Genomic DNA, 144179 nt, shown 5'->3' with positions numbered 1-144179 from the left:
AAAAGGCTGAGCAGCAAAGAATTGATGCTTTTGAACTGTGGTGTTGGAGAAGATTCTTGAGAGTCCCTTGGATGGCAAGGAGAGCCAACCAATCCATTCTGAAGATCAACCCTGGGATTTCTTTGGAAGGTATGATGCTAAAGCTGAAACTCCAGTACTTTGGCCACCTCATGTGAAGGGTTGACTCATTGGAAAAGACTCTGATGCTGGGAGGGATTGGGGGCAGGAGGAGAAGGGGACGACAGAGGATGAGATGGCTGGATGGCATCACTGCCTCGATGGACGTGAGTCTGAGTGAACTCTGGGAGTTGGTGATGGACAGGGAGGCCTGGCGTGCTGTGATTCATGGGGTTGCAAAGAGTCGGACACAACTGTGCAACTGAACTGACTCATTCATGGTGCAATGGTGATGGAAATTTTTTTAGGGAAGCTGACATCAGTAACAGTGATGTTTAGAGTGACAAAAATCAGGGAAAACAAAACACAAAAAATTCACACATGCACACCAAGAATCACGCTATTCCTTATACTCAGTTCCATGGACACAAATTTACCATAATAACCATAATACAGCTTCTTCCTGCAACTGCAATAATTGGCCACATTGCTCTACTTGTAGATTACTTTCTATCACCAGGGTCCCTATACTCATTCCCAGCAGGAATTTGGGATCACTTTGGCCTTACATTGATTAAACCCTGTAGCATAGACCTCAGAGTGGAACTTAATAAATAGCCTAGTGACCATGACTCCTGTAAATCTCCTGCACAGCTTTGTCAGAGACAGGCAACATTCACCCCATGGTTCCTCTCCATAATGAACTGTCCCACTTAATGTATGACTTCTGGGAGTGTGGGCAGCCACTAAAACTAGTGAGAAAGCCCCAACATTTTCATCTACATAGCATCCCCAAGTAAATGATTCTAGAATACATACCACTTTCACATGCTGAAAGGGCCACCTGCAAACAGGGAAGAGCAGACACTGAGGATAGATCATATTGATTCACAGTCTTTGGTTCTTTTGGTGACAGTGAAAAACCTGATGTGGAACAGTGGCAAAGTCCAGGGAACCCAGCAAGATCAGAGCACACACACTCAGGATGAGAGGCAAGACCTTTGCTGCAGGATGGAACTTCCAAGTCCATTTGGGTTGGAAATTGCAGAATTATTTTCCTTGAGGAAAAGTTCCCTCTCTCAGAACTCTGTACTCTATGGGGTATAAAGGATGCTAGCAATTATAATATCCTGTGGACTGAGGCATCATGACTTGGTAATAAGGCTCTCACTTCATATTCTCCCAGTCAAGGGAATTGCCTGTGTCTGGAAAGAACACCTTCAGCTACTCATAGCTTAATTCTACTGAAAGAGAAATGAACCAGTATTTCTATCTCAGACCAGAAAAAACAAGCTTGCCTTGGAGACACAAGAAGTCTCTTCTGTCCTATCACAAGGTGGGTTTACTGGTACATCCTCAGTGAAAGCTAATGGGAAACAGAGTAGCTGTCTGAACACTGGTGAGGCTGCTCAGGAATCACTTGGGGCTTTTTTCTTGATGGGGACACGGGGCAGAGTATATGCATGAGAGAAGTTAGTAGCTATGGACTGAGCTGCCACTGAAGCATCCTCTTTGCTGGATGAAGGAGAGAGAGCAAAGGAGAGGAACAGTAAAGAAATTAAAAACAGCTCAGCGTTTTAACTAATGGGAACATAACCAACGGGGAAAAAAAAGAAACACAAAATGTATGGTAGCTTTCCATAACAGAGACATATGACCCTCCTGCCTGTTTTGAGCTTCTGCTGAATCACCCCTGTCTTCTGGATTTCTCCCCATCATTGCCTCCCCAGGATCCACAGTTGCAGCTAAGTCTTTCTATGATACTCTGTTCTTGATTAAAAGCAAACTCTGTTAGAGGACTGAATTCAATACTACCTTTTCAAAATAGCTGTTATCAATCATGTAATATTTTTTCCCAGTCTTCATTTTCCAAAAGAAGTGTGCATGTCCACTGAGTCAGCGGCTGTCCACACTCACAGAAGTCATACATTTAGTGGGACAGTTCATTATGGAGAGGAACCATGCAGTGAATACACACTGTCTCTGACCCAGCTGTGCAGGAGATTTACAAGAGTCATGGTCACTAGGCTATTTATCAAGTTCCACTGTGAAATCTATTTGACACATTTCCTTGAGAGTGTGCTGCAGAGTTTAATCAATATAAGGCTTATGGTCATGTCACTCAATACAATGAAATATCTCCCTGATCCTTATCTGCTTTTGTCCTTGTTTAAGCAATGACACTATCACCAACAATGACCTACATTGTCTACACAAGGCCACATAACTCTCTCACGCATATATTCCACCCCGTGTCCCCATCAAGAAAAAACCCCAAGTGATTCCTGAGCAGCCTCACCAGTGTTCTGACAGCTACTCTCTGTCCCTCTAGCTTTCACTGAATATGTGCCAGTAAACCCACCTTGTGATAGGACAGAAGAGACTTTCTGTGTCTCCAAGGCAAGCTTGTTTTTTCTGGTCTGACATAGAAATATTGGTTCATTTCTTTTTCAGTAGAATTAAGCTATGAGTAATTGAGGGTATTCTTTCCAGATACAGACAATTCCCTTGACTGGGAGAATATGAAGTGAGAGAATGTAAGAGTTGGCTAGAAGGACGTGAGTCCTGAGGTGACTTTCACACTAATAACTGTGCCAAAGTTGACTGTTAATCCACCTAGAGTTGCCCTGGGTTCTGTGACCACTGAGGCTACCTTATGGTGATGGGCAGGACCTGGACTTCTGGAGCTGCTAGTACCCCCAGGCATAGACATAAATGCAGGGAACCCCTACCCTTGCTCCATGCCCAAGGTTCTCATGGCTGAGTGATCAGTGCAGGTCAGGGGTCCAGAGCAGCCACCCTGGGACCACCTTCAGGTTCCCAGTTTGGCTTTCCCACTTAGGAGGTCAGGAGCTTGGGCCATTTGTCTGTGCACCATCTCCATATGAGGAAAATGAATTTTAACCAAACCTGGGGAATGGCTGAGTTGAGGGAAGAATCAGGTAATGGATAGCCAGTGTCCAGTGGTGATAAGTGTTTAGAAAGTTTACAGTTGACTTGGGCTGTGTAAGAGGGAAATATCTCCTGAGCCACACATACACACAGAGCTTTAGAATCATATCACATGGGCTCACACATGTGCCCCAGCCTTGATTCAGACAAACCCACAGCATCAAAATGATGTAATTGTTTCCAGGGACCATAGCATCCAGACATTGCTTTTGCCCAGGAGGTCAGTCTCTTGCTCGGCACTCCCAGCCCTCACCCCTTGTAGGGACCCTAAGTCAGGGCACCTCTCCAACCAAAGCCAGACAGGGAGCACCACCTTCGTCAACTAGATTGCTCCTCAGCAGAGGGATGATTCCTGCAAGCGAGTAGTTTCCATTGGCTCTTCCATGCACCTGAGATTAGAGAAAAAAAAAAAAGTGAGGGTGTCCACATCTTGGGTACTGTGCATGCAGGTTTTTCATTCTCTTTTTCCTTCTCAGAGAACCAAACTGTTGTTGAGTCCATGGCCCCAGAAGAAAACAAAGAGGACACCTCTGGGAAAGGCTGGAGCTTTTCCTGGAAGATCTCTCAAGACCATTTTGACCAGCAATTACAAACTTTTATTTCAAGAAAGAAAATTTTCTGCTGAGGAATGTCCTCCCAACTCCAGTTTCTAATTGATGTTGTCATTTTTAAAATTTTTGAATAAGTTATCTGCTCAGAAAGATTCAACATTCACCCATCCAATTAAAAACTGTATATATCAGCTGTCCTGAATATTATGAACCTTTATCTGAATTCAACTGAAAAATAAAACATGAATGAACACTTCTGTCTCAGATAAATAAGGACGCTTATCATGAAGGTGGGCAGAATACGTTCCACTTTGAACTGGATAGCACCTCCAGCTGGTCCTCAGGGAGCTCTAGGAGGACATAGAGGGATTGTCAGGACATCTGTGATGCTGATCAGGAAGATCTTGTTAATGTGGACACATGGGTGGAGTGTATGGATGTGGGTGGTTAACAAGTGTGGGCTGAGATCTGTAGGACAACCTTCCTGGTGGCTGGAGGAAGGCAAAGGAGATCTAGGTTTCAGAAATGAGACATCTTTAGCTTTCTAGCTAAGGGGAACCTGAATAACTTTTAATTGTTAGTCTGACAAAGGGAAACACTAAAAATCACACTAAGTTTCAGTAGTAATGTATGGGTGTGAGACTTAGACCCTAAAGAAGGCTAAGTGCCAAAGAATTGATACTTCGAACTGTGGTGCTGAAGACTCTTGTGATCCCTTGGACAGCAAGGAGATCAAACCAGTTAATTCTAAAAGAAATCAACCCTGAATATTCATTGGAAGGACTGATGCTGAAGTTCTAATACTTTGGCCACCTGCTATGAAGAGCAGACTAATTGGAAAATACCTTGATTCTGGGAAAGATTGAGGGCAGGAGGAGAAACGGGGGGCTACAGAGGATGAGATGGTTGGATGACATCATTGACTCAGTTGGCATGAATTTGAGTAAATTCTGGGAGATAGTGAAGGACAGCGAAGCCTGGTATGCTGCAGTCCATGGGCTCACAAAGGGTCAGCCACAATTTAGCGACTGAGTGTTGTGATCAAATATACACTATATTTATTCTTTTCATAATTTTTAAGAATTAAAAACTTCTGTAGCATTAATTTTCACAATGGTGTGTACCTATCAACACCATCTACATCTAAATCTTTTTCATCAGATCCAATATAACCCCTGTATCCATTAAGTCATAATCCACCTTCCTTATTGCCTCCTGGCTTTGGTAATTTCTACTGCTACTTTGGTAATTTCTAATTTCTCCTTCTTTGGTAATTTCTACTTTCAGTTTCCATGAGTTTGCCTCAGACAGGTTTGCCTTTTATGTACCTTAAACCAGTGGAATCATACAATATTATCTTTCTGTGTCTGCCTTGTTTCACTAAACACAATGTATTTTTGTATTATTTGGTCCATCCGTTTTGTGCATATTTCAATCCTTAACTCATTTTTATGCCTGAATAGTATTCTATTCTGTGTATATATCATGTTTCATTTTCTTCACATGATGGTCTTTGGGTTGTTTCTCTCTTTTGACCTCTAAGAATACACTATGAACATTACTGTACAGATTTCTGTATGGTACCATAATGGTGATAAATAATACTGTGCATTTTTAAAATATCATTGAATGTAAGAACACAAAGTCTGAATCTCAGGTGAACTATGGACTTTTAATTACTAAAAATCTATTATCTCACTAATTGTAATAAACGTACCAAACATATGTTATATATTAGTAACATATGTTAGATAAAACTGGAGTGATAAAATATAAGAATTGTCTGTACACCTTTTATGTCAGTGTAATCTTGTTTTAAATAAAGTCTAATAATTGAAAAAAATCTTGAAACATGGTTTCAGAGAAGAACATATCACAGTTAATGTTAAAAAATTAGTTAATGCCTAAACCATAGCTAAAGGCCATCTTCACACTTAAACATGAATCAAATGTTGAACTTAAAATGCATCTTTCCTTCCATAGTTAAAACAGTACCAACTGATGTAGTAAGTTTCAATTTGAACACATGAAATAAAAGAAGAGCATTGCTTAATATTTTATAGTTTTTTCTTAAATATGAGGCAATGAACATACTACAATAATTATTTCTGAATGAACTTACTGAGAACGTTTCCACAGTACCTTCAACTGGGTCAATTATAGGGTGCACTCTATTGTGTGGCCTGCTACCAGCCCTCTTGACCCAGTTGGTGGTTGATGTTCTTAATGTTTCTTCTTTTTGTCTTTCCAGCACAGTATCCTGGGAAATGCATTACAATGGAGAGAGCTGTTGACATCTTGCTGGCAGAAGACCACAGGGAAACCAGTAATAATTGATCCATAATTCAATCCTCTGGTCCCCTTCCTCACCAGATGCCTATCAGGGCCTCCTGAATACAAGGTGAACTTAGGAAGACCTGCAGTTTGATATGCACTGAAAATACCAAAGAGACTGCTTGTGCAGGCAAATATCTCTATTTAATTGAGACCTAGAAGCTCAGCAGACATAGTGACCATGTCTGATGGACTGGATTCAAATCCCATTTAGGAGAAGCACGTACTTAGGAAAGACATATGGATCCCCCTTTGCCTCAGTTCCCTGTCATAAGTTGGAGAAATATTAATATGGCCTATTTTTAGTATTATGAGGCCAAGAATGATTAAATACAGGTAAAGTATTAGAAAAATAAAGGAGGAACTTCCCTGGTAGTCCAGAGGTTAAGAATTGGCTTGCAATGCAGGGGATGGGGGTTTGATTTCTGGTCAGGGAACTAAGATCCCACATGCCGTCGAGCAACTAAGCCCACATGCTGCAACTACTGAGCCCAAGCACCGCAACTAGAGAGTCAGAGCGCTGCAGCGAAAGAGCTGCATGAGGCAAGGAAGATCCCACACAGCTACGACCCAGTGCAGCCAAATAAATAGATAGATCAGTAAATGGAAAAGTAAAGCACTGGGGCTTCAGAAATGTTCCGTAAGTGATCAGTTTTGAATGATGGAATAAAGAATAAAGTGGGACTTTAGTAGTGATTGAAAGCAGAGAGGGCATTTGGGCAGCTCCAATAAGTGGGAAGGGAAGCTTACTCTTCAGCTTTTTCACAGAAACAAGGTTTAACAGCTCGTGGAGAGTATCTATTATCACCTCCTCTGACACCCAACCCTATTGAGGAGGAAGGGGAGAAAAAGTGGGGACTGTAACCCATTTGTTACGGTGGAGGGTGTTGAAAGTTAGAGAGATCAAGTGACTTTCCAAGGGTCACACAATGATGAATGATCAATCTGGGACAGGATTGTAGTTTGCTCCCTGAGGACAGAGACGCTTGCACCTCTGAGACCTGTGCTGAAGCCCTGAACCAGGAGCTTCCCCCCATCACTCAAATTTTCCTTCTTTCTGGTTTTCTGGATGGGAGCTGATGCTATGGAGAAGATGCCTAAGCCTAAAAAAGAACTGAAATTCTCCTACCATTTGTCTCTTCAATTCCTGATCCAAAATACAGTTTCTTTCTGAGCAAAGCCCCTCAGAAAGATCATAGAATTCTAATTCTGTCCATCCTTTCCAGCCTCTTCGCATGCTCAACCATCTCACAAGCAGCCTTCCCAGTGCCCAGGTCACCTTGCTGAGTGACCAGTGGTCTGTTTGGCTGCTAAGTTGGCTCAGAGCTCAGAACCAAAGGCCACATTATGACTCTACCAAGAATTAGCTTCCCTTCAACTGACCAAATCTGGCTGAGCAGTTAATGTGAATTAACTGAGAAGGTGGCCATCTGTGCTGGGCTTTGGTGGCTTAATTAAATCTCTGATGCTCAAAGTCTCACAGCTGATCTGAGCACTGATTTGAACAGCCTGGACCAAGCATTAGCTAAGAATGGGCAGGAATTCACGTTTTCTCACTAAACTTCTGACTCTATCAACTCCTCATCATACTCTAGCCTCTGTAGAAGAAGATGACAGAGCCCCGTATTCTTTTGGAAAATCATTTCCAGACTCACAGCTAGGAGATCGCAGCCCAAGATTCTCCTTAAGGGTTAACAGGCAGACCCTCCTTCCCTCAGTGACCAAACGTTCATCCTAACCCAATAGCACTGCCCCGTCTCACCAAACTCCCCAGCAACAACCAGCCAGTGACCCTGTCCACATCAACCCAGGGAAATCCCACCAGTAAATCCCAGTTTCTTTACTTTTTAAATGTCTCTGGATTTACACTGCTAGTACTTGTAGATTTGGGCAGCTACATTTAGAAGAGTTGAGCTGTAATTCCCTTTTCCTATAATGTCCATATTTTGGGACACATCACGGTTCTCCTGCTTCAGTTCTTTCCATCTGTTCTCTGGTAGACTCTGTACAAAACTGGCACTGGGAAATTGTACATTTTTCTAAATTTAGGAAGATATTTATGGCAACCAGCTGACAGAAGAATCAAAAATATAATTTAAGGAATAAAACAAAGCTATAAAATACATTTATAACCCTGTAGATAAATTAGAGTGATGGAAAAGAAAAAAAAAAAGATGAGGAAAGTACATCAATAAATGTCAACCAGCCCATTTGAAGGAACACCCTTCAGAGGATCAGTAGGAACCTACTTTCAGAACAACAGTTCAGGTTGCCCATTTTCAAGTTCTCAAGGGTGAAGATGAGCCCTTCTCACTTGACACCATATGTGAACCTCTCAACTCACAAAGTGGCAGTTGGTATAAAATGCAGAATGTGTGTTATCACATTACCCTGGTGAAGATACATCACAGAACTTTCAGAGTGAACTGGACTCTGCACAGGATGAGTCCAACTGCTACCATCCAGAAACTATGCTTCTGTGGACAAGTTTGGTTTTTCAGGAAAAGCATTTTATTTCCAAAGTTGAATCTCAGTCTCACACATTCTCTCTGATTAAGGAAATAATTTAGATGAGAGAAAATGACCTTCCCCCCCAAACATAGATCATAGTGAACATTTCAGGGTGAGGAGGGACAGTGCTAACCCACTGAGGATAAACAGAGATTCTGTTCTTGATAAGAATATCATTTTGGTACTGATCACAAGTTTGTGTTCCTAACACACAGTAAGGCCAAACAATATCAAAACATCAGGAGTCTAGAGCAGAGAAAGCCTTATTTCAGGGCCACACAAGGAGAAAAGACAAACAAACCTGAGTTCCCTGAAAGCTTTCAGAGAAGCCCTTTTCTAGGAAAGCTGAGAGAGTGGCCTGGTTACTTCTGGTGTCAGAGCCTTTGTTCTTGAGATCAGGTCATGATGTTCCTGTAAACCTCCACCAAAACAAATGCTACTCTCAGTTCTGACAAAGGGTCAAGTCTCAAGGCACCACCCTCTACCTTTGAGGTCCAGGCCCAGGCCAAGAGGAGGGGTCCTGGGCTGGCTGGTTTTCCTGCCCAGAGGGCATCCCTCTAGCATCCAGTCTGGGTCCTCTGCCAGTGCCCAGCCCTGGCTGAGGGGGCAGGTCTCAGTGGGCAGCAGCCTCAGAGTCAGGTCCCCAGACCCCACCCAACCTTTATCACCGAGGGAGCCTGGTGCCCAGGACCCAGCCTGGCACCTCAGGCTTTTCATTTAAACTGGAGAGAATCTCTTATAGCAAATATCAATTGGGTTAATCCCCAGTTCACAACAATTACCCTCTTTGAGAGAGGTCCCAACCACAGAGGCGAGCCGGAAGTAATGATGTGTAAGATCCTTTCACTTCAACCCTAACCTCCCGCCATCTCCTGGGGTGGACAACTGATCAGTGCTGTATCAAGTGTGGAAACGTGGATGGAGAAACAGAAGCTGATGAAGCTCTTAACTTAATAGCCAGTGTCATATCTTCCAGCTGCCAAGGGCTCTGGGGACCACTGCCCAAGCAGACTGTTACTGCCTACAGGCCAAGGAGGTAGGGGTGGGGGAGAGGTCAAGGCTACTTTGAGGCCTGGACCTGGCCAATGGGAACCCATGGTGAGGGCTCTGCAGCTCTGTGGGACACAGTCCTCAGACTCTCCTGGGCCCCCGTCTCACCCACCTGCCCTGAGGCCTGAGGGCCTGGATAGCACGTGGAGAAGGCCTCTGTCCAATTCTCACCACACTCTCTTGAGAGGATTGCTGATAGATTGCCCCATGGCAGAGCATAACCTTTAACCCCTGGGCTAAGGGTCTTGTAATTTTGACTGTGTGTCCGCCCCACCCCTATTACAATCTCCACACATTTCTACTATTCCAGAATCACCAAATTTTCCTAGATAAAACCAAGTGTAAGATTTAATCTTATAAATAAAGCTAAGTTTTTCATGTCTAATGTTCACTTGTATTCTTTATTTAGAGCCCTATAAATTCTTCTTCTCACAAAATTAATGTTTTTGTCATGTGTTGCAAGTATATTTTCAATTTATCAGTCTTTAAAAATTTTTTAAATTTTTTAAAATGTATTTTTGTCTGCACTGGCTCTTCATTGCTGTGCTTGACTTCTCTCTAGCTGTGTGCGGGGGCTCCTCTCTTGCTGCCGAGCACAGGCTCTAGGTACACAGGCTTCAGCAGGTGCAACTTGCAGCCTCCAGAGCCCTGGGTCAGTAGCTGTGGTACACAGGCTTAGTCGCTGAGTGGCATGTTGGATCTTCCTGGACCAGAGATCAAATCTGTGTCCCCTGCCTTGGCAGACAGATTCTTAACCACTGGACCACAAGGAAAGTCCCCATCACTGTCTTTTCATTACAGTTACTCTTACTTATATCATGAAGACATTTATTTTATTTTCAAAAATGTCAGTAATTTAAATATACTTGGTCATTTTGGCTGTGAGAAGGAAAAGGGAGAAGGATATTATGACTAATATTCTTGCTAAGTGCTAAATATTCCTTTAAGATTTTTACTAATTAGGAAAATAACTACAGGTGTTTCAAGACAAACGTCTCTATTAAACAATTTTTAGTATTTCTAAAGATATATGTCAAAATGGATTAATTAATTTTTAGGATAATTAATACAAATTTTCCCCCAGAAATAATATACAGTCAAAATGTCCTGATACAGTCATAAGGTGACCTGGAGTATTTTGTAAAGCATGTATGGTAATTTATATTCCAAAAAGCTCAAAACATTTTGGAAATGATAATAATGGTACATCAATGATTCAGTCATTTGAATAGATTTATGATATGTCTATTTATCAGATAATGAACTTAGAGATGTCTGCTGAGAAAAGAGAGGCACATTCAATAAATATTAGTCAAAGAACATTAAATGAACTTGTGATTAATATTATAATGTCCTATTAATGATTTCAATGGTGGAGAATTAACTGAGTTTTAACATAGCTCCAATTTGCCAAGTAGATTGTCTTTGACTAAGCAACATATTGGATTTTTTGAAAATTTTCCTATAGTTGATTCAACAACTGTTTATAAAGCTGGTGGATATTTGTAATAATTAAACAGTATAAATTATATGAAAACAATGAAAATGCATAGTACCTTGCATATTCTAACTAATTCAGCTGATGATAAATATCAAGAGCAATTGTTGTTATGGAATGCATCTTTGTGATGGTCTCAGGAGACAGGGACTTTGGGAGGCAATTAGGTCATATCCCCATGATATTATCATCTTTATAAAAAGAGGAATAGAGCTATTTCACTCTTTCTGCCAAGTAAAGATAAATGAGAAGGTAGCAAAAGGTAAAACAATAAGAAGGCATTCAATGAAACTAAGCCATGCCGTGTGGAGTCACCCAAGACGGGCGGGTCATGGTGGAGAGGTCTGATAGAATGTGATCCACTGGAGAAGGGAATGGCCAACCATTTAAGTATTCTTGCCTTGAGAACCCCATGAACAGTATGAAAAGGAACAAAGATAGGACACTGAAAGATGAACTCCCCAGATTGGTACGTGCCCAATATGCTACTGGATCAGTGGAGAAATAACTCCAGAAAGAATGAAGGGACGGAGCCAAAGCAAAAACACTACCCAGCTGTGGATGTGACTGGTGATAGAAGCAAGGTCCAATACTGTAAAGAGCAATATTGCACAGGAACCTGGAATGTTAGGTCCATGAATCAAGACAAATTGGAAGTAGTCAAACAGGAGATAGAAAGAGTGAACATCAACATTCTAGGATTCAGTGAACTAAGATGGACTGGAATGGGTGAATTTAACTCAGATGACCACTACATCTACTACTGTGGCAGGAATCCCTTAGAAGATATGAAGTAGACATCATGCTCAACAAAAAAGTCCAAAATGCAATACTTGGATGCAATCTCAAAAACAACAAAATGATCTCTGTTTGTTTCCAAGGAAAACCATTTAATATCATGGTAATCCAAGTCTATGCCCTGACCAGTAACACAGAAGAAGCTGAAGTTGAATGGTTCTATGAAGACCTACAAGACCTTCTAGAACTAACACTCCAAAAAGATGTCCTTTTCATTATAGGGGACTGGAATGCAAAATTAGGAAGTCAAGAAACACCTGGAGTAACAGGCAAATTTGGCCTGTGAGTACAGAATGAAGCAGGGCAAAGGCTAATAGAGTTCTGCCAAGAGAACACACTGGTCTTAGCAAACATCCTCCTCCAACACAAGAGAAGACTCTCCACATGGACATCACCAGATGGTCAACACCGAAATCACATTGATTATATTCTTTGCAGCCAAAGATGGAGAAGCTCTATACAGTCAGCAAAAACAAGACTGGGAGCTGACTGTGGTTCAGATCATGACTCCTTATTGCCAAATTCAGGATTAAATTGAAGAAAGTGGGGAAAACCACTAGATCATTCAGGTATGACCTAACTCAAATCCCTTTTCATTATACAGTTTAAGTGAGAAATAGATTTAAGGGCCTAGATCTGATGGACAGACTGCCTAATGAACTATGGACAGAGGTTTGTGATATTGTACAGGAGTCAGGGATCAAGACCATCCCCAAGAAAAAGAAGTGAAAAAAAGCAAAATGCCTGTCTGAGGAGGCCTTAGAAATAGCTGGGAAAAGAAAAGAGGCAAAAGGCAAAGGAGAAAAGGAAAGATATACCCATTTGAATGCAGAGTTCCAAAGAATAGGAAGGAGAGATAAGAAAGCTTTCCTCAGTGATCAATGCAAAGAAATAGAGGAATACAACAGAATGGGAAAGACTAGAGATCTCTTCAGGAAAATTAGAGATACCAAGGGAACATTTCATGCAAAGATGGGTTCAATTAAGGACAGAAATGATATGGACCTAACAGAAGCAGAAGATATTAAGAAGAGGTGGCAAGAATATACAGAAGAACTATACAAAAAAGATCTTCAGGACCCAGATAACCATGAAGGTGAGCCAGACATCCTGGAATATGAAGTCAAGTGGGCCTTAGGAAGCATTGCTACAAACAAAGCTAGTGGAGGTGATGGAATTCCAGTTGAGCTGTTTCAATCCTGAAAGATGATGCTGTGAAAGTGCTGCACTCAATGTGTCAGCAAATTTGGAAAACTCGGCAGTGACCACAGGATTGGAAAAGGTCAGTTTTCATTCCAATCCCAAAGAAAGGCAATGCAAAAGAATGCTCAGACTACCACATAATTGCATTCATCTCACATGCTAGTAAAGTAATGCTCAAAATTCTCCAAGCCAGTCTTCAGCAGTATGTGAACCGTGAAGTTCCAGATGTTCAAGGTGGTTTTAGAAAAGGCAGAGCAACCAGAGATCAAATTGCCAACATCCACTGAATCATCCAAAAAGCAAGAGAGTTCCTGAAAAACATCTATTTCTGCTTTATTGACTATGCCAAAGCCTTTGACTGTGTGGATAACAATAAACTGTGGAAAATTCTGAAAGAGATGGGAATACCAGGCCACCTGACCTGCCTCTTGAGAAACCTGTATGCAGGTCAGGAAGCAACAGTTAGAAAGGGACATGGAACAACAGACTGGTTCCAAAAAGCAAAAAGAGTACGTCAAGGCTGTGTATTGTCACCCTGCTTATTTAACTTATATGCAGAGTACATCATGAGAAATGCTGGGCTGGAGGACACACAAGCTGGAATCAAGATTGCTGGGAGAAATATCAATAACCTCAGATATGCAGATGACAACACCCTTATGGCAGAAAATGAAGAAGAACTAAAAGCCTCTTGATGAAAGTGAAAGAGGAGAGTGAAAGAGTTGGCTTAAAGCTCAACATTCAGAAAACGAAGATCATGGCATCTGGTCCCATCACTTCATGGCAAATAGATGGGGAAACAGTAGAAATAGTGCCGGACTTTATTTTTCTGGGCTCCAAAATCACTGCAGATGGTGACTGCAGCCATGAAATTAAAAGACGCTTACTCCTTGGAAGGAAAGTTATGACCAACCAAGACAGCCTAACAACCTAAACAATCTAATAAGAGCTGAAAGATTGAGGGCAGGAGGAGAAGGGGACGACAGAGGATGAGATGGCTGGATGGCATCACTGACTCGATGCACATGAGTTTGGGTGGACTCTGGGAGTTGGTGATGGACAGGGAAGCCTGGCTTGCTGTGATTCATGGGGTCACAGAGAGTTGGACACGACTGAGTGATGAAACTGAACTGAACTGAAGAAGGCATTCACTCAAACCTGACCTTGCTGCATATTGATCTTGAATTCTCAACCTTTAGAACTATGAGAAACAATAATTGTTTAAGCCACCTCATCCATGGTATTATGTTACTGCACAACGAACTGACTGAAGCAACTACCACTATGGATTTGAGAGTGAGATTTTTCTTTAGTTATGCTCCAAAATCACTGCAGATCGTGACTGAAGACATGAAATTAAAAGATGCTTACTCCTTGGAAGGAAAGTTATGACCAACCTAGACAGCATAATAAAAAGCAGAGACATTACTTTGCCAACAAAGGTCTGTCTAGTCAAAGCTATGGTTTTTCCAGTAGTCATGTATGGATGTGAGAGTTGGACTATAAAGAAAGCTGAGTGTCTAAGAATTGATGCTTTTGAACTGTGGTGTTGGAGAAGGCTCTTGAGAATTGCTTGGACTGCAAGGAGATCCAATCAGTTACCCTAAAGGAGATTAGTCCCAGGGGTTCATTGGAAGGACTGATATTGAAGCTGAAACTCCAATACTTTGACCACCTGATGCAAAAAACTGACTCATTGGAAAAGATCCTGATGCTGGGAAAGATTGAAGGTGGCAGGAGAAGGGGATGGCAGAGGATGAGATGGTTGGATAGCATCACCTACTCAGTGGGTAAACTCCGGGAGTTGGTGATGGACAGGGAGGCCTGGAGTGCTGCAGTACATGGGGTTGCAAAGAGTTGGGCATGACTGAGAGACTGAACTGAACTAATTGAAAAGAGCCACAGATCATCCAAAATACATTGTTCTGGACAGAATTTAGAGAAAGAAAACTGTATTCAAGATATTGTGATAAAGGTCAAGACTATTGAAAGGAGAAAAATTGAACTCAACACTACTGAGACAAGTAATTGGTCCAACTCTCACATCTGTACACGATTGCTGGAAAAACCTTGGTTTTGACTATATGGACTTTTGCTGGCAAGGTGATATCTCTGCTTTTTAATATGCTGTCTAGGTTTGTCATAGCTTTTATTCCAAGGAGCAAGCATCCTTTAATTTCATGGCTGCAGTCACCATCCACAGTGGTTTTGAAGCTCAAGAAAATAAAACTTACCACTGCTTCCATTTTTACCCCATCTATTTGCCATGAAGTGATGGGACCAGATGCCATGTTCTTAGTTTTTTGAATGTTAAGTTTTAAACCAGCTTTTTCACTCTCCTCTTTCACCTTCATCAAGAGGCTCTTTGGTTCTTTGCTTTCTGCCTTTAGGATAGTATGATGTGCATATCTGAGGTTGCTGATATTTCTCCTGGCAATCCTGATTCCGGATTGTGATTCATACAGCCCAGCATTTCACACGATGCACTTTGCAGGAAGTTCTCAGTTCCTGTACTGTTGAAGCCTAGCTTGATGGATTTTGAGCATTAATTTGCTAGCATGTGAAATAAATATAATTTTATGGCAGTTTGAACAGTCCTTGGCATTGTCCTTCTTTGGGATTGGAATGAAAACTGACCTTTTCAGTGCTATGGCCATTGTAGAGTTGTCCAAATTTGCTGGCATATTGAGTGTGGCACTTTGACAGCATCATCTTTTGGGATTTTTCAAAGTAGTTAGCTAAATAATATTTTGAGACATCTGTAATAATTATAATATGATATGAAAGCATCTGTGAATTCTATGGATGACAAATGGAATCACACAGATCTACCTGTGAGTTGGTTTGCTTGGTCTATGTTTATAATTAAAGGAGGTGCTAAATTTCAGTTACAGGTTACTGGAAATAAAGATGTAACTTTTTCTCCATTCATATGTATAAGATACTCTATCTGAATTTTATTAACAGAACCTCAAATCACCTGAGCTATATGGAGACCAGATTAAGAGCTCATGGGTCAGGTTCAGCTTTTCAAACAAGTTTTGCATAGTTCCAAATTACCAGATGTTCATTGGAAGGACTGATGTTGAAGCTGAAACTCCAATACTCTGGCCACCTGGTGCGAAGAGCTGACTCATTGGAAAAGACTCTGATGCTGGGAAAGATTGAAGATGAGAGGAGAAGGGGACAACAGACTATGAGATGCTTGGATGTCATCACCGACTCAGTGGACATGTTTGAGTAAACTCTGGGAGTTGGTAATGGACAGGGAGGCCTGGGGTGCTGCAGTCCATGGGGTCACAAAGAGTTGGACATGACTGAGCGACTGAAATGAAATGAACTGAACAGAACTGAAATTACAGACTCTCTGTCCATCTGTTCTATAGACTGTACTTAAGTCACATTTCCCCCTTCTCTTTTTAGGCTGGCCCCTTTTAGAGTCAGCTTTTCTTTATCTTGTACAAATCTACAACAAACGGTCAACACAAACCAACTTTATAAGTAGTCGGTTCCTTATTGCTCCATGTCCAATTTCTTATACTTGATTCTGCATTTTGGGTTTTGTTATTCACAGCAGCATACTCTGAGTACCAACTTTTTTACGTGCTGGTTTGCATTGTAAATAATATAAGCTCTGATTCAAGCAGTTTTAAGCAATAAGAATTAATTAATCGCACATAAGAAGTCTCAAATAATAGTAGAATTATTTTCATCAGTAGCTCAACAATGTCATTAAGGTTCCAGGTTCCCTGTACCTCTTCCAGTATTATTTTCTAAAATGATTCTACGGGATTATATTAATTCCAGGCAAGGGATGTCCGGTAAAACAAAGGAAGAAACAAAAGTCCAGTGAACATATATGCTTAGGAAATATTTCATAGAGTAGTCTCATTTTATAGATTCACAATGCTAATGAATATATATATATATGTACAAATATTAGTCTTAAATGATTTAATTTAATATTATATTTATAGGAAAGAACTTGTGGAAATATATTTATTGTATTCTGGTGTAGGCCCCAAATTTCTTCTCTCTGCAGTGAAATTAATGCCAAATGATGATGTCTTCCTGGGAGCATTCTGCAGCAACCAGTGCTTCTTCATTTAAAAAGATGTAAATGTAAAGGTATGCGTGGGTTTGTTCTGTTCCACAGGGAAGGTGGATTGAACAGTTGAATCTTTTCATCTGAAAGAGGCAGCGACTTGTCAATGTTACAGAAAAAAATGGTGCATGTATATTTTTTAAAAAAAAATAAAAGCTCTGTAGTAGAGATAGTGAACAAAACATTTAAAAATATCATCCAAAAAATTAATTCCAGATGAAGCAAAGTTACGAAAAGGAAGCTATATAAGGAAAAAATAGAACACAACATTGCATCAAGATAGAAACTTTAATCGGAAGACTAAAAATTGTTACTCATATAATTATATTTGGAAAAAGATGCCATAAACAAGTTGAAAATCAAGTGGAAACATAGAAATATAGCTGAAATCCATGTCAAAGTGTTCATATTAAAGAATATCTAAAGATCAGTATAAATATGAATAACCAGACATTGTTTAAGTTAAAAAAATGACAAACATAAGCTTGGTTTAATCAATGATTTTCAGGATTCACCTTATACCCTTGATAATTTATGACAGTAAGTGGAGATGTCAGTAGAATAAGCTATGGCTATACATTTTATTCCTTTAATATAAAGTACCAGTGAATTTTCTTTTTAAAATAAGGTTCTTTAACTTGATTCTCAGGTGTAGGGATTGTATTTAATTAAAGCCTTTTGCATGCTACCTAGCAGGGTGCTTTACACAGATGAGTATCTTTTGTGTTTTTATCAATCAACGTATTTTTATTCTAATAATCTTATCAGTTACATCTATTCCAGATGAGTGCTTACCTATGAAGTGGTCTATAATAAAATTTACACAATATGTGAAATATTCTGTAGTCACGTAAACTTCATTATGATAGAACACATGACTGATAAATACAATTTTTCAAATGCTGTACATATTTTCTTTAATTAATATAGATTTTATTAAGAAGTTTTAGGTTTGGAGCAAAATTGAGACAAAAGCAGAGTTCCTCCATCTCTCCGTGTCTTGATACGTGTATCCTGCTCATGCTCAGTTGCTAAGTAATGAACAACTCTTTGTATGGGTTACAGCCCACAAGGCTCCTCTGTCCTTGGGATTTTCCAGACAAGAATACTGGAGTGGATTGCCATTTCCTTCTTCAAGGGATCTTCCCAAACCAGAAACTGAACCCACATCTCCTGCATTGGCAGATGAATTCTTTACCACTGAGCCACTAGGGAAGCACCTTGACAAATGTATATTTGCAGATATATCTATATATATATAAAATCTCAAGTAGTTTCACTGCCCTAAAACTCCTGTGTGCTCTGTCTATACATCCCTCTCTCCCAACCCTCTGGCAACCACTAATCCTTTCCCTGTCTCTGTAGTTCTGCCTTTTCCCATATGTCCTATAGTTGGAATCGTACAGTATGTCATCTTTTCAGATTGGCTTCTTTTATTTAGTATTATGCATTTAAGATTTCCTCATGACATTTTGTGATTTTCAGATTGGCTTCTTTTATTTAGTATTGTGCATTTAAGATTTCTTCATGCCATTTTGTGATTTCTGTTTAGGACTGAATAATAAATCACTGCCTGGATGTGTACCCACAGTTTATGTGTTTATCCATTCACCCACTAAAGGACATCCTGGTTTCTCTAAGTTTAGGTAGTTATGAATAAACTTGTATAAATATAAATATTCATGTTTTTATGTGGAGAGAAGTTTTCAGCTTAACTGGGTAGATATGTAACAGCATGATTGCTGTATCATGTGGTAAGAGTAGGTCAAGTTTTATAAGAAACTGTCAAACTGTCTCCCGAAATGGTTTTATCATTTTGCGTCTCCACCAGCAATGAAACAGAATCCTTGTTGCTTTGCAGCGTCACCAGTATTGATATTGGCACTGGTTTGGATTTTTCCATTCTAATCAATGTGCAGTGATGCCTCACTGCTTTGTATGATGTGGATGATCTTTACCTACATTTATCTCTCATCTACATCCTCTTTGGTGAGGAGCCCATTCAGATCTTTAGCCCATTTTTAAATTGGATTGTTTGTTGTCTTATTGTTAAGTTTTAAGAGTTTTTATTTTTGTTTGTTTGTTTGCATAGATTTTTGAGATTAAAAAAATAATAATAGAGCAGATGTAATGAGCTTCATTTTCTGTCTGTTCTGTTTTTACTCTTCAGGGAGTTGGTCTTTGATGTGGAACTCAGATACCTCTAGGTCAAGCAAACAATGTCCGTGTAGTGGATAATGGGTAGAGTGGTCAGTTTCAAGAACTGGTATGCAATTCTGGGCCATGTTCCATCTGAAAACACTGTCTCTAATTCTAGTACTTCATCTAACCAGTCCATCTATCCCCGTGTGAATTTTTGGACTTGTCCTTGACTCCCACTCTAATACAACTAATACTCTAAGACATCTCTGTGTAAAGAATTGTGTAACTGCTTTTAAAATTATTTGAGAAGAAGCCCACTGACATGCTAGGGCTCCACTGAACAAACTCTGGGAAATACTGGTGGAAAGCAGACTTTAAACTCTGCCTTCTGTTTGCTTTACAAGCATTTTCTACCTTATGTTGAAATCTTTAATCAGCCTAACAGTGAGTGGCCTTTCCTCAGTAAACTGTGAGATTACATTAGCAAACCAAAACCTGACATTTAATGTTCCATATTTTTGTAAAGATTCCATGTTCCTGGAAGTCATGCCATTCAGGTAACCAATCCCTAATCACCTACTACTTCAAATGTTTTCCTTGTTTCCAGTTCATTTTTCATCCTTCTCTTTTTCATTTGCTCAGAAAATGTGCTGCTTTTCCCTGCCTCAGAGTTCTCTGGACTTTTGAGAACACAGACTGTCTGCTTCATGAAGTGTTAAGTAAAGTTTGTTTTGTCACCTAAATCTTTTTTCAAATTTTTTTAACACATAAAATTTTAGGCAACTAAGAGAATCGGTAGGCATGAAATAAAGACTCATTAAATCTTTATAGAATCAAAGAAAGAGAAAAGATCACCTGACCACTGTATTCTTGGTCTTTTTAGGAGAAAAAGAGGAGATATCTTCTTTTTTGTTAGTTGCCTCTGTCATAAATGCTGTTTTTCTGTTGTTCCCGTAACAGTCTTGGCATTTATTGGATCATAAATTGTAACTAAAAGCTATGACCAACCTAGACAGCATAATAAAAAGCAGAGACATTATTTTGCCAACAAAGGTCTGTCTAGTCAAAGCTATGGTTTTTCCAGTGGTCATGTATGAATGTGAGAGTTGGACTATAAAGACAGCTGAGTGACAAAGAATTGATGCTTTTGAACTGTGGAGAAGACTCTTGAGAGTCCCTTGGACCGCAAGAAGAGCCAACCAGTCAATCCTAAAGGAAATCAGTCCTGAATATTCATTGAAAGGACTGATGCTGAAGCTGATGCTTCAATATTTTGGCCACCTGATGCAAAGAATTGACTCATCGGAAAAGACCCTGATGCTGGGAAAGATTGAAGGCAGGAGGAGAAGGGGACGACAGAGGTTGAGATGGTTGGATGGCATCACCAACTCAATGGACATGAGTTTAAGCAAGCTCCAGGAGTTGGTGATGGACAGAGAGGCCTGGTATACTGTAGTCCATGGGGTTTCGAAGAGTTGGACATGACTGAGCGACTGAACTGAACTGAAATTGTGACTGCTTTTACCCACCAAAGAATGTAAGACATATAAATAAATATTCCTTGAAATTTTCCTTAAAAATCTAGAGAATCAAAATATATTAGTATAATCTGGAGTAAGAGATTGGGAGTGGAAAAAGTAAGTGGGGAAAAAAAAAAAAAAAAACACAGGATGAACTGCCAAAGCGTAAAAAAGTAAACAGCATGGCATTTCTGTCTTAATAATTCTCTCATTTTATTAAATTGCTTGCTAAATGAAACAGAGGAAAATATAGAGCGAAATGCTTGTTAGGGTTCAATACTTTGTATATTTCCAAAAATTTTTAGTGTATGTATAAGTGTGTACAGTTGCCTATAAGATATTGAAACAAGGTGTTTCTATAATATTTTGGTTTTATTGGTGACTAATGCGCTTACTTCTGTTTTTGTACAAAGTTGTGAATAACAATCACTAACATTTAATAAGCCATTATTTTGTGCCAGGCATGATGTTATATTTAACTTGTATTACTGTAATTGATTCTACAAAGAAGAACTATACACAAAAGGACTTAATGACCCTGATCACCATGACGGTGTGATCACTCACCTAAAGCCAGACCTCCTAGGGTGTGAAGTTAAGTGGGCCTTGGGGAACATTACTACGAACATGGCTAATGGAGACTATGGAATTTCAGTTGAACTATTACAAATCTTAAAAGATGATGCTGTGAAAGTGCTTCATTCACTATGCCAGCAAATTTGGAAAACTTAACAGTGGCCGCAGGACTGGAAAAGATGTTTTCATTCCAGTCCCAAAGAAGGGAAATGCCAATGTTCAAACTACTGCACAACTGCCCTCATTTCATATACTAGCAAAGTAATGCTCAAAATCCTTCAAGCTAGGCTTCAATAGAGTGTAAGCTGAGAAATTCCAGATGTACAAGCTGGATTTAGAAAAGGCAGAGGAACCCGAGATCAAATTGCCAACATCCATTGGATCATAGAAAAAAGAAGCACTTTCAGAAAAACATCTAATTCTGCTTCACTGACTACCCCAAAGACTTTGACCGTGTGGATCACAACAAGCTGTGGAAAATTCCTCAAGAAATGGGAATACCAGATCACCTTTCCTGCCTCCTAAGAAATCTGTATGCAGGTTAAGAAGCAAAAGTTAGAACTGGACATGGAACAATGAACTGTTTCAAAATTGGTAAAGGAGTAGATCAAGGCTGTGTACTTTCACCTTGTTTGTTTAACTTTTATACAGAGAACATCATGAGAAATGCCAGGCTGGATGAAGCACAAGCTGGAATTATTCTCTATTGCTGGGAGAAATATCAATAACCTCAGACAGGCAGATGTCACCCCGGCCCCCCTTATGGCAGAAAGTGAAGAGGAATTAAAGAGCCACTTAATGAAAGTGAAAGAGGAGAGTGAAAAAGCTGGCTTGAAACAACATTCAAAAACTAAGATCATGGAATCTGGTCCCATCACTTCATGGCAAATAGATGGGAGAAACATTTGAAACAGTGACAGACTTTATTTTCTTAGACTCCAAAATCACTGTGGATGGTGACTGCAGCCATGAAATTAAAAGATGCTTGCTCCTTGGAGGAAAAGTAATGACAAACCTAGAAGAAACGTCCTTTAAACAAATAGCAAAATATTGAAGATGTGTAAAATCCTGTATTATTTATGAAATATGTATAAAAAACAATGTACCTTCTGGAACAATAACTACTTAATTTTTTGAAAAAAAAAAAAAAAACACCTAAAATCAGAGACATTACTTTGCCAACAAAGATCCCTATAGTCAAAGCTATGGTTTTTCCAGTCATGTATAGATGTGAGAGCTGGACAATAAAAAAAGGCTGTGTGCTGAAGAACTGATTCCTTTGAACTGTGGTGCTTGAGAAGACTCTTGAGAGTCCCTTGGACAGCAAGGAGGTCAAATCAGTCATTCCTAAAGGAAATCAATCCTAAATATTCATTGAAAGGACTGATGCTACAGCTAAAGCTTCAATACTTTGGCCACCTGATGCAAAGAGCCAGCTTATTGGAAAAGACCCTGATTCTGGGAAAGATTGAAGGCAGGAGGAGAAGGGGATGTCAGAGGATGAGATGGTTGGATGGCATCACTGACTCAATGGACATTACTTTGAGCAAGCTCTGGATGAAGGGCAGGGAGGCCTGGTGTGCTGTAGTCCATGGGGTCACAAAGAGTTAGACATTATAGAGAGACTGAACAACAACAACGAGGTAAAGTATATCATGCAAAATGCTGGGCTGGATGAAGCACAAACTGGCATCAAGATTGCTGGGAGAAATATCAATCACCTCAGATATGCAGATGACACCACCCTTATGGCAGAAAATGAAGAGAAATTAAAGAGCCGTTTGATGAAAGTGAAAGAGGAGAGTAAAAGTTTTGGTTTAAAACTCCACATTCCAAAAACCAAGATCATGACATCTGGTCCCATCACTTCACAGCAATAGATAGGGAAAAAATGGAAACAGTGACATACTTTATTTTCTTGGGTTCCAAAATCACTGCAGATAGTGACTGCAGCCATGAAATTAAAAGATGCTTGATCCTTGGAAGAAAAGCTGTGATGAACCTAGAGAGCATATTAAGAAGCAGAGACATCAATGGCACCCCACTCCAGTACTCTTGACTGAAAAATCCCATGGACAGAGGAGCCTGGTGGGCTGCAGTCCATGGGGTTGCTAAGAGTCGGACATGACTGAGCGATTTCACTTTCACTTTTCACTTTCATGCATTGGAGAAGGATATGGCAACCCACTCCAGTGTTCTTGCCTGGAGAATCCCAGAGACTGATGGGCTGCCGTCTATGGGGTCGCACAAAGTCGGACACGACTGAAGCGAGTTAGCAGCTGCAGCAGCATGTGTGGATGTGAGTGTTGGTTCATAAAGAAGCTGAGCACCAAAGAATTGATGCTTTTGAACCATGGTGCTGGAGAAGTCTTTTAGTCTCATGGACTGCAAGGAAATCAAATCAATCAATCCTAAAGGAAATCAGCCCTGAATATTCATTAGAAGGACTGATGCTGAAGCTGAAGCTTCAACACTTTGGCCACCTGGTGGGAAAAACAGAATCATTGGAAAAGATCATGATGCTGCAAAGAACGAGGGCAGGAGGACAAGAGAGCAATGAAAAGGTTGAATGGCATCATCAACTCAGTGGACATGAGTCTGAGCAAGCTTTAGGAGATAGTGTTGGACAGGGAAGCCTGGAGTGCGGCAGTTCATGGGGTCACAAAGTGTCAGACACGACTGAGTGACTGAAAAACAACGAAGCCTCAGAATAACTTTGTGAAATGGGAACTGTAAATATCCTAAACTTTTCATTCGGGAACCAGCAGTAGAGCCTACACTCCTTAACCAACTGTGATGTCCAGCTTTTTGTGAAGAACACAGTTATTTCAGGAACAGCCTCGAATTGGATGTAAACTTCCTGCCTTTCTGAGAGTGAATCTTCCTTATGGCTTGAATTATCTTTTCGCTCTTACCTGAATTGCGTCTGGCCCTTTGAAGAACTGATTAGCTTCACAGAGACCTCTGGACAGTGATTCACCTGGCATGATTTCAGGGTCATCTGATGAGAGTACAGTGTTCCCAACTGACCTAATAGAACCAAACCAAGTAAATCCACATGTATGATTTACCTCACTCATATTCAGTTTGGATTTTGAAATGCTCTTACATTATAGTAAAAGCAAATTTGTTTCCTCAAAACTGCAGTATATTCTGAGTGCAGTGGATTGTATATGAGGTGGTAGTATTGCTGAAGAAGAACTGCAGGGGGAGGTGCTGTTAGAGAGAGATTTTCCCTTCTGTTTTACTACAGGTAATGACAGTGAAGAATTTTCCTGACATCCATCAATGATGAAACGGGTGACTCTACTTAATTTTCTTATAATATCATCACCAGAAATTTTCCTGATTGTTCACTAATGCATGAACTATTAGCAACAACAACAACAAAAATATTTGAGAAAGCAATTAGAGAATGGGTTCAAAATATACACACTATGAAACAGGAAACCTGTACTTATACCATTATTAATGTATAAATTCAGAGAAGGCAATGGCACCCCACTCCAGTACTCTTGCCTGGGAAATCCCATGGACTGGGGAACCTGGTAGGCTGCAGTCCATGGGGTCATGAACATTTGGACACGACTGAGCGACTTCACTTTCACTTTTCACTTTCATGCATTGGAGAAGGAAATGGCAACCCACTCCAGTGTTCTTGCCTGGAGAATCCCAGGGACGGGGGAGCCTGTGGGCTGCCGCCACTGGGGTCGCACAGAGTCGGACACGACTGAAGTGACTTAGCAGCAGCAGCAGCAACAAGGTATAAATTATTGGTATTTATTCATGTCGAAATTGTGTGGGATTAGAATGGAGACTTAGGACTATTATGAGCAAAAGACTGGGGGCTGTCAAAAAAATACTCTGGCAAATACTACTACCTGTGCCAGCCTTTTCAAAATCATTAGCAGAAAGGACACCAGGAGTACTAGTCTGTTAATAACTTTACAAGCTCTTGATTCATCAATAAAAACTTTGGTAAAGACCTGGTTAAGAACATTTTAAATATTGGATTTTTACCATTCTTTGGCTGGCCATATAGGGAAAGTAATTTAAGAAGAAAGAGTTGGATTTTTAAAACTCCTATCCATACAGATTACACTAGAGAGGAAAGAACAGGAAGAGAAGAAGCAAGAAAGGTATCCTGTGGACTTGATTTATGAGGGTAACACCATCTTATCATGAGGTCAAATGGAGCTAGAAAGAGGAAAGGCAGAGGCAAGAGTGACTAGTGTAGAAGAAGAAGTTTTCCTTGACTCTCTTAGAGTCTCTGACTAGGTCTGAAAATTGAACTGATTTTAAACAAAAACAGATTAATGGGGAAAACCTAAAAATTTATTTAAAACATGTTTTATGTGACAAGGGATCCTTCCTAAGGAAATGAAGATCTGAAGAATTGGCTAAACTTGAGTATTTTTATGTTAGATTTGATGAAGAGTGGAAAGGCATGGAGAAATATGATAGGTCAAATAGCATGAGCCAAGTGTTGTAAATTGGGAGAAATCTGCAAGGCCCATTCCTTTGGGTTCTGATTGGTGTCCCTCCATCTTAGAAATAGGAGACTCCTTTCCTCATGAACAGGCAGGGCACCTTTCATGTGAAGGTCCTATGACCTACTTCAGGGGAGAAAGGGAGGAGAGTCAAAGAGACAGTCTTCCTTCTACCAGTTTCTCAAACACCTTCAGCTTATTTGGTATGCCAAGGAGCCATATTTTGGGCTATCATGTCCTGAATCCCATCAAGAGAAGGATATATGAGATAACAGGAGGAAAAAAGGAGAGAGGAGATGGGGTAGTAGAAAGAAGAGATGAGAAGAAAGGAGAAAAGAACAAAATGTAGAATAAGGACGTGAAGAAACCTCAGCCCCAAGAGACGTCCTAACTCAATAGACCCTGCAAACAAGCCTGGGATCAAAAAGAGAGATGAAAGATGAAGGCTGGCATACACTAAAAGATCATGTCTTGCTTATCACGTGGAGGCGGGGACCACATATGAGATCTGTTGCCCTTATGTACCCATACTGATCCGTGCCTAGGAATCTAGCCAATCAGAGTTGTATCCACTGCTCCACTGATGAATAAGCTAATGGAAAAAAAAAAAAAAAAGGAAAAAGATGAACCTCCAGGTAGAAAGCAGGGAACCTAAGACCTTTGCAAAGATTATTTATGCTTTCTTCAGTCAGATAAAGCAAATGGCATAATCCCTCAGGTTTATTTTTTAAAATGTGTCTACAATAGGTTTACAGTTCAAATGAATATAGATGGTAAAGATGGCATTTTTGAATATGCACATTGAAGCATGCTGTCTTCTCCAAACCCAGAGAGAAAATATTCAAATTGTCAAAGTTAGAGGCCAACACTGATCCTCTGAAATGGTCATTTACTGTAACTGGTAGAAGGGAGAGAGAGCAGCATTTTGATTCACAGAGACAGACCAATATTCCGGTATGGGTTTACCTTTATTGCCGCAGCATTTCTGCCGGCACTGTCACTGAAAGTCTTACAAAATGCCCTATTTATCACTGTAACATGCCATACAGCGTTGCCTGTTCATCCAAGATTACCTTGTATACAAAGGTGGTGTGTGATAATGGCGCATACTCATGCAATACACTGGTTTCTAATGTAAAAACACGTAAATGCCAAATAACATTTTATGTTATATGTCCGAGTATAATGAACTGACCTTTTCCCATGATAATATGGCAGCTGATAGGACTTTGTACCCTGTGTTCAGCTCACAAGCTTTTCTCCTAGATTAAGGACAAGAGTGAATGTACAAGGGTGGACAGTGCTTGATATCTTAGATCCTTCCCTCCAGAACCTCTTCCCACCCTTCTCAAAAAATACTGAATGTTGTCTGGAAATGTCACATGAATATTGAGGTCATAATGAATGATAACAAGAACCAATTACAGTGTTGTTAAGGAAATTGTGAGCCAAGAGTTAAAAGGCATTGAGATTAAGAAGGAGATATCAGGAGGGTGGGGCTTCCATGGTAGCTCAGCTGGTAAAGAATCTGCCTGCAACGCAGGAGACCTGGGCTTGATTCCTGGGCTGAGAAGATCCCCTAGAGAAGGGATAGGCTACCCACTCCAGTATTCTTGGGCTTCCTGGGTGGCTCAGATAGTAAAGAATCCACCTGCAATGCAGGAGACCTGAGTTCTATCCCTGGGTTGGGAAAATTCCCTGGAGGAGGTCATGGCAACCCACTCCAATATTCTTGCCTGGAGAATCCCATGGATAGAGGAGCCTGGTGGGCTACTGTCCATGAGGTTGCAAAGAGTCGGACATGCCTGAGCAGCTAAGCACAGCACAGCACCAGGATGGTGAGGGTAAGTGTTATTTTGTAATCGCTAAATTGTGTCTGACTCTTTGTGACCCCATGGGCTATAGTCAGACAATCTCCTCTGTCAGTGGGATTTTCCAGGCAAGAATACTGGAGTGGGTTGCTATGCTCTCCTCCAAGGGATTTTGCTGACCCAGAGATGGAATTGGTGTCTCCTGTGTCTCTTGCACTGCAAGAGACCACTGATTCGCCAAGAAAGCAGGGTTAAGGGTAGTTGTTCCATTTAATCTCAAACAGTAACTTAGATAAATTAAAGATTTTAAAAGAATGTGTATATAGTTATCACTGAATCACTCTGCTGTATAGTGGAAATTAACGTTTTAAATCAACTATATCTCAATAAAATACTATCATTAAAAAGCACAAAATAATTTAAAAAAATCTGTGTTGAACAGACTGTGAATTTAAATTTTGGAGAAAAGAAATAAAAATCCCAGTTCTACAATTAATTAATTAGTTAAGGGTTTTGTTTTTCTTAAATAGCAGGAAGTTTGGTGTAGTTATTCGGATTGATATAATGACCATGCGATGTCAACAGTGACACAGACTCTTTTCCCTTCCACTAAACCATCTTGAGCTTGTGCTTCTGTTCTCATGTTGGTTGTTTCAAGGTTGCATGATGGTTGCTCTGCTTCTAGTATCAGGTCATCTTTACAAACAGGAGGAAGGGAAGGAAGGACAAATCCAGTAAGCCATTTGCTTACTCTATTCACTTTCCAAACGCAATCTGCCCTGGAAGACTGGCCCTTAAAGAAGAGACTTCCTTTCTCTTTGGTTTCTGGTTGTGTTTGGCCAATATAGAACCCTGGAAAGAAACTGATGGAAGAGACAAGAAAGGTCAGAGTATATACTCCTGTGGTTCCCTCCCTTTGAAGGCAGTCCAAGTTCTGTCCCTCAGTGGAAGGACTCTTCTCCTCTTAGAAGGAAACCTCTATCACACAACTCTACCCTGGGTTCTGGGGACCTCTTCCTTTGAGCAGGTTTAGGTATCTGCATATATGTCTATATAAAAGTTTTAAAATATTGTTTGGATACAAACCGAAGGTCTATTAGCAGTTCCCTTGAAATAGAGAAGGAAGAAGACTAAGAAGGGAGCAGAGCCAGATTCAATTCATTTGTAACAATCTGTTTCTTAATGATACATTTATTTTTATTCTGGCCTACCAGTACTAACACGCCCTCCTGCTGCCAGTGGCTTACTGTCCTGTTCCTAACCCCTTCCCTTTTCTGCCTACACTTCTATAATTAGCCCTTGCATAAAGAAGCCCTTGTCCAATTATCCTAATTTGAGAGTGCCATCTGCTTTCCTCCAGTCACACTAGTATTGCATGCTTGTTGTAAGCCATGGAGGAACTAGGCGCTTCACATAGGTAACTCATTTAACCCTCATCTGATTAAAGGATGCAGCTGTGTGTACTGCCTACATCTTAGAGATGGAGTGACTGATGTCAGAGAGTTAAAGTAACTTGCCTAAAGTCACACAGTTAGGATGTGACAGGTGCATGGAATAAATCCAAGCAGCCTAGTTCCAGAGCCCCTGATCCTAATTACCATACAATGCAGCCTCTCAAATAAGTGATTTTGGAACACACATGATGGAATATTTACAGCGAATGATGTAAATAAATATGAATCAACATGAGAAACCTCAAAAGTCTAAATCTGATAAAAAAAAGTTTCAGAATCATTCAATTTTATGTATACTTTAAAATAAATCCATAAAAGTAGATTTAGATTATTTATGGATGTATATTTGTATGGTGGTGGTGGTGGTTTAGTCACTAAGTCATGTCTGACCCTTGTGATTCCATGGACTGTAGCCTGCCAAGCTCCTCTGTCCATGAGATTCTCCAGGCAAGAATACTGGAGTGGGTTGCCATTTCCTTCTCCAATATATTTGTATAAATAGATAATTTATTTTTATAGTATATAAAATAAAATTAAAAGATATATTTATTTATTTATTTATTTATTTATTTATATGTAGTAGGCTTTGCTAGTGGCAAAGAATCCACCTGCCAATGCAGGAGACTTAAGAGATGTGAGTTTGATTCCTGGGTCAGGAAGATCCCTGGAGGAGGGCATGACAACCCACTCCAGTATTCTTGCCTGGAGAATCCCGTGAACAAGGGAGCCTGGTGGGCCATAGTCTATGGAGTCGTAAAGATTCAGACAGGACTGAAGTGACTTAGCACGCACACATTTATATGTAAAAAATAATTTGGGTGTAAACTAAATACATCATAATGACCTTTTAGGTAATAAATAAATAGTGTCTAGGGAAGAGAGTAAGGGCTTCCCTGGTGGTGCAGAGGTTAAAGCGTCTGCATGCAATGTGGGAGACCTGGGTTTGATCCCTGGGTTGGGAAGATCCCCTGGAGAAGGAAATGACAACCCACTCCAGTATTCTTGCCTGGAGAATCCCATGGATGGAGGAGCTTGGTGGGCTACAGTCCATGGGTTGCAAAGAGTCGGACACGACTGAGCGACTTCACTTCACTTTCACAGGGAAGAGAGTAAAGGGGATTTCCACTTTACCTGTGATGGTTTATTCAATTAAAACAACAAAACATGAAATACTCTGGAAAAAAAAAAAGACGAAAGTATTAGCAATTGTTGATTCTAGATCATGAGTGTTTGCTATATTATGTGGCCTTTAAAAAATTTAAGCCCGTTTTCCAAGAAACAATGACAAAATATTAAAAGAACTATACATGTGAATAGGAAGTAGGAGGTGAAAGCGTGGAGATTGGTTGTGGAGAAAATTGTTTTAAAGGACTTTGACCCAAAAGGGAAGGAGAGAGTTAAAGGCAGCTGTGGGCAGGAGTTGAGATCAAGAATAGGTTCCCCTATGGCTCAGATGGTAAAGGATCTGCCTGCATCGTGGGAGACCCAGGTTCCATCCCTCGGTCAGGAAGATCCCCTGGAGAAGGGAATGGCAACCCACTTCACTTGCCTGGAGAATGCCATGGACAGAGAAGTCTGGTGGGCTACAGTCCATGGAATTGCAGAGTTGGACATGTTTAAGCGACTGTCACTTCACTTAAGGTTTTTGAAGATGAGAGAGAGATTGAAGCTTGGTTATATGATAAAGGAGAGGGAACCAATAGGAAGGGAGAGACTGATGGTGAGGAGGACGGAGGGGGATTATTTGAAGGAGAAAGGTCCCTGGGAGCTTTAAATGAGGAGGAAGAATTGGGTTGGCCAAAAGTTTATTTGCGTTTTTTCATACCATCTTACGGTGAGGGAAATATGAAGGTGTTAGTTTCTGGAGTCTTGGCATTCTTCCTCTCCCCCCATAATGAAATAAGATGCAAGACCCTGAAGAGAAGATATAAGACAATTCTTTAGTTATTTCAGCAAGTAGGGAAATGAACAACCTACTAGAATTGCTGGGGACAGTTGAGGACCTATTTGAAGTTGCTGATCACAAACTCAGTGTGGAACCTACCTCCGTTGTTTGAAAATCTGTGAATTCTTTCCAAGAATGTTGAAGTGCATGGTAAAACTTGATGTAGGTTTCACCCTGTGAGTCCACTGGAGGGAGCAGGAGTCAACAGTGTTGAGAGTATTTGCAAAGAGTGGTCACACTTCAGGTTCATGGAGTCTTACCTGGGAAAGTAGGGAAGTAAAGAGAGGAAGGATTTTACGGTTGGTGATACAGTGAAGAGTTCAATAGCTTGGTGGTCTGACAAAGTCAGAAGATTATTTTAATGGGATGGCTTGATCAATTAATCTTGTAGAACAGGAATGTTCTACAAGAAGTTTTGGATTTTAGATTTTTGGGTAGTGCAGTTTTGGCTTATGACAAAATCCTGAGTGAGTACTTGGTGGAGTGAGACAGCTAATAAGAAATGAGTTTTAAAAAATCTTTAGGTGTAAATGTTGATTGCCCCACTACCACCACCACCACCACCACCACCACTTGGATACTGATAGATACCACAATGAACGATGGTTAGAATTAAGGAACACAAAGTTAGAGAAAGACTGTGATCCCTCTGTCAAAGTCCTCAGAGAATGAGTAGCCAGAGAAGTTGGATGTTTATTTAACTTCAAACATGGGTCAAATAAGTGAAGAGCTATTTTTTGTTTCATAACAAGAAGTCTGGATATCGGCTCTCTAAGCTGATACCTTTTGAACTGTGGTGGTGGAGAAGACTCTTGAGAGTCCCTTGGACTGCAAAGAGATCCAACCAGTCCATTCTAAAGGAGATCAGCCCTGAGTGTTCCTTGGAAGAAATGATGCTAAAGCTGAAGCTCGAGTACTTTGGCCACCTCATGCGAAGAGCTGACTCACTGGAAAAGACTCTGATGCTGGGAAGGATTGGGAGCAGGAGGAGAAGAGGACGACAGAGGATGAGATGCTTGGATGGCATCGCCGATTGGATGGACGTGAGTTTGCGTGAACTCCGGGAGTTGGTGATGGACAGGGAGGCCTGGTGTGCTGCGATTCATGGAGTCGCAAAGAGTCGGACACAACTGAGCAACTGAAACTGAACTGAATTGAACTGAAGTTGATACCAACAGGATTTTTTTTTCTCTTTAAGCCATTTTTAGCTTCTGACTATTGCCCTCATGCCTGCTGCCTCATGGTTATCAGGATGAAATGTCCACTACATGTAGAGAGAAGTTGTCACAACAGTCAGTAAGAAGGGAAAGGAGGGGCACAAAAGTAGAGATCTAGCTGAGCCTGCTTCCTTTTCGAGTGAGTTCCCACAAATACTATCCATTGATTTCTGTTTTCACCACATTAGATAACACCATGTGACTTGGCTAATCTTAGCTTCAAGGGAATTTTTAAATTATTTTTTTAAAAATCTGGGTACACTCCATATGAGATCAGTTTTCTGCTTTGGAGAAAAAAATAAAGAATGAGTAATATATAGGCAACTTGCAGCATCTGCAATGTGTTATATGCAGGAGATGTGAGTCTTAGAGGACAGATGATTTTGTGAGAGCACATAAGCATATGAATCTTGAAGTAACAATGTATGCTAAGGGAGAAAATATAGATACCTCCTGATCCTGAAGTCAGAAATAGGAAATGAAACAGGATATGAAGATACAAAACAAAACTACAATAGCAAAAATAAAAATCCTCGATTTTGAGAAGTTAAATTACAGTTAATGGTAAGAGAAGAAGCTTAAGGAAAATAAGCCAGTTTATAAAGTCAGAAATATGGAAATTCCAGTGATGAGACTGTAAGGGAAAAAGGGGTTGGTTCAGAATAGTATGAAGTTAATAGTGCTGAAAGGCAAGGCTTTATTTCTGGAGGTTCTTGAGGTACAGAGGGATAGGAGGCATGATGATATTGATCCCTAGCAGTAACTCAGACAAGGTTGTGTATTTCCTTGTGGTTGTGGATTAGATGCTTATGTTAGTGGCATGATGGTCCCCAGGATAGTTGTCCCCTCAGTTACATGCAGGCCTACAAAGGAGTTATGAGGGCACGTGCGCCTCTGGCTTCATGAGAGGTAAGATGATGTAGGGAGCAGCGGGGCCACCCAGTGCAGCATAGAGGTTGTATTCTGCATAAGAGCACACGACCAATAAAGGAGGCTCAGACGAGCCTCAACTCATGCTCCATCAATGAAGCCGTGCGGTTAGGTGCTTTGTCCACCTAGAATGGCCTTTCTTTCTCTAATTCTCATGAAGGCAATCCTTGGTCAAAGCTGTGCTATTTAGAGGTATTATCATTATATAATTAATTCATTTATATTTTCAGTAACAGATTTACTGATAGAAGCACTCCATCCTATGTGTTTTGGGGAACCCAAAGAAAAAGTGTGTTCCCTATTGAGCCTCAAGTATCTTTGACTGTAGTATGGGTATGAGACACAGATTGTTGTAATTGTCTAGACTTAAAGAGCTCTAGCATGTTAGAAATGGAAGAGAACTTAGAAGTCATCTATCCAAATCTCTCATCCAGATGTGGTAACCAAAGGCAAAAAACAAAACACACACACTTGTGTAGAAGGTAGAGATTAAGGATTGAAAGGTTAGTGCTCCATCTAGAAGATGATGCTTATTTCGTGCAAAGAGAATTAGGTCTGTTTTGTCTCAGAAGGATCAGGAAAGGCTTTTTTTAAATGTCCTTCATTACTAAGTTGGATAATATTTGTAGTGAGAACATGGACTTACAGAATGTTCTTCCAACAGAAATTATATGTCAGGGGAAGATGCTGTTCTCCAGGGAAAGGGACAACCCTTTTAACAGCCACTACCGACCTTGAAGAAAAATACTACATAAGGTTAATACCAGAAGATTAGCTCTCACAGAACTATGTTATCTGTTCCCTTTAGAAACTAAGTAGGACTCCTTGTTTTTAATGTCTTCTAGATGCAAAAAAGTGTGGAGTCTGCACCCAACTCCATTCTACCTCTGATTCAACATATATAATAACAGCTTCCTAGGGTTTCCATATGAATTATCTTGTGTTTAGATACACTGAGGTCATCCTTAAAAGACAATTCAATTACCAAAATATTTAATAATTTAGCAAAATACTGCATTTCTGCTTCTAATTCTTCCATGAACCTAATGGAAAGAGTGAGTGAGAATCTTTTCATAGCTTCTATGCCTTTGCTTCTTCCTTAGTGGATAGATTGGGGTTAACAGAGAAGGTTCACTACCTTCTGTTCCCTTTGCCATCAATATCCTCAGAAATACCATTCTTTCATTTTCCTTCTATTCAATCTCATATGGATCTACTTTCTTTCCAAACCTCAACCTGTCCACTAGTCACCTTGTAGACACGCTCATATCTCATTCATACTTTGAAAAGTAATTCTTACAGATTGTTGCTTAGGGTACCATATCGTTTATCTCCCTTCCAATCACCCTCAACATTTTGAAAGAATAGTCTACTAATTGCTTCAACATCTTCAACTCCTCTGTGTGTGTGTGTGAGTCACTCATTTGTGCCTGATTCTTTGAGACCCCATTGACTGTAGCCTGCTAGACTCCTCTGCTCAAGGAATTCTCCAGGGAAGAATACTGAGGTAGGTAGCAATTATCTTCTCCAGGGGATCTTTCTGATCCAGGGATCGAACCCAGGTCTCCTGCATTGCAGGCAGATTCGTCACTGTTTGAGCCACTTGGGAAACCCCTTCAACTCCCATTCACTAGAAAATTTCTTAACATTCTGCACCCACAACTTCTCAGAAATGGTGAGCTTCAATTTACTTTCTCAGTCAATCGGCTAAACTAAAACCTGAAACAAGCAAATTCAGCTCTCAGGAACGCTGCCGTTTTAGTGTAGATCTTTCATAAATGTGATACAGATCGAAAGTGTTCATCTCCCCACTCCATCCTCCAGGTTTAGCAAACGAAAACAAGACCTAGTTTAAACCAGGAGATGAGGTTTGATATAAACACACTATCCTGTGTGAAATAGATAGGGGACTGTGGCATATAGCACAGGAGCTCAGCTTGGTGCCCTGTGCTGACCTAGGTGGGTAACACAGGGGTTCTGAGAGCGGGGGCATCTGTGTATACATATAGCTGGTTCACTTCCTTGTACAGCAGAAAGTAACACAACATTGTAAAGCTATTATACTCCAATTTTTAAAAAATAGACACATAAAAAATAAAGGAAAAATAAAACCAGTCCATCTAGCATAACCTGGCAGACAACATAAAAACCTGACCACAATGCAGTATCTGAACACCAGGAAACTCTTGGGGAAAAGGCTCCCCACTTCAGTATTCTGGCCTGGAGAATTCCATGGACTGTACAGTCTGTGGGGTCGTACAGAGTCGGACACGACTGAGCAACTTTCACTTGCACTTCACTTCTCTCTCTGCAGTATTTGCTTTTAATGTGTGCACTGGGTTGTGTCTGACTCTGTGCGACCCCATGAACTGTAGCTCACCAGGCTCCTCTGTTCATGGGATTTTCCAGTCAAGAATACTGGAATGGGTTGCCATTTCCTCCTCCAGTGAGGTATGCTCTTAACCATTATGTTATACTGCTTCCCTGAAAGGCCATTGAAATACTTTAAAATAAGATGTTTTTAAAATTGCAAGGCAATACAATAGGACATTGTATCTATAAAACTAGAATTGAGATAGTTGCTGAAATGGATCAAATAGAAATCATAGAAATTAAATTTATGACCGTTACAACTTTAAGACAGAAAACATCTCATTTTAAGATTGAGTAGTAGAATTATCACAGCTAAATTCAGAATTAGTGAACTAGGAAGATAAATTTGAGAAAGTCCTTCAGAAAGTTCCTCGGAAATTTAAAGTGATGGAGAATATAAAAGTGAAGTAAAGAAAGGGATGATAGAATGTGATGCTCAACACTGTTTGTAGGAAGCGTCAAGAAAGAATAGAGACTATTGAGGAAAGAAGTAATATGTAGAGAATGGCTGAGAATTTCTAAAACTGAAGATGGAATGTCAGTTTAAAAAGTCCCTGCTTTTGCCAGCAAAACCAATACAGTATTGTAAAGTAAAATAAAAAATAAATAATTAAATAATTAAAAAACAAAACAAAACAAAGTCTTTGCTATCAAGCAGAATTAAAAATAAAGCTACAGTACACCCTTTGTACTGAAATGGAAGAAAATCCTAAAGGCTCTCAGAGACTGCTCACAACAGAGTAAGCACATTGACAGGAGAATTTGCATCAGCACCAAATAGAATGTGGAAAACACTTAAGTAAATATCTTCAAAGTGCTCAGTACGAAAGATTGTGAACTAAAATTCTACAAGCAGCCTAACATTTTTTTTCCCTAGAAATACAGGGATTCTCAACATATACTCTCACAGATCCTTGCTGGAAGAACTACAAAAAGGAGACAAATGAATTATAAAGAAAAAAAATAGAAGATGAAAAGCAAAGGACCAAAAAAATCAGCATGACCTGAGAATAAACTTTCATATATAGTGACAATGAAATACTTTTAAGGGAAACAATAGCCTACTGTTTTGTGGATTTTTTGTTTTCTCTTAGCAATAAAATAATAACATGAGAGAAGGAGATAGTGTATAGAAGCTAAGAATTTTATTTGAGGGGGAAGAGAGAAATACTAAGCAATGTTTCGACTGTTAAAATTTATTTAACATATATATTAAAAATCTGGTGATCATTAAAATAATAGAATCTACAACTGTTAAATAAGCAAAGCATAATAGAAATGAAAAATAAGAGAAACTGTGTCTCAAAGAGAAGATTAAACAAGGGAGGAAATGTTAATATAAAATAGGATTGCAAAAATGCATCCAAATATACAGTTGAGAACAACAAATAAGAAAAAATCTATACCTGCCAATTATTAAGGAACATAGACTATTGAATTTGAAACTCAGAGATATGCTTTTTTTTTAATTTAAAAGAAATACTCAAAAATTATGAGCACAGGCAACTACTAACCAAAGCAAAGGTGACATAGAAATGTTAATATAATATAACATAAATTTTGGAGCAAAGTTTATTAAAAGAAACACTGACAGATATTACATACAGATTTTTTTTTAAGTCACTCAAAAGGTATAGCAATCATGACTTTTCAGGCTTCTGAAAATATAGTTTCATAATATACACAGCAAATACTGTCTCAGTTACTAGAAGAAACTGAAAAATCCTGTCATACTGGGAAGTATTAAAATATCTCCCCCGAGGAACTGATAGATAGACATAATAAGTAAACAGAGCAAAGAATTAATACAATGAATAATTACAATAAATTGAGAGGTATTGAACCTTGCCTATACCCAACAAAAAGAAAATAAACATTTTTCCAAGCAGATAAGGAATTTATCTTGACTATAATGGAGTTCAATACAAGCCCCAAATAAAATGTTTTTCTTTCATAATTATGCTTCTAGAAAGTTAAATACAAAAACTAAAACTCACGTTTTTCAGTAATCATGGATTAAAAGGATACTATAATGAAAACTATATTTAGACAAATAATATACTATCACATATAATGAAAATAATGCAAGTATTTAGAAAACAATTTATGGCTTCAAACAAAAGAAAAATTAAATATGAATTATCCAAGTGTTTAAATTATAAACCAATTTTAAAAAATACACACAATAGAATAAACATTAAAAAATAAAAATACAAAGCAATAAAATACAAAAACAAAGTAACAAAATAGAAAACAAAACAAAAGAGATGGTCACCACTGACTAAAATTAGTTCTCTGTGCAGGCTACTGAGGGAGTAAATATGTAGACAACAGAAATCAAATTAATAAGCAAAAATATAAGAGATTATCTTTATGAGCTTGTTGTAGTGAAAGCCTTTCTACATAAGACTAAAAACCTTGTAAGTAGAGAAAAAATTAAGTAAGCGACAAAATCAAAATATACTACAGACAAAATAAAACGATAAGCTACAAAAGAGGAAAACGTATTTGTAAAACAATGGATTAAGATTAGAATATATACATAATAATCTATTTTTAAAAATTTTAAAATACTCTCAGTCTTATGAAAAAGTTACAAAATGGTGGTATTCCTATATACATTTCACCCAACTTTTCTTAATGTTAAAACTTACATAACTCAAGTAAAATGTTCAAAGCCAGGACTTAAACATTAAAAAAATACTATTAGCTTATTTGAACCATGTCTTCAACAAAGAGATGCTTTGTACTTTTTCTTTAAAAACTTTTATGCCTCCAACTGAGTTCCCTTGATTATTTTATGTAATACATTTGTACAATATTAAGAAGGGCATCTTTTGCTTTATTTGTGATTTTAGTGAAAATTTCCCGTTGTGTCCTCATTGAGTGAATCCTCGATTTCCAGTTAATCAGATTGACAATGTACTTTGGGGAATATGTATTTATTAAATATGTGTATATATTTACATAACATAAATATATAAAATATGTAAATATACATATATTCTTGGTAAGGAAATGTCATTTATCGCTCAGTTTTTATTGAGTGTTCCAATTTTGCAAAAGACATCTCAGCATCTATGGAGATAATTATGAATTTTTTCACTCAGATTTATTAACATGGCATATGATATTACTAGGTTTACTAATATTGAACCAACCTTGCATCCTAGAATAAGTTGCATTTTGATATAGCATATTATTTTCTCATGTTGATTCTGTTTGTAAGTATTTTACCTAATATTTTTGAGTGATACATGTCTATATTTTTTTGTCTTTATCACATTTAGATATTAATATTAACTTAAGTCGCTCAGTCGTGTCCGACTCTTTGCGACCCCATGGACTGTAGCCTACTACGCTCCTCCGCCCATGGGATTTTCCAGGCAAGAGTACTGGAGTGGGTTGCCATTTCCTTCTCCAGAGGATCTTCCTGACCCAGGGATCGAACCCAGGTCTCCAACACTGTAGGCAGACGCTTTACCCTCTGAGCCACCAGGGAAGTTACATAGCTCATATAAGGAATTAGACAGTTTTCCTTCATTTACAATGTGCTATAGCAATTTATAGAGCATTGGGGCTACCTGGTTTTTGAAGATTTAGTTGAATTGCTATTTGAAATTACTTGGACCTTGTACTTAAAAACTTATGACACATTTTTTTTTTAATGGAAATTGGACTGTTTAGGATTTCTAACTTATATGAGATCCATTTTAATAATCAGTGTTCCCATTGAAAATTATCCATTTCATCTAGATTTTATTTGTACAGTCTAAAAATATCTTATTAAATTTTTTTCTTCTTTTTCATTGGTCCTTTCCTTTTTGTCAGTTTTTAGTTGTGCTGATTGCTTTCTTTTTCCTGTTTAAGATTTTGCTAGTTATTTCTCCTTTTTGTTCATTTTTTTTAAAAGCAAGAGTTTGTTTACAGATTGGATTTACTATTTTTTCTTTCATCACCTCTTCTTCAACTTTTATCTTTATTATTATTATTTCCTTTTGAGTGTTTTGCTTCCTTTACTGTTCCTTTCCTCTATTTCTTTGCATTGATTGCTGAGGAAGGCTTTCTCATCTCTCCTTGCTATTCTTTGGAGCTCTGCATTCAAATGGGTATACTTTTCCTTTTCTCCTTTGCCTTTCACTTCTCACTTCTCTTTTATTCACAGCTATTTGTAAGGCCTTCTCAGGCAACCATTTTGCCTTTTTGCTTTTCTTTTCCTTGGGGATGGTCTTGATCCCTGCCTCTTGTACAATGTCACAAACCTCTGTTCATAGTTCTTCACCAACCTAGAGCCAGACATCCAGGAATGTGAAGTCAAGTGGGCCTTTGAAAGCATCACAATGAAGACTATTATTATTCTCATTACTTCCATCTCCACAGCTAATTCTTGTCCCACATAGTATCTAGCATTTAGGTCTAAACTCTTATCGCATCATGCAAGGCAGAAGGATAGAATACCTTTTTTTGTGGTGTTTTCTATTTTTCCCCCTTGTTTCCATAGTTACCACTCCTAAACATCTTTCCTCTGCTGATAAAGAGATTGAGACCACTCAGAATGTGATGATCAGTTTCTCTTTCTCTACATTATAGTCATACAGAATTTTGAAATATTTGCTATCATTTTGAGAGATGTTTAGGAGGGAGAGGAGAGAAAAAGTGTCCAGGTTCGATGCATGATACTGGATGCTTGGGGCTGGTGTACTGAGATGATCCAGAGGGATGGTGCAGGAGGGAGGTGGGAAGGGGTTCAGGATGGGGAACACGTGTATACCTGTGGCAGATTCATGTTGATGTATGGCAAAACCAATACAATATTGTAAAGTAATTAACATCCAATTAAAATAAAAAAATTTATATTTAAAAAATAAAGTAAAGGCAAAAAATAAAAAAAAAGAAATGTAAGAAAAAAAGAACTACAAAATTATTTTACATGAAGGTGAAGATTAATTTTAAAAAATTTAATTGGAGAAGAGTTGATTTGCAATGTTGTGTTAGTTTCTGTTTTACAGGACAGTGAATTGGTTATACATATGTATTGCTGTTCAGCCACTAAGCCATGTCAAACTCGGCAACCCCATGGACTGTGGTGAACCAGGCTCCTCTATCCTCCACTGTCTCCCAGAGTTTGCTCACCTTCATGGTCACTGAGTCAGTGATGCTCTCTAACCATCTCATCCTCCGCCTCCCCATTCTATTTTTAGCTTCAATCTTCCCCAGCATCAGAATCTTTTCCAGTGAGTCAGCTCTTGGAGTATTGGAGATTCCACTTCAGCATCAGTCCTTCCAATGAATATTCAGAATTTATTTCCTTTCGGATTGACTGGTTGGATCTCCTTGCAGTCCAAAGGACTGTCAAGAGTCTTCTCCAGTACCACAATTTGAAAGCATCAATTCTTTGCCATTCAAACTTCATTATGGTCCAACTCTTACATCTGTACATGATTCATCTGTACATGAAAAACCATAACTTTGACTATAAGGGCCTTAGTTGGCATATATTCACTCTTTTTTAGATTATTTTCCCGTGTGGATCATGATATATCCTGTGCTATACAGTAGGCCCTTACTAGCTACCTATTTAATTTAGATTAATTATTTTTTAAATTATCACCACAAAATAAAACAAAAATAAGAGTATTATTCACCTGATTGTGGAAATTAAAAAATGCCTTAATAGCACTCCAATATATTTCTAGCAAGCATCATCAGGAACATTTAGTCAAGAAATTCTTTTTAGAAATTTAGACATTTAGGCAAACCATTTGGGCAAGGATTCTTTACAAGAAATCTTATAAAAATTATAGTAAATGAAATTACTTTTTACTAAAACTTTTTAAAAACTTTTTATTTTATATTGGAGTAGAGGTGACATGAAATTAAAAAATGCTTGTTCCTTGGAAGAAAAGCTGTGACAAACACAGACAATATAACAAAAAACAGAGACCATCAATTTGCCCACAGAGATACATATAGTCAAAGGTGTGGTTTTTCCAGTAGTCATGTATGGCTGTGAGAGTCAGAAGTCTGAGCACCAAAGACTTGATGATTTCAAATTGTGGTGCTGGAGAAGATTCTTGAAGGTCCCTTGGGCAGCAAGGAGATCAAACCAATCAATCCTAAAGGAAATCAACCTTGAATATTCACTGGAAGGTCTGATGCTGAAGCTGAAGCTCCAGTACTTTGATCATCTGATGTGAAGAGCCAACTCACTGGAAAATACCCTGATGCTAGGAAGGATTGAGGGATGGAGGAGAAGGGGACAAAAGAGGATGAGATGATTGGGTGGCATCATCTACTCAATGTACATGAGTTTGAGCAAGCTCTGGGAGATAGTGAAGGATAGGGAAGCCAGGCATGCTGTAGTCCATTGGGGTAACAAAGACTTGAACATAACTTAGCAACTGAAAAACAACAGGTGACACAGGTAATCGAGACATCTTGAATGCACGAACGGGTGAGCCAGACATCTTGGAATGCGAAGTCAAGTGGGCCTTAGGAAGCATCACAATGAACAAGGCTAGTGGAGGTGATGGAATTCCAGCAGAGCTATTTCAAATCCTAAGAGATGATGCTGTGAAAGTGCTGCACTCAATATGCCAGCAAATTTGGAAAACTCAGCAGTGGCCACAGGACTGGAAAAGGTCAGTTTTCATTCCAATCCCAAAGAAAGGCAATGCCAAAGAATGCTCAAACTACTGCACAATTGCACTCATCTTACACACTAGCAAAGTAATGCTTAAAACTCTCCAAGACAGGCTTCAACAGTACATGAACCGTGAACTTCCAGATGTTCGAGCTGGTTTTAGAAAAGGCAGAGCAACCAGAGATCAAACTGCCAACATCCACCGGATCATTGAAAAAGCAAGACAGTTCCAGAAAAACATCTATTTCTGCTTTATTGACTATGCCAAAGCCTTTGACTGTGTGGATCACAACAAACTGTGGAAAATTCTGCAAGAGATGGGAATACCAGACCACCTGACCTGCCTCTTGAGAAATCTGTATGCAGGTCAAGAAGCAACAGTTGGAACTGGACATGGAACAACAGACTGGTTCCAAATCGGGAAAGGAGCACATCAAGGCTGTATACTGTCACCCTGCTTATTTAACTTATATGCTGAGTACATCATGAGAAACGCTGGGCTGGAGCAAACACAAGCTGGAATCAAGATTGCTGGGAGAAATATCAATAACCTCAGATATGCAGATGACACCACCCTTATGGCAGAATGTGAAGAACTAAAGAGCCTCCTGATGCAAGTGAAAGAAGAGAATGAAAAAGTTGGCTTAAAGCTCAACATTCAGAAAACCAAGAAAATGGCATCTGGCCCCATCACTTCATGGCAAATAGATGGGGAAACAATGGAAACAGTGTCAGAGTTTATTTGGGGGCTCCAAAATCACTGCAGATGGTGACTACAGCCATGAAATTAAAAGACGCTTGCTCCTTGAAAGAAAAGCTATGACCAACCTAGGCAGCATGTTAAAAAGCAGAGACAATATGTTGCCAGCAAAGGGCCATCTAGTCAAAGCTATCATTTTTCCCGTACTCATGTATCGATGTGAGAGCTGGACTATAAAGAGAGCTGAGTGCCAAAGAATTGATGCTTTTGAACTGTGGTGTTGGAGAAGACTCTTGAGAGTCCCTTGGACTGCAAGGAGATCCAACCAGTCAATCCTAAAGGAACTCAGTCCTGAATATTCATTGGAAGGACTGATGCTGAAGCTGAAACTCCAATACTTTGGCCACCTGATGTGAAGAACTGACTCATTGAAAAGACCCTGATGCTGGGAAAGATAGAAAGCAGGAGGGGAAGGGGACAACAGAGGATGAGATGGTTGGACGGCATCACTGACTCAATGGACATGAGTTTGAGGAAGCTCCAGGAGTTGGTGTTGGACAGGGAAGCCTGCCATGCTGCGGTCCATGATTTCTCAGAGTTGGACATGACTGAGTAACTGAACTGAACTGAAGTAACACAGATAAAGAATCTGCCTGCCAATGCTTGAGACATAAGAGAATGTTTGTTCCCTGGGTCAGGAAGATCGAGTATTAGAGGGCATGACAACCCACTCCAGCATTGTTGCCTGCAGAATCCCATGCACAGAGGAGCCTGGTGGGCTACAGTGCTTTGGGGTACAAAGAGTTGGACAGGACTGAAACGACTTAGCATGCAAACTTACATGTACCTACTCTTTTTCAAATTCTTTTCCCATTTAGGTCGTTACACAATTCTGAGCCATTTGCTGAAACATGGATGGACCTAGATATTGCCATACTGAATGAAGTAACTCGAACAGAGAAAAAGAAATATTGTATGATATCCTTTGTATGTGGAATCTAAAAAAAAAAAAAGATACAAATGAACTTATTTATAAAACAGAAACAGAGTCACAAAGAGAGCAAATTTATGGTTATGGAGGAGGGTTGGAGGAGGGTTGGATGAGCAATAGTTAGGGAGTTTGGGCTGGACAGGTTCAGTTCGGTTCAGTTCAGTTCAGTTGCTCAGTCTTGTCCGACTCTTTGCGACCCCATGAATCGCAGCACTCCAGTCCTCCCTGCCCATCACCAACTCCCAGAGTTCACTCAGACTCACCTCCATTGAGTCAGTGATGCAATCCAGCCATCTCATCCTCTGTTGTCCCCGATGGACAGGTACATACTGCCGTATTTAGAATGGATAGCCAATAAGGACCTACTCTATAGCACAGTTATGTATTTCACTACGTGTGTGTGTGTGTGTGTGTGTGTGTGTGAATCCCAGTCTTCCAATTTATCCTTCTCCACCCCTTTCCCCTCATCCCCAATAGCTGTCTAAGATTTTTTTTTCTACATCTATGACTCTATTTATATGTCAAGGTGACTGGACCACCAAGATCCCAGATAGTTGGTCAAATGTTATCCTGAGTGTGTCTGTGACGGTGTTTCTGAATGAGATGAACATTTGAATCAGAAGATGGAGTAAATCTGATTGCCTTCCCCAATGTGGGTGAGCCTTATCCAATCCATTGATAGCCTGAATAGAACATAAAGCAGAGGAAGGGACATTTCATCCTTTCTTCCTGTCTTCATTGGAACATGAATCATCGCCTGCCTTCAGACTAGGACTCAGATTGGAACTTATACCATTGCTTCTGCTTCTCAGGCCTCTGGACTAGGAGCACATACCTGGGCTCTCCTGGGTCTTCAGCTTTCTGACTACAGATCTTGGAACTTCTCAATGTCCAGAATCAAGTGAATCAATTTCTTGTAACACATCTTTGTAGATATCTCCTCAGAACCCTAATACAATGAACAAACTCTTTTACATGCCCTCCTTATGAAGTTTTTAAAACAAATATATGCTGGATTAATATTTAATTCTATTTGAGTATGCTTTTTTTCATTTTGTGTTCTAGTTCATCATTTACAATGATGGATATAATTTTTAGTTTTGAATAATTCCACTCATCACTCTTCTGGGATAGTCAGAAACCTGCTTTGATCTTCAGCCCTAGCCAAAGCATCACTCCCCAATGTTCTACATTAATTTTTTTCATATTATTTTCTCCTCAAGGCCACTTGTATATCAAACAGTAATTTAGGCTTTGGCTCTAAGGAGTTTCTTCTTCAAGCTTTACACATATTCCTACTATGAGACTCAGTCATCAATAACAGTGTTTATATTTCTATGAACACTGAATACTCTGTCACTCAGATTAATTGATTTGTTGATGTTTGAGTGGCCAGTAATGGCAGAACTTGGACAGCTGTATTTAGTTCAAGCAATCTTTGTAAATGTCTATGTGCCTGATGTTGTGCAAAGTCAGAACTGACTACAATAGTTTTCCCTATTTTTAAAAATATATGGTAGGGACTTCCCTGGTGGTCCAGTGGTTAAGACTTTTCCTTCCAATGCAAGAGGTATGGGTTGGATCCCTGGCCTAAAAACCAAATCATTTAAAAAAAAAAAGAAAAAAAAAGAAGCAATATTGTAATAAATGCAATAAAGACTTTAAAAAAATGGTCCACATTTTAAAAATCTAAAAAAAATGTATGGTATTGAGTAATAGCTTTAAACATTTATGATCATGATTTATTGTCAGAGATACAGTTTAATGATCCTATTCACACATACATATGGTTTATTAAAGCAAAAATTTCAGAAAACAGTGTCTAATTTTCTTCACACAATGCAATTGAATATTTATGTATTATATTCTATTTATTTGCTTCAAAGCACCAGGTTATAATATACTATATGGACTTTACAGGTCCTGATCAATAGTTAAAACAGTTTGAAATAATTTCAGATAATGTGGAACGTTATGAGAATCACCTTTAATTCCAAGTTTAGAGCTTTTCTTACAGATTATATGATGCTGCTTATTTTTAGCTTAGACTCATGCCAACCCCTTAGGCGTTTGCATTTACATACTAATGATAGCTATCATTACATTAATGATATAATAAATATTATTACATACTAATAATAAATTCAGGGCTTCCCAGGTGGCGTTAATGGTAAAAAAAAAAAAAATGCCTGCAAATGCAGGAGACTTAAGAGACACAGGTTCAATTCCTGGGTCCAGAAGATCCCCTGGAGGAGGGCATGATAACCCACTCCAGTATTCTTGCCTGGAAAATGCCATGAACAGAGGAGCCTGGCAGGCAACAATCTGCAGGGTAGCAAAGAGTCGGACACGACTGAAGCAACTTAGCAGGCATGCACTTATTAATGTATTAGCCCCTTGAATCCTAACAGGATGAAACACAAACAAGGTAAATTTTGGTGAAAATAATCCTTGAATGATAGGAAACAAGAAAATGTTGAAGGGAAAGCATGATAAACCCAGCCAAGGACGAGTGGGTCCATGGTGGTGTTGCTCCAGAGAATAACCTAACCTAGTCATCAAAGTAAAAGGACAGTCAGAAAACCATTTACAGAATTAGGAGAACAGAGGATAAAATATAGTAGATAGAATTATGTAAGGTATTTTCTCTCTTTCATCCCTCAGCTCAGGTGTTATTTCCTCCAAAAAACATCTTCTTTTCTGGTGCTTAAAAGCTCACAGCATTCTGGGCCTGCCTCCATCACTCACTTACACCATATTTATATAACGTTTGGGATCTTGAGAACATAGAGTACCTTTTTACTTGAATTTCCAGCATCCAGCTGAGTGCCTGGCACATCGTAGGGATTCACTATATGTTCCCCAGAGTTCTCTAAAACTGTTTCCTGTACTGTGAAACAAAGTTGGGCTACATGATCCGCAAGGGCCCTTGTAGTCCTAACAATCTTGTGACTTCAACACATCTGAAGTAGCCCAAAGCACTCTGCTTCATAACAAAAACCACTTCTTTGCTGTGATGGGTTCAAATTTATGAGTTAAAGCATGAACAACCTGTGCATAGCTTAGGGCCTATGCCTGCCCTGGCAGAAGTGCTCTGATAAGAGCAGTTGCAAACCTAATGTGGCAGTGCCTGCCGCAGAGGAAAGATTCCAGCCTCCACCTCCCACACAAGCGCTGTTGCTCTCCAGCCTGCAATTTCCTCTCAGGCTCTGGATTGGTCCACAGAGTGACAGAGGGCTGGAAGAGAGCCTCTATATATTCCCTGAAGAAAAAGGCAGTCTCAGACGGTTTTGAAGTTTTCAAAGACTTGCTCTGCTGATAAGGACTTGTGTTCAAAGCTGAGGAGCTAAGCCACTTGCCAAAATGTGCAAAGGACTTGCAGCCTTGCCCCACTCATGCCTGGAAAGGTGAGAATGAGTTATTTTGGTTTAAGAGATGGAGATAAGGAGAATCTTCACTCAGGGGTCACTGTGGTTTGTGGCAAAACAGGTGGTTGATTGTAGACTGGGAATTGTTTCCTCTGTTAAATGACAAAGTTTTGAAAGATCTGAGCTAGGAGACTGATACAATATGAGATATAGCATACATCGTTTGTATCTAGAACATCACTTCCTTCAAGGATTTCCTCCTATTTTATAGGTGCTTGTGCAGATTCAAAAGTGTATGGTTAAGAGCATGGATTCCAATATCAAACTGCTTGGGTTTCAATCCTGGTTCCATTACTTAATATTTGTGTGGTCTTGGGTGACTTATTTGAACTCTCTCTATCTCAGGGTCCCTACTGGCAAAATGGGTCTGTGTGTCTATGAGGGCTGAATGAATTACTGTGTGTGAAACTCTCAGAACACTGTCTGGCACATATTAGAACTGCTTAAATGTTAACCTTTATTAATGTACGTGAACTCAGAGAGGAACACTCAGCTTTGCAATGAAGCAGAGAGGACTTCTCACCGCTCTTTGTCTTCTGCCTGGATACCATCAGAAGCGGCTAGATTGCTGGACAGAAGACAGTCCTTGGGACATAGAGATTATTTATCAGCTAACATTGTGCTTTTGTTTTTAGATGGAGGAACACCTTTGAGGCTCTGTGGTTATCCTTAGACTGGACAATATTCTAGAGGGAATCCTAAGTATCTAGACTAAGTAAACTGAAGGAGAAGAACCATCTGACTTGTTAGAGAATTTAACCCAACAGTCCTACCTGATGCAAAGAAGTAGGGTTCTCCTTTCTTAAGAATGAATTTGATTACATTTTGTTTGATCCTACATTGTTTAAAGAAAATAAAGATAATCCTTGTACAGCCTAACTTCATTACTAAAGGCAGTGGCAATGTTTGCCCAAGAAGGTTGTACTGTTCAGTAGATCGATACTCTATCTCTAACAAGCTCAGGTTTTCTTTTTGTCAACTTCAACCTTAGAAATAATCTCAAAGTGATTTTAAAGAGGTAACATCCTAACAAATTAATTTGTCTCCAACAATACTGAAAAGTGACTGGGAATAAAGCCTATTCTCACTTTGTACTGTCAAAAGCACAGATTATTATTTTTTTAAAGATGTATGTATATATACATATATATTTATTTTTTAAAGAGAAGTAGAACTTAAGTAATTAGTAGTGAGATGGTAATTAGGTGGGTGATATTGGCTATTAGACCAAACCTGGGGAGGGAGACAGGTTTCATTGCTGGATACTATTTACTGATCTCAGCCTATCTCTCCCTCTATAGAAAGCCCAAAACACAACACCTGGGTGAAAGACTCCTCCTAGAACATGACATGATGCATAATTCTTTCCTTTTCCATTTTCTCAACTCTGAGATTGCATATTTGACTTTTACCACAATTTTAACATATATCTTTAGCCCGTTTATTGTTTGAAATCATGTACTTTCCTGTAATGGATAAATCTTACCTTATTAATTGATGAACTCTTTACTCATAATGATTAAATCATTGATCTGCTGGTCATTTTGTGATCCTATGATCTACTGCTTGGCATTTAGTGAATACTCAATAAATTTTATTGAAAGTTTGGCACTGTTACTAATATTTCCCTATTTGTTCTTATACATATGCATAATGTTTACTGAGACACATGGATTGAACATTTTTAAAATTGATTCCTATAACTGTTTCATATCTGAGTCACTAATTTACTACCTACATTGTTATTGATTCACTTTATAATTTTTTTAAGTCACAGTAAATTCTTATGCTTCAGGATATAACTAATGTTCACATCGAATATTACAGGGCAACCAAGGAGCAAGCTTTTTTTAGCATCGATTACCTGAAACTTTTAAGGTATATGGTAGAATCCTGCAATTATGGTATCATATTACATTTTTTTCATGATCTGTTACCATTGCAGTCATATTTCCAATTAAGTGCTACCTGTAACATGTAATTCGGAGAAGTGGAATTGTGGAGCTGGGGAGCTGTTCGAAAATACTAATGGAAAGATTGTTTATTCTAAGGGGAAAATGTTACTTGAATAAATCCAAATCTGCTTTCCTTGGCTCTACTCATAGTGGAAAGGTTAGGGAGTAAGGAACAGACTTAGTTTTGTCATTAACTAATTTGTATCCATGAGCAGTTTATTTAACTTTCCTGGAATTTTATTTTCTTTCTTAGTAAATGAACGTTGGATTAGTTGTTCTATAATTTAAATAAAGTGAGATACACCTGGTTTCAGTGACTAGTGAGAGTTGCAATTAAAGGGAAGGTTTTCTTAATTTATTTCTTTCTGAAAGCTTGGAAGTCAATTAGTGAAAATCATCAAGAATTCAACCCTGTGTTGAAGTCATGGCTGTGGCAGAAGTAATCTACTCAGTGAGACTCTGACTTACAAGAAAGCAACATTTATTTCATGTAAGGGAAGCTTTAGAAAATAGTTCTTTCTCAATGTTTAGGAAAGCATTAAGCCAGAGTCAACTTTGATGTATTTGTAGAAACTATTCTCCTACTATTTATTTAGATTTTTAAGACTATTACTCATTTAAACTCAAAGTTGGCCTCAGATATTTTTATATATTTAAAAAGACCTATAATAAACATTTGAGAAATGAATGACCGCCACCCCACAACTTTTACCTTCTGTCGTACTGAGACCTAATGTATGGGTGGGAATATTAGAGAGTCAACAGAAAAAGAAATGAATCAGTTGAAAGACTCATTTTTACCAGTGATATTCAACTATGAATTTTAGGCTTCTTTAAAAAATCCATTTATTTTAAGGCTCCTGAATGTCTGAACAAGTTTAATTTTTAAATATTGCTCTTCAGAAAAATATGAAAGTCTTCTGAAATGAAAAGTATTATTATGATTCCCAGAAGTTATTACCATCATATAAAGCAACCAATGTGGTTATTATTGCTTCTGTCTGGTGGTGTTGATTGTTCCTGATACCAAATCTACAGTCTACTAAACTATATAAAGAGGAGTAAAAGAGTAATGAAGACAGCAACTACTGACTAAGAATTTTCCTGAACTGTTAATAAAGTGTCATATCTGACATGCATCTGATTTTGGGGGGCTGCTAATAATGAGTGTGTTTAATCCATGGTTCACACAGGTGCTTCTAGTCATCTCAAGTGTGTGGCAATGCTGGGAATTTCAGGAGCTATAGAAAGTAAATGGGGGAAGTCATGCTTCATCTTGTTTTTTTATTATCATTTTACTAAACATCCAGTTTTCCTCCATGTTCTTTATGTGGGTCTAAGTGTTGACAATTTAGAGAATAAAGGTGCCTAATCAAGCAATCTTAACGTTTTCAAGCCACACAGAAGAAACAAATAGAATGGATCAAGACTCCTGGGTTCACAGAATTACGTAAATACAGCTTTTTCCAAAGGCATGAGCAGATCCTTGGGCAAATTATAGAGAAAAGATAAGTACATAATGAACTGAAACACTGTAGCAATGAACTTGAATAAATGATAAATGAGTCAGAAAGGACACAGGATCATCAAAGAAGCCTAAAGAGATAGTAGAGTTTGAGATCATGCTCTCTGGGACAAGTGTGAATTTAAAGATTGCTGTTGCTGATAGAGAGTTGTGCAACTTACTGGCAACTATTTCAGAGAAATTCTGTAACCTTAAGGAAATGAATAAGGTATATAATAAAATAGGGAGGAGGTGTCCCTAAGAAAAACTTTGTTTCAATTCTTACTGATTAAACAATTTTGACTGTTTCTCTGAATTGCTTTTCAAACCTCCATACTTGCCATAGACATAAGGATAAAATATCTCTCTGGGAAATTGCAGTTCAGTTAGGGAGATAAATCCGGGCTTCTCTAGTGGCTCAGGGCTAAAGAATCTGTCTGCCACTGCAGATGTGGGTTTGATCCTGATTCAGAAAGATCATTTGGAGAAGGAAATGGCAATCCACTCCAGTATTCTTGCCTGGGAAATCCCATGTATGGAACAGCCTGGCAGGCTACAGTCCATGGGATCACAAAAGAGTCAGACACAACTTAGTGACAAAACAGTAACAAGGGAAATGAATAAAAATAAAGTAACTCTGTAGAGAGTTACTCCTGTTAATTAAAGTAACTCTCTGTTGAGAGTTCCTCCAACTATGGAGGAATAAATGAATTGAGTATCAAGAAGCACAAAAGTAGAGGAAGTGGGCAGGGAGCTAATAGAGCTTTGGGTAGTTGTGCAAAACTGTAAGAAGTCGCAGGGGACTGATGCCTAAAGTTTAAGAACTAAGCCTGGAAGGACCAAGGAGTTGGTTAGGTTCAGAGAGGAAAAAGAGAGAGAAGGAAGACATTCCAGGCTAAGGGACAGGTCTCCATGTGCAAAGGCAGGGGGTGAGAGGGTCCAGAGAGTCTGATTGATGTTGTAACATCTTTGTGCAATCCGTACTGTCTCTCCCAGGCAAGCAAGGAGACAATTTTGAATTTCCAATCACAGTAAACCTCCTGCGCAGCTTGTCCTTCATACTGTCTCCTTGGGACTTATCCAGTGCCCATCCACTCCGAATCTGAAGATTGAAAAGATCTGTTCATGAAAAAGATTGTCCCTTCTTTTGCCTAAAGACTTCAATTACTAAAAAGATAATCTGTATTTGGAAAGTAGTAGGCACTTAACAAATATTTTGTCAAAAGAATCCACAAATAAATGTATAGCAAGTAGAAACAGACCTGCTTGCAGGTCATCTTGGTGATTTCTCTGTTTCCAAAAGGATTGAGAAGGACAATAGCAGTGACTTTTACGCTGAAATAGGATAAAGAGTATATCTTGTAAAATAAAGAGGGATTCCTGCTAAGGGGCAGTGGATGAGATTGGAAATAGGGGAAAAAAAGCTTTTCTATAATTTCATCAGGAAAAACCTTGTTAAAGAGGTGAATCTTTTTTTTTTTTTGCTTCTAATGATAGCTTTTAGCAACTGGGAAACCTCATGAAATTGTATCACTGTTGTTTCTCATGCAGTTCCTGTCCCACCTTCTTTAAGGAATTATAATCTGTATTCTAACTGTTGCCTCTTCCTAGTATTTCTTTCATTTGGCCTGGGCTATTTTGAAACACCAATACACAACACTTTTAGACTCCAGAATCTTAAATTTGGAAGGATCCCTGAAAGATAATCTAATTTGTTTCTCCTTCTTTAGCGAAGACTGTTATGGGATAGATGATATCTAGGGAGAGTTTATATTTCTGGGGCCAGTGTTAATAGTTTCTGTCTGTCCTGCTGGCCGGAAAGCGAAGGAACTAAACTTTACTTAGTTCAGTCAGGATCAATCATTAGTAACAGGAAGCAGAATGTGGCTGGAGGCCAGAAGATAACAGGTTCCTATATCTTTCTTCCTTTAAAGTTCATTAGATAACATTAAACCTGCACTCTATTTTAAAGGCTGAGTCACCCAGAGGATAAAGACCATGAAAGCCTGTTTGTTTTTGACTGAGAAAATAACTCCTAAGTTTGCACATTTCAGGGATATTAAAGAAAACCCAGAATAAGAAAGGATGTAAGTTCACAGTCTATATTCCCTGCCTTAACATCAGCAATGTAGTGGAGTAAAAAAAAATGGACCTGGTAACTCCACCTCTATTACTTCCGTAGTTGTATAAACTTGAAAATCTAAGCCTCTCTGAGCTTCATATCCTTATCCATAAATGAGGATATTTATCTTGTTAAGGAGAGATGCTATAAATAATACATGAAATAATATAAGGTAACTAGGCTTTTGTAAGCAGACGACTATTAACAATCGAATTTCCCTCCGTCCTTCTTTCCCTCTTGTGTGTTTGTGTGTATGTTTGTGTATTAGTCTCTCAGTCGTGTTCACTCTTTGAGACACTATGGACTTTAGCTGCCAGGCTTCTCTGTCTATGGAGTTCTCCTGGCAAGAATACTGGAGTGGGTTGTCATGGCCTCCTCCAGGGGATCTTCCGGACCCAGGGATGAAACCCTGGTTTCCTGCATTGCAGGCAGATTCTTTGTGGTCTGAGCCACCAGGGAAGCCCTTCCTTCTTTATGGGTAGTCAGAAAAAAATCATAATCTCATTTTTAAAAACAATAATGATGAGTTTGCATTATAGCATACTATTTTTACCATTTCACCCGTAATTCTTTCAGCAGGTATCCCTTTGCAGAACTCTTAACAAAACATTAAAAACCATGATTATACTGACAAATTAACAACTCTTTAATATCCTTACATATTCAGTAAGTATCCCAATATCTTCAGTGATCTTTTGGTAGTTGGATTGTTTGACTCCTCAGAGTCTAAATGAGAGTCACACATCTTGGGGGGCTGCTATTAAATTTTATTATTAGACTGATAAACACTAGTAATTAATTTCATGCACTGAAAGAATGGAGCCTTTTTTTTTAAATAAATTTTTATTTTTACTTTACTTTACTTTACAATACTGTATTGGTTTTGCCATACATTGACATGAATCCGCCACGGGTGTACACGAGTTCCCAAACGTGAACCCCCTCTCACCTCCCACCCCATATCATCTCTCTGGATCATCCCTGTGCATCAGCCCCAAGCATGCTGTATCCTGCATCGAACATAGACTGGCGATTCGTTTCTTACATGATAGTATACATGTTTCAATGCCATTCTCCCAAATCATCCCACCCTCTCCCTCTCCCTCAGAGTCCAAAAGTCCGCTCTACACATCTGTGTCTCTTTGGCTGTCTCACATACAGAGTCATCATTACCATCTTTCTAAATACCATATATATGTGTTAGTATTGGAGAAGGCAATGGCAACCCACTCCAGTGCTCTTGCCTGGAAAATCCCATGGATACTGTATTGGTGTTTTTCTTTCTGGCTTACTTCACTCTGTATGATCAGCTCCAGTTTCATCCATCTCATTAGAAGTGATATGAATGGAGTCTTAACCATGGGACTGCCGGGGAAGTCTCAGGCTAGTGTTCTTCCTACAATTAACCAGGTTCTAACTGCAGAAAGGCTCTTCTTGCAAATGTCCTTTAAGGACCCCTAGAAACTGAGAGACAAGTATCTTCTACCTGGTGGGTGTGGGTTGCCATTTCCTCCTCCAGGGATCTTCCTGACCCAGGGATTAAATTCACATTTCTTATATCTCCTGCATTGGCAGGTGGGTTCTTGACCCCTAGCACCATCTGGAAGCCAGGGACACAGTAGCTGTCTTAGTTTGGAGTGGTTTGATAGAGTGGCGTGCAGTGAGGCATCCACAGTTCTTAAGCAAGCTGACCTGAGGGGTCTGTCTCATTTGCCCTTTCTCCCACCTCTCACATTCCTTTATTAATTGCAGGAAGCTGCTCCCTGGGCTCCCCATTGACTCTTCTCCATCAAATCATGTTTACTAAGCTCCTACTCTGTGCTGCACACCACGCCCAGGGCTGGAAGCCTGCTGGTGCACAAATCCTTTCTCTATTCTACTTCTGAACAGTGAGGAAACTATCCCATCTTCCCTGAGGTACTGTTGAACTGAGGTTGAATCCTGAGGTTCACACACAAGTCACCCTCCCCTCAAGACTGAGCAACCCCAAGTGACCACCCAGGCACCAATACCACAGAGACCCCAGGGTCACACACTGAGATTGATTCAGAGCCTCTTCAATCTCTCCTGATCAATGGGTTTCCTGTTTTTATTTCTCTTTTCACTTTCAATTAAATACAAAAGGCTATGTAACATGTGGAAATGATACTGGGTGGGGAATCCAGGGATTCTGAGCTGTAACCTTAGGTTTTACTAAATAGCAGAGGTTACATCATCAATCAATCCCTCCCTTCCTCCTCCTCATTATTGAGGAGAGTAAAAGGCTGAGAAATCCAATTATATAGTCCTCTGCACTCCTTCCAACTCCACTACTTCATTGATCTTGATTTGGACACTGTGTATACTGAGGAAAAATTGTACTTTTATTCTAATTTTCTACACTTCTCAGGTTCTACAGAAAGGCCTAGGAACTAACTTCTCAATGTATTATAGCTTGAAAGCATCAATTAAAAGTATGAATTTTTCTTCTAGTCACTTAGGATGTCAATGGACTAAATTCAGTACCCTATGTTTCTTAAAAAATATTTGTACCAAATTCAGAATAAACTCCTAGTTTATGAAAAATATATAAGTAGTGAAAAGTGACTTGCTCTTTATTTTGGTGAGTTCCATGAAAGAAACAAATGGTTTCGGTTTCTTACACAATTCAAGGGTGAATCAGGATCAGAGACCATGGATTCTAACAATCTAAAATTCCTGGGCAGTTAACCCCTGAACCACTCGAGGGTTATGGGCACCAACCTCCTTGGAATGAAAAATCCACTGGCTCCTCTGCATCCATGGTTTTGCCTCTTTGCTGACTCAGCCATCTGCTGATGGTGTGGTACTGTAGTACTCACTACTGAAAAAAAATCCACATCTAAGTTCAAATCCTTGTCGTTCAAGGGTATTTTGCTCACAGTTAATTTAGGTCTCTCTCATCTCTGGAGTACAAGTTCCTCAAGATTGGGGAGCAAAAGTGAAATAAAGACACAAACACACCTCACCTTTGGTGCGTGGTGCTCCTGACTGCTTTCACACTGTGTCACGAGTTCCTCCAGTGAGTGGAGTTGGTGGCCCACTCAGGCTCTTCTGAAAGCTGCCCAGAAAGAGACTCATCCTTTGACTTAACAGTGAGTTTCCATCCTGAGGCTGCCATGAAGTGCAGTTCCAGTGTTAGTCAAGTGTTAGTTGCTCAGTTGTGTCCAACTTTTTGCAAACTCATGGACTGTAGTCCACTAGGTTCCTCTCTGTCCATGGGTTTTCCAGGCAAGAATACTGGTGTGGGTAGCCATTCTCTTCTCCAGGGGAACTTCCCAACCATGGAATCGAACCTGGGTCTTCTGCATTGCATTCAGATTCTTTACTGTCTGAGCCACTAGGAAGGTTGCAATAAGAAGGGTGAATCGGGGTTTCTTGGCTTTCATATAATGAGCCAGTTCTCACCTACCAGTTGAGTAGATTATGGAGTACAGGCAGTTCTCAAAGTGGCATGAATATTGCTTCTGACTGCATGAATCCAGGTCAGGCACATGTATGCAGAGTGACTGCAATTTCTGACTAGAATGAGGACATATACCTTGCCTGCAGACCAGGCATTAGAAATTGGGCCTTTCTTGGAAAATATGTAGATGAGGCCAGCTGAACCATAGCATACATGCATCACCAACACAGCTAAGGCACATGTGACTTTAGGCTTAACCACTCTGACCATCATTCTCTTGGAAAGTCCAGATGAGGTGTTTCCTTACAAAACATACTATTCAGTTGGCACATTGAGATAAAATACCTTGGCCGGACGTTCCTTCTCTTTCAAAAAGGAAATATTGCAAGATTGAAAAGATTCAGCTAATGCTTTGGTTGTCAGTTCAGTTCAGTCCCTCAGTCATGTCTGACCCTTTGCGACCCAATGAATCGCAGCACGACAGGCCTCCCTGTCCATCACCATCTCCCGGAGTTCACTCAGACTCACGTCCATCGAGTCGGTGATGCCATCCAGCCATCTCATCCTCTGTCGTCCCCTTCTCCTCCTGCCCCCAATCTCTCCCAGCATCAGAGTCTTTTCCAATGAGTCAACTCTTTGCATGAGGTGGCCAAAGTACTGGAGCTTCAGCTTTAGCATGATTCCTTCCAAAGAAATCCCAGGGCTGATCTCCTTCAGAATGGATTAGTTGGATCTCCTTGCAGTCCAAGGGACTCTCAAGAGTCTTCTCCAACACCACAGTTCAAAAGCATCAATTCTTTGGTGCTCAGCCTTCTTCACAGTCCAACTCTCACATCCATACATGACTACTGGAAAAACCGTAGCCTTGACTAGACGGACCTTAGTCGGTAAAGTAATGTCTCTGCTTTTGAATATAATATCTAGGTTGGTCATAGCTTTTCTTCCAAGGAGTAAGCATCTTTTAATTTCATGGCTGCAGTCACCATCTGCAGTGATTTTGGAGCCCCCAAAAATCAAGTCTGATACTGTTTCTACTGTTTCCCCATCTATTTCCCATGAAGTGATGGGACCAGATGCCATGATCTTCGTTTTTTGAATGTTGAGCTTTAAGCCAACTTTTTCACTCTCCTCTTTCACTTTCATCAAGAGGCTTTTTAGCTCCTCTTCACTTTCTGCCATAAGGGTGATGTCATCTGCATATATGAAGTTATTGATATTCCTCCCAGCAATCTTGATTCCAGCTTGTGTTTCTCCCAGACCAGTGTTTCTCCCAGACCAGTGTTTCTCATGATGTACTCTGTATATAAGTTAAATAAGCAGGGTGACAATATACAGCCTTGATGTACTCCTTTTCCTATTCGGAACCAGTCTGGTGTTCCATGTCCAGTTCTAACTGTTGCTTCCTGACGTGCATACAGATTTCTCAAGAGGCAGGTTAGGTGGTCTGGTATTCCCATCTCTTTCAGAATTTTCCACAGTTTATTGTGATCCACACAGTCAAAGGCTTTGGCATAGTCAATAAAGCAGAAATAGATACCTGGTTGTAGATACCTGATAATCAGTAGGCTTCATAAATAGCAAATAAAGCTAAGGCCATTATTCTATATTCTGCATGCTTTCCTTTCTCTTTTCCAACTGCTTCTCCAGACACTTCTCAAAACAATACCTAACCCATTAGATAAAATACCACTTGGAATCCTAAACTCTACATTCTAGAAAGATGTTAGAACTATCATATTAGACTCAGAAGAAGAGAAGAGACAAAATATAATACTTGAAAAATGCCAAGTGATAGACTGCATAAGTGCTCGGTATTGGTAGTGAACTGAGTGGAGTTGTTTTGTCAAGCTACTACTGTTTGACAAATTTTGTGAAGACCATATGTTTCTTGATGAGGCACTTGTCTGTTATAATTCAGGAAGTTTAGAAAGAATCAAGATGCTTCGTTAACAAAGTACTTTGTTGTATTTGGTAACTTAAGTAATAGTTTTCAAGAGATACCTGGATCGACAGGAGCATGGGACTGAATGACCTGTGCACTTTGGGACAAGATCAACAGTGCATCACAAGACTTGCAGACTTTCCCAGAAGAGCCCACTGTCTAAGGGTGGTGCTTTCTGATGACGAGTTTCCAGAGTCTTGGACTTTGTTTCTGAATCTCCCAATGCCAAATAGTATATCACTTGAACACACACATGCATGCTTGTGCTCATGTGCACACCTACACACACCTGAATTTTTTATGACTTGGAGAAAAGATGGCTTGGTTGAATCAGAGATCCATGTAGACAGCTTAAAAGTGTCTGCATTGTCTAGGAGGAAGCATTTTTTTTTTTTTCATATAGATGCATTGTAGATCAATGGGGATTTTTTCTTCTCTTCACAGGTTGAATTTTACACTTTTTCCTTTAGCTGGCAACAGTGAAGAAAAACACTTTCTGTAACTTGGGATTGTCTCAAAATTCAAATTTGACAATTTGAAAAGCCTTACATTATTTTTTTCCAATTGCCTTCTAGTTTTTATCTTCCAGATCTTCTAAGAATAGCTTAACCTTTATCTCCCTTCCTGGTTCAGACAGGGTCTTGTTTGCAGTTATGTTGAAATGTGAGTGCAGATGGCTGGACTGCAGCTGAAGGAAAGGAATATGTAGCTTTCACTAGCTACTTAAGGAACATATTTTGTCAAATAGATGCCAGCTTAAGAGAATGAAAAAGACAAGGTTTGCAAAGACAACCAACAATTGTGATAGTTGTAGAATTGAGTGTCTAGCACAATTTTGGTTATGTATACACACATAATAAAGGCTGACTGATTCGGATTCATAGATTCTGCCCCTTGAGATGAGAAGTGATATCACCAAATTCTCTGGTGACTTGTCCAAGACCACATAGCTAGTTACAGTCGCAGATACTTCAGGGTCTCTGGATTTACCTGTCCATTTCATTTTGTCTGATGAACTTTAATTTACGAATTTTGTGTCTACACTTTTAAAATATCTATTTTTACACAAGGCATCATCTTTCAAAAGGTGTTAATTAGGAAACAAACTGTAATCTTTAAGAAAAAAATGATTTAAAAAAACTTCTATGCCTATAGCTGCTAATTACAACATCTGAACTCACAAGAGAGGTGATATAGCATAGTAATTAAGAGCTCAGGAGTTCTGAGTCACAGAGAGATTAAATGATCTGCCCACTTGATTGAAGATCTCACTTAGTTGAAGATCTCACTTCAACTCCTGAGCTCTTAAGTGAGATGGGTTTGACTCATTTACTGGGTGATTTTGGGGCAGATCATTTAATCTCTCTGTGACTCAGTTTTGTCATGTACAAGATGGAAACAATATTTATACTTCCCTCAGGATTGTTATAAACACTAAATAGGGTTATGTATTATATGGATACAGTAAAACATTTAGTTACCTGGGGAACATGTGCTTTCTCTAAGTGTGTGATTTCTCTTAGTTATTTTTATGTTGAGAGACCCTTGCAGCTAAATCAGAAGAGTCTGCATCCAAAAATTACCTTCATCTCCCTACAGAGTTAAACAAAAAGTATGGAAAAGGGAATCAAATGGAAGGACACACTGCAAAAAAAAAAAAAAAAAATTTGACAGCAAATGAGACAGCAGGTAAGAGGGAGCAGGAGAGAAGGAGGATCACAGGTGACGCCTCTGAGGTTGATAGAACAAATGGACTACTGGCAGAATATGTTTGCCTATGGTAGTAATGCGGTTATTCCTCTTCACCTGGTCTTACCTGGTCTTCTCCTTTGGGAAATCTCAGATGATGTCAAGTTAGAACACCTTATCCTGACTTTCCTGATAGTTTTATAGTTACCAAATTAACTCGATTAAAATGGCAATCCACTCCAGTGTTCTCCCCTGGAGAATCCCAGGGACAGGGAAGCCTGGTGGGCTGCTGTCTATGGGGTTGCACAGAGTTGGACACGACTGAAGTGACTTAGCATCAGCAGCAGCAGCAAAAAAAAGAAAACTAACTGTAAATGCTATATGCAAGACTCTAGAGAAAAAAAAGACCCTAAATAATAACTCCTGGAGAGTTACACCATAATAATGAAGCCAACAGGACACTATGTCTGGTTTGAGCTTTGGGGGCTAAGAGAGAAGGAGCAAGATTAGAGAAGAATAACTTGTCCAGGGAGGAAATTTAGAAAACTAAATGTTGACATACAGACTTCTAACTTAGTAACTCCTATCTCAATAAACACACAGTTGGAGGAATCCCTATTCACCAAGTCAAGATGTATGAGTACCTCAGGTCAGAATTCATTGCTCATTGGGAGAAAAATGAGGGCATGCTCTAAGGATACTGGAAAGAAGTTGTCAAGATTATGCCCCTGTGATATATCCATGGACCTCAAAAGTTTCTTTGGAACTTTTAGAAAATATATGATGAAGATGGAGACTTCCATATTAAACTTTGGGACAGATCTCTGGGGAACCTGGGAGAAGGAAAGGGAGCACCTGCTTTGGGGATCCAAACCAATAACATCTCCTCCCTGGTCACACAGGAGTCCAGCTAAATGATATGTCCTCAAACCCCAACCCTCTGAGAAGCCTTCTCTTTTCTCCCTCAAAGAGAAACTGATTTTCCATCCATTGAACTCTCAGAGCTTTTCATCTTCCTTGTATTTTGTATTACTTCCTAAGCAGCTTTCCTCAGCTTCAACTTTGGCCGGGTATTTGACATGACCTGACTTAATTCTTATTCTAACCCTGCAAGGTAGATATTATTAACATCACTATTTTGCCAATAAAGAAGCACAGATGAATTAAATGTTTGGCCCAAGGTCAGATGATACACTCCATACACTGATATACTGAGTTCTGGCGTGCCAGTTTCAAACATGGGACCGTTCTACCATGTCATGGCTGCATCCAAATAAAGCTATGTATATAGTTGGCCCATAGTCCCTGGAGGTTCTACAGATTCAACCAATCAGGGATTGAAAGAAAGTCAGACAGAGAAACACAAATTTCATACGATATTACTTATATGTGGAATTAAAAAAAAAAGAGTACAGATGAACCTATCTACAAAACAGAAATAGGGTTACAGATGTAGAAAACAAACTCACGGTTACTATGGGGTTAAAGGTGAGGGATAAATTGGGAGATTGAGATTGACACATACACGGTAATATATATAAAATAGATAACTAATAAGGACCTACTGTATAGCACCGGGAACCCGACTCAATACTTTGTGATGGCCTACATGGGAAAAGAATATTAAAAAGAGTGGATATATGTATACATATAGCTGATTCACTTTGCTGTACAGCTGAAACTAACCCAACATTGTAAATCAACTATACTCCAAAACATTTTTTTAAAGTATTTGAAAAAAATCCAGGAAGCTCTAAAAAAGCAAAACTTGCATCTACTGCATGCTGGCAAACTATTTCCATAGCATTTATATTGTATTCACAACTATTTACGTGACATGTACTTTGTATTAGGTGATATAAGTAATCTAGAGATGATTTAAAGTATATAGGAGAATGTGTATAGGTTATTTGCGAGTACTACACCATTTTATATGAAACTTGAGCAGATATCCATAGGAAGTAGGGGTGACCCTGGAACCAGTCTTCCATGGATACCAGGGGCAACCGAACACACATCTTCTTTCTAAAATGGGAACTGCTTAAGGTCTGGAACAATCTCTTAATAATTTTGTAAAGCATTCTTCATACTGTCTGGTATGGTGCCTGACACACAGTGGTTACTCTATTAGAGTCTGATAAGTGAATGGTTAAATGAATTTGTGAAGCAATAAATAGATAATTCTTAAAGATAGAAATCTTGAGAATAATAGGGTATTATTACAATATATTGAGGAAAGGAGAGAAGAAATGGTCTGAAACGTACTTCTATACTTCAGACAAGTAACAGTCCTCTTACTCCTCATGGTTATGTCATTGCTTTGCTGCACACATAATAATTTGGCAAAGACAAATGTTGGATCTGAGCTAATGAATTTTTGTCTATTGTATAAATTCATTACCAGAGGACACATTAATTCTGAGAATCATAGTTTTACTAAGTGATGTCATTTATATGTTTATGTTCTTCAAGTTTTAAGTAGATTTTACTTCACTTCTCTTTCTTTCCCTTCTTTTCCAGTACCCCTTATTGCCACCTTTGTTTCCTGCTTTTGTAAGATATAAAACCACTAGAGTCCATGGGCAGCTAGAAGTTTTCATTCTAGAAAGCCCTTCTTTATAATTTAATGCAGAATGAGATGGAGATGTTCAAAAGACACGGTCACACCAGTGTTCAGAGATGCTCTCGTGGGAATGGCTTCTGACCCCTCCACCTTTGGAACTCAAAATAAACCACAAATTTCTGTCTTCCTCAACTTGAAGACCATTTTCCCACTGTTTATTATCTGGCTTCCAAACTGAATTACAAAAAGTCCAGAAATCCTGCCAACAATATTTCTAATAGGACAGAGAATTGAAGGTCAAAGGGGGGAAAAAAGCCCTCTAGTCTGTCTGTCTTGTCCCCTCCGCTGTCTCATTACCCCTAATAACCTACTCTGAATGATGACTATGTCAGAGACAGGCCATAAAAGCATGGGAATTTTCTCAATTTCCATGGGAATCCTCATGTAGGGTGTAACCAGTGCTTGGGAAAAACAATGCTATTATTTTTTTTTTCATTTTAAAATAGCAGCACAAGGCTGGTGATATTCTAATATAACTCTCAGCTGTGGGAGGCAGCAGCAGAGGTCTCCCAATTTGCTTTCTTTGTCTCTCTGTGGGATTGTTGCCCAGAAATGTATATTCTCTATGCTTTCAGAATGAGTTGCATTATTTCAAGGTGGAAACCTTCTAAAAGGAGCCTATCTTGTATGTTAATCAAAAGGACCTTTGTTGAATTCTATTCTAGTCTATTTATTCAATAAGCATTTTTTTTCCCAAAAACCAGGTGCAAGGTGCTTGATAGGATAGTAGGACAAACACGGTAGAACAATAATAGTAATAAGCAATATTTAAGGAATATTTAATATGTGGTAAGAGCTCTCCTAGGGGCCCCCAGTTGGCACTAGTAGTAAAGAACCCTTCTGCTGATGCAGGAGACATAAGAGATGTGGGTTTGATCCCAGGGTCAGAAAGATCCCCTGGAGGAGGGCATGGCGACCTACTCCAGTATTCTTGCCTGGGGCATTCCATGGACAGAGGAGGCTGGTGGGCTACATGTCCATAGACTCACAAAGACTCAGACATGACTGAAGCAACTTAGCACACAAGTGCTCTCTAATGCCTTGACATATTTAGCTCCATTATATACATATATATATGCATAATGCTTGGGAAAGATTGAGGGCTGGAGAAGAAGGGGTGACAGAGGATGACATGGTTGGATGGCATCACCGACTCAATGGACAGGACTTTGAACAAACTGTAGGAGATAGTGAAAAATGGAAGCCTGGCATGCTGGAGTCTATGGGGTTGCAAGGAATAGGACATGACTGAGCAAATGATCAACATATATAAACATATGTATATACACATAAATGAGGTAGGAACTATATTATCAGTATATTATAGTATCAATATATTAATCAACTATATTATCAACTATATATTAACTATATTGTTATTATCAAATATATTATCAATTTTATGTAGAAAATTGGAAGCTTAGAATTTAAGTAACTTGCCCAAAGTCACTTAGTAAGATAATATAAACAAACTAGTATAATAAACAAACTAGTAAGATAATGTAGACAAACTAGTATAGACTTGTACTCTTATCCTTTACACCATCCTAGGAGTTAAAGCAACTTTAAAGTACTTAATTATTTTCAAGATGCTTTGGGAGACCAAGGAAATAAAAAACAGTCGCCACCCTCAATGAGCTTGTTATCTCACTGGGAGTACATATACATGGAACTCTTAGATACGCATTCATGAGAAACTAGAGTAATTGGCTGAAAACGTGCTGTCCATAAGTTCAGCCAAAGAAAAGCATTCTAGCCTTTGCTCCGTAACTTACTGGAAATCTAAGGATAAGATCTTATACAAACCTCAGTGTTGTACTTTTATTTTTATTTTTATTTATTTTTATTTTTTTTAATTTTTTTTTTTAGTTTTTTATTTTTTTTAATTTTAAAATCTTTAATTCTTACATGTGTTCCCAAACATGAACCCCCCTCCCACCTCCCTCCCCATAACATCTCTGTGGGTCATCCCCATGCACCAGCCCCAAGCATGCTGTATCCTGCATCAGACATAGACTGGGGATTCAATTCTTACATGATAGTATAAGGGAAAAGCAAATTCAAAGCTCTGTAAGGTCCATCAAATATTCTTCTGTTTTGTGATCTGATGTTAGAGAAGAGATAAATCATTACAGACTGGGGTAGTTACAGAGGTTTCAGGGTTTAAAAAATGAGATGGTTCTGGTCTTAGAGCATTAGAAGAATTTTAATTATCACATGAGTGGAAGAAGGCAGAGACTGTGTGCTTGGGGGTTAAAGAGTTGGCCATTGGGATTAGGTACACAAGTAGTTGTGGGGAAAGGGAAAGAAACTTAGAAGTGGAGGACTTTAGAAGCAAGAAAGTGATGTTTGAAATTGATACAGTTGATCAGAGATACTCCAAAGTGTGGTCCTGGGAGCAGAGAATTTATATATTTGGCCCCACTTCAGACCTCTTGAATGAGAAATTCTGGGATGGGTCTGAGAAATCTGTGTTTTAACCAGACATGCTGGTGACTGGGGTGCATATGCAAGTTTGAGAACCATCGTAAATACTAGAGAGCCATTACAAACAAGGAGAAAATCGTTTGTACTCTGGTAGTGAGTGTAGGATACATTCAAATGGAAAGATAGAAATCGTGAGGTGGGAATCCTCGTTCAGGCCTGGAGAAAGGTGCCAAATTTCGATATGGAGAAGAAAAGACACATGTAAAAGAATTTTCTAGGAAAATTGAACAATATTTGTGACAGATTAGTTATAGGAAATGAAGAAGACAAACAGTCAAATGTGAATCAGAAAGTTTATAAATTATGAGGAGAACATTCTAATTACAGATAAACATGGGATGTTGGGATAATCAGTCCTGAATATTCATTAGAAGTACTGATGCTGAAGCTGAAACCCCAATACTTTGGCCACCTGATGTGAAGAACTGACTCATTTAAAAGACTCTGATGCTGGGAAAGATTGAAGGCAGGAGGAGAAGTGGATGACAGAGGATCAGATGGTTGGATGGCATCAGCGACTCGGTGGACATGAGTTTGAGTAAACTCTGGGAGTTGATGATGGACAGGGAGGCCTGGTGTGCTGCAGTCCGTGGGGTGTCAAAGAGTCGGACACAACTGAGTGACTGAACTGAACTGAACTGATGAGATGTTGGGAAGGATGGAAGAGAAAAGGAATCCATGATACCTTTCACAAGTCATTTCACTCTCAAGTCCTGGCTTTCTCATTTATATTCTCAAGATGTTGAGTATGGTAATCCTGAAGTCTTAGTTTATAATAGCTAAAGAAGATGTTAGAGGTTTTCTCACCAAACTTGTTTCCTTCCTCTCTCCTTGTTTTTGACTGAAGACAAGAGAACTTAAATTTCTTAAGCTCATCCAGCAAATTAGTGCCATAGTTGAGAACAGGGTTTAGTCAATGGCAAATATTACTGTTTGCTATTTCTTTCCTAAGTTTCCTTCCTACTTTATATGTTGACAGTTGTCATTTTTGTGTGTAAATAAGCTAGACATGTTCCTTCGTTAGCACAGGAGTTAGTAAATAATACTAATACTAGTCCCTGTCATTTATGGATTACATTGTCTGTGCTAGGCAATACTATAAGCATCTCATATAAAATAACTAATTTCATCACCGTGAAAAACTTTTGAGGTAGGTATCATTATTATCTCTAGTTTATAAACGACGAAACTGAGGCAAGGTAAAGTTTAGAAATCTGCCAAAAGTCACGCACATAGTAAGATAAATCTGGTCAGTTTGATTTCAACCTTCATTCCCTTAACCACTGTGCTATACTGGCTATTGCCTTTTAGGAAAAAATTGCTCAATTTTGGCATTAGCCCCATTCTCCTGGGAAGAGTTTCACTTCACTTTCTCTCTCAGAACAGCCTCTTTGACCTGTATCCTACTTCTTGGCAAATTCTTTCAGTTATATAACTGAGGTGGGAGTTTTGCCACAGTTAGGAGTTGGGTATTTTCTCTGCCAAGGGCAGGGGAAAGATTGAACAAAATCCAACATGTTGCTTGTGACTATAATAAAGAACTCGAGATCTGGAAAGTATCTTATGAAATCATCTGGACCGATCCAGATGTCATATGACTTAGAGCTTATCCAAAACAGCTGGTTTTGTCTTTTCTTGGTGAATTTTCTTCAGCAATGGAAAGTTGGCCACATTTAGTTCAGTTTCCATGGTTTCATCAACCATATGGTGAGTAAGTTCTCTTGAACGCTTCCTGTTTTTTTTTTATGTTTTAAGGGTTTTTTATCACACTTATAGAAGGATGACTTTTGAACAATATTCAAAAGGCAGATATCATCATTCACGATTCAATGGACGTGAGCAAACTCTAGGAGACAGTGGAGGACAGAGGAGTCTGTCTGGCATGCTATAGTCCATGGGGTTGAAAAGAGTCAGACACAATTTAGTGGCTGAACAACAACATTGTTATTTATATCTTTCTTTTTTGAAGCATCATAATGCCTTGAAGTTATTCCAAGAATCTTTGCTTGTGTCTGGGTATTAGGCTTGAGTGAAGCCTGGAGCTCCGGGACTAAAAAAGTCAAGTCTCATTATGAGCACCATATAGCTGTCCCTCTCTATGATCCTGGCATTTCCCTGGAGTCCCACAAATGTGTGTGTGTGGCAGGGTAGAGTAGGGGTGTTGATTAGCTAGAGAACCCTAAACCAGAGTCCTGTAAACTTGTCTCAGAGGTTCTGTCTTTCCCCCTCTGTTTCTCTGCCTCTTTCTTTATCACTCATCAAAAGCAACATTTCTGTTGAGGATCAAGCCAGTGTATCTCCCCTGCAAGTTTAGGGTCTTCAAAAACAAAGCTAGAAATGAAATATTATCTTCAACCAATACCTGCTTTTGGCCTTACAACACAATTCCCTCAGAAGTAAGAAAGCACAAATCCCTACCTCCCTTCTTGAAAGTCAGAAGAAAAACTATTAGTATAGAAAAAAAAGCATGAACTAACACCTCAATTCATTAATATTTTATATGTTATCTTTGTTATTTTTAAGAGTTGCTGCAGGCCACTTGTTCTCTGCCTGTGTATCGTGAGGAGGGAACTCTTGCCCACAGCTAGAGTCCTGGCACCTAGATTCAGGGATCATGTGATTAGAATGAAAGGCCAGTGACACTTGGAAATATCAGGGGTGTGGAGACACAGAGTGTGCTTCTCCGTCAAGTGATGGAGGAAGACAACACATCACCAGGCTCTATCGATCTTCCCATGCCCAGCCTGCATTTGACTGACAGGGAACAGACAAAGGTCCTGCAAAGACAGACTTTCCCCAGCTGCCTCTAGTTGAGTGAGGGCCTCACTTTCTGTTTTCATCATTGCTTTGCAGCCCAAATATCTTCCTGGCTTTCAACATGGAGCTTTCCTTCTATCTTCCCCAGTATAGAGTCACCAGAAATTGCTTCTGACTTTTCCCAGTTCTCACGCTTTAGTATCTTTGTGATTTCATCAGGAAAGCGGTGTTTATGGCATATAATTCACTCCTCCCATGAAGAGAAAATGAGCTTAATGAAATCAAATACTAATATCCCAGAAGTTAAGAGTAACTGCTATAAACTGTAATACTAGGCGAAACAAGATGGGTGTTATTTAAGTAAAGACGATAATGATGGTTACCGTGCACTGCAGGCCATTTATGTCTAGGCACTGGGCTAACTTTTGCATGCATCATTTCATACACACCACATGGAAGCTTTTTACAGCACATATGTAGTAATGTTTTCCTCATTTTACAGATGATGTAACTGAGGCCAAGAGACATTATTTAACTTGCCTACGATGCCATAGATTATAAGTGGCTATTGAAAACTAGCCTAAATCAACTTATTCTTGTCACTCTTAGGTTCTTTTTGTAGATAATTGTAGCTAGCTATTACTGGTTAGTGGTGGATGATGCTTAGTTCTTTCTGCACAGCTTCACTGCTGCTGCTGCTGCTAAGTCACTTCAGTCGTGTCCGACTCTGTGAGACCCCATAGATGGCAGCCCACCAGGCTCCCCTGTCCCTGGGATTCTCCAGGCAAGGACACTGGAGTGGGTTGCCATTTCCTCCTCCAGTGCACGAAAGTGAAAAGTGAAAAGTGAAAGTGAAGTCGCTCAGTCGTGTCTGACTCTTCGCGACCCCATGGACTGCAGCCTACCAGGCTCCTCCGTCCATGGGATTTTCCAGGCAAGAGTATTGGAGTGGGGTGCCATTGCCTTCTCCGGCACAGCTTCACTACCAGCTTATAAAAGCATATGTATAATGAAACCCAATGTTCCATACTTACTCAGCCATATAATTGTTAACATTGGTGCAAAATATTTATACAACTTGTTCTGTACTTTTAATAAAGGCTTATTCTTTGTGCTCTGACTATAACTTGCAGGAAAATTTCACTCTGACAATAAAATTCTGAGCTGGGAATCTTTTTTTTTTTTTTAATTTTTAAAGTTTGTTTTTGGCCGTGCTGGGCCCTCATTGCTGCACAGGCTTTTCTTTAGTTGTGGCGTGGAGGCTTCTCATCGCAGTGGCTTCTCCTATTGTGGCACATCAGCTCTGGATGCGCAGGCTTCAGTAGCTGGGGCACAGGGGCTCCGCGGCTCTAGAGCATGGGCTCAGTATTTGTAGCACATGGGCTTAGCTGCTCCTCAGCATATGGGATCTTCCCAGATCAGGGATCAAACCTGTGTCTCCTGCATTGGCTGGTGGCTTCTTTACCCCTGAGCTACCAGAGAAGCCCCTGAGGTGGGATTCTAATACCTTTGTAGATCAGTCAACAAGAAACCTCCGAATCAAGGGGATAGAGGATGACTTAGGAATGAAGTCACAGGTGCCATCTCTAAGTGTGAAGAGCTATTTACATCCTTATAACCTTTCTATGGGGTGGATGTGAGTTTCCGCAATAGTATCACCAGTACAAATGAACTGACTATCATTGTGACTGCAGAGAGCCCATTCTCTAATGAACAAATCTATGAGTGAAAACTCACTTCTAACGTGCTCTGGTAATTGACAAGGCATCTGGTGGGGCCTGCCCTCTGTAAGGACAGCTAAGGCACCTATAGCGGCCACCCCTGGACCGTGGTCTTTTTCACAAGCCTGCTGACCACTGTGATTAGGGCAAATAGTCGAAGGTAATGCTTACACAGTGTCACACGGTAGCAATTACAAGCAGCTGAAAGTTTTCATTTCACTGTTTGGATTCCTGATTTTGTGTTTGTCTCACCCAGCTGAAATGTAAACTCTGTGAGATCTTGTCTTTGTGTTTCACAAGAATTTCAAAACCTGTAATAGTCTATGGCACATGGCAAGCATTCAATAAACATACTTTTAATTTGTTGAATAAATAAGTGAGCAAAAGGAGAAGCAACTAAGACCAGTCTTTTCTATCTCAATGTGAATCTATGAAATAAAGTCAGTCGGCCTGTAGATGAGATCCATAGTCTTACTGCAGGTTGCCTGTCTAGGTCCCTAATGCTGAGTTAATCTGGGGCAGTTATTTGAACATAAGAATGAAAGTAGCTGTTATTACAAGTACTTACTGAAAGAAGAGGTTGTGTGCATGTGTGCGTGTGTGTGCTGTCGTGTCTGACTCTTTGTGACCCCATGGACTGTAGCCAGTCAGGCTCCTCTATCCATGGAATGTTTCAACGCAAGAATTACTGGAGTGGATTGCTATTTCCTTCTCCAGGGGATCTTCCCCACCAAAGGATCGAACCAATGTCTTGGGACCCCTGCATTAGCAGGAGGATTCTTTACTGCTTGAGCCACTTGGGAAGCCCAAACCAAGAGATCAGAAAACATTAAATGTTGAGAGGTCACAATAGACAAATGTAACTTCTATGCATCCATGCATCCACTGGGCACAACTGACGTTGTCAATTCAATTTTTTTTTTTAGCCATCTTATAGTGTGACAGTACTGGCTATTTAATTCATTTAATATAAGTGAAAACTTAAAGCACTGCCAGGGATGATTCAACTGTGTCTGGAAACAGAGCTGTCACTTTGGAGTTATATCCTAATGCATGAGTAATAATAATACTGTGCACGCTTTAGCATTTTCTTCATCATTCTATCATTTGGACCACTAAGGAGTATTTCACATTAAGTAACCCAGAGTCATTTTCCATAAAGTATCATATTAATAATATATGTCAGGTAAAAAAAATAAATGCATGCTTTAACATGGTATCTCAATGCATTAGTAAAGTGCTCTTCCACTTTCTGATAAGCAATGAGTGGATTTTCTTAGTTCAGATAGAAGAAGAATGTTCGGAGAAGCCAATGGCACCCCACTCCAGTACTCTTGCCTGGAAAATCCCATGGACAGAGGAGCCTGGAAGGGTGCAGTCCATGGGGTCACTAAGAGTTGGACACAACTGAGCGACTTCACTTTCACTTTTCACTTTCATGCATTGGAGAAGGAAACGGCAACCCACTCCAGCATTCTTGCCTGGAGAATCCCAGGGACAGGGGAGCCTGGTGGGCTGCCGTCTATGGGGTTGCACAGAGTCGGACACGACTGAAGCGACTTAGCAGCAGCAGTAGCAGAAGAAGGTTATTTCAGGAAAATGGTAGATGCCAAATTTACACATTCTCTCGCCATCAAAATGACCCTGGAGGGCCTTTTCCCGGCATGTGAGAATCAATCTTGATTTTAAGGGGGATCCTGTGGAGTTTGAGAATTGACCTGACTTTCCAGTGATGTTTCCTTATGTTCTTCTGAGGTTTTTCAAGATCACCCTTGTCTCTCATGAGAGACAAACTCTACTAATATCAAGTTTTCAATGAACAGCCAACAAGAAGCCTTGTCCAGTCTTGAACCAAATGAATCTCTCTAGGTGGGTCCAGCACAGTGAACACACGCGCCCTGGGCCCCCTTCTCTCCATCAGCCTCTGCTGGGGTTCTGTCTACATGACTTGGATCTCGGCAGCAAGAACTCAGAGAGCGCCTTTATTCCTCTGCTTTTCCGATCCAGTTGCCAGTACTCTCCAGCTGTGGTCTTATTGAAAACAAGTGCTTTAGGAACTTTTATTTATCTTTCATGGGTATTTATTACATTTCTTTTTTGGAGCCAAGAAAGGTCATGTCCTTTTTGCCCCTGTAGAAACAAGGTTTGCAGTGTTTCTTCAGAGGCAGCAGCCAGGAACAGATGTGCTTCTCTGATGTGTATACCTTCCTGTGGCCAACAACACAGATCTAAGTTGGACTGGCTTTAAAATGGATTGTCCTTGGCAGGGGACAGGTTAGAACACTTCTTTTGGAAATGTGTTGTAAAATCTTGTCCTATACTTCCCAATTTTCTTCCATCCTGTCTTCTTCCCTGGCTCTTCAAAACATACGTCCCACCCCAGAACTAGTCCGTGCCTTGGGGCTACTTCTGTTTAAGTAAAACCTGATAAATTTTGGCCTCATAATGGATTCTACTCAGACTGTTAATGACTGTAATTACCCTGCCTGCCTTTTCTACCCGGTGTGAGGGACAGAAGACCAGATTCAGTTTGAGCTCTCATTTGTTTCCAACTTCTCAGACAGAAATTGAATTCAGTGAGAGTCCTTTAAGTCATTTAATGACCCTAACCTCTCCCCAGTTAACCAAAGCAGAGACAGCCTCGTCCTTGATGATGTATTCTGTGCTTCATCCCAGTATTTCAACCACCCACTCCAAAATGCAGTTTTACTATAACCTAGCAATTCATTCATTCATTTGCTGATTCATCAGTTTGCATAGTAAATCCTTATTACATGCCTGTTAAATCCCTGGCCCTGGGCTAAGTACTGAACCTGAAGTTGTGAACAAAACAGATATTAACCCTCTTCTTGGGACCTGACATTCTAGTGGGAGAGGGACAGACAGTACTCAAATAAATATGCAGAGATATAAGGTAAATTGACAAAGACCACAAATGCACAATACAGAGGGCTTTAGAGAGTATAGTAGGAGCAGCTGTTGGAGCACATGCCTATGGTTTTCATGTTATCACACTGGAGCTCCTTGAGGCTAGGGCCTACTTTTTTTTTTTTTTTTTTTAATATATCCCCTCCACTTTTATCCATGATTACAAAAGTATCTAGCAAATAGTTTACACGTATGTGTCCTACACTCACCTGTCCCACGTTTCTCTTAGGCAAGGGATGTCTTTGTAATCCTCAAAACACCCAGCACAGGGCTTTATATATAGTTGGTTATTGACAAAGTTTATTTGAACATAATTGCATTTTTAAACATTCTGCTATATTTTTGTTTTAGTGATTGCTTGTGCTGTTTTCCACACTTATTCACCTTAAAAGGTAACAGTTTTCCCTCAATTCACCAGTTAGTCTGAAGGACTGAGGTGGCCCAGGGCCTTTTGAAAACAAAGCCACCCACACGAGGGACGGATTTAAAATTTCACAACCATACAATTATTCAAACTCTTTTCAGTTTGAAATCACTAATGTGAGTCATCTAGGGAAAAGATTATCTTCCTCTGAACACTTAATTAAAATTTTCACCCAGGCATTTCCAATGATTTTATTTCAAAACAAGTTTTTCTTTGTAAAACCAAAGGATAGCAAGGTTGGGGGTGAGACGAGAGGAGATATGACTCGGTTCCTGTTAACAAGCCTTAATGTAGTGAAGCTAGGAAAACTGCCTGGTGGGCAGTCAAATAGAGCCAAAGACTGAGTTGAAGTCACATTAGAAAGTTTCCTTCTCTGGATGGAGTTGTTTTAACATTAAACGAATGTCAGATACATTCAAGCTTGTTTTTAAAGTGAAGTGAAAGTTGCTCAGTCGTGTCTGACTCTTTGCAAACCCATGAACTATCCAGTCCATGGAATTCTCCAGGCCAAATACTGGAGTGGGTAGCCTTTCCCTTCTCCAGGGGATCTTCCCAACCCAGGGATCAAACCCACGTCTCCCGCACTGCAGGCAGATTCTAGACCAGCTGAGCCACAGGGAAGCCTTGTGTTTTTAAGAGGGAAAATAAATAGGTTTGAGCTTTTTTTTTGGCTTGATTTTCCAGTTGTTGTTGTTGTTTCATTCCCATATCTGTATGTGTCACTGTGGTGGGGAGGAAGGGGTAAAAGCGGAGTGAAAGTAATCCAGGAATCTTAAGGAGAAAAATAAATGTAGTAACGCTGTTTATTCTTCCAAAAACAGTAAGGTATTTCAAGTGGCTTCTACCTCAGCATCAGTCAAACTGTTCAGCTTTTAAACTTTTATTGTTTTATAAGAGAAACAGTAATATTATTCACTCTCTGTATTCTCTCAACATCCTAATTCAATCAAATGGACTTCTCAAGTACACTGACATTTTAATGTCATACATTTGAACCTACACTGAACCATGGAAAGAAGTATTTTCTGAAGCACTGCACTTCCTTTCTCCCTTACATCCCCAGGGCAAGTATGAGGAAAAGAGTAATCTTATGTTCTCATGTGTTTCTCTACTTTGAGGAAGTGAAATGTGATTTTCTATAGGCAATATTACAAATGGCAGTTGATTTTTAGATTATCTTTCAAAAAGACAAGTTTAAATAATGATATAGATAAAATTATACAAGAGTTCTGATTCACTCTGGTTTGAAAAGGCTTTTGTAGGATGTCTTGGAGAGTTTAACCACCATTTATAGACAGTATTTTTAAGTGAGTAAATGCATCTGAAAGAGTTAGCAAAGAAAAATTTGAAACAGGTTTATAAGATAGGATGCTACCTCTTTGAAGGCAAATTTCAATAATTTTACCTCTTTTCGGTCTTTCATACCAAATTTGCTGAAGGCTGCATACTATACAGAGGTTCCTCTCTCAACCAGCCTTCTATCAGGAAAAGGAGCCAGAGTGAACAGACTTCATCAATATTGCTTTCTGCTCTCTCCAATTAATTTACACTCAGGCAATACAGAAGCACTTTCGCATCCCTTAAAATGGACTTCCCTAGTGGCTCGGTAAAGAATCAGCCTGCAACGTGGGAGACTCAGGCTCAGCCCCTGGGTCAGGAAGATCGCCTGGAGAAGGGAATGGCAACCCACTCCAGTATTCTTGCCTGGAGAATTCCATGGACAGAGGAGCCTGGAGGGCTACAGTTCATGGGGTCACAAAGAGTTGAACATGACTGAGCGACTAACGCTTTCAAATGATATGAACATTCTCTTCCTACCCCGGAAGTCCCAGCCTTTTCTTGTCCACCTTGGTGACTGCTATTCCATCCTTGCCTTTTCTGAGAAGCCCTCCTGGCTTCTCCTTGTGAGCACTGGGCTTCTCCAGCAGTGCTCTGCTGCCCTCTTCTTGAACAGCCGCTGTGCTTGTTCACAAGCTTGAGGCATCGATAGACTGTTAACACCTTGCAGATAAAGGCAAAACTCTCTGAGTGTTTGTTTTCCGCATACTGATGACACAGTAAACACCATCAAGGAGCAAAGTAGTAATGAATAAACGAAATTTTAAAATGTTCAACACCTTCATTCTAATAACCTCTTCGTGTCCAACTTACTCTTTCACTAGGCAATCAAACACAAATATCTCTCTGACTTTTACAAAGGCAACTGGTGCAAAAGAGAAAAAGAAATAGAAGTTGAGAGGGAGGAAAAAGCAAAACACGAGAAACATTCCCTGGTGGTTCAGAAGGTAACGAAGCGGCCTGCAATGCAGGAGACCTCGGTTCGACTGGGAAGATCCCCTGGAGGAGGGCATGGCAACCCACTCCAGTATTCTTGCCTGGAGAATCCCCATGGACAGAGAAGCCTGGTTGGGCTGTAGTCCATGACGTCGCAGAGAGTCAGACACAAATAAGCACAGCACAGATAATATTTATCTAAATATTGGTGAGTGAACTATTGGGTCAAGTGAAACAATTGCTTCATGCCTTCTCCTATGATCAGGAAGTGAGGGGCATATGGGACCAGGAGGAGAGGTATCCTGGATGGAACTCTTCAAGGTCTAGGTAGGTTACCCTGCCTTGGTGGAAAAGGTGAGCCTAGTGTTTCTGGTTGTAGTTCTAAACACTGGCCAGCAGAGGGTAGCCACACACACAGCCCGCATTTTCACAGCCAAATACTGTTTTCTTCCTTTAGATAAATATAAAATTGGCAGTTCTTGTCTCTAGAGGTAGAATATGGGAGGAAGTGGATGTATTAATTCTTAGTAACATGTGGGAAGTTTTTGAATGTTTTACTTTGGTACTCAAAGCTAGAGAACATGGCTTGAATTTGGCTGGAAAAGAATGATTGTGTAGTTAGAACTAACTTTGAAGAAGCAGTAGTACATGCCAAATGCTGCTCTAAGTGATTCACATTCATTAGTGTATTAAATCATCACAAAATTCTGTGAGTATGTACTATTTTATTAGTCCCAATTTCTAGGCAAAAAACTAAACATTAGATAATTTAGGCAACTTGTAAAGTCTGGAATCAAACTGATGTTTATTCTTCCCATGTTTTATATAAGATGCTTAGCAGAACATTCTCAGTTCAGCCACAATGTTGTGCACAGCTGAGTTCAATCTGCTATAGTGTGGTATCTGAGTTGGTTTATGCCAGACAGTGGGTCCTGTTCAGTTCAGTTCAGTCTCTCAGTCATGTCCGGCTCTCTGCGACCCCATGAATCGCAGCACACCAGGACTCCCTGTCTATCACCAACTCCCGGAGTTCACTCAGACTCACGTCCATCGAGTCAGTGATGCCATCCAGCCATCTCATCCTCTGTCATCCCCTCTTCTCCTGCCCCCAATCCCTCCCAGCATCAGAGTCTTTTCCAATGAGTCAACTTTTTGCATGAGGTGGCCAAGGTACTGGAGTTTCAGCTTCAGCATCATTCTTTCCAAAGAAATCCCAGGGCTGGATCTCCTTGCAGTCCAAGGGACTCTCAAGAGTCTTCTCCAACACCACAGTTCAAAAGCATCAATTCTTCAGCGCTCAGCCTTCTTCACAGTCCAACTCTCACATCCATATATGACACTGGAAAAACCATAGGCTTGACTAGACAGACCTTTATTGGCAAAGTAATGTCTCTGCTTTTTAATATGCTATCTAGGTTGGTCATAACTTTCCTTCTAAGGAGTAAGCGTCTTTTAACTTCATGGCTGCAGTCACTATCTGCAGTGATTTTGAAGCCCCCCTCAAATAAAGTCTGACACTGTTTCCACTGTTTCCCCTTCTGTTTCTCATGAAGTGATGGGACCAGATGCCATGATCTTCGTTTTCTGAATGTTGAGCTTTAAGCCAACTTTTTCACTCTCTAATTTCACTTTCATCAAGAGGCTTTTTAGTTCCTCTTCACTTTCTGCCATAAGGGTGGTGTCATCTGCATATCTGAGGTTATTGATATTTCTCCCGGCAATCTTGATTCCAGCTTGTGCTTCTTCCAGCCCAGCATTTTTCATGATGTACTCTGCATATAAGTTAAATAAGCAGGGTGACAATATACAGCCTTGACGTAATCTTTTTCCTATTTGGAAAGACATTGTGGAAGTGACCAATAATTCCAAAATCACATTTTCTATACTAAAGGAACCTATGATATGATTGAATATCTATGATTTTATTAAGTTATACAATATATTTCCTTTTCTCCCTAGTGTCCATAATTGCTAATCTCATGTATTTTATATTTTTTAATTGCCTTAGCATCATCTTCATGTGAATGAATGAAGAAAGTGTGTTTATAGTAACACAATTCTATCAATCAGACCTCAACATGACATCACAATCCCATTACAGCTCTCTGAGAACTTTGATTATGATCAGCATTGACTGGGAGATAAATGTTAGCAAATTTGTAAGGAACAAAAATCAAGATATGTTTATTTCACTTTACCAAATATTTCTGAAAGTTGACTATGCTGCCAAGCTTCATGCTATACACAGGAGTTAAAAGGTATTTAAGACTCAATTCCCTCCTGCAAAGAGGTCTTATATCCAGCTTGGGAAACAGACACATAAGTCAGTAACCACAATGCAATATAATAATTGTTCAGTCACTAAGTCATGCGTATCTCTTTGCAATCTTGTGTACTGTAGCCTGCCATGCTCCTCTTGTCCATAGGATTTTCCCAGACAAGAATACTAAAGTGGCTTGCCATTTCCTTCTCCAGAGGATCTTCCCAGACAGGGATCAAGTCTGCATTTCCTATACCAGCAGGCAGATTCTTCACCAGTGAGCCACCAGGAAGTCCTGCAATATGATAAACCATATCTTAAAAGCAAGAATGAAGTGCTAAGGTGGCAGTGAAAGGCTTTTTGGGTCTCTCAATATACAATGGCTTGTCATATGGATTAATTTTTAAGGTCTGCTTGGCATTTTATGAATTCAGACTTCTGAGAAAATAGGAAGTTAGTTTTGAAACTGGGCATAAAAATAGTTGTATCCTAGGATGGAGACGTGCCCAGACTTCTGATCACATATATTCACTAAAATAGCCAGAAAGGAGTAGTATAATGCTGTTACAGTCAGTCCATTGATAGTTAATACTCATCTACTGAAGCTTACTGCATAGAGGATACTGCTGCAAGAACCATTGTGGAACAATGGGCAAAGGGGTGCAAAAAATCAAATACATATAAAAGAACATTTTATAGAGAATTAATCATAAAGCAGAATAATTTAACTTTATCGCTGGAAGTGATTAAAGGAAACATCTAGGTTAACTGTCATTTTACAGATGAGGGAACTGAGGTCTGGCAATTAAAAAAAAAAAAACAACAAAAAACGATTACCTTTTTCCAAATGTTACATGTCTAATTAGTGGCGGAGCTAGAACCAGAGCCCTCAGAAGACTGGTAGGCAATACAGTTAGTTGCACTTGTGAATTTAAAATCAGACAGCTTGGGGTCAGGTCCATTTCTATCACATACTGGCTGGGTTATCTTAAGTTATTCGAATTCTCTGTCATTAGTTTCTTCATCTGTAAAGTGGGACTACTATAGTATCTGCTATATATAATGTGAAAAAATACATATGAAAAAATTGAGATTACAATGAGATAACACGTATTATCCAGGGATGTATTAAGAGCTTGATAAGTGTTATTAGAACTTATGTATCCCAATTTCTATTTTAGTATTCTTTCCACCACCACAGGGAAATGGTTTTTTCTTTATTTTTGTTTCTCTGACATGGAAAGAAATCTCTTTTGTAGATCTCTATGCTCATGCAGTGTCCTTTTCCCCTCATATATCTCTTTTTTCAGGGCCAAGGAGATTAAGATCAAGTTGGGAATTCTCCTCCAGAAGCCGGAATCTGCCATTGACCTTGTCATTCCATACAATGAGAAGCCGGAGAAGCCAGCCAAGACCCAGAAGTGAGTCATGATTATGGATTCCACTCTCTACCTCTGGAGAATGGCTATTCTTCAAGTGGAGAGAACCATCCCTCTGTAGAACTACTCCCTTCCGTGACTCACCAAGGGACATAAGAGACCTCAGAGAGTTCATTTGTATTGATAAACAGGAATTATTTTTTACACTCTCCTGTATATGGAGCATAATATTGCTTACTGGCAGGATGCTTACACAAAAAAGATAAGACCCCATCCTGGGACATCGTTGGAGAGATGGGCCGTTTCTTATAAAATGACACCAGTCACCTTATCAGTTACTTCTGACACAAAAGTATGGTTAAAAATACCTGTTCACTTGCTGTCCTTGGGTGAGGTGAGCATTCTTGATCCAATTAATTACGATGACCAGATGCTCACCTGCTCTGGAAATATCCAAGACTGCTTCCTCAGCAAGGAGATATAAGTGGGAACAGTTCCCTCAAGAAGAGGCTGGCATCAAGACAGACAATTAAGTCTAATAGTTTCTTCTCCAACTCATTGTCCCTTCAAGGTCCCACAGAGGAAATAAAGACTGTTCCTTGGTGCAGGAATGAATACTTTGACCAGATGCTTCTATTTAAAGCACATCAAACAGCTCTTCCCTAGTCCGTAAATTAATACTTCTATAGGACTTCTGCAGTCCTCCCCAACCACCCCCACATATTTAGGCATGGAGGGAAACTATAATTCCAAAGATTCAAGATGTTATGGCAGTGAACCTAATTCACAATTTCATTGACATTACTGTAACGTAATATCACTACTCACAGTATTCACGATGTTTACTGTTGGTTCACGAACTACACAGCCGATGACTGACTAGACAAATACACTCCATCTTTTCTTTAAAACGATGATACCCCTAAAATCAAGAAAGGAAAGTGAGAAGAAGAACTAAATGTATTCAAGACCCTTCACTGTACTACCTAAAAGCTTTGCAGAGATCACAGAAGTGTGGTAAAAATAGAGGAATGCCTTTGAACCTCCATTTCTTTTAAAATTTAGCATTTGTATAAATTGGCCAATCTTTTCTCCAAATGACCTTTACACTAATGTAGTTGGATTGGTTGAGAGCTAGAGAGATGGGTTATTCCTTTTAAATTTTTTTTTCATCAATCTAAGTGGATATTTCCACTCTCCTCCATTTATTACTTCAAAGTGATCCCAAACCGGAAGTGAGGCATAATTGAATTTTCTGCATTTAGAAAAAGGGAAGTTAATTTAATGTGGAGAGCAGGAACCAGGCACTGGGAGAGAATAAGAACCATATTTCATTATAGCAGAAGATCAAAAAGTCTGTTTCAAAATAAACAATGTGGAGGTTATTGATCTGTTGGAATTAACTTTTAAAAAATAAATATAGTGCTACATTTTCTGCTTTGATTCTCGGCTTTAATATCCTACATAGATACTTGAATTATTTGGCTGAACAGGGATTCAGGGAGAAGCAGTTTTGGAAGAAAACCTGAAGCTGATGTTTACTGGATTATTTTCTTCTCTTGTCTTCCAGCCCCCTTTTTCTTCCAGAAGTTTGAATTGTTTCAGAAAAATCCTTATCCCTAGAGAATATTTGTGTGTCTTTTAGTGCATTTTTAACAGTGACCACTACAAAGCTTTCTCATCTTCTGCCAAACTCCTAAACCCCTTTCACTACCTTATATTTGGCACATTTCCATGCCTTTTAACTAGCAGGAGAAAACTGTGTTCTGCATGAGCTCAACTGATCTCTGTTCTCCTCACTTTCAAGATTCTCTGTAGTTTTTTCTTTTTACCCACGTTCTTCTCAGGAGAAGAAAATAAATCTCAGAGGAGAAAATAGACTTTCTCCGGATGGAAGGTATTTTTAACTCCTCTCATCTTTTATAAAAAGCAGTCCCTTAAAAAAAAAAAAAGGCATTTTCTCTTTTTTAAATATAATTTCATTCCCCTCATTAGAAAAATAAAAAATTGAACCATTGGAAAAATAGAAAAAAGTTGCCTGTATCCCTCCTGCCCAAGGCCATCTTCTGTTACCATTTTAGTACTCTTGACTGCTTTTTTCCCCCTCTGGACTGTTTTCCACTAGAACAAACAAGTCCCATGCTCCACTCTGAAAAACGTGCACCCTGCCACCCCCAGCCACAAGCACTTCACCTCTTCTATTCCTATCCCTTCCTTTTGCCTTCATTGGATAACTCTAGGAATGGAAAATCACTGCTTTCCATTTCTTCTTTAACTCCCTTTATCAGGTCTAAACCTTACTACTTCACTGAAACTGTTATCATTAAGGGCTAACTCCTGACTTGTGGGCTGGATATGACTCTGCTCACCAGTTGGCCATCTTAAATCTCTCCTCCTTAACTTCTAACTTTAAATTCTCCCCCTGCGCTCTCTCTCTCTAAGGGGTCCCACTTTTGCCCTCCCTCTATATGTGAGCATTCCCTAAGACTCCGCTATATGTCCTCATAATAAACAATAAACATGTCATGAAACCATGAAAATATAGTTTACGATAACTGTTATCATGGCTCATGAATTAATCAATTGCAAAATGCTTAGGAGATGATGTAGATATTTTTATAGTTTATTTCATATTCTAGATGTTCCTTTTCTCTCTGTCAAGGTCACTAATTTTTACCTACTTTTTTGTTATTGTTTTACCACTTTATAACTCTAGAATGACCTGTACATGTAAAAGTCCCTAGACTGTGCATAGGGAAGAACAATTAGAAAGGGTTGTCCTACACATACTCCATCCAGCCTGGTAAACTGCAAAGTGAGCTTTGTTGTGAGGATTAAAGATGGATGCACAATGTCTGACCCGTGAATAGACATCAAAAAGTGGCAGGTGTGTTTATTTGTATCCCCATCCACAGTGCTCAGGTCACTGCTGGTCCTGGGGTGAAACCTCAATAAATGTCTATGAACTTGAGGCTGGACGTGAGCAGACATATTGCAGGAAAGAAGGAAGAGCTGAACAGGCACTTAAATGCCAATAAATAACCTGGATTTCATTTTTCTTGTCAAGAGCGAGAACATTATCAAGCAAGTTTAAATATGTGCCAGAGACTACGTAGATTTTTTTAAATGAAGAAAATAAAACAGAAAACCATCAGTGATTAGAGAGAATAGAATATTCTCCCATGGTTCTGGTTAAGAAAGTGCCAGAGTTGCTTATAGCTATAGTCACGGTTCATAGGGCTAAAATACTTGTAGTCTAAGTTTTTGGGTAATTTGTAGCTTTCATAAATTAGACTAAACTTGGGCAAACTGAACCATTATTAATTTACACATTAATCTGACATGCATATTGCAAGGTAGATTAATGCTTCAGGGAATGCACCATCAGACAAGTAGAATGGAAAAATCTCTCTGTGACTAACAAGCTATGGCATCTAGGCAGGAGTATGCTCATCTAGGCAGTGAGTAACATTGCCTTGTAGGAGATTCAAAAAGTAAACATGATAAGGGTTCAGTAGAGAGAGAGCTCTTCCAGTTGAGATCATCACTTCCTGGACCAAGTGGCATTTATACTGGCTATTATAAAGCAGTTAAGCATCTCTATAAATGTTTATCTTGCCTTTCCTTTGGACTGGTTTCCTCCTCTCCTCCACATCCACAGACAGAAACTCCATGTCCACTCTCTTGTGGTCAGCAATGACCTTGTAAACCAGGATACTTACTGGTCATTTAGATCTGCACCTATCTTGTTTCAAAGAAGTCAGATTTAATGGAAAATTCTGAGAATCAGGACAGGATGAACCTGTGGCACCTCCTAGGCTGGTAATCAGAGTACTAGGCTTCATGCTGTGGGGGATGTGTTCTGCTTGACTGTGTCCTTGAATCAATTTGGACTGATATTACCCCCAAGCAAGTTCTGCACACATCGTTTTCAGGAATTTAATCTTGGCTGTGATGTGCTGCTGATAGTGACCATTAGTCTCATTCTAGCAAACCATTTGAGACAAATTGGATGTGGTAACGTGCCTGAGTTTGGTGCGCCTGCTCTTGCCATTTCTTCTCCCTGTGCTCCTCCACACTAGCCTGAGGAGATGGAGGACAGGAAGGTGACTTCATTTTACAATGGTATTTATAAAATCAGAAGGCAATTCAGTCTTCCCTTTGCTCTGTTTCTTTTATTCAATTATTTAATGTCTTCTTGTTTCTGTCAGCAATCAATAAAGACTTGGTGGGTGTCATATGCATAATACTAAACTGACTGTAGTGAAAAAATTAAGATGGATAAGGCTATATGTGAAAAAAATGTAGGTACAAAATAGTATATGCAAAGGAGAAATTCTCAGTATGAGGTAATATAGAAGAGTCCAGAGGAATTATTGACCTGTAGAAAATAGCTCCTTTTCTGGTTAGAAATAAAATGAGGCAGAAAAATATAGGGGCATGCTTGTAATTCCTTCCTCATGTCATTTCTCGTCTCTCCTCCCTGATTTCCTTTAACCGAAAGAAAAAGGGAGGGAGAAGGTAGTTTCTTGTTAAAAATAAATTTCCAAGGAATTCTTGTTGAGTTTTTGATTCATTACATCTGTGTTTCTAGTCAGGCAAATGAAACCACTAAAGATTACTTAATTAAGTTTGTTACTCCCATTTTTGGCTTATTTACGACAGACTGGTTCCAAATAGTAAAAGGAGGACGTCAAGGCTGTATATTGTCACACTGCTTATTTAACTTATATGCAGAGTACATCATGAGAAACACTGGGCTGGAAGAAGCACAAGCTGGAATCAAGATTGCCAGGAGAAATATCAATAAGCTCAGATATGCAGATGACACCACCCTTATGGCAGAAAGTGAAGAGGAACTAAAAAGCCTCATGATGAAAGTGAAAGTGGAGAGTGAAAAAGTTGACTTAAAGCTCAACATTCAGAAAATGAAGATCATGGCATCTGGTCCCATCACTTCATGGGAAATGGATGAGGAAACAGTGGAAACAGTGTCAGACTTTTTGGGGGGGCTCCAAAATCACTGCAGATGATGATTTCAGTCAGGAAATTAAAAGACGCTTACTCCTTGGAAGGAAATTTATGACCAACCTAGATAGCATATTCAAAAGCAGAGATATTACTTTGCCAACAAAGGTCTATCTAGTCAAGGCTATGATTTTTCCAGTGGTCATGTATGGATGTGAGAGTTGGACTGTGAAGAAAGCTGAGCGCCAAAGAATTGATGCTTTTCAACTGTGGTGTTGGAGAAGACTCTTGAGAGTCCCTTGAATTGCAAGGAGGTCCAACCGGTTCTTCCTAAAGGAAATCAAACCTGAGTGTTCATTGGAAGCACTGATGCTCAAGCTGAAACTCCGATACTTTGGCCACCTCATGTGACGAGTTGACTCATTGGAAGGGACCCTGATGCTGGGAGGGATTGGGGGCAGGAGGAAAAGGGGACGACAGAGGATGAGATGGTTAGATGGCATCACCGACTCAATGGACATGAGTTTGGGTGGACTCTGGGAGTTGGTGATGGACAGGGAAGCCTGGTGTGCTGCGGTTCATGGGGTCACAAAGAGTCAGACACGACTGAACGACTGAACTGAACTGATTCACAGTCTCACCACTTTTCTTCCCAGAAAGAGTAAATCTTAAAAAAAAGAAAAAGAAAAAAAAACATTATTGTGTTCTGTTTGGGCAGGAAAATGCACCTGGGTTTTAAGAAAAATTTTACCCATGATATGCGGCATATGGGACCTTAGTAGGGATCGAACCACATCCCCTGGCTAGGGATCAAACTGCATTCCCTGCACTGGAAGCCCAGAGTCTTAACCACTGGACCACCAGAGAAGTACCCCCCACATTTTTTTTTAATTCCAGATTTTTTTCAATGTAGACCTGCTATGGTACTATTCCCACCAGGAGGCAGCTTCACACCTTGCATCTTCCATCAGCCCCAATGAGATGGCAATCGGCTGTCAATGTGAAAGAAATGCTCTTTGAGTGACCTCAGGCTAAGGCTGAGCCTCTTGGGTCCCTGGTTATACATATGCGGTACAAACTTCTTCCTAAATGCATGCTTTAGTTTGTACCGATGATTTGTTTGTATTATTTGAGATTCGGTTTTATCTATTTTTTATTGGATTCTAAAATCTTGGTTGTTAGCATATAATCTCCCACTGGGAGTTCTGTAGCTTTAATAAGCAGATTTCCTTGTAAGCCAGGGAGAAAAGGCATGTGTGAAATGAATAAATCCTGCAATGATCAGAAAAAAGTGCTCTCTGTGGATTAAATTGGTGTTTAAAGTTTAGCCCTGATGAATCAGGGAACATGAGTTCAAGACCCACAGTAGGAAAACTGGATTTTATTCAGTTACATTTGGAAAGAAAAGACCACAATTGGAGACACTGTCATGGGATACCCAAGAATATCAAGACACAGCTTCATGACAAATACACTCTGATTTTGAAACGGGACAACCCTCACCAAATTGTTCAACAAAGATGAAAATGTTCAAGATAGATATAGGAAATCAAACCCAGCTCATCAAACTCACTTGATCAGAATAAAACAACTGTAACTCTCTTTTTCTGAGAATGTCATCAACTATAATATTTCAAAGAAAAGCAGGTCCAAGTCATTGTTGGCATATGTGGTTAACTTTCTTCTAATGCAACTTTTTCTGTCTCCTTTTTCTTTCCTAATGCTTAATTTAGACCCTCGCTGGACGAGGCCCTACAGTGGCGTGATTCCTTGGACAAGCTCCTGCAGAACAATTGTAAGTTTGGGGAAAAAAGAAGTACCATAAATTTGAATTATTTTTTTAAAGGTCGGGGGAAAGAGCCCCAAAATAGGGCAAATTTAGGTTGCCAGTGCCTTCTTCTCAAATTTTGATATTTCTTCAACTTTGGAAGGATGTCAAGGGAGTATGATTATCTAGCTCACTTTGGGACAATGTGAAAATGAGTTGTCTGGAGGGCTTCTGAGTACAAGTTGTATTCCCATCTGTCCTGCTTACTTGAATGAGCAGAGCTAGTAGTTTGACCTCTGTTTGTCTTAAAATTTTCATTAGTTAAATAGAGACACTGCATCTTCCAGCTTGGCCTCATAATGGCTTGATATGGATTGGGTGTATCAGTGTACATATTACTAAACTCTGAGGCATGGGTTGGGTGGTATTTCAAATTGCTATTAATTGCTTTTGTAACCAGCCACAGGTTGTTAACCTCTCAAACCTTATTTTCCTCTTCTGGCAGCATGCCTTTTATATCTTCATTCAAGACATGACAAAAGTGAAAGCAAGAACTCCTCTCCAAGCTAATACCAATACACCTGAGCACTATTTGCCTTTTCCCAATCCAAAATCCCTACTGACTCCAAAGGTCTGAAGTATGAAGCTTAAATTTCTAGTTCTTAAAATTCTCCATAGTAACTATTATTGCTTGTCTGCAGCAAACTGAACTGTTCTCCCCTCCATTTCTATGTGTCATCCCTTTGACTAGAATATTTTGTATTCATATCTCTATCAGTCGAAATTCTCCTCTCCCACTAGAGCCAATCTAAATACTAAATGCCTAGTTTTCCTTGACCATCCAGAATGACTGATGCTCCCTCTGAGTTTCCAGAGCAGTTTGTTTGCACATTTTTCAGCCACTTGTTATTCACTGCATCATGCTCTGATCACAGCATCTTCCTCCTGTAACAGATTATAAACTCATTGACAGCCAGGAGTTAGTCTTTTTCATCTGGATAATTTCACAACAGGAAGCGCACGGTAATGCAAAAATGTTGAATCGTTCTCCCTAAAAATAGTATTTATGTAAATTATCTAACTTACATTTTTCCATTTTCACTATAAAAACTTTGTTCCATGCTTTGCAAAAATAAGGATTTGAAAAATATTTCCCACACGACCATCAGGATTCATAGACATAGAATAGGTGGCAAAGAATGTATGATGAAATGTATACAAACAACATTTTTTGTCTTGTTTTTGGTGAGGTCATCTTCTGTTTACCTGTGATAGAATCAATATCTAATATCTGGAGGCAGAACACCAAAGTCATTAATTTGAAACTTTCTCAATATTATCAACTTTTTATTTTCTTTTAAAAAAAGTTTACTGAAGTATAGTTGATTTATAATGTTGTGATACTGCTGTATTACAAAGTGATTCAGTTACTTGATTTTCTTTTTATTTCTTATGCTAAACAGAATACTCAGCCCTGATGCATATAGTGTTCAACAAATGTTTATTGAATAACTGGGTTAATGAATGACTTCATTATCCTTCTTGGACACAGAAATTTCATAAAGTCAACTAGGAGAAAAATATTTATGTTTATCATAAATATTTATGTGTTACCTGTGGTTTTAGGGCCAATACCTGACAAATGAATTATGCATACCCTGGGTACAGGTATTTATTGCTACTATCAATAAACAAAATTAGAAGAACTGGTGTCATGTTTTTAAAGCTATTAAGGAGAAAGATATAAATTTATATGCCCATTCACAATCCTTTTCAATCACACTAATCCTTAGGGCTACATGTTTTTATGTTTCAGGCTTTTAGGAGATAGAGAACTATTAGAATGAATTAAGCCAGAGGCACTTAGTGTTAACACCTAGCATTTTGGGACCGAAGTTTTTCAGCTTGCAAATAGTTGATTTCCATGGTGTGAGCTTGAGATCCAATATTCTTGCAGTAATATTTTCTGCTTCTTAAAGGAGAAATATGTATATGCATATATATGTGTGTGCAAATATATAGTAATATTCACATTTTATTTAATTAGATATAATATTTTAAAATTATATGTACTATATATGTGTCTTGAGTATATATGTGTGTGTATAATCTTAAGTTCCACATCATTATCTTCTTAAGTAATTAATATTTTTAAGATTTGGACAATTTCCCCAAGTAATAATTAGGAAAACATTTGATAACTGTTCCAGGTAAAAGTCTTTCCTTGAAAGGGTATTTATCCATTCAAACCAGCACAAATAATAAAAAGCGTTTCTGGTATGGATACAGAGATCTCACAGAAATGGAAAAGAGCCTGAGCCTGCAGGAGCTGGTGCCCCGGGGGGTGGGGGGCGTGCAGGACAGCCTCCCCCTCCCCGCCTCCATTTCTCTCTCTCTCCCCACCTCCATATCTCTCTCCCCGCCTCCATTTTTCTCTCCCTCCCCACCTCCATTTCTCTCTCTCGTGTTTCTGTCTCCATCTTCCTTTCTGTCTTTCCATTTTCCCGTCGATCTCTGCTTCTATGACACTATCTCTCTTGCCCCTTTGTCTCTGCTTCTCTCTATTTCTAAAGAAGGACCAGTGAAATGATAGGCGTGCCCAAGTAATTCTACTCCAACACCATCAACCTAAAAGAAACAATTTTTGACATATTTCCCCACACACTAACTTTCATGCATTGTGAATAACTAAGCCAAATTTTGGTAACTCAGTTCTTATGAGATATTTTTTGAATCTGCAAAAACTAATGGTCTATAACCAGAACTATTATGGTTCTGACATTAGCTATGATTGGTTCAGAATAGGTAATAAAGAAAGATACATTTGAAAAACGTGCACTAGAAACATCATGATTCCTTCTTGCATGTTTGTTTGATAAATTAAGTCATTTAACCCCAGAGAGTGTCACGTTTGTTGACTTATGAGGAACATTTGACATTCACTTGTGCAAATATAGGATATTGATTCTCATCATTGATACAGTCCCTCAAGCCTTCCTTAAATCCATGTTTTACTAAAATTTTTTTGAGTGAAAATGAAATCAATTGGTACCAAATCTTTAAAAAAATAAGACCGTTAAGCTGCTACTCAATCTTTTCCATAAGATTATTTCTTTTTTCTTTAAGAAAATATTCTTTATTGATATATAATTGATTTACAATACTGTGTTGTATACAGAATAATTATTTATTTACCGACTATATTAAGCCTATTAAAACCTAATAGGTCATACCTAATAACCTATTCAAAATCTTTTTTAATTGCCCAGTATATTTGACTCTGTTCTGAAAAAACACCAATTTCTTATGTTTTCGTCTTCAGTTTTATATACAGAACCATCTGTTTTCTTTCTGAAGGTCCATGGGGCACATAGCTTTTTAAATACAAAAACAGATTGCATGTGGGAGTTTAAAATGAGACAGTGACATTAAACTCTTCCATGTGACTATTTTTAAGAGCAGAGGAAGAATGAAACATAACCCAGTAGCCACACAATTTTTTTTTTCCACTGAGCATTTTCATTTTTTAACATTTAATTTAATTGGAGGTTAATTAGTTTACAATATTGTATTGGTTTTGCCATACATCATCATGAATCCGCCACAGGTATACACGTGTTCCCCATCCTGAACCCCCCTCCCCCTCCCTCCCTGTACCATCCCTCTGGGTCGTCCCAGTGCACCAGTTTTTATGTGAAACTCTTTGCCCCAGGAATTCCAAGAGGTCAGAACATTTTCTTGAAACATCTTTGAGATTTGGACTCTTGCATGGGGAATGGAATAGCCTGGATCTGGGCTCCTCTTTTTGTTTCCATCTGCATTCTCCTCTACTTCTCTTCTTTGATTTCCAATTTTCTCCCTTCTTTTGCCTGGCTGTTCTTTATCATCATCTTACTCACTGGTGGTCACAACTTTCTTTAAAGCAATAGTTATAAAAAAGCAATAGCTTACATTTATAATTCATCATGTGCCAGTCACTGTTCTATACATTTTGCATATACTAGGTTATCTAATGATTTCAATAATTTTAGCACTTCGATATGCAAACAATTTGTATTTTTCAGAAAAAGCAACTGAGACAGAGAGAGTTTAGGTAACTTGCCCATGAAATAAAATACTGCAGTAATGGCAAAATTAGCAAATTTATTTTTCCTTAATGTTTGTGCTCTTCAGTTTTGAGACACAGGAGGAAATTTTTATCTCAGTGAGTCTTATTTTATTCAATTTGAACCTTTATTAAATATTAGATCCACAGATTTACACTAAGAGGTGGGATGCTTTTGAAAGAGGGGCAAAGATAAATGAAACTCCAACCTTGAACTCAGATAATCAACAGCATCCTGGGAGAAAGAGTTATAGTAGCAAATAATCCCATTGTGGGGGCGGGGTGGGGGGAGTGATCACTTCTCTTATGTGAATCCAGGAAATGGATTCAATACACTGGAAAGTTATTTTCTGAGCTCATTCCTTGTCTAGGATGTTTTGGTAATGTGGTAAATGTTATTGCTGTAGCATCCTGGAATGTATCCTCAGGTCATAAATAGCGATGTTTTGGAGGACTAGAGTTTTAGCTCTACCTTTTTCAAAGATGTGGAAAGGGTGATTCAGAATGCCTGAATCACTATGTTATGGGGACATAAGGCTAATGAGAGCTAATTTGCCCTACACTTGTGCTGTGAAGTTATTGCTTCCTCTGCAGTCTTAGACCTGACAGTATGGGAGCTCATAAGACTTCATTCCTATCATTATTTCCCAGCAGCTAGAAAGTGCCTGGGAATTTTTTTCAATTTCAGCAGAGACTAACTTGCTGCTGCTGCTGCTGCTGCTAAGTCGCTTCAGTCATGTCCAACTCTGTGCAGCCCCATAGATGGGAGCCCACCAGGCTCTGCCGTCCCTGGGATTCTCCAGGCAAGAAGACTGGAGTGGGTTTCCATTTCCTTCTCCAGTGCATGAAAGTGAAAAGTGAAAGTGAATTCACTGAGTCATGCCCAACTCTCAGCGACCCCATGGACTGCAGCCCACCAGGCTCCTCCATCCATGGGATTTTCCAGACAAGAGTACTGGAGTGGGGTGCCATTGCCTTCTCTGAGAGACTAACTGACACCTTTTGTTTAAGAAACAATAAAAACTTGAAGGATGACAGAGAGAGAACTCAGTCTTTATTTTTGCTTTCAGCATGTACTATTGATTCCTGTGTCACTAAATGATAACATATCAGTTCAGTTCATTCAGTTCAGTCGTTCAGTTGTGTGCGACTCTTTGCCACCCCATAGACTGCAGCACAATAGGCTTCCCTGTTCATCACTAACTCAAACTCATGTCCATCGAGTTGGTGATGCCATCCAACCATCTCCTCCTCTGTTGTCCCCTCCTCATCCTGCCTTCAATCTTTCCCAGCATCAGGGTCTTTTCCAATGAGTTAGTTCTTTGCATCAGGTGGGCAAAGTATTGGAGTTTCAGCTTCAACATCAGTTTTTCCAGTGAATAGGACTGATTTCCTTTAGGATGGACTGGCTGGATATCTTTGCAGTCCAAGGGACTTTCAGGCGTCTTCTCCAACACCACAGTTCAAAAGCATCAATTCTTCAGCATTCAGCTTTCTTTATAGTCCAACTCTCACATCCATACACAACTACCGGAAAAACCATAGCTTTGACTAGACGGACCTTTGCTGGCAAAGTAATGTCGCTGCTTTTTAACATGGTGTCTATGTTGGTCATAACTTTTCTTCCAAGGAGTAAGCGTCTTTTAATTGCATGGCTGCAGTCACCATCTGCAGTGATTTTGGAGCCCCCAAAATAAAGTCTGTCACTATTTCCATTGTTTCCCCATCTATTTGCCATGAAGTGATGTGAACGGATGCCATGATCTAGTTTTCTGAATGTTGAGGGTTTTTTTTTCTTTTCTTTTCCTTTTTATTTTAATTGGAGGTTAATTACTTTACAATATTATATTGGTTTTGCCATACATCAACATGAATCTGCCACAGGCATACAAGAGTTCCCCATCCTGAACCCCGAAAGAAAAACACCAATACAGTATACTAACGCATATATATGGAATTTAGAAAGATGATAACGATAACTCTGTATGCAAGACAGCAAAAGAGACACAGATGTATAGAACAGGCTTTTGAATGTTGAGTTTTAAGCCCACTTTTTCACTCTCCTCTTTCACTTTCATCAAGAGGCTATTTAGTTCTTCACTTTCTGCAATAGTGTTGGTGTCATCTGCATATCTGAGGTTATTGATATTTCTCCTGGCAATCTTGATTCCAGCTTGTGCTTCATCCAGCCCAACATTTCTCATGATGTGCTCTGCATATAATTTAAATAAGCAAAGTGACAATATACAGCCTTGACATACTCCTTTTCTGATTTGGAACCAGTCTGTTGTTCCATGTCCAGTTCTAACTGTTGCTTCTTGACCTGCATACAGATTTCTCAGGAGGCAGGTCAGGTGGTCTGATATTCCCATCACTTTCAGAATTTTCCACAGTGTGTTGTGATCCATGCGGTGAAAGGCTTTAGTGTAGTCAATGAAGCAGAAGTAGATATATTTCTGAAACTCTTGCATTTTTGATGATCCAATGGATGTTGGCAATTGGATCACTGGTTCCTCTGCCTTTTCTAAATCTGAACATCTGGAAGTTCATGGTTCATGTACTGTTGAAGCCTGGCTTGGAGAATTTTGAGCATTACTTTGCTAGGGTGTGAGATGAGTGCAATTGTGTGGTAGTTTGAGCATTCTTTGGCACTGCCTTTCTTTGGGATTGGAATGAAAACTGACCTTTTCCAGTCCTGTGGCCACTGCTGAGTTTTCCAAATTTGCTGGCATATTGAGTGCAGCACTTTCACAGCATCATCTTTTAGGATTTGAAATAGCTCAACTGGAATCCAGCACCTCCACTAGCTTTGTTCACAGTGATGCTTCCTAAGGCCCACTTGACTTCACATTCCAGGATGTCTGTCTCTAGGTGAGTTATCACACCATTATGGTTATTTGGGTCATGAAGATTTTTTTTGTAGAGGTTTTCTGTGTATTCTTGCCACCTTTTCTCAATATCTTCTGATTCTGTTAGGTCCATACCTTTTTTGTCCTTTATTTTCCCGTCTTTGCATGAAATGTTCCCTTGGTATCTCTAATTTTCTTGAGGATATCTCTCGTCTTTCCCATTCTATTGTTTTCCTCTTTTCTTTACATTGATCACTGAGAAAGGCTTTCTTATCTCTCCTTGCTATTCTTTGGAACTCTGCATTCAGATGGGTATATCTTTCCTTTTCTCTTTGCCTTTCCCATCTTGTCTTTTCTCGGCTATTTGTAAGGCCTCCTTGGACAACCATTTTGCCTTTTTGCATTTCTTTTTCTTAGAGATGATCTTGATCACTGCCTCCTGTACAATGTTATGAACCTTCGTCCATAGTTTTTCAGGCACTCTGTGTATCAGATCTGGTCTCTTGAATCTATTTGTCACTTCCACTGTATAATGATAAGGGATTTGATTTAGGTCGTACCTGAAAGGCTTATGAAATCACATAGTGCTGGAAATATGGGCAGGAGTGAGGGAAAATACATGTGATCTTATTCTGGTGAACATTATCAAGTGGTTTTAAAGCAATTCTTCTAGGTCGGTTATTAGAGAAAACTGTTCATGATACCTACCATCACTCCCCAATGTATTTTTAGGTGTTGCTCCATTAAAAAAAATGTTTTTGTATTAAGTACAGGGAGAAAGGATTAAAATGCAAAGTTTCTTGTTTGGATCCAGAATTGTCAGTTACCCTAATCCAAGTTAATTATAATTTAGCAATCCTGTTTCTTTAAAATTGAGTTCAATTGCTGGGAACTGTGAGGGATATAAAGACAAAATGTATAGAAGAAAAATTGAAAAATGACAATGCTATATTTCTGGCTTAATCATGATATCTTGTGCATATTGTTTGAAATCGATGTACTGGGCAATGACTAATGAATGAAAATTAGAATCTATAAAAAGAAGTAGGGAGAAATATTCAAGAAGAATGGAAATAGAAATTAGGTCAAAGGAAATGAATTCAGTACATGACTATGTTCTCCAAGTAAAATAATGAATTGTAGAGGTGCCTTCTGATGAGGAACAAGTTAGAGGAAATGTAGACCTTGAGGTTCCAGTCAGTCCAGCCTTCAGCCTGGGAGGCAAACGCCAGGCCAGGCATGCCTGTAAATCTGATATGGTCTGCGGGGAACTAAAATTTTCTCTCCTTCCTTTAGAGGTCCACTTACCTTACATAACAAATGTGCATGGATTCTCTCAGTACATACAGATTTGTTAGGATTGGGGTTAAAAAAGTGTCTATCTGTCTATCAATTCTCTATCTATATCTCTCTATCTAGCTAGATATATATCTAACTGTCTATCTATATGTCAGCTTTAAAAGGAGGAAAACATTGAAGATATAAAATGATTTTTCCTTTGTTCCTCTTCATTGCTTTCCTAATTCCTGACCTTGCCTTCAACTTATCTACCACTTTGGAGCTTAGAGCTGCAGAACAAGGTTAGAAGAAAGAAAAAGAAAACAAAATGATCAGACCCAGGAATCTCTAATATACATATTTGCATTATATATATATATGTATGTATGTATATATGGGCTTCCCTGGTGGCTCAGACAGTAAAGAATCTGCCCTCAATGCAGGAGACATGGATTTACAAACTGAAACATATTCTACATGAGCAACAGTACTCTGAAAACAGAACCACAACAGTCATACTTACATTTAATTTAATATGTGTTAAAGACTGATGTTTCACTGATGGGCGTAGTTACTGGTCTACATGTGGGCCCCCTTCGTCAGGCCCCTATAACTCCTCCTTCAGATCTCCTGTCTCACTTTCTCATATAGGCCTTCTTTAAATGTAAAATCAGGTTAGAACCCTTTTTGTTACTCTTGCTGTCTTTCATATTGCTGTCTTTCATTGTGTATACATTTTTTGTGTATGTTTCATTTTCTTTTCTACCTTCCCAGAATCTTCACTGGGGCAGGTAGCATGTCTATTTTACTTACCATAATTCCTGGAACATAATATTTGCTCCAAACATCAACTTTAGAAAGAAAAAAATTAAGTAGTTGATACATGAGAATAAACATTAATATTACTTACACTACCAAATCAAGTTTTAAGTGTATTTTTTTTCTTTTTGGTAACTGATAAGTATCCAGAATGGCATTAGTGATCATAGTGTCCCTCAATGCTATGTGCGGTTAAACCTTTATCACTCAAATGTAGACTGTCTGTATTTGAATCCCAGCTCTGCCACTTTCCAGCTGGTTAACTAATAGAAAGTTACTTGATCTCTCTGACCTCATTTGTAAAATAGGATATAGCAGCCTCTGCCTCTTAGGTTTGTAATGATTAACAAATGAGTTAACTTTAGCTAGGTTATCACACAAATAACAGAAATGTGTTATAAATAAACCTAGGCTACAACATGGGATATAGTGATAGACAGATGATAGACAGATAGAATACATTTCCTCAAATAACCTTTTTCCTTGCCAGACGGACTTGCCAGCTTCAAAAGTTTCCTGAAGTCTGAATTCAGTGAGGAGAATCTTGAGTTCTGGATGGCCTGTGAAGATTACAAGAAGATCAAGTCCCCTGTCAAGATGGCTGAGACGGCAAAGAAAATTTATGAAGAATTCATCCAAGCAGAGGCTCCTAAAGAGGTTGGTCCTGATTGGAAGGTGGGTGAGAGTGGTCAATGGGGGTCAGCTCAACTACTTCCCAGGAAGGATTTCCATCTGCAATACAGTTTGCAGCTAAAGGTTATTCCTATTTGAAAGTGGGCCACCTTTCTTAAACACCTACTGAATGCAAAGGGAAAGCAATACAGTCAAGCAGATGTGAACTTGAAGTCTGTTTAGATCACTTTCTAAGCAGTATGGGTCTCTCTTCAGTAGCATGTAATCACAAATGAGGATAATACAGGTTGTATGATCTTGGGTGAAGTACTCAGTCTCTCTGAACTTAGTTTCTTTCTTTGGGAAAATGAGGATAATGACTATTTTGCAGGATTGGTGTGAGGATGAAATTAAACAGTGGATGTGAGAATGCATATCTCAGCATTTGAACAAATTAATGTCTGATGAATGTTTCTATCACTTCACCTTTTCCCCTTCCCCCTTTCCGCCTTCCTTTTTTTTTTTTTTTGGTGAAAATTCTCTCTTTTCCAACCCACTCTCTGCCACCCCCTGGTCTCCCCTAAGGCTTTTTCACTTACTCTCTGATCTGGACAAGGTTTCTACTCATGAAAACCAAATGATCCCATGGTAACCATGCTACAGATGTCGGAGGACAATATAATATTAATTAACTGTTAAAGATGTGTGTTGATTTCAAAGAGGCTTTAGGGCAGTTTATCTGCCCTTTCCTATTTGTGAAACTGAATTGAAAAGATTTTTTGTAGAATTCAGGATGGCTTCAGCAAGACCCTTCATCATGTTTTGATCAGGTCACTGATTCCACATTGCACACTGAAATCCAATCTGGACATCAAACATTTCACCAAAATTTGAGGTCGGGTACAGAGGTGATCTGAGCAAACCCTCTAGGCAGACAGTAATTAACTTAAGATGATTTGAGAGAGGGAAACCCTAATATCTTTTTTCTCTCACAAGTGTACTAGACTCTTGAGGTTCTGTCATTTGATATTCATTCTTTTGGTAATGCATTACTCATCACTGATCCTTTTTAAAGGGCCACTTTATCTGAATGGATTATTATAATCTAATAATCTAATTAGATTATATACTTAATGCCAACACATGAGCCGCCTCCATGACATAGGAGGTGGAGGTGAGGAGCAAAGAGTATAGAGTACGACAGGTCAAGGTGGAAAAGTGAGAATCCTAGCATGCACTTGGGTTTAGTCTTGCTGTGGGAATTATTTTGGAATCCTCCCTAGATCCCCTCTTCTACTCACTCCTCAGTCTCCCACCCCATGCATATGTATTGGCTTTCCCCTACTTCTGATGCCATTGGAGCTGGCCTGTTCTGTCAGGATGGAATCTCTATTTGTGATGTTACCAAGGACATTAATGTACTGTTAGTATTAAATTTGACACAATTTCCTGACTGACTGATTTCCCATTTCCAACCTGTCTTCTTACCACCTTCATTCCTCTTCACAGAAGTCTAGGATTTGAACATATGCAAATAATGGAGACCCATCCAAGCTATTGCTAGCTGCTCTGAGCTCTAGGAAAGCATTGTTCTCAAAGTTCCTTACTAGAACACTCATGGGTATCATGAAAATATGAGAAATTAAGAATGGAGTTTCAAAATAAATAAAACCCTTGCTGAGTTACTAGAACACACAAATAATGGCCTTCATTATAAGGACCTTTGGGCTCTAATTAAAACAGCTTTGGCCTCCAGTCTCTGACTTGAGCATCTGCTGCTGCTGCTACTGCTGCTAAGTTGCGTCAGTTGTGTCCGACTCTGTGCGACCCCATAGACGACAGCCCAAGATGCTTCCCCATCCCTGGGATTCTCCAGGCAAGAATATTGAAGTGGGTTGCCATTTCTTTCTCCAATGCATGAAAGTGAAAAGTGAGAGTGAAGTCGCTCAGTCGTGTCTGACTCTTAGCGACCCCATGGACTGTAGCCTACCAGGCTCCTCCATTCATGGGATTCTCCAGGCAAGAGTACTGGAGTAGGGTGCCATTGCCTTCTCCAGACTTGAGCATCAGAGGGATGTAAATCCCACTCCTGTTACATAATAAACACTCTGTGAATGTTTGTGAGATGAATGGATGCAGGTATACTGACTCCAGACCTTTCTTGATGTATGACTTTGGGCAAGTTTCTAACTAAAGCTTTCTAATTCTCAATTCTCTTTAATTGTAATAATTTTATGTATGTGTGTGGTATGTGTATATACCTAGAGGATGTTTAATAAATTGTAGCTATTGTTTTAAAAGTTAGCTTGCATTTTGACAAAAATTTATGATTTCACTTTTAAAAACATGTTTTTATTTATTTACTTATTTGTTACCATTTATTTTTGGTTGCACTGGGTCTTCGTTGCTGTGTGTGGGCTTTCCCTAGTTGTGACAAGCAGGGGCTACTCTTCCTTGCAGTGCATTGCGATAGCTTCTCTTGTAGAGCACTCGCTCTTGGTGCAGACTTCAGTAGTTGAAGCGCACAGGCTCAGTAGTTGCGCTTTGCAGGCTCTAGAGTACAGGCTCCATTGTTGTGGTGCATGGTCTTAGCTGCTCCGCTGCATATAGAATCTTCCCATACCAGGGACTGAACCTGTGTCTCCTGCATTAGCAGGAGGATTCTTATCCACTGTACCACTAGGGAAGGCCTAGTATTTCATTTTGATGAATACCAGAATGAACTGTATAACAAGTTTACCCAGGCAAATAATAATTTAAATTTTCTTTATCTGAATATTCACTTCAGCTCTTTAATATCAGGAACTGAAGGAGAGATACAGTGATAAAAAATTGGAAGTAAGATTTAAAAATGAGAAATTACCCTGTGTAGTTCGATAAACAGATAATTTATATACTAAAAATTGTCATGTCCATATCTTAATAAAAATTTTTTTCTTTGCTCAGTATTGTACAGATGAGTATATATCAAAATGATTCATTAGAGGAGCTCATGCACATAAAAATAGTAAGAAAAAATAGCTGTTATTTGCTATTTATGTGTTAGAGAGGTTAAAATATGCATCACTTCTTTAAAAAACATATGAATTCTTTAAAAAGTAGGATTAATAGATAGCTTTATAATTGTTCAAAATTTTATAATTTTTAGTTTTAAAATTTTTCAACTGTTTTGAGTAAGTCTGGCTGCTCATCTAGTTCAGTATATATTTAAGAGAAGGAAGAAGCATTGCTTTAGTGTGGCAGGAAGAATAACAGACTGTTCCTCACTAGCTGTTTGTAGGCATGTAAATTGACCTCTTTGGATCTTGGAGTCTTCACCTATGAAGAGAGACATCTGACTACCTCACCTTTGAGGCCGTTTCTAGCGCAGTCTGTGAAGTCTTCCACCATTCCTGCATAAAACACACTAGGTTGCTCTCACCTGTGGAAAGCACGTCATAGCCTCAACTCACTTCGTCCTGGACCTTCAATCACAGTCACTTCTGTCTGTTCTGGCCTGGCTGTCCCCAGTCATGCCTTTGTCCCTGACTCTGACCTAAAGACACTCCATAATTATTTGAGCACAAATAGCTTTTCTCAGTATCAAGAAACTTTAGCAGCCCAGGAGAGACCCAAACACTTCCTAATGTTTCAGTTCAGAACCATTGGTTGATTTGGGTTTTGTTTCTTTCTTCTTTACACTGAGGTACAAGAGTCGTTGGAATAACAATGTGATAAACAATGATTTCTGTCAAATTATACTCAGGCAAGCCCAGGCAGGCTGTACATTGCACAAGCCCAGGGGACCATTCACATGGACCCTCACATGAATGATGTCCCTGGGAGTGACACGGTGTAGAATGGTCCTGCATTCAGGCCAAATAAGCCATGATGCCTCCCAACACTCCATTCTCCTGGGTAAAAGCAACATTGCTGGGCTTTTGAATCTTCTATCTACCCCTTATGATTTTGGGCAAATCACTTTAACTCTTCTGCTCCTCAGTTGTAAAATGTGGATGTCAGTATTGCCTCTCAGAGTTGTAAGATTCAAGGAGTTCACAGCACAGTGCTGGTGAAAGTAAAGTTCTCAGCACTCAATAAATGTCAGTTGCTATTGTTATGCATGTTGTGTTAAAACCACTGTGTCTTTGTTTGTTTCAGGAAAAAAACAAGTTTCCTTATTCTTCTAGAGACACGCACAAAGTCTTGGATCGCTGATCAGAATTTCTCTCTCTTCATTCTCCCCATTAGGGGTGAAACCAAATGCTGTGGTAGGAAGACTATGGGATTAGGCATCAGGATACCTAGATTCAAATTCCGAGTTTCTGCCTTCAAATACATTCATTAGCTCTGTGATCTTGAAGTCTCTATCTATCTGCCTTTTGCTTAGAAAGGGAAAGACTCATTTTTTAGAGTTATTGAGAAGCTTATATGAGGTCTGCCTGAATCAGTTGTTTATTTCTAACACTGGGTGCCTAATACTGGTTAGATTGTAATCTGAGTCATGCATTTGTTGAAGCACCAGTTGCCTTACCCTACTGTATATAAAATAGAAGTGATAAGCTATTCTAATTTCCTATGCCTCGCTTCCCCTCATGTGTTATGTGAGAAGTACTTTTCTCCCTACCCCTCCTCAAATCCCGCAACCTGGGCTGACTCAGTGATCCTGTTTTCTGGCTCACAGGTGAATATTGATCACTTCACGAAGGAAATCACAGTGAAGAATTTGGTGGAGCCTTCCCCAAGTAGCTTTGATGTGGCCCAGAAAAGAATCCATGCTCTGATGGAAAAGGATTCGCTGCCTCGCTTTGTGCGCTCTGAATTTTATCAGGAGTTCATCAAGTAGCAATGTAATCAGGCTGTGAGAATCATCCTGAGAGTTATTTCATCCATAATCACCCTGCACTTTGCAGCAACCCACATATCTTCCTGTAGCAGCTTGCTCGAAGATTCTGAGATGGAAAACCCCAGGGAGGGTTGCTTACTCTTTTGCCCACATTGTTTTGGAAGATTATCTATTGCCCCAGTGTCTTCCTTTTCCAGTGTCCCCTTCCTGCCCGCATTCCCAACTAAGCTCTACACTTGTAGGTTGTTGTGAAACTCAGTAAGAACAACAGAAAAACTCTACTTAGGGAAATATAAAGCAGAAATATGATATCATTGAATGTGACTCCACTTGGTAATGGATTGCCATCTAAATTTGGATGAAAAAAGAATATGGATGTGGAAAAACCAATTTCAAGTGAAATTAATTGATCTCATTTGTTGTTTTAATTCTGATCCAGGGAGGCCACTCATTATTTTCTGAATTTGGTTAGTAAAATGTGGTAGGCATTTTATGAGGCAACCACTATTTGAGTTTTTAAGCAAATACATTGTTCAAAACATTGGTCTTCCTCTGAGACCATCTTTGTGTTAACTAGAGATTATAAACAAGAGATACAGCCAAGAATGTATTGTGTTTATATAAAATCGATCTGAACACAATCCATGGGGCTTCTTATAATTCCCTCAGACCTTCCCACACATAAAGTTACCAAATTCTGTACTAAATCAGTAACCTGAGATTGACATGGATTACTTTATAAATGTATCTATGCCTCTAAAAGTAGGCCCAAGGTTTCCATTTTCAAATTAGTTAAAATTTGTGTGAGTGCAAAATTCCAAAATTGCCAACTCCAATCATGTAAAACGAAAACATGCTGCTCATTGCCGTGGTCTTCCTTCTCAATATCAAGAGGGCTGTATACTACAATGGAGAAATCTTGTCAAACCTAAAAGGGGTAGTTGTCCTATGGTGCCATCAGTTTGTTAGGTACATGATGATTATCTTTAAAATAGCAAATTATCTTCAGAAAACTTAATTTGACTAAATGCAGAGACTTTCTGAGTGAGATAGAGTTTTACAGTACCCTGCATTTTGCAAAATGATCTGATCTTCTAGCAACTGCTCATTCCCCTCCTTATTTTGCTCACCATAGTAATGAATTGTATTATAGTCAAAACACACATTTATACCCCTAACATGCCTTACACAAAGCCAATTTTTAGTAGGTTTAAACTTTGCATGCTGTATTTGATTATGATAAGTCTTACTAGCATTTTTATTATCTTTAGTAGATTTGATTAAGCAATACATAGTCTAGTAATAAAGAGACCAACTGTGTGTGAGGGTAACCAAGTGAGGATACTGAGTTAACTAAAAAAATGATTTTTAAGGGATTAGTAAACATCTTAAATGTTTAAGTAGGAGATTACATTGTTTAGTCTTCTATTTCCTCCTTTTGTTTCCTTCTTTCATTTACAAACTCCTAGTTTCACATGCCTGTAACCTATTAATTCAGTTATTCCCTAAGAATATTGAAAGTGAAGCAACAATATGACTGTATTCTTTGAGTAAACACTGACTACATTTGTTGGGTTTATCTTATTTTTGTTATTTCAAAGACTAATGTGCCCTTTCTGAATACTTGCCATTTCAAACTCTGAAAATGGGTTGGAGTGACTGGGTCTAGTGCCAACAGTCGCTAGTCTGGTATGAGTTCATTCATATTTGTCAATATTGCTCACTTCAAAGAAACTCCATTGTCAAGAGGTTGACAGGCCAGGTCAACATTGTGAGCATGAAAGATAAGTTCTCACCATGTCTATTTGTGTAGGAGTGACAAGCAACTCATAACAAAAATTCCCAGCACAACCTTTCTCAGCATCTGTCTATGCTGCCCCAAATGGGTATAAAATCACCAATCCTATACTTGCTCAAGCAGCTAGAAAATTTAAGAACCAAAGAATCTAGGTGAGTTGTTTTTTCTGAATGCTAAAACATTTTTAAGAAAAATTTTCATGTCATTAAAATTTCAAATATTTTATTCATATTATTTGAAATAACCAAATGTTTACAAATACCCAAAGAATTGACTAGAGACTAGAAAGTTCACCAAGATGGTCGATGTTACAAAGACTCAAGCTTACCATATTCACAAATTGACTGCACATCCTATGTAAGTGTGTAGACTTGTCAGTGGAGGATAAAAAGGGCCTTCGCCTTTTCATAAGCTGAAAACACAGGAGGCAGAAAAAGCAGGATAAGCACCAGGAGGGCAGAGCTGTGAAGGCTACAAGAGGCACAAATGCCTTGCAGTCAACTGGTGACGTGGAATATATATGTAAACAGGATTTTAAACTTAAAGCAGTATGAACACACACATTAGACACTCTTCTAAGTAAAAAATTAAAAGGAGTATAAATATCACAGCCCCAAATGAAAAAGCAAACATATAAACATTGCCCTAGAAAGTTCTTTGGCATATTTTGAGTGTTTTTAAACTCAGAAGAGAAAAACCTGAGCTACCAAAAATTTCCATGGTAAAACAAACAAAATAGCGTTCTTTTAAATTTTGGGAAGTTGGGAAAACTAGGGAGATCTTTTCAGGAAAAGAATGTGTAATGTTTGTTTATCACTCCTTTTCCCTCCTCCCCTTCCTCCGCAATCTCCCTTGAGTAAATTGCCCGGTGAAGTATGAAGCTCAGTGGAGGAGGCCTTGGCGCTGATGTGTTCCTCCCTTGAGAAAATGTAACACAGTCCTGTGTAGATCTGGGATGTAGCGAGGTGGTCAACGGGAACAGGAGTACATGTTTCTCATCCTTGAGAGAAACCCAAGATTAGGGAGGCCAGGAAACCGCCATGCCCTGTCTCTCTGCTTGTGTTTGATATAGTTTGAGCTTGGCCTCAGATGAGCATCCAAATTTGACCAGAACAAAGAGGAAGACTATCTATTCTAGAGTAAGTTAGGAGGCTGTGTTCCATGTTTAGCTGCTAAAGCAGTGCTTGTTCATATGAGCAACCACCACCAAGACACACACACACACACACACACACACACACAGACACACACACACACACACAGACATCTTCTGAAATGTAAAACTGATGTGTTTCAGTAATTTTGCTTTCAAATCAGTAGAAGCAAATTTATAAACACATTTTGTGCCCCACTCCCAAAACCACCCATGTACTCATTCTCTACTGTACAAATTACGCTTTAAGCAGATTTCAGTTTTTAGTGCATTAAGAGAAAAATTTGTTAAAGAAATTGTTTTTATTTTTGCCTTCTACAGAGCCATCAATTTTGCTTGGTTGCTGTTCTCTGTATACACCCCCTTTCAATAGGGTGGAGTTATTATTATTTCACAAAGTATAATAAATCAATTGGTAAACTAATAAACATTCTTTGTTAGGGATTTTTCCAGCTATCTGTCCCATCACAAATTTGATAATTGGAGAATCATTTCAAAGGCTATTTATATTTCAGGGAAATGATTTTTACTCTTGAAATCATTCTTTCTAGTAGCCATTTTCTTTGTTTCCTGGTAATTTAGCAAGTTTGGTACAAATAGGGTCATGAGAAAAGAAAGAGGAGAAAGGAGGAGTGAGAAGTGGTGAAGAAGTAAGTGCCCAGACTTACCTACAAAGTGAGTCCATTCACTAGGAAACATTTAAGAGCAACTCCACTTGATTGAAAATCAAATAACTTTTTGGTGTCACCACCAAGATTTGCAGGAAGGCATTTCTTGACTAACAATAAAACTAGATGTGAAACTCCATTTTAAAATCCTAGGGAGTCTTGATTAGATAAAAGAAGAAACATGGAGACCATCCTTTCCCCAGTGGGTTTGCATGTGCAAGAAAGCAGAGCATGGAGAACTGTTTCTAATATCTGAATGTCCAGAACCCAAGGGTCAGACAACTCTCTATAGGTTCTGGACATGAGGTCTTATTATATCTTGGTTTATGGGTTTTCCAGTCTCTCCATTCTATTAGATAAGTGTATGTTTAATAGTTGCTTTGGACAAGGCTCCTTAGCAATTTAGCAACTACTCCTTATGTTAAACATATCTTCACCCAAACAGGTCATGAGGCAGATCAGAGCAATAGATATTAAAAGAAAGGCTTCTCCCAACACCCTGTAACTGAAAAGATCAAGTCTGCCAACTAAGACATTAATAGCTTTGAATGGAAACTCACAGCAGAAAGTAAAGGGAAAAAAACAGATAACCAAACTTTGGAATATTATTCTCACCTCACAGTTTAACAATAATTTTATCTTCTAGTAGAGAAGCTACAAATTCAACTCAACATTTATATCTAGTTTGATAAGTCTCTTGTTTTCTCACCTGAGAAAATTTTCCTTTCTCTTTCACACCTATGTCTCCATTTCTCTTCTCCTCCAGCATGAGGATACATTTAAAATAGTTCAGTCTAACCACATTTATCTAGTAATGAATACAATTAAAGCATTTAACTCCCTATCTAGAAACATATATAACTAAGGCATGAACAAAACAATGGGAAATGTTGAAAATTTTTCCATGGAGAGAAGTAATCTGGATAGGTTTTGCCAAAAGTTCTTTTCATATCATATGCTATTAGAATTTGGGGGACTGAGTTTTTTTTTTTTAAGACTGTTACAACTTGCAACTCATCTTCAGGAGACCAGCCTGGAGAAAAGAGTAGAAATGAAAGTTTGGAAAACCATTCATCAGCATGTATCCCATGTTTTTCATTTAGGAACAACTGTTTATCTTCAAATTTTGTATCCAATGTGTTGTGTATTCTGTAACTCATACTACTTGATAAAGCACCAAATATGTATCTGTAACCACAATCACATTTACTATATTAAATATGTATCTATATAACAATCTCTGATTCCTTCTTGACTCCTGAACATTCTTGATGTGAAACTCTCCCTTAAGATAGGCTTGTTTATTCACTATGCTCCTTACAACAACAGGTGGGAAGATCCCTCTCCTAATGAACATCAACTGTAGTACAGCTTGACATGTAGAACTCAGAAAGGGAGATAACAAAATGTCTGATAGTCATACACTGTTCATTACATTCCCCTGGATTCAGATGGCAACAACTTATTGATGTAAGTATTCTTTGTTAGCATTAACTCAGCTCATTATATCATTTGGATCCTGAAATGGTAAGTATATTTATTCTTTTCTCTTCCTGAACTTGTGAAAGATCTGAAATCCATGAGCCACTGCAAACAGCTCAGTTCTATGACCTTAGATTTGGCACTCAGATAGTTTAGGTAATGGGCTCAGATTATACATCTAGTGGGACTGGAACTGGGTGAAAGGGGAAATTAGTATGCAGAAAGGGGGCATAAATAAAATTAGTTTACAGAGAGAAACTGATGAGAATTCATGTGAAGGGAGAGTGGGAGAAAGGAGATGAGAGATTAGAGAATGCCTGCTTGGTAAGTTCTCATTAACAATCCCAATAAAGCCTAGGTATATTTAATATAGATGCTTCAATGTAGGTGTTATCATTCTGAATCATTTCAGTACCATCTGTTCTCTTTTTTTTATTGTCATTATCTTGGATGATTTTCTGAGTGTTTCCACCAAGAAGCATTGTTAGAGCAAAGATCACTAATACTTTAATCTCCCCCATAGAGAATAAGTGATGTCTCAGGTCAGTACGTGAATCAGTGGCAGAATAAAGTTTAGAGGTCAGATTGCCTCTCAGATACCTGTCATTTCACTAGACCAAGGGAACCACATGTGACCCCTCAAAACATTAAGGTTGCTGATTCTAATTTGAATAAAATTGGCTAAATTCACCCCTGCCCTAGTGGGAGTCCATTTTATCACCTATTAGTGATGTGAGCCATATTCTCCAAGCTATGTGATCTCCAAAATCTTTTGCTAATTTTACATTTTCTGAATCAGTAGTATCTTGAAAATTATTTTGCTCATAAACCACTTTCCAAACACCTTTACCTCTTCAGATGGCTTCCCAATGCCTCAGTGCATTCTACACTTAAATTAGTTCTTATTTGGCAAATTCCTGGTTCAAATTCCAAGCTTTTCCACTTTTCAGTCAATTTATACTTTCTGAAGTATTTAAATGTATTGAAACAATTAAAAAACCAGATTGAAATTGTATTAGAACATCAAGCTTATGAGGAGGCAGTCTTTGCTCAATCCTTGGCAGCCAGCCCCTCATGGCCAGGCTGCCAGGTCTCATATTTAATGAGGTCACATTTTCAAAGTACTCTCACCTTGAGAGAATCCTAGATGTGAGACAGACAGGCAGGGATGAGACAGGCAGTCAACTTCTGCAGGTGATTTTGGAAGACTTCAGTATATTTTGAAGAAGTGGTGCCTTGTCTGCCACAGGAAGGACCTGTCTGTGACCTATGAGAAATACATGCCTACCTCAGATTGTACCACTGAAAATGTCATGGACACTTAAAGAGGAACTAGAGCCTAGGGGCTTCAATGAATAAAGATGAACAGAGGTTGATATTTACTTATTTCTTTTAACTGAATATATTTTTATTACTTTTTAAGTTAGCAGTGAAAGCCATAATATCTACTTGAGCTTCATTCACAGTTCTACTGACCACAAGAACAGGGATTGTTACAGAACCAATTCTCTTTATCCAACACTCTGCAAGCCAAACATTGGATTTCAAAGTTTGTGGCCAAGGAGTTTATTCTCAAGGCAACTAAGCGATGAAATGAGAAAAGAGGTTGCAGCTCTATCTCCTTGAAAGGGAGGGAGGTGGGATGTTTATGGGATAAGCAGGATGATCTTAGGCATGGGGAAAGGTGGCTGGACCTAGGGAAAAGATGAAGTAATCAGTGTTCTGCACAACATATCTTATTTATGTACTTCTGCATATTCAAAATGGAGGCGCTTCTCATGATCTGAGGCTGGAATTTTCCAGCCCTCTGATGTCAAAATGACATTCATCAGGCAACTGTGCAGGCCCAGTTTTAGGGTCCGTGGTCCCAACCAGCCTTAACTGAATTGCACTGGACAAGAGCTGACTCCAAATTCCCAAGGCTATATGAAGCTGTGAAGGCATACAATTTAAAGGCCGTGGTGATTGGGGTGGGATGGTGGAACTTCCGCTCCCTGGTAGTCCAATGGTTAAGACTTGGCCCTTTCACTTGGGCGTGGGTTCCATCCCTGGTTGCAGAACTAAGTTCCCACATACTTCTTGGTGTGGCTAAAAATAAACTTTAAAAAAAAAAAAAAAAAAGACACAATGCATGGGAAGCAAAAGAAGGAAAAAATAACCTAAGGTGAGCTTAAAGGCAGTTTACAAGCTGAAGGATTTTTAAAATTTATTTTTTAATTGGAGGAAAATTGGTTTACAATATTGTGTTGGTTTCTGCAATACAACAATGTGAATCAGTCATCATTATACATACATCCCCTCCCTCCTGGGTCTCCCTTCCCTCTCCCAATCTCATCCCTCTAGGTCATCACAGAGCACTAGGCTGGGCTCCCTGTGTTATAAAGCAACTTCCCACCAGTTACCTGTTTTACGCTGGATAGTGTATATACGTCAATGCTACTTTCTCCATTTATCACACCCTCTCCTTACCCCACAGGGTCCACAAGTTCGTTCTGCATTTTCTTTCCTTCCCTGCAAGTAGATTCATCAGTACTATTTTTCTAGATTTCTATATATGAGTTTTGGACTCTTTTCGACCCCATGGACTATAGCCCACCAGGCTCCTCTGTCCTTGGGATTTCCCAGATAAGAAAACTGGAGCGGGATGCCGTTTCCTACTCTAGGGATCTTCCTGACCTAGGGAGCAAATCTGCCTCTTTCGTATCTCCTGCACTGTCAGACAGATTCTTTACCTGCTGAGCCATTTGGCAAGCTGGTATATAAACATTAATATACAATATTTGTCTTTTTCTTTCTAACTTCACTCCGTATAACAGGCTCTAGATTCATCTACCTCACACAGAGGAATTTTAACAAGTATCTGTTGGTCTGCAAGACAAGCTCAAGAATGCCTGTTATCCATCAGCTTCTGTCATGTCTATGAGGCATGGTTTCAGGGTTACAAGAAAAATCCAGGTTCAGAAAGTGTCGGAACTGGAACAGACATTACAAATCCTCTCTTATGCTCAGGATGAAAGTCCAGTCCCCATAAAAAAGAATACATTTGAGTCAGTTCTAATGAGGTGGATGAACCTAGTGCCTATTATACAGAGTGAAGTAAGTCAGAAAGAAGAAGACAAATACCATATATTAATGTATAGATATGGAATCTAGAAAGATAGTGGTAACAGTCCTATGTGCAGGGCAGCAAAGGAGACACAGATGTAAAGAACAGATTTCAGACTCAGTGGGAGAAGGTAAGGATGGAATGATTTGAGACAGTAACATTGAAACATATACATTACCATATCTAAAGTAGATAGCCAGTGTGAGTTTGATGTATGATGCAGTGCACACACAGCTGGTGCTCTGTGACAACCTGGAGGAAGATGGGAGGGGCGTTCAGGATGGAGGGGACACCTGTAGACCTACGGCCAACTCATGTTGATGTATGGCAAAAACCACCATAATATTGTAAGGCAATTATCCTCCAATTAAAATAAATTAATTTAAAAAGGTCCAGTCCTCCTCTCTCCACAAAGCTTCTCTTCAGCAGAGATAGCAGCAGCTAGGGGGCTGGGAACAGAAGCACTTGAAGCTCTGGGAGCAGAGGGGGCATCCACCTGCCTGGTCAGTCAGATTGATGAACTGCCTGGGATAACCAGTCCAGTAACATATGTCATACACACTAAAAGCCACTCTGTTGTCCTCAGAAATTATTCTTCTCCATCTTTGTGTTAAAGATGAGAAAACTGAGGCCCATTAAGCTGAAAAAAATTTGTCCAAAGTTATGTGTCTGGATAATGACATACTACTGACAGACGCTCTGGTTCACATCCTGTGGTTTTTTTCCTTTGGAACAATATTCATGTTATGCCTTATTCACATGTCTATAACAATAGGTGTTCTTAAAGTTACTATCAAAGAACTGCAAGATACTAGAGAAATGGTAGGGTAGGCTTAGTCCAGAAAAACTACTTCTCAAAAGTATAAAGAGTGAAAATGTTAGTTGCTCTGTCATGTCTGACTCTTGTGACCCTATGGGCCTGTAGACTGTCAGGCTCCTCTGTCCATGGGATTCTCCAGACAAGAATACTGGAGTGGTAGCCATTCCCTTCTCCAGGGCATCTTCCCAATCCAGGGACTGAACCTGGGTCTTCTGCATTGCAGGAAGATTCTTTACCATATGAGCCACTATACTCCTTTCCATTATCCCTATAGTAATTTTCCCAAAAAGATATCCTTCATGCTTAACAACTACTCCTTTAACATCGGAATGCAGAGTTCTAAAGAATAGCAAGGAGAGATTAAAAAAAAAAAAACTTCCTAAGTGATCAATGCAAAGAAATAGAAGAAAACAACAGAATGGGAAAGACTAGAGATCTCTTCAAGAAAATTAGAGATATCAAGGGAACATTTCATGCAAAGATGGGCACAATAAAGGACAGAAATGGTATGAACCTAACAGAAGCAGAAGATATAAAGAAGAGATGGCAAGAATACACAGAAGAACTATACAAAAAAGATCTTCATGACCCAGATAACCATGATGGTGTGATCACTCACCTAGAGCCAGACATCCTATAGTGTGATGTCAAGTGGGCCTTAGGAAGCATCACTATGAACAAAGCTAGTGGAGGTGATGGAATTACCACTGAGGTACTCCAAATCCTAAAAGATGATGCTATTAAACTGCTGTACTCAATATGCCAGCAAATCTGGAAAACTCAGCAGTGGTCACAGGGCTGAAAAAGGTCAGTTTTCATTCCAATCTCCAAAAAAAGCAATGCCAAAGAATTTTCAAGCTACCACATGATTGCACTCATTTCACACACTAACAAAGTAATGCTCAAAATTCTCCACGATAGGCTTCTACAGAATGTGAACTGAAAACTTCCTGATGTTTAAGTTCAACTTAGAAAAGAGGGAAGAACCAGAGATCAAATTGCCAAGATCTGTTGGATTATAGAAAATGCAAGAGAATTCCAGAAAAACATCTACTTCTGCTTCATTGACTACACTAAAGACTTTGACTGTGTGGACCACAAACTGTGGAAATTGTTTCAAGACATGGGAATACCAGACCACCTTACCTGCCTCCTGAGAAACCTGCATGCAAATCAAGAAGCAATAGTTAGAACTGGACATGGAACAACAGACTAGTTCTGAAGTGGGAAAGGAGTGCATCAAGGCTATATGTTGTCACCCTGTGCTGGGAGCCAGCATGGGGAGCCCCGCCCGTGGCAAAGGTCATGAGGAAGGGGCCTGACATGCAAAGGTAGGATCAGGCCTCGTGGGGCTCCACTGGAAATTCTCAAGCATCTACCCCCAAACCAGAAGCTGTCTCTTATCATTTCATGACTTTCACCGACTCCTCTGACATTAACAGGGGGCTATTTTCATTCCAATCCCAAAGAAAGGCAATGCCAAAGAATGCTCAAACTACCGCACAATTGATCTCACATGCTAATAAAGTAATGCTCAAAATTCTCCGAGCCAGGCTTCAGCAATACGTGAACCGTGAACTTCCTGATGTTCAAGCTGGTGTTAGAAAAGGCAGAGGAACCAGAGATCAAATTGCCAACATCCGCTGGATCATTGAAAAAGCAAGAGAGTTCCAGAAAAACATTTATTTCTGCTTTATTGACTATGCCAAAGCCTTTGACTGTGTGCATCACAATAAACTGTGGAAAATTCTGAAAGAGATGGGAATACCAGACCACCTGACCCGCCTCTTGAGAAACCTATATGCAGGTCAGGAAGCAACAGTTAGAACTGGACATGGAACAACAGACTGGTTCCAAATAGGAAAAGGAGTACGTCAAGGCTGTATATTGTCACCCTGCTTATTTAACTTGTTTGCAGAGTACATCATGAGAAATGCTGAGCTGGAAGAAGCACAAGCTGGAATCAAGATTTCTGGGAGAAATATCAATAACCTCAGATATGCAGATGACACCACCCTTATGGCAGAAAGTGAAGAGGAGCTAAAAAGCCTCTTGATGAAAGTGAAAGAGGAGAGTGAAAATGTTGGCTTAAAGCTCAACATTCAGAAAATGAAGATTATGGCATCCGGTCCCATCACTTCATGGGAAATAGATGGGCAAACAGTGGAAACAGTGTCAGACTTTATTTTTTTGGGGCTCCAAAATCACTGCAGATGGTGACTGCAGCCATGAAATTAAAAGACGCTTACTCCTTGGAAGAAAAGTTATGACCAACCTAGATAGCATATTCAAAAGCAGGGACATTACTTTGCCGACTAAGGTCCGTCTAGTCAAGGCTATGGTTTTTCCTGTGGTCATGTATGGATGTGAGATTTGGACTGTGAAGAAGGCTAAGCACTGAATAATTGATGGTTTTGAACTGTGATGTTGGAGAAGACTCTTGAGAGTCCCTTGGACTGCAAGGAGATCCAACCAGTCCATTCTGAAGGAGATCAACCCTGGGATTTCTTTGGAGGGAATGATGCTAAAGCTGAAACTCCAGCACTTTGGCCACCTCATGCGAAGAGTTGACTCTTTGGAAAAGACTCTGATGTTGGGAGGGATTGGGGGCAGTAGGAGAAAGGGACAACCGAGGATGAGATGACTGGATGGCATCACGGACTTGATGGACATGAGTCTGAGTGAACTCCAGGAGATGGTGATGAACAGGGAGGCCTGGCGTGCTGCGATTCATGGGATCGCAAAGAGTCAGACACCACTGAGCGACTGAACTGAACTGATCCCCAACCGGAGAAGGAGATGGCACCCCACTCCAGTACTCTTGCCTGGAAAATCCCATGGACAGAGTAGCCTGGTAGGCTGTGGTCCATGGAGTCGCGAAGAATCGGACACGACTGAGCGACTTCCCTTTCACTTTTCACTTTCATGCATTGGAGAAGGAAATGGCGACCCACTCCAGTGTTCTTGCCTGGAGAATCCCAGGGATGGGGGAGCCTGGTGGGCTGCCATCTATGGGGTCACACAGAGTCGTACATGACTGGAGTGACTTAGTAGTTAGTATCCCTGACCAACTTTCTCTGGAAAAGGTTAACTTAGAGCTCCAGTTAATAGTCTCCTGCATATAAAATGTGTGTCTCAGCTCAAACCCCTCGGATGGCTCTCTGACTTGCCTGACAGGTTTCCCTGGACTTTTACAACTATGCATGTGATTGTTTACAGCCCCCCAACTGTGAGAGGCACAGGAAACCTAAAACATAGAGACTTTCAAAGAGTTAAAAGCTATTAGAATAGCGCTGGTGTAAGATTTCACTGTTGAGCCAATGCTTGCTGCCAAGTTCCCATATCCTTTATCCACTGTGCACCTGGGAGTGCATTAGTTAACATAGTTGGAATGTAAGAAAAACAAGTGTAGCCTTGAAATTAACCACATCAGATCTTTGAGCTAATTGGTTCTTTCTTGTAACTCACTGAACATTTAATCTGTGAGAAATGTAACTCTGTTTGGCATTTTCTGAGGCTGACATAGATTAGAAATATAAAGAAAAAACACTTTGTGGGAAAATAAGTTTTCTGGTTGAGCAGCCTTTATCAAAAGAGGGTCATAAAATGTTCACAGGTCTCCAAGGCCAGAAGATAATGTACACAACATCATTTGTGGGAAAGGTTTGCAGAAAAACATCCTGGTTTTGATAAGGGCAAAACTGCTGGAATGTTTGGGCTGACTCTGTACGACCTTGCATCTTTCATTTCCCTCTATGTAAAAGTTAAGGTATAAAAGTCCTTTTTGAAAATAAAAGTAATGGGCCTTGCTCACTGAAGAAGCTTGGTCACCCCGTGTCTCTCTTTTTTTTCTTTCTCTCTCTTACTCTCTCTTTCAGGCTAGTTCCCATCTGGAACACAGGGGTCCACTGTGTCTACTTATTTGCCTGGGTTTCTAAGACCTGGACAGGAAGGCACCCTGCATCTTCACTCCCTCGGGAGACCGGGAGGGCATCTGTGGCCTTACATAGATGGCGCAAGTCTCTTGTCTCGAGACTTTATTGATTTTCTGTGTAAACCAAGGAACATCAGCCTCTTTCTTTCCTCTATTTTCTTATCTGCAGCATTTTTCTTTATCTCTCTCTCTCTAAATTATTCGCCAACACCAACACCGTTTCTCCTTTGGGTTCCCCTGGATCCTGCGGGGGCTGGACCCCGATAACCTTGGTTATTTAACTTATATGCAGAGCACATCATGTGAAATGCCGGGCTGGATGAAGCACAAGCTGAAGTCAAGATTGCTGGGAGAGAAATACCAGTAGCCTCAGAAATGCAGATGACACTACCCTTAAGGCAGTTCACCAGACTCCTCTGTCTATGAGATTTTTCAGGCAACAATACTGGAGTAGATTATCATTTCCTCTTCTAGGAGAATCTTCCTGACCCAAGGATTGAACCCATGTTTCCTGTCTCTTGTATTGTAGTCAGATTCTTTATCTGCTGAGCTGTTTCAAATACTCAAGTTTTAAAAGCAAATACAAGTTCACTTAGAAACACACCTGAATTTCCTAGCTGTCATTTCAAATATTTTAAATTAATAGGTAATGGTATTACATCCATATGGTATTACATCCTCTCTCATATGGATGCCTTACACATTGCTTTTACTCTTAAAAATGTGTTGTAACTCTAAAATTTGGCTTGCCAAATTTTAGAGAAGAGTATCCTGAATCCTTAGCCTAATACACAAAATTCTCTAGACTAGTCAGTCTTAGGTGACATCTTGCAGAACTCCAGTTCACCATGCTCCCATGTACTGTAGGCTTATGGGACAGTATTTTTCTCAGATTTTCTCTGTATAACCTAGTTAGCACCTACATGTTTTTAAAGAATTAGAGTAGAGATACCATCTTCCCTGGGAAACTTCCTTTACACCCATCAAAGACATGTCCCTAACCACTGGATAGGATAATTATGTGGAACAGTTAATTAGGAGATTCTCTTCTCTGACAAGTGTTGGAAAAGCAAAGGTCTGGTATTTTAACTTCTGAAAAAGTATGGACATGAAAACTTCCTGATATCCCTTTCTCCCCAAATTCTTCAGACAATCCATGAAAGGAAATGATTTGGCTTTTAATTATGCCCTCCAGAAACAGTATTCCTCCCACAACCCATCACTTTTGGTGTCCAATGTGATAAATACCAAGTCTGAGAGGAAGGGAGGCTGGCACCAAGACAGACAGGAAGTCTGTGGGACCTGCCGCCTTAGACCCGTCCAGATAGGTGGCCGACTACTCATCTCTTTCAAGGCAGCTGTGCATTGAATTTCCTTGGCTCTCTGGCTTTGCTCATTTTCTGTATAAGCAGGTTCTTTATTCCTGCACAATCCAAGACAATCTGCTAACTGTTAAAAAAAAAAAAAAACAGAAAAGAAATGGGCAATTATTGATTTTTTAATGGTGGATAGCTGTTGTGACTTTTCCTTCTAATAACATTTCTGTTTCACTTTAAGAGAGATGCTGAAATAGCAGGCTAATCTCACCCTTTTAAAACTGCACTTCATTCCTCTAAAAACATTTAGTGGCATTTGAGGGTTGCATGTTTCTTATCTTGACAAATATTCTCAACAAAGTCCTTTGAGAATGAACAAAAATAGGTAGAAGAAGCAAAAGAGTGTATATTTTTAACTTGTGTGAGGGACCTTCTGTTTTATTCATTGGTTACCTCCCAAGTGTCTGCATAGTGAAGATAAAGCCATCTGAAATCCAAATGAAAGTGTTTACTCTGATCTTAGCTCCTCAAGATAGTCAATAGACTCCAAGAGGTTTTGAAGATACAGATGACGTATTTGGGTAAAAACTAAATCAATGTCTTTTTGAACTATGAGTCCAAACTTCAGAAAATCATGTGTAGATAATATTAGGTTTTAGAAATGAAAAAAATGGCTTTTCTAGTTACAACCATCATTTCTTTCTTGTTGGCTCAATATATATGGTTTAGAATCAAAAAAGTTGAGCTGTTGGCTAGGTTCTTCATTTATTCCATCTTGGGCTGCAGAAGTAACTCCCTGAGGCTCTTGTGTGCAAAAGCAGGGCTGCTTAGATTTTCTATAACACAAAGAGGTGATGAGGAGTAAATAAAATATTGTGGATGAAAAGATTTTGAAATCTGTAAACTAAGGCTCTTTTCTCCTGTTCTCATTCAGGTTAGTTGTCTCCTTGATGTGCCTTGCCAATGTCAATCATCAGAGGCATGAGCAGAGAAAGTAAGCAGTTCTGTAGGATATCCAGAAGGAAAAACAATAATATGTCCTTATCTCTGCTGCATTGCTCCCTTCATCCAGCCAATTCCTATCAGCTGAATAAAGGCTGAGGCCATATCTTATTCCTTAGCATCTTTGTGTCTTGAGAGTCTAGAATATAATTTAATCAGGTCCACCAAATATCTACATGAGATACTTTAGCCTATTCAGTACAATATTCTACTCAATGACCTAATAATAAATGCTGTTTGTACAGATTTTCTCAACCTTATTTCACTTGATTGTCATCATAACTCTGTGAAGTGGTTAAAGTAGGTAGAATTTAAATGGTCACATTACTTATGAGATATCTGAGGCTCATAAAATCTAAAAGGCTTAGCAAGATCACACAGTTAGCATCAGCATAGCTGAACCTAGAGTAGGAATCTTCTGGTTCTAGTTTTGGAGCTCATTTTTTATGCCACACTCTATAGGGTGCAGTTAACAAACTCAGCATTAAAGCATATTTTGGGGTTTGATAATAGAATGAAAATCTTGAATAATGTGTTTGTGATCTTTATTGAAGATTCATGGGTGAATGTGTATGCATATAAAAAATACAATTTTTCTTTTTCTATCTTCCTCTTTGGAGGTTAACATGAATAAAGTCATAGTTTGTGTAAGTGGATAAGAAAAAGAGAAGGATACAGGAGTGAATATTTTTCTGTAATCTGTGGTCAGGCTTATTTATAACGCCTAGGCCTGCTTCCTTTGTTTAAAAAGGTGTTCTTAGGTTTCAGCCAGCTGGGCCATCTGTCAAATTTCCCCGAATCTGGGCCTCTAGACTGATATCTGATGTTATACTTTCATGACCACTTGTGTAAACCTGATATTGAGTGATGGGTTATATTGCTTAGTGTTTAGTCACTGCTCACATCTGAATCTATTCTTTAACTTTTCAAATCATTTCTACATATGAGATTGCTTAGCTTCCTACTTCCAATTTTTCTTTCCTTAGAGTCTTTGTAGCTACTCTATCTCTGGTGTGAGCAATTCTGTTTTGAGGTCAGATTATATCATTCATTCTTGGGATTAATTTATTCTTGTCCTTTTTAACCTTGCTCTTTTTTTCCTCTTCTTTGACTCCTTTCTACTACTACTTCTTCTTTTTTTTTAAAATTAGGATGTGAAGAGTTTTCAGTCTATTTTCTTTAAAATTACTTTTCCATATGGACAATTTTTAAAGTTTTTATTGAATTTGTTACAATATTGCTTCTGGTTTTTTGTTTTTGTTTTTGTTTTTGTTTTTTTTTTAGATTTTTGCCCACAAGACCTATGGGATCTTTATTATTATTTTCTTAATTTTTATTTTTACTTTATTTTGCTTTACAATACTGTATTGGTTTTGCCATACCTTGACATGAATCAGCCACGGGTGTACATGAGTTCCCAATCCTGAACCCCCCTCCCCCTCCCCCCTCCCACCCCATATCATCTCTCTGGATCATCCCTGTGCACCAGCCCCAAGCATCCTGTATCCTGTATCAAATATAGACTGGTGATTCGTTTCTTACCTGATAGTATACATGTTTCAATGCCATTCTCCCAAATCATCCCACCCTCTCCCTCTCCCACAGAGTCTAAAAGTCCGTTCTATACATCTGTGTCTCTTTTGCTGTCTTGCATAGAGGGTTATCATTACCATCTTTCTAAATTCCATATATATGTGTTAGTATACTGTATTGGTGTTTTTCTTTCTGGCTTACTTCACTCTGTATAATAGGCTACAGTTTCATCCACATCATTAGAACTGATTCAAATGTATTCTTTTTAATGGCTGAGTAATACTTCATTGTGTATATGTACCACAGCTTTCTTATCCATTCGTCTGCTGATGGACATCTAGGTTGCTTCCATGTGCTAGCTATTATAAACAGTGCTGCGATGAATATTGGGGTACACGTGTCTCTTTCAATTCTGGTTTCCTCAGTGTATATGTCCAGCAGTGCGATTGCTGGGTCATAAGGCAGTTCTATTTCTGGTTTTTAAAGGAATCTCCACACTGTTCTCCATAGTGGCTGTACTAGTCTGCATTTTTACCAACAGTGTAAGAGGATTCCCTTTTCTCCACACCCTCTCCAGCATTTATCGCTTGTAGACTTTTGGATTGCAGCCATTCTGACTGGTGTGAAATGGTGCTTCATTGTGGTCTTGATTTGCATTTCTCTGATAATGAGTGATGTTGAGCATCTTTTCATGCGTTTGTTAGCCATCCATATGTCTTCTTTGGAGAAATGTCTATTTAGTTCTTTGGCCCATTTTTTGATTGGGTCATTTATTTTTCTGGAATTGAGCTGCATAAGTTGCTTGTATATTTTTGAGATTAGTTGTTTGTCAGTTGCTTCATTTGCTATTATTTTCTCCCATTCCGAAGGTTGTCTTTTCGCTTTGCTTACTGTTTGCAGATGACATGATCCTCTACATAGAAAATCCTAAAGACTCCACCAGAAAATTACTAGAGCTAATCAATGAATGTAGTAAATTTGCAGGATATAAAATCAACACTCAGAAATCCCTTGCATTCCTATACACTAATAATGAGAAAGTAGAAAAAGAAATTAAGGAAACAATTCCATTCATCATTGCAACGAAAAGAATAAAATACTTAGGAATATACCTACCTAAAGAAACTAAAGACTTATATATAGAAAAATTATAAAACACTGATGAAAGAAATCAAAGAGGACACTAATAGATGGAGAAATATACCATGTTAATGGACCAGAAGACTCAATATAGTGAAAATGAGTATACTACCCAAAGCAATCTACAGATTCAATGCAATCTCTATCAAGCTACCAGCGGTATTTTTCACAGAGCTAGAACAAATAATTTCAAGATTTGTATGGAAATACAAAAAAAACTCGAATAGCCAAAGCAATCTTGAGAAAGAAGAATGGAACTGGAGGAATCAACCTGCCTGACTTCAGGCTCTACTACAAAGCCACAGTCATGAAGACAGTATGGTACTAGCACAAAGATAGAAATATAGATCAGTGGAACAAAATAGAAAGCCTAGACATAAATCCACACAGCTATGGACACCTTATCTTCGACAAAGGAGGCAAGAATATACAATGGATTAAAGACAATCTCTTTGACAAGTGGAGCTGGGAAAACTGGTCAACCACTTGTAAAAGAATGAAACTAGATCACTTTCTAACACCATATACAAAAATAAACTCAAAATGGATTAAAGATCTAAACATAAGACCAGAAACTATAAAACTCCTAGAGAAGAACATAGGCAAAACACTCTCTGACATAAATTTCAGCAGGATCCTCTATGATCCACCTCCCAGAATACTGGAAATAAAAGCAAAAATAAACAAATGGGATCTAATTAAAATTAAAAGCTTCTGCACAACAAAGGAATCTACTACTTCTTTTTAATTTCTATCATGCACTTTTCCAAATTAAATGTCCATCAACAGATGAATGGATACATAAAATATGATATATATGTTAATATACATATTTCATTGTGTGTGTGTGTGTGTATATATATATATACACACACAATGGAATATTACTCAGCCATGAAATGAATGAAATAATGCCATTTGCAGCTACATGAATAGACCTAGAGATTATCATACTATGTGAAGTAAGCCAGACAGAGAAAGATAAATATCATAGGATATCACTTATATGTGTAATTTTTTTGAAAAAATGATACAATTGAACTTATTTACAAAGCAGAAATAGACCCATAGACATAGAAACCAAACTTATGGTTACCAAAGGGAAAAGGGGGGGGGCAAGGAGAAATTAGAAGGTTGCACACTACTATGTATAAGGTAGATCACCAACAGGAATCATTATATAGCACAAGAAACTATATTCAATATTTTGTAATATCCCATAAGGGAAAAGAATATAACTAAATCACTTTGCTATATACCTAAAACTAACATACCTTTGTAAATAAACTATATTTCAATAAAAAGTTTGGAAAATACAATATAATACAACTTTCATCTTACTTCAAATTTAATTTGCTTATATTGTTGGTGAATATATATATGGTTTTATGATATCAGAACTTTTACTCCACTTTTTTCTATGAGGAACTAATAATACTCAAGGAGAGTCAGTAATAAGTTTGTGGTCACACAGCTAGAAAGGGACTACATTGGGATAGATGATAGCTGTCAATACTGAGCTTGGTGCTTCCCTTTTCCTTTCTTCTTTAGTTTTCTTCTCCCTCCTTTTAACTTCAAATCAGGTTGATTTATCCTGAAGAATGCCTAGATTTTCTCTTTGACTTCTTCAGTTCAGTCACTCAGTCATGTCCGACTTCTTGCAACCCCATGAACTACAGCATGCCAGGCCTCCCTGTCCATCACCAACTCCCAGAGTTTACTCAAACTCATGTCCATTAAGTTGGTGATGCCATCCAACCACCTCACCCTCTGTTGTCCCCTTCTCCTCCCACCTTCAATATTTCCCAGCACAAGGGTCTTTTCAAATGAGTCAGCTCTTTGCATCAGGTGGCCAAAGTATTGGAGTTTCATCTTCAACATCAGTCCTTCCAACGAACAGTCAGGACTGATTTCCTTTAGGATGGACTGGTTGGATTTCCTTGCAGTCCAAGGGACTCTCAAGTCTTCTCCAACACCACAGTTCAAAAACATCAATTCTTCGGCGCTCAGCTTTCTTTATAGTCCAACTCTCACATCCGTACATGACTACTGGAAAAACCATAAACTTGACTAGATGGACCTTTGTTGGCAAATTAATGTCTCTGCTTTTTAATATGCTGTCTATGTTGGTCATAACTTTTCTTCCACGGAGTAAGCATCTTTTAATTTTATAGCTGCAGTCACCATCTCCAGTGATTTTGGAGCCCCCCAAAATAAAGTCTGTCACTGTTTCCACTGTTTCCCCATCATCATGAATGATGAAGTCACAGACCTTGAACATCAAAATTTGCTTGAGACTTCTCACTAATAAAAAATATTCTTCCACCCCTGCTTGAAGAGTTTGATCTCTCTAACTTAAGGAAACAATAATCAATTATTACTTATTAAAAGTCTATTCAAAGTGGTAAAAATTTATTTTCTAAATTTATTTTTTATTTTGTAAAAATTTATTTTCCATCCTTTAGTAATGAACTATCAATAACTGAAAAACCCAAAAGGAGTGTTTTTTACACTGAAATGGAGTTGATGTATAATATTATATTACAGGTGTACAATACAGTGATTCACAATTTTTAAAGGAAGGACTCCAATTATAGTTATTATAAATATTTGTTACATTCCCTATGGTGTGCAATATATCCTTGTAGCTTAATTTACACCAGATATCTTGTACCTTTTAAATCCTCTATTCTTATATTGCCCCTCCCCCTACCTCTCTTCCCCTCCCCCTACCTCTCTCCCCCCTGGTGACAACTAGTTTGTTTTCTATATCTGTGACTCTGCTTCTTTTTTGTTATACTCACTAGTTTACAATATTTTTAGTGTTTATCAACAAGTGAAGGAATAAAGATTGTTATAGACAACGGAATGCTATTCAGCCATAAAAATCGATGAAACTTTGCCGTTTTCAGCAAAACGAACAGACTTGAAGGACCCTGCATTAAGTGAAATAAGTCAAACAAAGACAAATACTGTTTGATATCATTTATATGTTATTTTAAGGGTTTTCATCACTCTTTTTATTTCTTTCCATTTCTTTGCTTTTCGTTCATAGGTCTCACGTGAGAATTGAGTAATTTTTGTTTTTATTTTTTCTTTTCCATTATGGTTCATTGTAAAATACTGAATATATTAATAGCAGGTCCCAAGAAGGACCTGCTCTTTGCATGCTCAGTTGCTCAGTCCTGTCCAACTTTTTGTGACCCCCATGGACTGTGGTCTACCAGATTCCTCTGTCCATGGATTTCTCCAAGCAACAATACTGGAGTGGGTTGCCATTTCCTTCACCAGGGGGTCTTCCAGACTGAGGATTGAGCCCATGTCTCCTGTATTGGTCAGTGGGTTATCTACCCCATTTATATGTAGAATCGAAAAAATACAACTAGTAAATATAACAAAAAAGAAGCAGACTCACAGATATAGGGACCAAAAGGAGTTTTGATCAGATGCCATTTGCTCTACACCAGGGAAATCCTTTTCAGCCAGGACTATTTCTTAACAGCCCAGAACTGAGAGCAGTGAGTGACTGATGAATATTTGTGATTAAGTAATATAACGTTCAATGTTCTGGGGGTAGGAGACCACAAATAATGAAATCTTGGAACTCAGCTTGATTTTTTAGTGTTGGCATAACTTTACTCTGCTTTTGGACATGTGAAGTCATGATGAAAAGGCATCTGCTTGCTTTAAGAGGATGAGGGAATGGTGGGATACAGGTCTTGGGCTAGGAGTCCTGACATGGATGTCTGGTCTTTTATGCTTGTGAGACTTGAGCAGATTACTTAATCTCCCTAAACTGTAAAGTGGGGATAATAGCATGTGCTTTTCCTACTGTATTGCTGATCCTGCTCACAGGACCAATTGTCTCCCTGTTCACACTGTCCACACTGTTCCCTGAACCCAGGGTAGGCAAGGCATGAGCCAAGAGACTGGAAGGAGACTCAAGGAGCCATAGGAACTGCAGACACATTTATTTTCTCCTGGCTGGCATGGCAGCCATAACACAGCATCTCTCCTGGCTGACTCAGCAACCAAAGCAGCAGTCACAACATAATCACAATGGAGCCACAACATAACCTCATATAACACAAACATGGTGTCACTCTGATATAGCCCAAAGCAGCAGCAGCCAGGGCTTTCACGGTGATGCTCATGCAGGTGAACTGTACACAGCAGTCCACAGCCAAGCGAGTACCTTGTGATGCACATACACAGGGCTACAAATGATCTCAGTTGTTACATCACTGTGCAAAGTCACTGTTTACAGAACATGGAGCAAGAGGACATGAGAACATGGGGCGAGAGAGCCTGATTGGCACCATCCTGTCAATTTCCCCACACCCACCTCACAAAGTTACTATGAAGGTGAATTGAGCTTCACTTTTATCTAGCACTCAATCATTAATTTTTCCACAAACATCTCTTAAGATTATAATTTATCATAGGCATGGTCCTATTCTACGTTCCTTGGGTTACACAACTAAATAAGTCATAGAGTTCATAGTTTACATGAATATAAGAAATACTGCAGTCTTGGGCAAGTTACAAAGTCTCTTCTCTCATTTTCAAAACTGGAATGTTAACAGATACCTCCTGTTTATTTCTTGAGACTAGTATGATAATGGACAGAAGGAGCTGAGCAAAATGCCTATCAAAAATTATTTTATTATCAATATCAATGTTTTAGAGAGAAAATATTAAGCAAAGGGAGTTAATCTTACTTTGTAGAAGGTGTGGTCAGAATACCACTCTTAAGTGGCCCTCAAGCTGAGTCTTAAAAATGGCTCAGTTGGGTAAAGATGGGGAGAAGGCATTAGAAATTAAGAGGATGGATGTGGTTGTGTGCAGTGTAGACCTCTTTGATGAGTTCATTCATGTAGAAGATAAAAGATAGTGACCATGTGGTATGAATATATGATCAAATTCACCCACCGTGCTCTACCATACCAAGCTGGGAGCTCTGTCTTCTAGGATTCTACATTCATGATCTCTATCATGTTGCTTGTTACCTTTGGGAACTCTATTAATGCATATACCCCCCATCTAGATCCCAGGCCCTTAGGAGAGCAGGGTCTAGGTTTAACCCATATTTGTATTCCTAACTAGCACAGGCGGAGAAGGCAATGGCACCCCACTCCAGTACTCTTGCCTGGAAAATCCCATGGATGGAGGAGCCTGGTAGGCTGCAGTCCATGGGATCGCTAAGAGTCGGACATGACTGAGTGAATTCCCTTTCACTTTTCACTTTCATGCACTGGAGAAGGAAATGGCAACCCACTCCGGTATTCTTGCCTGGAGAATCCCAGGGACGGGGAGCCTGGTGGGCTGCCATCTATGGGGTCGCACGGGGTCGCACGGGGTCGCACAGGGTCGCACAGAGTCGAACACAACTGAAGTGACTTAACAACTAGAATAGGACCTGGCACATAGAGTAAATAAGTGTATATTAAACAAATGCAGCTCTGAGAGTTGGTGATGGACAGGGAAGCCTGGCGTGTTATGGTCCATGGGGCCGCAAAGAGTTGGACACAACTGAGCAACTGAACTGAACTGAAACAACTGCAGTAAGTGCTATAATCTCATACAGAGCAATGTTAATGTGCAGAGAAGCAGGGAGCCACAGACTCTTCTGGGAGTGCTGTCAAAGTCTTCATAAGCTGAAATGTCCATAAGGATCAGACCAGGATTTTTGTGTTTATCCTACTAGGCCACCATTTTCAGAGAAGTTTTCTTAGGCAGTATGTGACTTGATCCATGATGCCTCAGGATCAGCAGTTTGTCCTCTGAAGCTTTGGAATGAAAGTTTCTACAGCTTCTGATTTGTTAACATTACCAAGGTTATAAAAATCTGGTCTATCTGGGCTGGACATCTTAGCTGGACTAAATATACTTTCTAACCCCTAAACCAGAACACATAGTCTGACAAGTGTACTTTTGGGAAATAGAATAGGATACTTGAAATGGCAACTGTCTTGGAAAATCTCTGTAACCTCTGGTTGCCTAACACGCATAGCCTATTACTGCTTTGTGTTTATGAAACTAGGGGGCTCAGCTTGTGATGACGGGGGTATGAGGGACGTTCAAGAGGAAGGAGATATATGTATATTTATAGCTGATTCACATTGCTCTACAGCAGAAACTAACACAACACAGTAAAGAAATTACACTCCAATTAAAAAAAAATGTTTTAAAAGAAAATATGTAAACTACCCAGGGACCCATAGGTGATAGTCTGTGGTTGATAAAACTGGAGGTGAGTAGAATTCAGTGAGATTCTATAGAGGTGTGGAATATCAACAAAAATTGGGTGTTGTAGGAAGAGGAAATGGAAGATACACAGTACTTGAAATTACATGCCTCGGAGAAGTCTCTACACATGGACATCATCAGATGGCCAACACTAAAATCAGATTGATTATATCCTTTGCAGCCAAAGATGGAGAAACTTTATACAGTCAGCAAAAATAAGACCAGGAGCTGACTGTGGCTCAGATCATGAACTCCTTATTGCCAAATTCAGACTTAAATTGAAGAAAGTAGACCATTCAGACCATTCAGGTATGACCTAAGTCAAATTCCTAATGACTATACAATGGAATTGATTTAAGGGACTAGATCTGATAGACAAAGTACCTGATGAACTATGGACGGAGGTTCATGACATCGTACAGGAGACAGGGATCAAGACTATCCCCAAGAAAAAGAAATGAAAAAAAGCAAAATGGCTGTCTGAGGAGGCCTTATAAATGGCTATGAAAACACAAGATGGGAAAGGCAAAGGAGAAAAGAAAAGATATACCTATTTGAATGCAGAGTTCCAAAGAATGGCAAGGAGAGATAAGAAAGCCTTCCTCTACTTGAGATTTTTAATCTTTGCTGTTTGGTATTTGTTATCAATTTTGTACCTTTAAGAATCCAATCTTAAGTACCTATTTTTACTTAAGAGTGTGATTACTGGCTTGATTGTTCTCTCCCCTTCTGACTCTCCTTTTTCTCCCCAGGTCACCTCTATCTCCTCCCTCCCCCTTCTTTTCTCTACTTAACTCTGTGAATCTCTTTGGGTGTTCCAGGATGTGGAGAACACTTAGGGAACTGATTACTGGATCTGTCTCTCTCTTTTTGACTCCCCTGCCTCTCCTCCTGGTCTCCTCCATCTCCTTCCTCCCTCTTCTCTTCTCTGTGTAATTCTGCAAACCTCTCTGAGTGTTCCAGAGTGTAGAGAGCAAATAGGGGATTGATTACTGGCTAGACTGCTCTCTCTCCTTTTGATTCCCCCTTCCTCCTCCTGGTCACCTATATCTCCCACCTCCCTCTTCTCTTCTCCATGTAACTCAGAACCTCTCTGGGTGTCCCTCACTGTGGAGAATCTTTACACTATTAACCTAGATGTTTTATCATCAGTGTTGTATGGATGGAGAAGTCTTGAGGCTACTGTAAGAATAAGACTGAAAGCCAGAAACAGGAGGCTTAAATCCAAAACTTGAGAACACCAGAAAAATCCTGACTCCAGGGAACATTAATTGACAAAAGCTCATCCAAAAACCTTCATACCTACACTGAAACCAAGCTCCACCCAAGAGCCAACAAGTTTCAGAGCAAGACACACCAAGTTAATTCTGCAACAACTTAGGAACATAACCCTGAGCATTAAAATACAGGCGGCCAAAAGTCACACCAAACCCATAGACAACTCAAAACTCACTACTGGACATTTCATTGCACTCCAGAGAGAAGAGATCCAGCTCCACCCACAGAACACCAATGCAAGCTTCCCTAAGCAGGAAACCTTGACAAGCCACTTATCCAACCCCACCCACAGGGAGGAACCTCCACAATAAAGAGAAACCACAAACTTACAGCATACAGAAAGGCCACCCAAACACAGAAACCTAAACAAGATGAAAAGGCAGAGAAATATTCAGCAGGTAAAGGAACATAAAAGCCCACCAAACCAAACCAAAGAGGAGGAGATAGAGTATACCTGAAAAATAATTCAGAATACTGATAGTAAAAATTATCTAAAATTTTGAAAACAAAATGGAGTTACAGATAAATAGTCTGGAGACAAGGATTGAGAAGATGCAAGAAAAGTTTAACAAGGACCTAGAAGAAATAAAAGAAGAGTCAATGAATAATGCATAATGCAATAACTGAGATCAAAAGCACTCTAGAGGGAACCAACTGTAGGATAACTGAGGCAGAAGATACGATAAGTGAGGTGGAAGATAGAATGGTGGAAATAAATGAAGCAGAAAGGGAAAAAGAAAGAAAGAATTAAAAGAAATGAGGACAATCTCAGAGACCTCTGGGACAACATCAAATGCCCCAACATTTGAATCATAGGAGTTCCAGAAGAAGACAAAAAGAAAGACCATGAGAGAATACTTGAGGAGATAATAGTTGAAAACTTCCCTAAAATGGGGAAGGAAAGAATCACCCCAGTCCAAGAAACCCAGAGAGTCCCAAACAGGATAAACACAAGGCAAAACACCCTAAGACACATATTAGTCAAATTAATGAAGATCAAACACAAAGAACAAATATTAAAAGCAGCAAGGGGAAAACAACAAATCACACACAAGGGGATTCCCATAAAGATAACAGCTGATCTTTCAATAGAAACCCCTCAAGCCAGAAGGGAATGGCAGGACATACTTAAAGTGATGAAAGAGAAAAATCTACAACCCAAATTACTGTACCCAGCAAGGATCTCATTCAAATATGAAGCAGAAATCAAAAGCTTCACAGGCAAGCAAAAGCTGAGAGAATTCAGCACCACCAAACCAGCTCTCCAACAAACGCTAAAGGATCTTCTCTAGATCCGAAACCAAAACAACAAAGTAGATGGCAACAGGATCATACTTATCAATAATTGCTTTAAATGTAAATGGGTTGAAGCCCCAACCAAAAGACAAAGACAGGCTGAATGGATACAAAAACAAGACCCCTATATATGCTGTCTACAAGAGACCCACCTCAAAACAAGGGACACATACAGACTGAAAGTGAAGGGCTGGAAAAAGATATTTCACGCAAATAGAGACCAAAAGAAAAGCAGGAGTAGCAATACTCATATCAGATAAAACACATTTTGAAATAAAGTCTGTGAAAAAAGACAAAGAAGGACACTACATAATGATCAAAGGATCAATCCAAGAAGAAGATATAACAATTATAATTATATATGCACCCAACATAGGAGCACAGCAATATTTAAGGCAAATGCTAACGAGTATGAAAGGGGAAATTAACAGTAACACAATAATAGTGGGAGACTTTAATACCCCATTCACACCTATGGATAGATCAGCTAAACAGAAAATTAGCAAGGAAACACAAACTTTAAATGATACAATGGACCAGTTAGATCTAACTGATATCTATAGGACATTTTACCCTAAAACAATGAATTTCACCCTTTTCTCAAGTTCACATGGAACTTTCTCCAGGATAGATCACATCCTGAACCATAAATCTAGCTTTGGTAAATTCAAAAAAAAATTTGAAATCATCTCAAGCATCTTTTCTAATCACAATGCAGTAAGATTGGATGTCAACTACAGGGGAAAAAAAAAAACTATGAAAAATACAAACATATGGAAGCTGAACAACACACTTCTGAATAATCAACAAATCACAGAAGAAATCAAAATATGCATAGAAATGAATGAAAATGAAAACACAACCCCAAACCTATGGGATTCAGTAAAAGCAGTGCTAAGGGGGAAGTTCATAGCAACACAAGCCTACCTCAAGAAACAGGAGAAAAATCAAATAAATAACCTAACTCTACACCTAAAGCAACTAGAAAAATAAGAAATGAACCCCAGGGTTAGTAAAAGGAAAGAAATCATAAAAATTAGAGCAGAAATAAAGGGAAAAGAAACAAAGGAGAGCACAGCAAAACAAAGCTAAAAGCTGGTTCGTTGAGAAGATAAATAAAATAGACAAACCATTAGCCAGATTCATCAAGAAACAAAGGGAGAAAAATCAAATCAACAAAATTAGAAATGAAAATGAAGAAATTACAACAGACAACACAGAAATACAACGGATCATAAGACTACTATAAACAACTATATGAAAATAAAATGGACAACTTGGAAAAAATGGACAAATTCTTAGAAAAGTACCACTTTCCAAAACTGAACCAGGAAGAAATAGAAAATCTTAACAGACACATCACAAACACAGAAATCAAAACTGTAATCAGAAATCTTCCAACAAACAAAAACCCAGGACCAGATGGCTTCATAGCTGAATCTACCAAAAATTTAGAGAAGAGCTAACACCTATCCTACTCAAACTTTTCCAGAAAATTGCAGAGGAAGGTAAACTTCCAAACTCATTCTATGAGGCCACCATCACCCTAATACCAAAACCAGACAATGATGCCACAAAAAAATGAAAACTACAGGCCAATATCACTGATGAACATAGATGCAAAAATCCTTAAGAAAATTCTAGCAAACAGAATCCAACAACATATTAAAAAGACCATACATCGTGACCAAGTGGGCTTTATCCCAGGGATGGCAGGATTCTCCAATATTTGCAAATCAATCAATGTGATACACCACATTAACAAACTGAAATATAAAATCCATATGATTATCTCAATAGATGCAGATAAAGCCTTTGACAAAATTCAACATCAATTTATGATAAAAAAAAAAGAACCTCTGGAAAGCAGGAATAGAAGGAACATACCTCAACATAATAAAACCACATATGATAAACCCACAACAAACATTATCCTCTATGGTGAAAAAATGAAAGCATGTCCCCTAAAGTCAGGAACAAGACAAGGGTGCCCACTCTCACCACTACTATTCAACATAGTTTTGGAAGTTTTAGCCACAGCAATCAGAGAATAAAAAGAAATAAAAGGAATCCAGATTGGAAAAGAAGAAGTAAAACTCTCACTGTTTGCAGATTACATGATCCTCTACATAGAAAACCCTAAAGAAACTCCACCAGAAAATTACTAGAGATAATCAATGAACAGAGTAAAGTTGCAGGATATAAAATTAACACTCAGAAATCCCTTGCATTCCTATACACTAACAATGAGAAAACAGAGAGAGAAATTAAGGAAACAATTGCACTCACCATTGCAATGAAAAGAAGAAAATACTTAGGAATATATCTACCTAAAGAAACTAAAGACCTGTATATAGAAAAGTATAAAAAACTGGTGAAAGAAATCAAAGAGGACACTAATAGATGGAGAAATATACCATGTTTATGGATTGGAAGAATTAACATAGTAAAAATGAGTATACTAATCAAAGCAATCTATAGATTCAATGCAATCCCTATCAAGCTACCACTGGTATTTCTCAGAGAACTAGAACAAATAATTTCACAATTTGTATGGAAATACAAAAAAACTCAAATAGCCAAAACAATCTTGAGAAAGAAGAATGGAACAGGAGGAATCAACCTGTCTGAAGTCAGACTATACTACAAAGCTACAGTCATCAAGAGAGTATGGTACTGACACAAAGACAGAAATATAGATCGATGGAACAAAATAGAAAGCCCAGAGATAAATCCACACATCTATGGACACCTTGAATGTGTCTAAGCAACAGTTAGAACTGGACATGGAACAAGAGACTGGTTCCAAATAGGAAAAGGAGTACGTCGAGGCTGTATATTGTCACCCTGCTTATTTAACTCATATGCAGAGTATATCATGAGAAACGCTGGGCTGGAAGAAGCAGAAGCTGGAATAAGATTGCCTGGAGAAATATCAATAACCTCAGATATGCAGATGACACCACCCTTATGGCAGAAAGTGAAGAGGAACTCAAAAGCCTCTTGATGAAAGTGAAAGAGGAGAGTGAAAAAGTTGGCTTAAAACTCAACATTCAGAAAACGAAGATCATGGCATCCAGTCCCATCACTTCATGGGAAATAGATGGGGAAACAGTGTCAGGCTTCATTTTTTGGGGCTCCAGAATCACTGCAGATGGTGATTGCAGCCATGAAATTAAAAGACGCTTACTCCTTGGAAGGAAAGTTATGACTAACCTAGACAGCATATTAAAAAGCAGAGACATTACTTTGCCAACAAAGTTCAGTCTAGTCCAGGCTATGGTTTTTCCTGTGGTCATGTATGGATGTGAGAGTTGGACTGTGAAGAAAGCTGAGCACTGAAGAATGGATGCTTTTGAACTGTGATGTTGGAGAAGACTCTTGCATCCCTTGGACTGCAGGGAGATCCAACCAGTCCATTCTAAAGGAGATCAGTCCTGGGTGTTCTTTGAAAGGACTGATGCTAAAGCTGAAACTCCGATACTTTGGCCACCTCATGTGAAGAGTTGACTCATTGGTGCCGGGAGCCAGCACGGGAGATCCCACCCATGACAAGGTCATATGGAGAGGCCTGATGGGTAAGGCAAGTCAGGTCTCGAGGGGTCCTCTGTCTGAGCATCTACCCCAAAACTAAAATCTGTCTGTTTACTCTCTGCTATACTATACTCTTCTGACATTACCACCTTTTCTCTGGAACTCTCTGCTATACTATACTCTTCTGACATTACCACCTTTTCTCTGGAAAGAGTTAATTCAGAGTTCCAGTTAACAGTCTCCTGCATATAAAAAGGATGTCTTGGCTTAACCACTTTGATGGCTTTCTAACCTATCTGACTGGTCTGCTTTACAACTTGTGGATTGCTTACAGCCCCCAATCGTGAGAGGCACAAAGCTTAAAACATCTTAAAGATACAGAGCCTTTTCTAAAGAGCTAAAAATCATAGTGGTGATGGGTTTTCACTGTTGAGTCAATGACTGCTGCCAGGCCTCCATATTCTTTATCTTTTAGGCACCTGAAGGATATTAATCAATGTAATTGGGATATAGAAATAGGAATATAGTAGTTTTGATGTTGGCAACACTAGACTTTTGAGTTAATTACTTTTCTTTGTTATAAATTACTGTCCTCCTTTTCATTGTTATAAATTGTTGCATCTTTGCTATGTAAGAATGTAACTTTATTTAGTGCTTTCTGAGAGTGTCACCAGACTTTGGGAAGGACAACATAAATAAGTCTTCTGGTTGACAAACCCTTATTAGAAAAAAAGGCCATAAAATGCTAATTGGCTCTCTGGCCAGAAGAGGATGTAAGTCACCTAAGACTTGTGTATACAACTAGGTATGCAGAGAGAAAAGCCTGGTTTTGATAAGAGTCAGGGCTGCTGAAGCTGCATAACTTTTTATTACCCATTGATCTCTATGTACAAACAAAGGTATAAAAGGCCTTTCTGGACAATAGAGGATGGGCCAGTCACTGGACTGGTTTCCCCCCTGTGTGGTCTATTCTCCTTTTCTGGCTGAATTTCCATCTGGAGCGTGGAGGCTCGCCATATCTACTTACTTGCCCCGGCTTCTAAGATCCATGCGTGAGGGAGCCCAAGGTGGGGCACCCCCCGCTATTCAAGAGGATGCTGGTGGCCTAACGTAGATGGTGCAAGTTCCTTGTCTGGAACTTTATTGGCTTTCCACATAAACCAAGTTATTCAGCCTCTTTTTTCCACTAAATTTTCCTACTACACTATTTCTTCTTAATTTCTTTTATATTTCTAAATAAATAAGTTTTTTCCTTGCCTATGCCATTCACCCTTTGAATTCCCTGGATCCACTGGGGCAGGACCCTGGCACATTGGAAAAGACTCTGATGCTGGGAGGGATTGGGGGCAGGAGGAGAAGGGGACGAGAAAGAATGAGATGGCTGGATGGCATCACTGAGTTGATGGACATGAGTTTGAGTGAACTCTGGGAGTTGGTGGTGGACAGGGAGGCCTGGCATGCTGCGATTCATGGGGTTGCAAAGAGTCAGACACAACTGAGTGACTGAACTGAACTGAACTGATGGACACCTTATCTTTGACAAAGGAAGCAAGAATATACAATGGAGAAAAGACAATCTCTTTAACAAGTGGTGCTGGGAAAACTGGTCAACCACTTGTAAAAGAATGAAACTCAAACACTTTCTAACACCATACCTAAAAATAATCTCAAATGGATTAAAGATCTAAGTGTAAGACCAGAAAGTATAAAACTCCTAGAGGAAAACAGAGGCAAAACATTCTCTGACATAAATCACAGCAGGATTCTCTATGACCCACCTCCCAGAGTAATGGAAATAAAATAAACAAATGGGACCTAATTAAACTTAAAAGCTTTTGCACAACGAAGGAAACTATAAGCAGGATGAAAAGACAGCCTTCAGAATGGGAGAATATAATAGCAAATGAAGCAACTGACAAAGAATTAATCTCAAAAATATAAAGGTAGCTTATGCAGCTTAATTCCAGAAAAATAAGCGACCAGATCAAAAAATGGGCCAAAGAACTAAACAGACATTTCTCCAAAGATGACATACAGATGGCTAAAAAACACATGAAAAGATGCTTAACATCACTTATTATCAGCAAAATGCAAATCAAAACCACAGTGAGGTACCACCTCACGCCAGTCAGAATGGCAGTTATCCAAAAATCTACAAACAATAAATGCTGGAGAGGGTGCAGAGAAAAGGGAACCCTCTTACACTGTTGGTGGGAATGCAAACTAGTACAGCCACTATGGAGAGCAGTGTGGAGATTCCTTAGAAACTGGAAATAGAACTGCCATACGACCCAGTAATCCCACTGCTGGGCATACTCACCAAGGAAACCAGAATTGAAAGAGACACATGTACCCCAATGTTCATCACAGCACTGTTTACGATAGCCAGGACATGGAAACAACCTAGATGTCCATCAGCAAATGAATGGATAAAAGAGCCGTAGAACATATACACAATGGAATATTACTCAGCAGTTAAAAAGAATGCATTTTAATCTGTTCTAATGAGATGGATGAAACTGGAGCCTATTATGCAGAGCAAAGTAAGTCAAAAAGGAAAGCACCAATACAGTATATTAACACATATATCTGAAATTTAGAAAGATGGTAACGATGACCCTATATGTAAGATAGCAAAAGAGATGCAAAAATAAAGAACAGACTTTTGGACTCTGTGAAAGAAGGTGAGGGTGGGATGATTTGAGAGAATAGCATTGAAACATGTATATTATCATATGTGAAATAGATTGCCAGTTCAGTTTCAATGCATGAGACAGGGTGCTCAGGGCTGGTGCACTGAAATGACCCTGAGGGATGGGATGGGGAGGGAGGTGGGTTCAGGATGGGGAAAACATGTGCACCCATGGCTGATGCATGTGAATGTATGGCAAAAACCATCACAATATTGTAAAGTAATTAGCCTCCAATTAAAATAGATAAATTAAATTTTTTAAAATGAAAAGCATTGTGAAGAAAAAAATAGAAATCAGATTGATTATATTCTTTGCAGCCAAAAGTGGAGAAGCTGTATACAGTCAGCAAAAACAAGACCAAGAACTAACTGTGGCTCCGATTATAAACTCCTTATTGCAAAATTCAGACTTAAATTGAAGAAAGTATGGAAAACCATTAGACCATTCAGGTATGACTTAAATCATGTCCCTTATGATTGTACAGTGGAAGTGACAAACAGATTCAAGGGATTAGATCTGATAGAGTGCCTAAAGAACTATGAACAGAGGTAGATGGCATTGTACAGGAGGCAGTGATGAAGACCAACCCCAAGAAGAGTAATGCAAAAAGGCAAAATGGTTGTCTGAGTAAGCCTTACAAATAGCTGAGAAAAGAAGAGAAGTGAAAGGCAAAGGAGAAAAGGAAAGATATAGCTATCTGAATGCAGAGTTCCGAAGAATAACAAAGACAGATAAGAAATCATTCCTCAGTGATCAACACAAAAAAATAGAGGAAAGCAAAAGAATGGGAAAGACTAGAGATCTCCTCAAGAAAATTAGAGATACCGAGGGAACATTACATGCAAAGATGGGCACAATAAAGGACAGAAATGGTATGGACCTAACAGAAGCAAAAGATATTAAGAAGGTGGCAAGAATACACAAAACTATATTAAAAAGATCTTCATGACCCAGATAATTATGATGGTGTGATCACTCATCTAGAGCCAGCCATCCTGGAATGTAAAGTTAAGTGGGCCTTTGGAAGCATCACTATGAACAAAGCTAGTGGAGGTGCTGGATTCCAGTTGAGCTGTTTCAAATCCTAAAAGAAGATGCTATGAAAGTGCTGCACTGATTTTGGCAGCAATTTTGGCCAGTCTTGTTATCACTGGACTGGAAAATGTCAGTTTTCATTCCAATCCCAAAGAAAGGCAATGCCAAAGAATGTTCAGACTACCACACAATTGCACTCATCTCACACGCTAGCAAAATAATGCACAAAATTCTCCAAGTCAGGCTTCAACAGTACGTGAACGATGAACTTCCAGACGTTCAAGCTGGATTTAGAAAAGGTAGAGGAGCAAGAGATCAAATTTCCAACATACGTTGGATCATCGAAAAAGCAAGAGAGTTTCACAGAAACATCCACTTCTGCTTTATTGACTATGCCAAAGCTTTGACTATGTTGATCACAACAAACTGTGAACAATTCTTAAAGAGATGGGAATACCAGACCACCTTACCTGCCTCCTGAGAAATCTGTATGCAGGTCAAGAAATAACAGTTAGACCAGACATGGAACAACAGACTGGTTCCAAATTGGGCAAGGAGTATGTCAAGGCTGTATATTGTCACCCTGCTTATTTAACTTCTTTTTCCATTAGTCATATATGGATGTTAGAGTTGGACTATATAGAAACCTAAGCACTAGAGAACTGATGCTTTTGAACTGTGGTGTTGGAGAAGACTCTTGAGAGTCTCTTGCACTGAAAGGAGATCAAACCAGTCAATCCTAAAGGAAATCACTCTTGAATATCCTTTGGAAGGACTGATGCTGAAGCTAAAAACCCAAAACTTTGGCCATTTGATATGAAGAACTGACTCATTGGAAAAGTTCCTGATGCTGCAAAAGATTGAAAGCAAGAAAAGAAGGGGACAACAGAGGATGTGATGATTAGATGTCATCAATGGACGTGAGTTTGAGGAAGTTATGAGTGTTGGTGATGGACAGGGAATCCTGGCCTGCTGAAGTCCATGGGGTCCCAAAGATTCAGACATGACTGACTGAACTGAACACTCTCAAAGGCTTTAGTATAGTCAGTGAAACAGAGGTAGATGTTTTTCTGAGTTTCCCTTGCTTTCTCTATGATCCAGCAAATGTTAGCAACTTGATCTCTGGTGTGTCTGCCTTTTTTAAACCCAGATTGGATGTCTGGAAGTTCTTGGTTCACATAATGCTGACATCTAGAATGCAAGATTTGTACTACCCTTCTTGGGAATTGAGATGAGGATTGACCTTTTTCAGTCCAGTGATCTTCCAGATTTGCTGATGTATTGAAAGGAATATTTTGATAGTATCATCCTTTAGTGTTTTGAATAGCTCTGCTGGATTCCATTGCAACCACTAGCTTTACTAACAGCAGTGTTTCCTAAAGCCCACTTGACTTCACACTCCTGAATGTCTAGCTCTGGGTGACCGACCACACCATCATAGTTATCCAGTTCACTAAGATCTTTTTTGTACAGTTCTTCTGTGTATTCTTTTCATCTCTTCTTCATCTCCTCAGCATCTACTAGATCTCTACCCTTTCTGTCCTTTATTGTTCTCCTCTTTGGGAAAGATGTTCCCTAGATATTTTCAAATTTCATGAAGATATCTCTAGTCTTTCCCCTTCTTTTGTTTTCCTCTATTTTTATGCATCATTCATTGAAGAAGCCCTTCTCTCTCCTTGCTATTTTTGGGAATTCTGCATTTAGTTGGATGTACTTTTCCCTTTCTTCCTTGCTTTTCACTTCTCTTCTCTCTCCAGCTATTTGTAAAGCTTCCTCAGATAACCACTTTTCCTTCTTGCTTTTCTTTTTCTTTGGGATGGTTTTGTTTGCTTCCTCCTGTACAATATTACAGACCTCTATCCATAGTTCTTCAGGCACACTGTTTACTAGATCTAATCCCTGGAATCTATTCATCGCCTCCACTGCATATTCATAAGGGATTTGATTTAAGTCAAACGGTGGCTGGCCTAGTGGTTTTCCCGTCTCTTTAGTTTAAGACTGAATTTTGCTATGAGGAGCTGATGATCTGTATCACAGTCAGCTCCAGGTCTTGTTTTTGATGACTGTATATACTGCTTCTCCAGCTTCATCTACAATGTAATCAACTTGATTTTTGTATTGACCATTTGGTGATGTCCATGCGTAAAGTTGTCTCTTGTGTTGCTGAAAAAGTGTGTTTACTATGACCAGTGCATTCTCTCATGACAATTCAGTTAGCCTTTGCCCTGCTTCATTTTGTTCTCCAAGGCAAAACTTGTCTGTTGCTGCAGGTATCTCTTGACTTCCTACTTTTGCATTGCAGTCTCCAGTGATGAATAGAACATCCTATTTTGTGTTAGTTCTAGGAGGTCTTCTAGGTCTTCATAGAACTGATCAGATTCTTCAGCATCAGTGGTAGGGGCATAGATTTGAATTACTGTGATGTTGAATGGCTTGCCTTGGAAACGAACCGAGATCATTCTGTTATTTTTGAGTTTGCACCCAAGTACTGCATTTCAGACTTTTTTGTTGATTGTGAGGGCTACTCCATTTCTTCTAAGGGATGTTTGCCCAAAGTAGTAGATATAATGGTCATCTGAATTAAATTCGCCTATTCCTGTCCATTTTAGTTCACTGATTCCTAAGATGTTGATGTTTATTCTTACATCTCCTGCTTGTCCACGTGCAATTTACTTTGATTCAGGGACCTACATTCCAGGTTCCTATGCAATACTGTTCTTTATAGCATCAGATTTTACTTTTATCACCAGCCACATCCACAACTGAACATCGTTTTCTGCTTTGGCCCAGCAGCTTCATTCTTTCTGCTGCTATTGGTAGTTGTCCTCCACTCTTCCCCAGTAGCAAACTGGACACCTTCTGACCTAGGGGACTCATCTTTCAGTGTCATATCTTTTTGTCTTTTTATACAGTTCATGAGATTCTCACAGCAAGTATACTGGAGTGGTTTGCCATTCTCTCCTCCTATCTTTAGGGTAGGAATTGCTATTTGTGGTTTTAATTTACATTTCCTTAAGTATTATTGAGTTTGAGCATCTTTTAAAATGTATATTAATGTTTTATTAGGGAAAAAAGTTGCATTTTTCTTTTGCTGACTGTTTACTATGCAGAAACTTTTTAGTTTGATGTAGTACAATTTATTTATTCTTGCTTTTGTTACTTGTGCATTTGGTGTCATATCCAAAAAATAATTGCCAAGACCATTGCCAAGGTGCCTTTCCTCTGTTTTCTTCTAAGAGTTTTATTATTTTAAGTCTTACATTTCAGTTTTTAATACACTCTGAGTCAACTTTTTGTTTGTGGTGTAAGACGTCCAGGTTTATTTTCTTGCTTGAGACTATTCAGCTGCTGAACAGGGCTGTAAACTAAGTTACATGGCTCAGAAATGCCATGCTCTGAGCTCCCAGGCTGTCTGGGGTCACAGTTTGGGCTTCTGGGTCACACGGGAACAGATGTTATACTCCACAGTTGCAGTGTTCATAAAAATAATTTAGTGAAATTTATTAGTATTCACTTTATATCCTAACATATAGTACATTTTTGCAATTTTCCAAGATGGCTTGAAAAGAATATGTATTCTCTAATTTTGGGCTTTAATATTCTAAGTTTTAGTTCAGCCACTCAGTGATGCTCAACTCTTTGTGATGCCATGGACTGCAGCCAAATGAGCCTAAAATTTTAAATTCAATTTTTCCCAAATCAGTGAAGGATTCCTAAGCTGCACAAGTCAAGTATGGAATGGAGGTTTAGAAGCCAAGCTGAATGCATCTACTAAAGCAGAGATTTTTGGCAGTGTTGGGAATTTAAAGATAAAATCTGTCACATTTAGAAAGACTTTCTCTAACTTAAAATTATGATCTAATTGCCTAATCATTTCTTATCATGCTTTTATGATTTCACTTTTTTTGATTAAACTCTGATTCATTTGGACTTTATCCAGGTATAAGGTACAATTTAGACTTTGTCTTTTGCCATGTGGCTTGGTTGTCCCCCAAATTATTCAACCCTCAACTTTCTTCAGGTGATAGAAGATGCTGCTTTTACATATAAAAACTGATGTCTAAAAATTAATAAAGCCAAAATCATATGTCAGACATTTTGTTCTCAAATGTACCCCTCCTTAAGTATTCCCATTTTAATGAGTGATATTGCTACTTACGCTTTTACTTACACCAAAACCTTAGACTCATCTTTTAACTCCTTTTTTCTCTGCAAGAGCCATCTCTGTGGCTATATTCCTGATCTCACCAGAAGAAGAAGTCAAAAACATTCATCTCTTAATTTTCCCATGGAAGGGTCTTAACTGCATATTTTCCCAGATGCTGTCTGAAGGTCTGGCTTACATCTAGGCCGTGGCTATGATCCTTCTCTTGTGATATTGACACATCTTGACATACCTTCAACCACTGGGGGCCAACTAAGAAGAAGGACAATAGATGGCCCGGACAATCTCTAAGTTCTGAGAGGCAGCAGAGCTTGAGCCAGTCTAATTGACAAGGATCACCCCCTAGATGAGACTAGTCTATCAAATCTTGGAGAGGCAGCTTTTTACCTAATGCTCAGGAACCAACACAGAGTCAAGGAAAATGAAGAACAGAGGGATGTATTCCAAACAAAAGAGCAATATAAATCTCCAGAAACAGATGTTAATAACATAGAAATCAGTGATTTACCTAATACAGAGTTTGAAATAATAGTCATAAAGTTGCTCACTGAGATCAGGAGAACAGTGCTTAAACAAAGAAATAAAGACTATTTTTAAAGTATGAAACAGAAATCAGAGAGCTGAAGAGTATAAAAACTGAACTGAAAAGTTCAGCAGAAGGTCTTCAACAGCAGATTAGAAAAATTAGAAGACTGGATCAGCGAATTTCACAACCGGGCAGGGAGATTCATCAAGTCAGAGAAGCAAAAAGAAAAGGGAATAAAAAAAGAATGAATATAGCTTCAAGAAATTATTGGACACCATCAAATGGATCAATGTATACTTTATAGAGATACCAGAAGGAGAGAAGAGAGATAAAGGGACAGAAAGCTTATTCGGAGAGTAACAGCTGAAAACTTCCCTAACTTGGGGAAAGAAAAGAAATGCAGATCCAAGAATCCAAAAAGTACCAAGTAAGATGAATTTAGAGATACCCACACAGAGACATATTATAATTAAACTGTCAAAATTTAAAGACGAAGAATCTCAAAAGCAGTGAGAAAAAAGCAACTTGTTACTTACAAGGGACCCACTCCCCCTGCCATAAGGAAACTGGCAGACTTTTAAAGCAGAAACCTTGTAAGCCAGAAGAGTGTGGGAAGATATATTCAAAGTATTGAAAGAAAGAAAGAAAAAAGCCAACCAAGAATGCTCATCCTGGCAAAGTTATACTTTAGAATCAAAGAAATAAAGAGTTCTTCAGACAATTAAAAGCTGAAGACTTTTGTCTTTATCACCACTAGCCTAGCCCTAAAAGAAAAGTTAAAGGGAAGTTAAAAGTTAAAGTCAAAAGGGAGTTCTTCAAACTGAAATGACAAAATATTAATTAGTAATATGAAGGTATATGAAATTGTAAAAGCCACTGGCAAAGATGAAAAATGCATGCAAATTTAAAAAAAAGAAACAGTGACTTGGGTTGTGGGTATTTTTTACTAATGTTCTGTGTAAGGATGGCTATGTGAATATACCATCTGTGTAATTTTAAAAATTAATAAAAATTAGCATCAACAAAGACAAAGAACAAAGTTTGATTACTGGGATAATCAGAATAAAGTAGAGTAGAGAAGAAAGATTATTGGGATGTTTAGTGGAGTGGCCAAAGTGTTTTAAGTATACTGATGACTAATATAGACTTTCAAGTTTTATATAATCTTGTATTGAAAACCCCATCTGCCTCCTCAGTTCAGTTCAATCGCTCAGTCATGCCCAACTCTTTGTGACCCCATGGACTGTAGTACACCAGGATTCCCTATCCATCACCAACTCCCAGAGCTTGCTCAGACTCATGTCCATTGAGTCAGTGATGCCATCTAACCATCTCATCCTCTGTCATCCCCTTCTTCTCCTGCTTTCAATCTTTCCCAGCATCAGGGTCTTTTCCAATGAGTCAGTTCTTCGCATCAGTTGGCCAAAGTATTGGAGTTTCAGCTTCAGCATCAATCTTTCTGATGAATATTCAGGACTGATTTCCTTTAAGATTGACTGGTTTGATCTCCTTGTAGTCCAAGAGAATTTCAAGAGTCTTCTCCAACACCACAGCTCAATAGTATCAATTCTTCAGTGCTCAGCATTCTTTATAGTCCAACTCTCATATCCATAAGTGACTACTGGAAAAACCATAGCTTTCACTAAACAGACTTTTGTTGGCAAGATAATGTCTCTTCTTTTTCCTTCAGTAAACTCTCAAGTACACTTTTTTGTCCTTTAGGCTTGTTTATCTTTTTGTGTTACTTTAATTTTGTAGAATTCAATAACAAGTGATTGTGTTCCCTTCTGGCTGGGGTGTACAGGATAATACAACAATAGCGTTAATAATATTTTCTGTAATTAACTGTTGAAAGAATAAACTATGAGACAGAACTGACTATAAAATGTAAGCCTAATAGAACATACAGAAAAGTGGAGGTGAGAGTAACAGAAAATTTATCTGCTGTTTGAGTTTTCTGGCACTTTCATTTTTCCTTCTCTTTGAGAGGAAATGTTCCAACCAGGCAAGAATAAAAGCCTTATTCTAATAAACCGTGCAACAAGTTGGTAGGCAGTCAATTTATAAACATAAGTGATAAGGATAAGTGAGGATAAGTGAAAGTTGCTCAGTTATGTCTGACTTTTTGTGTCCCATGGACTATACAATCAGTGGAATTCTCCAGGCCTTATGTTAATTTTATTAATGCAAGTTAGCCTGTTTTTGACTTGAACTCACTCAGGTCACTGACCAGTCTATTCAGAATCTACATAACTAAGGTTCATCTCCAGAATCATGTTGAGTTCACCATGGAACCTCATAGTGTTCAGTCATTCTTCTCCAGAGAACTCTCTGCTGCCTTTTATTTGCTTCCTCTCTCTCCTGAGTCATTTTTCATGGAAAAATTTTGGATTATCAGCGCATACCAACTTTTCCTTTGGTGCATATAAAATCATCTCTTCTCAAGTATACGCCACACATCCGACTATACCCAGGGTTGCCCTCTTGCCTGTGACCTCCATCAAGTTATTTAGTCTTTCTGAACCTCAGTTTGAATTTCTATAATTTGGAGAAAATAATATTAACCTCATTAACACAGGAATCATGAAATATCATACTTGCCAAAGTGCTTAGCACTTTTATAAGTACATAGGAACTGCTTAGTCATTCCAGCTCATTTTATCACTTAAGGATTTATCATCAGTGAGCTCTTTCTTAGCTTCAGGATGACATTTTTTCTGCAGTGGGATTGCTACCAAGCCAAAATGAGACGTTACTATCCCTGCTGCTCACTGAATGACAGCTCTCTGCCAATTTCTGCTTTTATGATTCTTGGTTCAAATAACAAGTTAGTTCTCTACAAAAATCTCATAGTCCATTAATTACAGTAAGTAGGAATCATAAGTATCCAGAAGGGAAAAATTGTATTCTTCCATTTTACAGTTTGTAAAGGATGAGGCTGTAGAAAATGGTTGACTGATATTCACACTTGGCTATGTGTGTCAGCAAGCCAGAAGGGGCTGGACAAAATAGAACTATTAGCTTGGTAATGACATCTTACTGATTTCTAGATATTACACAGGATTTAACTTACTTAAATTATGTTGAATTTGCCATGACAAATGCCACTATAAGGAACCTTTTGAAATTTAGTTATATGAAACTTCTTAGGACTTAGTCATTCCTTCCCAGAAAACTCTGTCATGTGTCTGATATTACTAAATGTCCACATTATTAGTCCTCATTTTTAAAACTTCCCATCTTTTTTGAGTCATTTCCATTTTCAAAAAATTGGGCTATCTTATCACACCTACTTTTTCTTTCACTCTTATGCAGTCTTTTTTCTTTAAGACTATCACCAGAGCCAATTTAAACCCTGCCTAATAGCTAGAAATGGAGAAAATGTGTTGCTAAAAGCTGTATGGTTAAAATGAGGAATGTATTTACTGTAAAACTAACAATGAAAACTTATAGTAATGGTCTACAAATGCCTAACTGTACTATTCTAGAACAGATTTATTCTATATAATTTAGACAGAGTAATCTTTATGAATCTACTTCCTTTTTTCAAAAAATAGCAGGTTAGTACTATCTGATCTACTAATATTCCAGAAAGAAGTCAATATAAATGTGACTTGTGCTATTATTAGCACTGTTCTGGCTCTCTTCAGATCTTTGGTTCAGTTTAGTTGAGATAAAGCTCAGAACAGACAAAACAACTTGAGAAAAGAAAGCTGTACTTCAGTGGATATTGTTTCTATTACCTTTGCCAGTATATCAGAAGATTAGATAACCAGGACTCAGTTTCTCAATAGGCAAATCAGATTCTTCAAATCAATGTTTTATTTGAATAAAGTAAAATATTCCTGTTTATCATTAAAAAACATGCAGATATGCTATTCACTTCCATCTTAGGGAATTTAGCATAAGGTCAAGCAGAGTTAACTAAGAATAAAATCTTCCAGAATAAATATTACTTCTTACAAAAATGTGATTCTTACTAAGAATGTTCTGTCTCCAACATTTCATTATCATCAAAATATCCACTTATGTTTATGGCTTTTTTTTTACATTTTATCTTTTATTAAAGGTTTTATATATTCTATCTCTTTCAAAAACGTTGGAAAACCATGCAACAACGATATAATTTTCTGTCCTTCTTTCCTTCTTTCCATATATATTTGTCAAACACTGGACTAATGATGGGGAAATACATGAGAATGAGACGTAAATTTGTCATGAGGAGCTCATAGCTTCATGAGAGATGGGAAAGACAAGTGTTTAAATAAAGATATGTAGGCAATGCTATGAGAACAGATAGAGGGACTAATGAACTCTTCCCTGGGGAATCAGAAGAGGCTTCACAGAAAAGGAGGCACTGAAGGTAGATCATAGTTATTTAAAAAGCAAAATGTAAAGGCTTTGTCGGATAAAATGGGGGACATTCAATCCAGAAAGAAGGAGCAGCGGGGACTAAAGAATGGCTTCATGGAGAGGTCCAAAAGGGAGGGTAGGCAAGGAGACAGCGGGGTCTGCTCTATGTCAGAGATGCAGTTCCAGAAGTCTGTTTACTTAGCCACAAGGCTGATAAATCACTTTTCCCTCATGCTACAAACATTTATCAAGGTTGTTCTTTTGTGAAGTGTCACTTATTGCAAGCCTGGAGCATGACACCAGCTTCTTTTAATTTCGTGTAAGTTGATTTCATCTACTTCTCTTTCTCATATTCATTCAGTTATTAAAGAATGGTCTATTTTAAGAAAAAAGATTTGGTAGTCAATGAAAATGAGCAACTGTTTTACAGTTTCTGAGAGCGAGGAGAAGAATACAAAGAAAGACAAAAAGTCCTGTCATTAAACCTGGGAGTCTACTCTCCATGATGTATCCTTACACCAAAAAAATTTAACTAAGATACTTTCTGGAGGAAAGAAGGAATTCCAATGTGCCAGGCAAGGGGATGTACATATTATATCTGATTTTCCATACCAGTAAAATTAAAACCTTTCAACGGCCTGGGAACTGTGATCTGGCCGACTGCTACTAATCAATCTAGTCTCATCGCTAATCATTCTTCCCATCACTCATCATACTCCTGTCAGACTGGCCCTCTAGCTGATCCTTAAACAGGCAAAGCTTGCTTTCTTTCTGCCAAAGCACTCTCAGAAAACGTCATTCTTCCTTCCTCACATCCTTCAGGTCTTAGCTCAAAGAAGCCTTCCTTGATCACAGTCTGTAACACAAGACACATGCCCCTTCCCTGTCATATGGTAACTACTTCTCTGACTTATTTTTATTCTCTAAGCACTTATTTTCATTTTTAATTGCTAAGTTTTTAACTGTATCTTTTTTTCCCATTAGAGCTTAAGCAACTATAAGAAAAAGTATTAGCCTATCTTGTTCAAATAAAGTGTCTAAAACAC

The 144179-nt window shown here is 39.0% G+C and overlaps 1 protein-coding gene across 1 annotated transcript; it reads left to right on the top strand.

Annotated features, from left to right (window-relative positions):
• On the top strand, window positions 47190-104908 carry RGS5 (regulator of G-protein signaling 5). Its single transcript, XM_005677115.3, has 5 exons — window positions 47190-47318; window positions 78760-78870; window positions 85530-85591; window positions 95106-95272; window positions 99891-104908. Exons 1-5 carry the CDS (start codon window positions 47275-47277, stop codon window positions 100050-100052), a joined length of 546 nt encoding a protein of 181 aa, XP_005677172.1. The 5' UTR covers window positions 47190-47274; the 3' UTR covers window positions 100053-104908.

This window comes from Capra hircus, chromosome 3 (genome assembly GCF_001704415.2).
Source record: "Capra hircus breed San Clemente chromosome 3, ASM170441v1, whole genome shotgun sequence".
Classification (NCBI taxonomy): Eukaryota; Metazoa; Chordata; class Mammalia; order Artiodactyla; family Bovidae; genus Capra; species Capra hircus.
Note: the sequence above shows the minus strand (reverse complement) of the source record. Positions and strands in the feature narration are given on the sequence as shown.

Excerpts from the sequence above, each read along its gene's own strand:
- RGS5 (XM_005677115.3), top strand. The coding sequence starts at position 47,275 with ATGTGCAAAGGACTTGCAGCCTTGCCCCACTCATGCCTGGAAAG. Across the intron at positions 47,319-78,759 it reads CCCCACTCATGCCTGGAAAG|GGCCAAGGAGATTAAGATCA; the intron begins GTGAGAATGAGT and ends CTCTTTTTTCAG. Across the intron at positions 85,592-95,105 it reads CAAGCTCCTGCAGAACAATT|ACGGACTTGCCAGCTTCAAA; the intron begins GTAAGTTTGGGG and ends TTTCCTTGCCAG.